This window comes from Toxotes jaculatrix, chromosome 14 (genome assembly GCF_017976425.1).
Source record: "Toxotes jaculatrix isolate fToxJac2 chromosome 14, fToxJac2.pri, whole genome shotgun sequence".
In the NCBI taxonomy this organism is placed as follows: domain Eukaryota; kingdom Metazoa; phylum Chordata; class Actinopteri; family Toxotidae; genus Toxotes; species Toxotes jaculatrix.
Genome location: NC_054407.1, coordinates 16,507,139 through 16,650,391, shown reverse-complemented (window position 1 = coordinate 16,650,391; position 143,253 = coordinate 16,507,139). Strand labels below are relative to the sequence as shown.

The 143,253-nt window shown below is 36.0% G+C and overlaps 5 protein-coding genes across 12 annotated transcripts in view; 2 read left to right on the top strand and 3 right to left on the bottom strand.

Moving 5' to 3' along the window:
* Positions 1-54,816: 54,816 nt before the first annotated feature.
* On the bottom strand, positions 54,817-107,999 carry obscnb (obscurin, cytoskeletal calmodulin and titin-interacting RhoGEF b). Of its 8 annotated transcripts, XM_041055046.1 has the most exons (84): positions 107,732-107,999; positions 105,604-106,699; positions 103,073-103,342; positions 102,617-102,877; positions 101,974-102,279; positions 101,604-101,870; positions 101,285-101,391; positions 100,753-100,921; positions 99,910-100,185; positions 99,543-99,824; positions 98,996-99,271; positions 98,614-98,889; positions 98,207-98,488; positions 97,825-98,100; positions 97,418-97,699; positions 96,621-96,902; positions 96,122-96,397; positions 95,770-96,042; positions 95,402-95,668; positions 95,019-95,288; positions 94,670-94,936; positions 94,234-94,500; positions 93,990-94,102; positions 93,733-93,886; positions 93,464-93,625; positions 93,232-93,336; positions 91,868-92,134; positions 90,718-90,987; positions 90,343-90,609; positions 89,947-90,213; positions 89,439-89,705; positions 89,061-89,330; positions 88,701-88,970; positions 88,201-88,467; positions 86,728-86,994; positions 86,274-86,540; positions 85,912-86,178; positions 85,410-85,676; positions 84,925-85,191; positions 84,491-84,757; positions 83,987-84,253; positions 83,593-83,859; positions 82,735-82,809; positions 82,169-82,243; positions 81,567-81,662; positions 80,846-80,920; positions 75,291-75,557; positions 74,537-74,815; positions 73,847-74,104; positions 73,316-73,582; positions 72,889-73,161; positions 70,312-70,578; positions 69,809-70,084; positions 69,377-69,649; positions 68,606-68,896; positions 68,317-68,346; positions 66,838-68,160; positions 66,297-66,578; positions 65,517-65,598; positions 65,279-65,400; positions 64,936-65,133; positions 64,776-64,808; positions 64,576-64,674; positions 64,226-64,444; positions 64,043-64,076; positions 63,893-63,945; positions 63,692-63,790; positions 62,487-62,543; positions 61,530-61,669; positions 61,124-61,324; positions 60,931-61,007; positions 60,677-60,847; positions 60,373-60,532; positions 59,978-60,094; positions 59,671-59,835; positions 59,424-59,582; positions 59,129-59,306; positions 58,913-59,026; positions 58,611-58,778; positions 58,312-58,414; positions 58,090-58,219; positions 57,746-57,839; positions 57,518-57,560; positions 54,817-56,625 (listed from the first exon to the last, which is right to left on the bottom strand). In XM_041055046.1, the coding sequence occupies exons 2-84, from the start codon at positions 106,688-106,690 to the stop codon at positions 55,524-55,526; spliced, it is 19,659 nt and encodes a 6,552-aa protein (XP_040910980.1). In that variant the 5' UTR covers positions 106,691-106,699; positions 107,732-107,999; the 3' UTR covers positions 54,817-55,523. The 8 variants fall into 8 exon arrangements, with proteins under 8 accessions (XP_040910980.1, XP_040910981.1, XP_040910982.1 ...); XM_041055047.1 differs by lacking the exon at positions 86,728-86,994; XM_041055048.1 differs by lacking the exon at positions 85,410-85,676 and having other exon boundaries at positions 107,732-107,998.
* A 3,936-nt stretch (positions 108,000-111,935) lies between these two features.
* On the bottom strand, positions 111,936-123,402 carry atg9b (autophagy related 9B). Its single transcript, XM_041055058.1, has 15 exons — positions 123,115-123,402; positions 122,722-122,888; positions 122,508-122,551; positions 122,084-122,148; positions 121,110-121,280; positions 119,409-119,550; positions 118,490-119,238; positions 117,928-118,081; positions 117,489-117,668; positions 117,086-117,331; positions 116,623-116,861; positions 116,388-116,481; positions 116,025-116,109; positions 115,353-115,522; positions 111,936-115,188 (listed from the first exon to the last, which is right to left on the bottom strand). The coding sequence occupies exons 2-14, from the start codon at positions 122,828-122,830 to the stop codon at positions 115,371-115,373; spliced, it is 2,430 nt and encodes an 809-aa protein (XP_040910992.1). The 5' UTR covers positions 122,831-122,888; positions 123,115-123,402; the 3' UTR covers positions 111,936-115,188; positions 115,353-115,370.
* Positions 123,403-124,072: 670 nt separating this feature from the next.
* Positions 124,073-130,189, top strand: abcb8 (ATP-binding cassette, sub-family B (MDR/TAP), member 8). Its single transcript, XM_041055059.1, has 16 exons — positions 124,073-124,262; positions 124,952-125,282; positions 125,386-125,541; positions 126,396-126,490; positions 126,635-126,740; positions 126,846-127,007; positions 127,630-127,715; positions 127,827-127,924; positions 128,018-128,123; positions 128,231-128,264; positions 128,414-128,550; positions 128,649-128,743; positions 128,832-128,965; positions 129,109-129,256; positions 129,339-129,589; positions 129,806-130,189. The coding sequence occupies exons 1-16, from the start codon at positions 124,159-124,161 to the stop codon at positions 129,887-129,889; spliced, it is 2,127 nt and encodes a 708-aa protein (XP_040910993.1). The 5' UTR covers positions 124,073-124,158; the 3' UTR covers positions 129,890-130,189.
* Positions 130,190-131,065: 876 nt separating this feature from the next.
* cdk5 (cyclin-dependent kinase 5) lies at positions 131,066-138,675 on the top strand. Its single transcript, XM_041055079.1, has 12 exons — positions 131,066-131,241; positions 131,565-131,653; positions 131,747-131,814; positions 131,955-132,015; positions 132,098-132,154; positions 132,345-132,440; positions 132,712-132,786; positions 134,639-134,735; positions 135,263-135,332; positions 135,535-135,595; positions 135,690-135,770; positions 135,984-138,675. Exons 1-12 carry the CDS (start codon positions 131,205-131,207, stop codon positions 136,068-136,070), a joined length of 879 nt encoding a protein of 292 aa, XP_040911013.1. The 5' UTR covers positions 131,066-131,204; the 3' UTR covers positions 136,071-138,675.
* Positions 138,676-142,707: 4,032 nt separating this feature from the next.
* Positions 142,708-143,253, bottom strand: part of asic1c (acid-sensing (proton-gated) ion channel 1c) — a 14,878-nt gene continuing 14,332 nt past the window's right edge. The window contains exon 11 of the mRNA XM_041055061.1: positions 142,708-142,813. Coding sequence (XP_040910995.1) covers positions 142,735-142,813 — 79 coding nt within the window. The 3' untranslated portion in view covers positions 142,708-142,734. The remainder of the gene's footprint in view (positions 142,814-143,253) is intronic.

Sequence of the window (143,253 nt, the reverse complement as noted above, 5' to 3'; positions counted from 1 at the left end):
AGTATAGTAAGGCGTTTTTTTCGGCCAAAAAAAGTCAATTTTTTTTTTGACCTCAAAATGTCATAAAAAACGTCATAGTATAGTAAGGCGTTTTTTTCGGCCAAAAAAAGTCAAATTTTTTTTTGACCTCAAAATGTCATAAAAAATGTCATAGTATAGTAAGGCGTTTTTTTCGGCCAAAAAAAGTCAAAAAAATTTTTGACCTCAAAATGTCATAAAAAACATCATAGTATAGTAAGGCGTTTTTTTCGGCCACAAAAAGTCAAAAAAAATTTTGACCTCAAAATGTCATAAAAAACGTCATAGTATAGTAAGGCGTTTTTTTCGGCCAAAAAAAGTAAAAAAAAATTTTGACCTCAAAATGTCATAAAAAACGTCATAGTATAGTAAGGCGTTTTTTTCGGCCAAAAAAAGTCAAAAAATTTTTTGACCTCAAAATGTCATAAAAAACGTCATAGTATAGTAAGGCGTTTTTTTCGGACAAAAAAAGTCAAAAAATTTTTTGACCTCAAAATGTCATAAAAAACGTCATAGTATAGTAAGGCGTCAAAATCGGACAAAAAAAGTCAAAATTTTTTTGACCTCAAAATGTCATAAAAAACGTCATAGTATAGTAAGGCGTCAAAATCGGACAAAAAAAGTCAAAATTTTTTTTGACCTCAAAATGTCATAAAAAACGTCATAGTATAGTAAGGCGTTTTTTTCGGCCAAAAAAAGTCAAATTTTTTTTTGACCTCAAAATGTCATAAAAAACGTCATAGTATAGTAAGGCGTTTTTTTCGGCCAAAAAAAGTCAAAAAATTTTTTGACCTCAAAATGTCATAAAAAACGTCATAGTATAGTAAGGTGTTTTTTTCGGACAAAAAAAGTCAAAAAAAATTTTGACCTCAAAATTTCATAAAAAACGTCATAGTATAGTAAGGCGTTTTTTTCGGCCAAAAAAAGTCAAAATTTTTTTTGAACTCAAAATGTCATAAAAAACGTCATAGTATAGTAAGGCGTCAAAATCGGACAAAAAAAGTCAAAATTTTTTTTGACCTCAAAATGTCATAAAAAACGTCATAGTATAGTAAGGCGTTTTTTTCGGCCAAAAAAAGTCAAAAATTTTTTTGACCTCAAAATGTCATAAAAAACGTCATAGTATAGTAAGGCGTTTTTTTCGGCCAAAAAAAGTCAATTTTTTTTTTGACCTCAAAATGTCATAAAAAACGTCATAGTATAGTAAGGCGTTTTTTTCGGCCAAAAAAAGTCAAAAAATTTTTTGACCTCAAAATGTCATAAAAAACGTCATAGTATAGTAAGGCGTTTTTTTCGGCCAAAAAAAGTCAAAAAATTTTTTGACCTCAAAATGTCATAAAAAACGTCATAGTATAGTAAGGCGTTTTTTTCGGCCACAAAAAGTCAAAAAAAATTTTGACCTCAAAATGTCATAAAAAACGTCATAGTATAGTAAGGCGTTTTTTTCGGCCAAAAAAAGGCAAAACATTTTTTGACCTCAAAATGTCATAAAAAACGTCATAGTATAGTAAGGCGTCAAAATCGGACAAAAAAAGTCAAAAAATTTTTTGACCTCAAAATGTCATAAAAAACGTCATAGTATAGTAAGGCGTTTTTTTTCGGCCAAAAAAAGTCAAAATTTTTTTTGACCTCAAAATGTCATAAAAAACGTCATAGTATAGTAAGGCGTCAAAATCGGACAAAAAAAGTCAAAAAATTTTTTGACCTCAAAATGTCATAAAAAACGTCATAGTATAGTAAGGCGTTTTTTTCGGCCACAAAAAGTCAAAAAAAATTTTGACCTCAAAATGTCATAAAAAACGTCATAGTATAGTAAGGCGTTTTTTTCGGCCAAAAAAAGTAAAAAAAAATTTTGACCTCAAAATGTCATAAAAAACGTCATAGTATAGTAAGGCGTTTTTTTCGGCCAAAAAAAGTCAAAAAATTTTTTGACCTCAAAATGTCATAAAAAACGTCATAGTATAGTAAGGCGTTTTTTTCGGACAAAAAAAGTCAAAAAATTTTTTGACCTCAAAATGTCATAAAAAACGTCATAGTATAGTAAGGCGTCAAAATCGGACAAAAAAAGTCAAAATTTTTTTGACCTCAAAATGTCATAAAAAACGTCATAGTATAGTAAGGCGTCAAAATCGGACAAAAAAAGTCAAAATTTTTTTTGACCTCAAAATGTCATAAAAAACGTCATAGTATAGTAAGGCGTTTTTTTCGGCCAAAAAAAGTCAAATTTTTTTTTGACCTCAAAATGTCATAAAAAACGTCATAGTATAGTAAGGCGTTTTTTTCGGCCAAAAAAAGTCAAAAAATTTTTTGACCTCAAAATGTCATAAAAAACGTCATAGTATAGTAAGGTGTTTTTTTCGGACAAAAAAAGTCAAAAAAAATTTTGACCTCAAAATTTCATAAAAAACGTCATAGTATAGTAAGGCGTTTTTTTCGGCCAAAAAAAGTCAAAATTTTTTTGACCTCAAAATGTCATAAAAAACGTCATAGTATAGTAAGGCGTCAAAATCGGACAAAAAAAGTCAAAAAATTTTTTGACCTCAAAATGTCATAAAAAACGTCATAGTATAGTAAGGCGTTTTTTTCGGCCACAAAAAGTCAAAAAAAATTTTGACCTCAAAATGTCATAAAAAACGTCATAGTATAGTAAGGCGTTTTTTTCGGCCAAAAAAAGTAAAAAAAAATTTTGACCTCAAAATGTCATAAAAAACGTCATAGTATAGTAAGGCGTTTTTTTCGGCCAAAAAAAGTCAAAAAATTTTTTGACCTCAAAATGTCATAAAAAACGTCATAGTATAGTAAGGCGTTTTTTTCGGACAAAAAAAGTCAAAAAATTTTTTGACCTCAAAATGTCATAAAAAACGTCATAGTATAGTAAGGCGTCAAAATCGGACAAAAAAAGTCAAAATTTTTTTGACCTCAAAATGTCATAAAAAACGTCATAGTATAGTAAGGCGTCAAAATCGGACAAAAAAAGTCAAAATTTTTTTTGACCTCAAAATGTCATAAAAAACGTCATAGTATAGTAAGGCGTTTTTTTCGGCCAAAAAAAGTCAAATTTTTTTTTGACCTCAAAATGTCATAAAAAACGTCATAGTATAGTAAGGCGTTTTTTTCGGCCACAAAAAGTCAAAAAATTTTTTGACCTCAAAATGTTATAAAAAACGTCATAGTACAGTAAGGCGTCAAAATCGGACAAAAAAAGTCAAAAAAGTTTTTGACCTCAAAATGTCATAAAAAACGTCATAGTATAGTAAGGCGTTTTTTTCGGCCAAAAAAAGTCAAAAAATTTTTTGACCTCAAAATGTCATAAAAAACGTCATAGTATAGTAAGGCGTTTTTTTCGGCCAAAAAAAGTCAAAATTTTTTTTGACCTCAAAATGTCATAAAAAACGTCATAGTATAGTAAGGCGTTTTTTTGGGCCAAAAAAAGTCAAAAAAATTTTTGACCTCAAAATGTCATAAAAAAACATCATAGTATAGTAAGGCGTTTTTTTCGGCCACAAAAAAGTCAAAATTTTTTTTGACCTCAAAATGTCATAAAAAACGTCATAGTATAGTAAGGCGTCAAAATCGGACAAAAAAAGTCAAAAAATTTTTTGACCTCAAAATGTCATAAAAAACGTCATAGTATAGTAAGGCGTTTTTTTCGGCCACAAAAAGTCAAAAAAAATTTTGACCTCAAAATGTCATAAAAAACGTCATAGTATAGTAAGGCGTTTTTTTCGGCCAAAAAAAGTAAAAAAAAATTTTGACCTCAAAATGTCATAAAAAACGTCATAGTATAGTAAGGCGTTTTTTTCGGCCAAAAAAAGTCAAAAAATTTTTTGACCTCAAAATGTCATAAAAAACGTCATAGTACAGTAAGGCGTCAAAATCGGACAAAAAAAGTCAAAAAAGTTTTTGACCTCAAAATGTCATAAAAAACGTCATAGTATAGTAAGGCGTTTTTTTCGGCCAAAAAAAGTCAAAAAATTTTTTGACCTCAAAATGTCATAAAAAACGTCATAGTATAGTAAGGCGTTTTTTTCGGCCAAAAAAAGTCAAAAATTTTTTTGACCTCAAAATGTCATAAAAAACGTCATAGTATAGTAAGGCGTCAAAATCGGACAAAAAAAGTCAAAATTTTTTTGACCTCAAAATGTCATAAAAAACGTCATAGTATAGTAAGGCGTCAAAATCGGACAAAAAAAGTCAAAATTTTTTTTGACCTCAAAATGTCATAAAAAACGTCATAGTATAGTAAGGCGTTTTTTTCGGCCAAAAAAAGTCAAATTTTTTTTTGACCTCAAAATGTCATAAAAAACGTCATAGTATAGTAAGGCGTTTTTTTCGGCCAAAAAAAGTCAAATTTTTTTTTTACCTCAAAATGTCATAAAAAACGTCATAGTATAGTAAGGCGTTTTTTTCGGCCAAAAAAAGTCAAAAAATTTTTTGACCTCAAAATGTCATAAAAAACGTCATAGTATAGTAAGGCGTTTTTTTCGGCCACAAAAAGTCAAAAAAATTTTTGACCTCAAAATGTTATAAAAAACGTCATAGTACAGTAAGGCGTCAAAATCGGACAAAAAAAGTCAAAAAAGTTTTTGACCTCAAAATGTCATAAAAAACGTCATAGTATAGTAAGGCGTTTTTTTCGGCCAAAAAAAGTCAAAAAATTTTTTGACCTCAAAATGTCATAAAAAACGTCATAGTATAGTAAGGCGTTTTTTTCGGCCAAAAAAAGTCAAAATTTTTTTTGACCTCAAAATGTCATAAAAAACGTCATAGTATAGTAAGGCGTTTTTTTCGGCCAAAAAAAGTCAAATTTTTTTTTACCTCAAAATGTCATAAAAAACGTCATAGTATAGTAAGGCGTTTTTTTCGGCCAAAAAAAGTCAAAAAATTTTTTGACCTCAAAATGTCATAAAAAACGTCATAGTATAGTAAGGCGTTTTTTTCGGACAAAAAAAGTCAAAAAAAATTTTGACCTCAAAATTTCATAAAAAACGTCATAGTATAGTAAGGCGTTTTTTTCGACCAAAAAAAGTCAAAAAAAATTTTGACCTCAAAATGTCATAAAAAACGTCATAGTATAGTAAGGCGTTTTTTTCGGCCAAAAAAAGTCAAATTTTTTTTTTACCTCAAAATGTCATAAAAAACTTCATAGTATAGTAAGGTGTTTTTTTCGGCCAAAAAAAGTCAAAAAAGTTTTTGACCTCAAAATGTCATAAAAAACGTCATAGTATAGTAAGGCGTTTTTTTCGGCCAAAAAAAGTCAAAAAATTTTTTGACCTCAAAATGTCATAAAAAACGTCATAGTATAGTAAGGCGTTTTTTTCGGCCACAAAAAGTCAAAAAATTTTTTGACCTCAAAATGTTATAAAAAACGTCATAGTACAGTAAGGCGTCAAAATCGGACAAAAAAAGTCAAAAAAGTTTTTGACCTCAAAATGTCATAAAAAACGTCATAGTATAGTAAGGCGTTTTTTTCGGCCAAAAAAAGTCAAAAAATTTTTTGACCTCAAAATGTCATAAAAAACGTCATAGTATAGTAAGGCGTTTTTTTCGGCCAAAAAAAGTCAAAATTTTTTTTGACCTCAAAATGTCATAAAAAACGTCATAGTATAGTAAAGCGTCAAAATCGGACAAAAAAAGTCAAAATTTTTTTTGACCTCAAAATGTCATAAAAAACGTCATAGTATAGTAAGGCGTTTTTTTGGGCCAAAAAAAGTCAAAAAAATTTTTGACCTCAAAATGTCATAAAAAAACATCATAGTATAGTAAGGCGTTTTTTTCGGCCACAAAAAAGTCAAAATTTTTTTTGACCTCAAAATGTCATAAAAAACGTCATAGTATAGTAAGGCGTTTTTTTCGGCCAAAAAAAGTCAAATTTTTTTTTTACCTCAAAATGTCATAAAAAACGTCATAGTATAGTAAGGCGTTTTTTTCGGCCAAAAAAAGTCAAAAAATTTTTTGACCTCAAAATGTCATAAAAAACGTCATAGTATAGTAAGGCGTTTTTTTCGGACAAAAAAAGTCAAAAAAAATTTTGACCTCAAAATTTCATAAAAAACGTCATAGTATAGTAAGGCGTTTTTTTCGACCAAAAAAAGTCAAAAAAAATTTTGACCTCAAAATGTCATAAAAAACGTCATAGTATAGTAAGGCGTTTTTTTCGGCCAAAAAAAGTCAAATTTTTTTTTTACCTCAAAATGTCATAAAAAACTTCATAGTATAGTAAGGTGTTTTTTTCGGCCAAAAAAAGTCAAAAAAGTTTTTGACCTCAAAATGTCATAAAAAACGTCATAGTATAGTAAGGCGTTTTTTTCGGCCAAAAAAAGTAAAAAAATTTTTTGACCTCAAAATGTCATAAAAAACGTCATAGTATAGTAAGGCGTCAAAATCGGACAAAAAAAGTCAAAATTTTTTTGACCTCAAAATGTCATAAAAAACGTCATAGTATAGTAAGGCGTTTTTTTTCGGCCAAAAAAAGTCAAAATTTTTTTTGACCTCAAAATGTCATAAAAAACGTCATAGTATAGTAAGGCGTCAAAATCGGACAAAAAAAGTCAAAAAATTTTTTGACCTCAAAATGTCATAAAAAACGTCATAGTATAGTAAGGCGTTTTTTTCGGCCACAAAAAGTCAAAAAAAATTTTGACCTCAAAATGTCATAAAAAACGTCATAGTATAGTAAGGCGTTTTTTTCGGCCAAAAAAAGTAAAAAAAAATTTTGACCTCAAAATGTCATAAAAAACGTCATAGTATAGTAAGGCGTTTTTTTCGGCCAAAAAAAGTCAAAAAATTTTTTGACCTCAAAATGTCATAAAAAACGTCATAGTATAGTAAGGCGTTTTTTTCGGACAAAAAAAGTCAAAAAATTTTTTGACCTCAAAATGTCATAAAAAACGTCATAGTATAGTAAGGCGTCAAAATCGGACAAAAAAAGTCAAAATTTTTTTGACCTCAAAATGTCATAAAAAACGTCATAGTATAGTAAGGCGTCAAAATCGGACAAAAAAAGTCAAAATTTTTTTTGACCTCAAAATGTCATAAAAAACGTCATAGTATAGTAAGGCGTTTTTTTCGGCCAAAAAAAGTCAAATTTTTTTTTGACCTCAAAATGTCATAAAAAACGTCATAGTATAGTAAGGCGTTTTTTTCGGCCAAAAAAAGTCAAAAAATTTTTTGACCTCAAAATGTCATAAAAAACGTCATAGTATAGTAAGGTGTTTTTTTCGGACAAAAAAAGTCAAAAAAAATTTTGACCTCAAAATTTCATAAAAAACGTCATAGTATAGTAAGGCGTTTTTTTCGGCCAAAAAAAGTCAAAATTTTTTTTGAACTCAAAATGTCATAAAAAACGTCATAGTATAGTAAGGCGTCAAAATCGGACAAAAAAAGTCAAAATTTTTTTTGACCTCAAAATGTCATAAAAAACGTCATAGTATAGTAAGGCGTTTTTTTCGGCCAAAAAAAGTCAAAAAAAATTTTGACCTCAAAATGTCATAAAAAACGTCATAGTATAGTAAGGCGTTTTTTTTCGGCCAAAAAAAGTCAAATTTTTTTTTGACCTCAAAATGTCATAAAAAACGTCATAGTATAGTAAGGCGTTTTTTTCGGCCAAAAAAAGTCAAAAAATTTTTTGACCTCAAAATGTCATAAAAAACGTCATAGTATAGTAAGGCGTTTTTTTCGGCCAAAAAAAGTCAAAAAATTTTTTGACCTCAAAATGTCATAAAAAACGTCATAGTATAGTAAGGCGTTTTTTTCGGCCACAAAAAGTCAAAAAAAATTTTGACCTCAAAATGTCATAAAAAACGTCATAGTATAGTAAGGCGTTTTTTTCGTCCAAAAAAAGGCAAAACATTTTTTGACCTCAAAATGTCATAAAAAACGTCATAGTATAGTAAGGCGTCAAAATCGGACAAAAAAAGTCAAAAAATTTTTTGACCTCAAAATGTCATAAAAAACGTCATAGTATAGTAAGGCGTTTTTTTCGGCCAAAAAAAGTCAAAATTTTTTTTGACCTCAAAATGTCATAAAAAACGTCATAGTATAGTAAGGCGTCAAAATCGGACAAAAAAAGTCAAAAAATTTTTTGACCTCAAAATGTCATAAAAAACGTCATAGTATAGTAAGGCGTTTTTTTCGGCCACAAAAAGTCAAAAAAAATTTTGACCTCAAAATGTCATAAAAAACGTCATAGTATAGTAAGGCGTTTTTTTCGGCCAAAAAAAGTAAAAAAAAATTTTGACCTCAAAATGTCATAAAAAACGTCATAGTATAGTAAGGCGTTTTTTTCGGCCAAAAAAAGTCAAAAAATTTTTTGACCTCAAAATGTTATAAAAAACGTCATAGTACAGTAAGGCGTCAAAATCGGACAAAAAAAGTCAAAAAAGTTTTTGACCTCAAAATGTCATAAAAAACGTCATAGTATAGTAAGGCGTTTTTTTCGGCCAAAAAAAGTCAAAAAATTTTTTGACCTCAAAATGTCATAAAAAACGTCATAGTATAGTAAGGCGTTTTTTTCGGCCAAAAAAAGTCAAAAATTTTTTTGACCTCAAAATGTCATAAAAAACGTCATAGTATAGTAAGGCGTCAAAATCGGACAAAAAAAGTCAAAATTTTTTTGACCTCAAAATGTCATAAAAAACGTCATAGTATAGTAAGGCGTCAAAATCGGACAAAAAAAGTCAAAATTTTTTTTGACCTCAAAATGTCATAAAAAACGTCATAGTATAGTAAGGCGTTTTTTTCGGCCAAAAAAAGTCAAATTTTTTTTTGACCTCAAAATGTCATAAAAAACGTCATAGTATAGTAAGGCGTTTTTTTCGGCCAAAAAAAGTCAAATTTTTTTTTTACCTCAAAATGTCATAAAAAACGTCATAGTATAGTAAGGCGTTTTTTTCGGCCAAAAAAAGTCAAAAAATTTTTTGACCTCAAAATGTCATAAAAAACGTCATAGTATAGTAAGGCGTTTTTTTCGGCCACAAAAAGTCAAAAAAATTTTTGACCTCAAAATGTTATAAAAAACGTCATAGTACAGTAAGGCGTCAAAATCGGACAAAAAAAGTCAAAAAAGTTTTTGACCTCAAAATGTCATAAAAAACGTCATAGTATAGTAAGGCGTTTTTTTCGGCCAAAAAAAGTCAAAAAATTTTTTGACCTCAAAATGTCATAAAAAACGTCATAGTATAGTAAGGCGTTTTTTTTCGGCCAAAAAAAGTCAAAATTTTTTTTGACCTCAAAATGTCATAAAAAACGTCATAGTATAGTAAGGCGTTTTTTTCGGCCAAAAAAAGTCAAATTTTTTTTTACCTCAAAATGTCATAAAAAACGTCATAGTATAGTAAGGCGTTTTTTTCGGCCAAAAAAAGTCAAAAAATTTTTTGACCTCAAAATGTCATAAAAAACGTCATAGTATAGTAAGGCGTTTTTTTCGGACAAAAAAAGTCAAAAAAAATTTTGACCTCAAAATTTCATAAAAAACGTCATAGTATAGTAAGGCGTTTTTTTCGACCAAAAAAAGTCAAAAAAAATTTTGACCTCAAAATGTCATAAAAAACGTCATAGTATAGTAAGGCGTTTTTTTCGGCCAAAAAAAGTCAAATTTTTTTTTTACCTCAAAATGTCATAAAAAACTTCATAGTATAGTAAGGTGTTTTTTTCGGCCAAAAAAAGTCAAAAAAGTTTTTGACCTCAAAATGTCATAAAAAACGTCATAGTATAGTAAGGCGTTTTGTTCGGCCAAAAAAAGTCAAAAAATTTTTTGACCTCAAAATGTCATAAAAAACGTCATAGTATAGTAAGGCGTTTTTTTCGGCCACAAAAAGTCAAAAAATTTTTTGACCTCAAAATGTTATAAAAAACGTCATAGTACAGTAAGGCGTCAAAATCGGACAAAAAAAGTCAAAAAAGTTTTTGACCTCAAAATGTCATAAAAAACGTCATAGTATAGTAAGGCGTTTTTTTCGGCCAAAAAAAGTCAAAAAATTTTTTGACCTCAAAATGTCATAAAAAACGTCATAGTATAGTAAGGCGTTTTTTTCGGCCAAAAAAAGTCAAAATTTTTTTTGACCTCAAAATGTCATAAAAAACGTCATAGTATAGTAAAGCGTCAAAATCGGACAAAAAAAGTCAAAATTTTTTTTGACCTCAAAATGTCATAAAAAACGTCATAGTATAGTAAGGCGTTTTTTTGGGCCAAAAAAAGTCAAAAAAATTTTTGACCTCAAAATGTCATAAAAAAACATCATAGTATAGTAAGGCGTTTTTTTCGGCCACAAAAAAGTCAAAATTTTTTTTGACCTCAAAATGTCATAAAAAACGTCATAGTATAGTAAGGCGTTTTTTTCGGCCAAAAAAAGTCAAATTTTTTTTTTACCTCAAAATGTCATAAAAAACGTCATAGTATAGTAAGGCGTTTTTTTCGGCCAAAAAAAGTCAAAAAATTTTTTGACCTCAAAATGTCATAAAAAACGTCATAGTATAGTAAGGCGTTTTTTTCGGACAAAAAAAGTCAAAAAAAATTTTGACCTCAAAATTTCATAAAAAACGTCATAGTATAGTAAGGCGTTTTTTTCGACCAAAAAAAGTCAAAAAAAATTTTGACCTCAAAATGTCATAAAAAACGTCATAGTATAGTAAGGCGTTTTTTTCGGCCAAAAAAAGTCAAATTTTTTTTTTACCTCAAAATGTCATAAAAAACTTCATAGTATAGTAAGGTGTTTTTTTCGGCCAAAAAAAGTCAAAAAAGTTTTTGACCTCAAAATGTCATAAAAAACGTCATAGTATAGTAAGGCGTTTTTTTCGGCCAAAAAAAGTAAAAAAATTTTTTGACCTCAAAATGTCATAAAAAACGTCATAGTATAGTAAGGCGTCAAAATCGGACAAAAAAAGTCAAAATTTTTTTGACCTCAAAATGTCATAAAAAACGTCATAGTATAGTAAGGCGTCAAAATCGGACAAAAAAAGTCAAAATTTTTTTTGACCTCAAAATGTCATAAAAAACGTCATAGTATAGTAAGGCGTCAAAATCGGACAAAAAAAGTCAAAATTTTTTTTGACCTCAAAATGTCATAAAAAACGTCATAGTATAGTAAGGCGTTTTTTTCGGACAAAAAAAGTCAAAAAATTTTTTGACCTCAAAATGTCATAAAAAACGTCATAGTATAGTAAGGCGTTTTTTTCGGACAAAAAAAGTCAAAAAAAATTTTGACCTCAAAATTTCATAAAAAACGTCATAGTATAGTAAGCCGTTTTTTTCGGCCAAAAAAAGTCAAAATTTTTTTTGAACTCAAAATGTCATAAAAAACGTCATAGTATAGTAAGGCGTTTTTTTCGACCAAAAAAAGTCAAAAAAAATTTTGACCTCAAAATGTCATAAAAAACGTCATAGTATAGTAAGGCGTCAAAATCGGACAAAAAAACTCAAAATTTTTTTTTACCTCAAAATGTCATAAAAAACATCATAGTATAGTAAGGCGTCAAAATCGGACAAAAAAAGTCAAAAAAATTTTTGACCTCAAAATGTCATAAAAAACGTCATAGTATAGTAAGGTGTTTTTTTCGGCCACAAAAAGTCAAAAAAAATTTTGACCTCAAAATGTCATAAAAAACGTCATAGTATAGTAAGGCGTTTTTTTCGGCCAAAAAAAGTCAAAAAAAATTTTGACCTCAAAATGTCATAAAAAACGTCATAGTATAGTGAGGCGTCAAAATCGGCCAAAAAAAGTCAAAAAATTTTTTGACCTCAAAATGTCATAAAAAACGTCATAGTATAGTAAGGCGTTTTTTTCGGCCACAAAAAGTCAAAAAAAATTTTGACCTCAAAATGTCATAAAAAACGTCATAGTATAGTAAGGCGTCAAAATCGGACAAAAAAAGTCAAAAAATTTTTTGACCTCAAAATGTCATAAAAAACGTCATAGTATAGTAAGGCGTTTTTTTCGGCCACAAAAAGTCAAAAAAAATTTTGACCTCAAAATGTCATAAAAAACGTCATAGTATAGTAAGGCGTTTTTTTCGTCCAAAAAAAGGCAAAACATTTTTTGACCTCAAAATGTCATAAAAAACGTCATAGTATAGTAAGGCGTTTTTTTCGGCCAAAAAAAGTCAAAAAATTTTTTGACCTCAAAATGTCATAAAAAACGTCATAGTATAGTAAGGCGTTTTTTTCGGCCACAAAAAGTCAAAAAATTTTTTGACCTCAAAATGTCATAAAAAACGTCATAGTATAGTAAGGCGTTTTTTTCGGCCAAAAAAAGTCAAAAAAATTTTTGACCTCAAAATGTCATAAAAAACGTCATAGTATAGTAAGGCGTCAAAATCGGACAAAAAAAGTCAAAATTTTTTTGACCTCAAAATGTCATAAAAAACGTCATAGTATAGTAAGGCGTCAAAATCGGACAAAAAAACTCAAAATTTTTTTTGACCTCAAAATGTCATAAAAAACGTCATAGTATAGTAAGGCGTCAAAATCGGACAAAAAAAGTCAAAATTTTTTTTGACCTCAAAATGTCATAAAAAACGTCATAGTATAGTAAGGCGTTTTTTTCGGCCACAAAAAGTCAAAAAAAATTTTGACCTCAAAATGTCATAAAAAACGTCATAGTATAGTAAGGCGTTTTTTTCGGCCAAAAAAAGTAAAAAAAAATTTTGACCTCAAAATGTCATAAAAAACGTCATAGTATAGTAAGGCGTTTTTTTCGGCCAAAAAAAGTCAAAAAATTTTTTGACCTCAAAATGTCATAAAAAACGTCATAGTATAGTAAGGCGTTTTTTTTCGGACAAAAAAAGTCAAAAAATTTTTTGACCTCAAAATGTCATAAAAAACGTCATAGTATAGTAAGGCGTCAAAATCGGACAAAAAAAGTCAAAATTTTTTTGACCTCAAAATGTCATAAAAAACGTCATAGTATAGTAAGGCGTCAAAATCGGACAAAAAAAGTCAAAATTTTTTTTGACCTCAAAATGTCATAAAAAACGTCATAGTATAGTAAGGCGTTTTTTTCGGCCAAAAAAAGTCAAATTTTTTTTTGACCTCAAAATGTCATAAAAAACGTCATAGTATAGTAAGGCGTTTTTTTCGGCCAAAAAAAGTCAAAAAATTTTTTGACCTCAAAATGTCATAAAAAACGTCATAGTATAGTAAGGTGTTTTTTTCGGACAAAAAAAGTCAAAAAAAATTTTGACCTCAAAATTTCATAAAAAACGTCATAGTATAGTAAGGCGTTTTTTTCGGCCAAAAAAAGTCAAAATTTTTTTTGAACTCAAAATGTCATAAAAAACGTCATAGTATAGTAAGGCGTCAAAATCGGACAAAAAAAGTCAAAATTTTTTTTGACCTCAAAATGTCATAAAAAACGTCATAGTATAGTAAGGCGTTTTTTTCGGCCAAAAAAAGTCAAAAATTTTTTTGACCTCAAAATGTCATAAAAAACGTCATAGTATAGTAAGGCGTTTTTTTCGGCCAAAAAAAGTCAATTTTTTTTTTGACCTCAAAATGTCATAAAAAACGTCATAGTATAGTAAGGCGTTTTTTTCGGCCAAAAAAAGTCAAAAAATTTTTTGACCTCAAAATGTCATAAAAAACGTCATAGTATAGTAAGGCGTTTTTTTCGGCCAAAAAAAGTCAAAAAATTTTTTGACCTCAAAATGTCATAAAAAACGTCATAGTATAGTAAGGCGTTTTTTTCGGCCACAAAAAGTCAAAAAAAATTTTGACCTCAAAATGTCATAAAAAACGTCATAGTATAGTAAGGCGTTTTTTTCGTCCAAAAAAAGGCAAAACATTTTTTGACCTCAAAATGTCATAAAAAACGTCATAGTATAGTAAGGCGTCAAAATCGGACAAAAAAAGTCAAAAAATTTTTTGACCTCAAAATGTCATAAAAAACGTCATAGTATAGTAAGGCGTTTTTTTCGGCCAAAAAAAGTCAAAAATTTTTTTGACCTCAAAATGTCATAAAAAACGTCATAGTATAGTAAGGCGTCAAAATCGGACAAAAAAAGTCAAAAAATTTTTTGACCTCAAAATGTCATAAAAAACGTCATAGTATAGTAAGGCGTTTTTTTCGGCCACAAAAAGTCAAAAAAAATTTTGACCTCAAAATGTCATAAAAAACGTCATAGTATAGTAAGGCGTTTTTTTCGGCCAAAAAAAGTAAAAAAAAATTTTGACCTCAAAATGTCATAAAAAACGTCATAGTATAGTAAGGCGTTTTTTTCGGCCAAAAAAAGTCAAAAAATTTTTTGACCTCAAAATGTTATAAAAAACGTCATAGTACAGTAAGGCGTCAAAATCGGACAAAAAAAGTCAAAAAAGTTTTTGACCTCAAAATGTCATAAAAAACGTCATAGTATAGTAAGGCGTTTTTTTCGGCCAAAAAAAGTCAAAAAATTTTTTGACCTCAAAATGTCATAAAAAACGTCATAGTATAGTAAGGCGTTTTTTTCGGCCAAAAAAAGTCAAAAATTTTTTTGACCTCAAAATGTCATAAAAAACGTCATAGTATAGTAAGGCGTCAAAATCGGACAAAAAAAGTCAAAATTTTTTTGACCTCAAAATGTCATAAAAAACGTCATAGTATAGTAAGGCGTCAAAATCGGACAAAAAAAGTCAAAATTTTTTTTGACCTCAAAATGTCATAAAAAACGTCATAGTATAGTAAGGCGTTTTTTTCGGCCAAAAAAAGTCAAAAAATTTTTTGACCTCAAAATGTCATAAAAAACGTCATAGTATAGTAAGGCGTTTTTTTCGGCCAAAAAAAGTCAAAAATTTTTTTGACCTCAAAATGTCATAAAAAACGTCATAGTATAGTAAGGCGTCAAAATCGGACAAAAAAAGTCAAAATTTTTTTGACCTCAAAATGTCATAAAAAACGTCATAGTATAGTAAGGCGTCAAAATCGGACAAAAAAAGTCAAAATTTTTTTTGACCTCAAAATGTCATAAAAAACGTCATAGTATAGTAAGGCGTTTTTTTCGGCCAAAAAAAGTCAAATTTTTTTTTGACCTCAAAATGTCATAAAAAACGTCATAGTATAGTAAGGCGTTTTTTTCGGCCAAAAAAAGTCAAATTTTTTTTTTACCTCAAAATGTCATAAAAAACGTCATAGTATAGTAAGGCGTCAAAATCGGACAAAAAAAGTCAAAATTTTTTTTGACCTCAAAATGTCATAAAAAACGTCATAGTATAGTAAGGCGTTTTTTTCGGCCAAAAAAAGTCAAATTTTTTTTTGACCTCAAAATGTCATAAAAAACGTCATAGTATAGTAAGGCGTTTTTTTCGGCCAAAAAAAGTCAAATTTTTTTTTTACCTCAAAATGTCATAAAAAACGTCATAGTATAGTAAGGCGTTTTTTTCGGCCAAAAAAAGTCAAAAAATTTTTTGACCTCAAAATGTCATAAAAAACGTCATAGTATAGTAAGGCGTTTTTTTCGGCCACAAAAAGTCAAAAAATTTTTTGACCTCAAAATGTTATAAAAAACGTCATAGTACAGTAAGGCGTCAAAATCGGACAAAAAAAGTCAAAAAAGTTTTTGACCTCAAAATGTCATAAAAAACGTCATAGTATAGTAAGGCGTTTTTTTCGGCCACAAAAAAAGTCAAAAAATTTTTTTTGACCTCAAAATGTCATAAAAAACGTCATAGTATAGTAAGGCGTTTTTTTCGGCCAAAAAAAGTCAAATTTTTTTTTACCTCAAAATGTCATAAAAAACGTCATAGTATAGTAAGGCGTTTTTTTCGGCCAAAAAAAGTCAAAAAATTTTTTGACCTCAAAATGTCATAAAAAACGTCATAGTATAGTAAGGCGTTTTTTTCGGACAAAAAAAGTCAAAAAAAATTTTGACCTCAAAATTTCATAAAAAACGTCATAGTATAGTAAGGCGTTTTTTTCGACCAAAAAAAGTCAAAAAAAATTTTGACCTCAAAATGTCATAAAAAACGTCATAGTATAGTAAGGCGTTTTTTTCGGCCAAAAAAAGTCAAATTTTTTTTTTACCTCAAAATGTCATAAAAAACTTCATAGTATAGTAAGGTGTTTTTTTCGGCCAAAAAAAGTCAAAAAAGTTTTTGACCTCAAAATGTCATAAAAAACGTCATAGTATAGTAAGGCGTTTTTTTCGGCCAAAAAAAGTCAAAAAATTTTTTGACCTCAAAATGTCATAAAAAACGTCATAGTATAGTAAGGCGTTTTTTTCGGCCACAAAAAGTCAAAAAAATTTTTGACCTCAAAATGTTATAAAAAACGTCATAGTACAGTAAGGCGTCAAAATCGGACAAAAAAAGTCAAAAAAGTTTTTGACCTCAAAATGTCATAAAAAACGTCATAGTATAGTAAGGCGTTTTTTTCGGCCAAAAAAAGTCAAAAAATTTTTTGACCTCAAAATGTCATAAAAAACGTCATAGTATAGTAAGGCGTTTTTTTCGGCCAAAAAAAGTCAAAATTTTTTTTGACCTCAAAATGTCATAAAAAACGTCATAGTATAGTAAAGCGTCAAAATCGGACAAAAAAAGTCAAAATTTTTTTTGACCTCAAAATGTCATAAAAAACGTCATAGTATAGTAAGGCGTTTTTTTGGGCCAAAAAAAGTCAAAAAAATTTTTGACCTCAAAATGTCATAAAAAAACATCATAGTATAGTAAGGCGTTTTTTTCGGCCACAAAAAAGTCAAAATTTTTTTTGACCTCAAAATGTCATAAAAAACGTCATAGTATAGTAAGGCGTTTTTTTCGGCCAAAAAAAGTCAAATTTTTTTTTTACCTCAAAATGTCATAAAAAACGTCATAGTATAGTAAGGCGTTTTTTTCGGCCACAAAAAGTCAAAAAATTTTTTGACCTCAAAATGTCATAAAAAACGTCATAGTATAGTAAGGCGTTTTTTTCGGACAAAAAAAGTCAAAAAAAATTTTGACCTCAAAATTTCATAAAAAACGTCATAGTATAGTAAGGCGTTTTTTTCGACCAAAAAAAGTCAAAAAAAATTTTGACCTCAAAATGTCATAAAAAACGTCATAGTATAGTAAGGCGTTTTTTTTCGGCCAAAAAAAGTCAAATTTTTTTTTTACCTCAAAATGTCATAAAAAACTTCATAGTATAGTAAGGTGTTTTTTTCGGCCAAAAAAAGTCAAAAAAGTTTTTGACCTCAAAATGTCATAAAAAACGTCATAGTATAGTAAGGCGTTTTTTTCGGCCAAAAAAAGTAAAAAAATTTTTTGACCTCAAAATGTCATAAAAAACGTCGTAAGGCGTAAGTCGTAAGGCGTTTTTAAGTCGTAAGGCGTTTTTTTTTCGGCCAAAAAAAGTCAAAATTTTTTTGACCTCAAAATGTCATAAAAAACGTCATAGTATAGTAAGGCGTCAAAATTGGACAAAAAAAGTCAAAAATTTTTTTGACCTCAAAATGTCATAAAAAACGTCATAGTATAGTAAGGCGTTTTTTTCGGCCAAAAAAAGTCAAATTTTTTTTTGACCTCAAAATGTCATAAAAAAACGTCATAGTATAGTAAGGCGTTTTTTTCGGACAAAAAAAGTCAAAAAATTTTTTGACCTCAAAATGTCATAAAAAACGTCATAGTATAGTAAGGCGTCAAAATCGGACAAAAAAAGTCAAAATTTTTTTGACCTCAAAATGTCATAAAAAACGTCATAGTATAGTAAGGCGTCAAAATCGGACAAAAAAAGTCAAAATTTTTTTTGACCTCAAAATGTCATAAAAAACGTCATAGTATAGTAAGGCGTCAAAATCGGACAAAAAAAGTCAAAATTTTTTTTGACCTCAAAATGTCATAAAAAACGTCATAGTATAGTAAGGCGTTTTTTTCGGACAAAAAAAGTCAAAAAATTTTTTGACCTCAAAATGTCATAAAAAACGTCATAGTATAGTAAGGCGTTTTTTTCGGACAAAAAAAGTCAAAAAAAATTTTGACCTCAAAATGTCATAAAAAACGTCATAGTATAGTAAGGCGTTTTTTTCGGCCAAAAAAAGTCAAAAAATTTTTTGAACTCAAAATGTCATAAAAAACGTCATAGTATAGTAAGGCGTTTTTTTCGGCCACAAAAAGTCAAAAAAATTTTTGACCTCAAAATGTCATAAAAAACGTCATAGTATAGTAAGGCGTCAAAATCGGACAAAAAAAGTCAAAAAATTTTTTGACCTCAAAATGTCATAAAAAACGTCATAGTATAGTAAGGCGTTTTTTTTCGGCCAAAAAAAGTCAAAATTTTTTTTGACCTCAAAATGTCATAAAAAACGTCATAGTATAGTAAGGCGTCAAAATCGGACAAAAAAAGTCAAAAAATTTTTTGACCTCAAAATGTCATAAAAAACGTCATAGTATAGTAAGGCGTTTTTTTCGGCCACAAAAAGTCAAAAAAAATTTTGACCTCAAAATGTCATAAAAAACGTCATAGTATAGTAAGGCGTTTTTTTCGGCCAAAAAAAGTAAAAAAAAATTTTGACCTCAAAATGTCATAAAAAACGTCATAGTATAGTAAGGCGTTTTTTTCGGCCAAAAAAAGTCAAAAAATTTTTTGACCTCAAAATGTCATAAAAAACGTCATAGTATAGTAAGGCGTTTTTTTCGGACAAAAAAAGTCAAAAAATTTTTTGACCTCAAAATGTCATAAAAAACGTCATAGTATAGTAAGGCGTCAAAATCGGACAAAAAAAGTCAAAATTTTTTTGACCTCAAAATGTCATAAAAAACGTCATAGTATAGTAAGGCGTCAAAATCGGACAAAAAAAGTCAAAATTTTTTTTGACCTCAAAATGTCATAAAAAACGTCATAGTATAGTAAGGCGTTTTTTTCGGCCAAAAAAAGTCAAATTTTTTTTTGACCTCAAAATGTCATAAAAAACGTCATAGTATAGTAAGGCGTTTTTTTCGGCCACAAAAAGTCAAAAAAAATTTTGACCTCAAAATGTCATAAAAAACGTCATAGTATAGTAAGGCGTTTTTTTCGGCCAAAAAAAGTAAAAAAAAATTTTGACCTCAAAATGTCATAAAAAACGTCATAGTATAGTAAGGCGTTTTTTTCGGCCAAAAAAAGTCAAAAAATTTTTTGACCTCAAAATGTCATAAAAAACGTCATAGTATAGTAAGGCGTTTTTTTCGGACAAAAAAAGTCAAAAAATTTTTTGACCTCAAAATGTCATAAAAAACGTCATAGTATAGTAAGGCGTCAAAATCGGACAAAAAAAGTCAAAATTTTTTTGACCTCAAAATGTCATAAAAAACGTCATAGTATAGTAAGGCGTCAAAATCGGACAAAAAAAGTCAAAATTTTTTTTGACCTCAAAATGTCATAAAAAACGTCATAGTATAGTAAGGCGTTTTTTTCGGCCAAAAAAAGTCAAATTTTTTTTTGACCTCAAAATGTCATAAAAAACGTCATAGTATAGTAAGGCGTTTTTTTCGGCCAAAAAAAGTCAAAAAATTTTTTGACCTCAAAATGTCATAAAAAACGTCATAGTATAGTAAGGTGTTTTTTTCGGACAAAAAAAGTCAAAAAAAATTTTGACCTCAAAATTTCATAAAAAACGTCATAGTATAGTAAGGCGTTTTTTTCGGCCAAAAAAAGTCAAAATTTTTTTTGAACTCAAAATGTCATAAAAAACGTCATAGTATAGTAAGGCGTCAAAATCGGACAAAAAAAGTCAAAATTTTTTTTGACCTCAAAATGTCATAAAAAACGTCATAGTATAGTAAGGCGTTTTTTTCGGCCAAAAAAAGTCAAAAAAAATTTTGACCTCAAAATGTCATAAAAAACGTCATAGTATAGTAAGGCGTTTTTTTCGGCCAAAAAAAGTCAAATTTTTTTTTGACCTCAAAATGTCATAAAAAACGTCATAGTATAGTAAGGCGTTTTTTTCGGCCAAAAAAAGTCAAAAAATTTTTTGACCTCAAAATGTCATAAAAAACGTCATAGTATAGTAAGGCGTTTTTTTCGGCCAAAAAAAGTCAAAAAATTTTTTGACCTCAAAATGTCATAAAAAACGTCATAGTATAGTAAGGCGTTTTTTTTCGGCCACAAAAAGTCAAAAAAAATTTTGACCTCAAAATGTCATAAAAAACGTCATAGTATAGTAAGGCGTTTTTTTCGTCCAAAAAAAGGCAAAACATTTTTTGACCTCAAAATGTCATAAAAAACGTCATAGTATAGTAAGGCGTTTTTTTCGGACAAAAAAAGTCAAAAAATTTTTTGACCTCAAAATGTCATAAAAAACGTCATAGTATAGTAAGGCGTCAAAATCGGACAAAAAAAGTCAAAATTTTTTTGACCTCAAAATGTCATAAAAAACGTCATAGTATAGTAAGGCGTCAAAATCGGACAAAAAAAGTCAAAATTTTTTTTGACCTCAAAATGTCATAAAAAACGTCATAGTATAGTAAGGCGTTTTTTTTCGGCCAAAAAAAGTCAAATTTTTTTTTGACCTCAAAATGTCATAAAAAACGTCATAGTATAGTAAGGCGTTTTTTTCGGCCAAAAAAAGTCAAAAAATTTTTTGACCTCAAAATGTCATAAAAAACGTCATAGTATAGTAAGGTGTTTTTTTCGGACAAAAAAAGTCAAAAAAAATTTTGACCTCAAAATTTCATAAAAAACGTCATAGTATAGTAAGGCGTTTTTTTCGGCCAAAAAAAGTCAAAATTTTTTTTGAACTCAAAATGTCATAAAAAACGTCATAGTATAGTAAGGCGTCAAAATCGGACAAAAAAAGTCAAAATTTTTTTTGACCTCAAAATGTCATAAAAAACGTCATAGTATAGTAAGGCGTTTTTTTCGGCCAAAAAAAGTCAAAAATTTTTTTGACCTCAAAATGTCATAAAAAACGTCATAGTATAGTAAGGCGTTTTTTTCGGCCAAAAAAAGTCAATTTTTTTTTTGACCTCAAAATGTCATAAAAAACGTCATAGTATAGTAAGGCGTTTTTTTCGGCCAAAAAAAGTCAAAAAATTTTTTGACCTCAAAATGTCATAAAAAACGTCATAGTATAGTAAGGCGTTTTTTTCGGCCAAAAAAAGTCAAAAAATTTTTTGACCTCAAAATGTCATAAAAAACGTCATAGTATAGTAAGGCGTTTTTTTCGGCCACAAAAAGTCAAAAAAAATTTTGACCTCAAAATGTCATAAAAAACGTCATAGTATAGTAAGGCGTTTTTTTCGTCCAAAAAAAGGCAAAACATTTTTTGACCTCAAAATGTCATAAAAAACGTCATAGTATAGTAAGGCGTCAAAATCGGACAAAAAAAGTCAAAAAATTTTTTGACCTCAAAATGTCATAAAAAACGTCATAGTATAGTAAGGCGTTTTTTTCGGCCAAAAAAAGTCAAAATTTTTTTTGACCTCAAAATGTCATAAAAAACGTCATAGTATAGTAAGGCGTCAAAATCGGACAAAAAAAGTCAAAAAATTTTTTGACCTCAAAATGTCATAAAAAACGTCATAGTATAGTAAGGCGTTTTTTTCGGCCACAAAAAGTCAAAAAAAATTTTGACCTCAAAATGTCATAAAAAACGTCATAGTATAGTAAGGTGTTTTTTTCGGACAAAAAAAGTCAAAAAAAATTTTGACCTCAAAATTTCATAAAAAACGTCATAGTATAGTAAGGCGTTTTTTTCGGCCAAAAAAAGTCAAAATTTTTTTTGAACTCAAAATGTCATAAAAAACGTCATAGTATAGTAAGGCGTCAAAATCGGACAAAAAAAGTCAAAATTTTTTTTGACCTCAAAATGTCATAAAAAACGTCATAGTATAGTAAGGCGTTTTTTTCGGCCAAAAAAAGTCAAAAATTTTTTTGACCTCAAAATGTCATAAAAAACGTCATAGTATAGTAAGGCGTTTTTTTCGGCCAAAAAAAGTCAATTTTTTTTTTGACCTCAAAATGTCATAAAAAACGTCATAGTATAGTAAGGCGTTTTTTTCGGCCAAAAAAAGTCAAAAAATTTTTTGACCTCAAAATGTCATAAAAAACGTCATAGTATAGTAAGGCGTTTTTTTCGGCCAAAAAAAGTCAAAAAATTTTTTGACCTCAAAATGTCATAAAAAACGTCATAGTATAGTAAGGCGTTTTTTTCGGCCACAAAAAGTCAAAAAAAATTTTGACCTCAAAATGTCATAAAAAACGTCATAGTATAGTAAGGCGTTTTTTTTCGTCCAAAAAAAGGCAAAACATTTTTTGACCTCAAAATGTCATAAAAAACGTCATAGTATAGTAAGGCGTCAAAATCGGACAAAAAAAGTCAAAAAATTTTTTGACCTCAAAATGTCATAAAAAACGTCATAGTATAGTAAGGCGTTTTTTTCGGCCAAAAAAAGTCAAAAATTTTTTTGACCTCAAAATGTCATAAAAAACGTCATAGTATAGTAAGGCGTCAAAATCGGACAAAAAAAGTCAAAAAATTTTTTGACCTCAAAATGTCATAAAAAACGTCATAGTATAGTAAGGCGTTTTTTTCGGCCACAAAAAGTCAAAAAAAATTTTGACCTCAAAATGTCATAAAAAACGTCATAGTATAGTAAGGCGTTTTTTTCGGCCAAAAAAAGTAAAAAAAAATTTTGACCTCAAAATGTCATAAAAAACGTCATAGTATAGTAAGGCGTTTTTTTCGGCCAAAAAAAGTCAAAAAATTTTTTGACCTCAAAATGTTATAAAAAACGTCATAGTACAGTAAGGCGTCAAAATCGGACAAAAAAAGTCAAAAAAGTTTTTGACCTCAAAATGTCATAAAAAACGTCATAGTATAGTAAGGCGTTTTTTTCGGCCAAAAAAAGTCAAAAAATTTTTTGACCTCAAAATGTCATAAAAAACGTCATAGTATAGTAAGGCGTCAAAATCGGACAAAAAAAGTCAAAATTTTTTTGACCTCAAAATGTCATAAAAAACGTCATAGTATAGTAAGGCGTTTTTTTCGGCCAAAAAAAGTCAAATTTTTTTTTTACCTCAAAATGTCATAAAAAACGTCATAGTATAGTAAGGCGTTTTTTTTCGGCCAAAAAAAGTCAAAAAATTTTTTGACCTCAAAATGTCATAAAAAACGTCATAGTATAGTAAGGCGTTTTTTTCGGCCACAAAAAGTCAAAAAATTTTTTGACCTCAAAATGTTATAAAAAACGTCATAGTACAGTAAGGCGTCAAAATCGGACAAAAAAAGTCAAAAAAGTTTTTGACCTCAAAATGTCATAAAAAACGTCATAGTATAGTAAGGCGTTTTTTTCGGCCAAAAAAAGTCAAAAAATTTTTTGACCTCAAAATGTCATAAAAAACGTCATAGTATAGTAAGGCGTTTTTTTCGGCCAAAAAAAGTCAAAATTTTTTTTGACCTCAAAATGTCATAAAAAACGTCATAGTATAGTAAGGCGTTTTTTTGGGCCAAAAAAAGTCAAAAAAATTTTTGACCTCAAAATGTCATAAAAAAACATCATAGTATAGTAAGGCGTTTTTTTCGGCCACAAAAAAGTCAAAATTTTTTTTGACCTCAAAATGTCATAAAAAACGTCATAGTATAGTAAGGCGTTTTTTTCGGCCAAAAAAAGTCAAATTTTTTTTTACCTCAAAATGTCATAAAAAACGTCATAGTATAGTAAGGCGTTTTTTTCGGCCAAAAAAAGTCAAAAAATTTTTTGACCTCAAAATGTCATAAAAAACGTCATAGTATAGTAAGGCGTTTTTTTCGGACAAAAAAAGTCAAAAAAAATTTTGACCTCAAAATTTCATAAAAAACGTCATAGTATAGTAAGGCGTTTTTTTCGACCAAAAAAAGTCAAAAAAAATTTTGACCTCAAAATGTCATAAAAAACGTCATAGTATAGTAAGGCGTTTTTTTCGGCCAAAAAAAGTCAAATTTTTTTTTTACCTCAAAATGTCATAAAAAACTTCATAGTATAGTAAGGCGTTTTTTTCGGCCAAAAAAAGTCAAAAAAGTTTTTGACCTCAAAATGTCATAAAAAACGTCATAGTATAGTAAGGCGTTTTTTTCGGCCAAAAAAAGTCAAAAAATTTTTTGACCTCAAAATGTCATAAAAAACGTCATAGTATAGTAAGGCGTTTTTTTCGGCCACAAAAAGTCAAAAAATTTTTTGACCTCAAAATGTTATAAAAAACGTCATAGTACAGTAAGGCGTCAAAATCGGACAAAAAAAGTCAAAAAAGTTTTTGACCTCAAAATGTCATAAAAAACGTCATAGTATAGTAAGGCGTTTTTTTCGGCCAAAAAAAGTCAAAAAATTTTTTGACCTCAAAATGTCATAAAAAACGTCATAGTATAGTAAGGCGTTTTTTTCGGCCAAAAAAAGTCAAAATTTTTTTTGACCTCAAAATGTCATAAAAAACGTCATAGTATAGTAAAGCGTCAAAATCGGACAAAAAAAGTCAAAATTTTTTTTGACCTCAAAATGTCATAAAAAACGTCATAGTATAGTAAGGCGTTTTTTTGGGCCAAAAAAAGTCAAAAAAATTTTTGACCTCAAAATGTCATAAAAAAACATCATAGTATAGTAAGGCGTTTTTTTCGGCCACAAAAAAGTCAAAATTTTTTTTGACCTCAAAATGTCATAAAAAACGTCATAGTATAGTAAGGCGTTTTTTTCGGCCAAAAAAAGTCAAATTTTTTTTTTACCTCAAAATGTCATAAAAAACGTCATAGTATAGTAAGGCGTTTTTTTTCGGCCACAAAAAGTCAAAAAATTTTTTGACCTCAAAATGTCATAAAAAACGTCATAGTATAGTAAGGCGTTTTTTTCGGACAAAAAAAGTCAAAAAAAATTTTGACCTCAAAATTTCATAAAAAACGTCATAGTATAGTAAGGCGTTTTTTTCGACCAAAAAAAGTCAAAAAAAATTTTGACCTCAAAATGTCATAAAAAACGTCATAGTATAGTAAGGCGTTTTTTTCGGCCAAAAAAAGTCAAATTTTTTTTTTACCTCAAAATGTCATAAAAAACTTCATAGTATAGTAAGGTGTTTTTTTCGGCCAAAAAAAGTCAAAAAAGTTTTTGACCTCAAAATGTCATAAAAAACGTCATAGTATAGTAAGGCGTTTTTTTCGGCCAAAAAAAGTAAAAAAATTTTTTGACCTCAAAATGTCATAAAAAACGTCGTAAGGCGTAAGTCGTAAGGCGTTTTTAAGTCGTAAGGCGTTTTTTTTTCGGCCAAAAAAAGTCAAAATTTTTTTGACCTCAAAATGTCATAAAAAACGTCATAGTATAGTAAGGCGTCAAAATTGGACAAAAAAAGTCAAAAATTTTTTTGACCTCAAAATGTCATAAAAAACGTCATAGTATAGTAAGGCGTTTTTTTCGGCCAAAAAAAGTCAAATTTTTTTTTGACCTCAAAATGTCATAAAAAAACGTCATAGTATAGTAAGGCGTTTTTTTCGGACAAAAAAAGTCAAAAAATTTTTTGACCTCAAAATGTCATAAAAAACGTCATAGTATAGTAAGGCGTCAAAATCGGACAAAAAAAGTCAAAATTTTTTTGACCTCAAAATGTCATAAAAAACGTCATAGTATAGTAAGGCGTCAAAATCGGACAAAAAAAGTCAAAATTTTTTTTGACCTCAAAATGTCATAAAAAACGTCATAGTATAGTAAGGCGTTTTTTTCGGCCAAAAAAAGTCAAAAATTTTTTTGACCTCAAAATGTCATAAAAAACGTCATAGTATAGTAAGGCGTTTTTTTCGGCCAAAAAAAGTCAAATTTTTTTTTGACCTCAAAATGTCATAAAAAACGTCATAGTATAGTAAGGCGTTTTTTTCGGCCAAAAAAAGTCAAAAAATTTTTTGACCTCAAAATGTCATAAAAAACGTCATAGTATAGTAAGGCGTTTTTTTCGGCCAAAAAAAGTCAAAAAATTTTTTGACCTCAAAATGTCATAAAAAACGTCATAGTATAGTAAGGCGTTTTTTTCGGCCACAAAAAGTCAAAAAAAATTTTGACCTCAAAATGTCATAAAAAACGTCATAGTATAGTAAGGCGTTTTTTTCGTCCAAAAAAAGGCAAAACATTTTTTGACCTCAAAATGTCATAAAAAACGTCATAGTATAGTAAGGCGTCAAAATCGGACAAAAAAAGTCAAAAAATTTTTTGACCTCAAAATGTCATAAAAAACGTCATAGTATAGTAAGGCGTTTTTTTTCGGCCAAAAAAAGTCAAAATTTTTTTTGACCTCAAAATGTCATAAAAAACGTCATAGTATAGTAAGGCGTCAAAATCGGACAAAAAAAGTCAAAAAATTTTTTGACCTCAAAATGTCATAAAAAACGTCATAGTATAGTAAGGCGTTTTTTTCGGCCACAAAAAGTCAAAAAAAATTTTGACCTCAAAATGTCATAAAAAACGTCATAGTATAGTAAGGCGTTTTTTTCGGCCAAAAAAAGTAAAAAAAAATTTTGACCTCAAAATGTCATAAAAAACGTCATAGTATAGTAAGGCGTTTTTTTCGGCCAAAAAAAGTCAAAAAATTTTTTGACCTCAAAATGTCATAAAAAACGTCATAGTATAGTAAGGCGTTTTTTTCGGACAAAAAAAGTCAAAAAATTTTTTGACCTCAAAATGTCATAAAAAACGTCATAGTATAGTAAGGCGTCAAAATCGGACAAAAAAAGTCAAAATTTTTTTGACCTCAAAATGTCATAAAAAACGTCATAGTATAGTAAGGCGTCAAAATCGGACAAAAAAAGTCAAAATTTTTTTTGACCTCAAAATGTCATAAAAAACGTCATAGTATAGTAAGGCGTTTTTTTCGGCCAAAAAAAGTCAAATTTTTTTTTGACCTCAAAATGTCATAAAAAACGTCATAGTATAGTAAGGCGTTTTTTTCGGCCAAAAAAAGTCAAAAAATTTTTTGACCTCAAAATGTCATAAAAAACGTCATAGTATAGTAAGGTGTTTTTTTCGGACAAAAAAAGTCAAAAAAAATTTTGACCTCAAAATTTCATAAAAAACGTCATAGTATAGTAAGGCGTTTTTTTCGGCCAAAAAAAGTCAAAATTTTTTTTGAACTCAAAATGTCATAAAAAACGTCATAGTATAGTAAGGCGTCAAAATCGGACAAAAAAAGTCAAAATTTTTTTTGACCTCAAAATGTCATAAAAAACGTCATAGTATAGTAAGGCGTTTTTTTCGGCCAAAAAAAGTCAAAAAAAATTTTGACCTCAAAATGTCATAAAAAACGTCATAGTATAGTAAGGCGTTTTTTTCGGCCAAAAAAAGTCAAATTTTTTTTTGACCTCAAAATGTCATAAAAAACGTCATAGTATAGTAAGGCGTTTTTTTCGGCCAAAAAAAGTCAAAAAATTTTTTGACCTCAAAATGTCATAAAAAACGTCATAGTATAGTAAGGCGTTTTTTTCGGCCAAAAAAAGTCAAAAAAATTTTTGACCTCAAAATGTCATAAAAAACGTCATAGTATAGTAAGGCGTTTTTTTCGGCCACAAAAAGTCAAAAAAAATTTTGACCTCAAAATGTCATAAAAAACGTCATAGTATAGTAAGGCGTTTTTTTCGTCCAAAAAAAGGCAAAACATTTTTTGACCTCAAAATGTCATAAAAAACGTCATAGTATAGTAAGGCGTCAAAATCGGACAAAAAAAGTCAAAAAATTTTTTGACCTCAAAATGTCATAAAAAACGTCATAGTATAGTAAGGCGTTTTTTTCGGCCAAAAAAAGTCAAAATTTTTTTTGACCTCAAAATGTCATAAAAAACGTCATAGTATAGTAAGGCGTCAAAATCGGACAAAAAAAGTCAAAAAATTTTTTGACCTCAAAATGTCATAAAAAACGTCATAGTATAGTAAGGCGTTTTTTTCGGCCACAAAAAGTCAAAAAAAATTTTGACCTCAAAATGTCATAAAAAACGTCATAGTATAGTAAGGCGTTTTTTTCGGCCAAAAAAAGTAAAAAAAAATTTTGACCTCAAAATGTCATAAAAAACGTCATAGTATAGTAAGGCGTTTTTTTCGGCCAAAAAAAGTCAAAAAATTTTTTGACCTCAAAATGTTATAAAAAACGTCATAGTACAGTAAGGCGTCAAAATCGGACAAAAAAAGTCAAAAAAGTTTTTGACCTCAAAATGTCATAAAAAACGTCATAGTATAGTAAGGCGTTTTTTTCGGCCAAAAAAAGTCAAAAAATTTTTTGACCTCAAAATGTCATAAAAAACGTCATAGTATAGTAAGGCGTTTTTTTCGGCCAAAAAAAGTCAAAAATTTTTTTGACCTCAAAATGTCATAAAAAACGTCATAGTATAGTAAGGCGTCAAAATCGGACAAAAAAAGTCAAAATTTTTTTGACCTCAAAATGTCATAAAAAACGTCATAGTATAGTAAGGCGTCAAAATCGGACAAAAAAAGTCAAAATTTTTTTTGACCTCAAAATGTCATAAAAAACGTCATAGTATAGTAAGGCGTTTTTTTCGGCCAAAAAAAGTCAAATTTTTTTTTGACCTCAAAATGTCATAAAAAACGTCATAGTATAGTAAGGCGTTTTTTTCGGCCAAAAAAAGTCAAATTTTTTTTTTACCTCAAAATGTCATAAAAAACGTCATAGTATAGTAAGGCGTTTTTTTCGGCCAAAAAAAGTCAAAAAAATTTTTGACCTCAAAATGTCATAAAAAACGTCATAGTATAGTAAGGCGTTTTTTTCGGCCACAAAAAGTCAAAAAAATTTTTGACCTCAAAATGTTATAAAAAACGTCATAGTACAGTAAGGCGTCAAAATCGGACAAAAAAAGTCAAAAAAGTTTTTGACCTCAAAATGTCATAAAAAACGTCATAGTATAGTAAGGCGTTTTTTTCGGCCAAAAAAAGTCAAAAAATTTTTTGACCTCAAAATGTCATAAAAAACGTCATAGTATAGTAAGGCGTTTTTTTCGGCCAAAAAAAGTCAAAATTTTTTTTGACCTCAAAATGTCATAAAAAACGTCATAGTATAGTAAGGCGTTTTTTTGGGCCAAAAAAAGTCAAAAAAATTTTTGACCTCAAAATGTCATAAAAAAACATCATAGTATAGTAAGGCGTTTTTTTCGGCCACAAAAAAGTCAAAATTTTTTTTGACCTCAAAATGTCATAAAAAACGTCATAGTATAGTAAGGCGTTTTTTTCGGCCAAAAAAAGTCAAATTTTTTTTTACCTCAAAATGTCATAAAAAACGTCATAGTATAGTAAGGCGTTTTTTTCGGCCAAAAAAAGTCAAAAAATTTTTTGACCTCAAAATGTCATAAAAAACGTCATAGTATAGTAAGGCGTTTTTTTCGGACAAAAAAAGTCAAAAAAAATTTTGACCTCAAAATTTCATAAAAAACGTCATAGTATAGTAAGGCGTTTTTTTCGACCAAAAAAAGTCAAAAAAAATTTTGACCTCAAAATGTCATAAAAAACGTCATAGTATAGTAAGGCGTTTTTTTCGGCCAAAAAAAGTCAAATTTTTTTTTTACCTCAAAATGTCATAAAAAACTTCATAGTATAGTAAGGCGTTTTTTTCGGCCAAAAAAAGTCAAAAAAGTTTTTGACCTCAAAATGTCATAAAAAACGTCATAGTATAGTAAGGCGTTTTTTTCGGCCAAAAAAAGTCAAAAAAAATTTTGACCTCAAAATGTCATAAAAAACGTCATAGTATAGTAAGGCGTCAAAATCGGACAAAAAAACTCAAAATTTTTTTTTACCTCAAAATGTCATAAAAAACATCATAGTATAGTAAGGCGTCAAAATCGGACAAAAAAAGTCAAAAAAATTTTTGACCTCAAAATGTCATAAAAAACGTCATAGTATAGTAAGGTGTTTTTTTCGGCCACAAAAAGTCAAAAAAAATTTTGACCTCAAAATGTCATAAAAAACGTCATAGTATAGTAAGGCGTTTTTTTCGGCCAAAAAAAGTCAAAAAAAATTTTGACCTCAAAATGTCATAAAAAACGTCATAGTATAGTGAGGCGTCAAAATCGGCCAAAAAAAGTCAAAAAATTTTTTGACCTCAAAATGTCATAAAAAACGTCATAGTATAGTAAGGCGTTTTTTTCGGCCACAAAAAGTCAAAAAAAATTTTGACCTCAAAATGTCATAAAAAACGTCATAGTATAGTAAGGCGTCAAAATCGGACAAAAAAAGTCAAAAAATTTTTTGACCTCAAAATGTCATAAAAAACGTCATAGTATAGTAAGGCGTTTTTTTCGGCCACAAAAAGTCAAAAAAAATTTTGACCTCAAAATGTCATAAAAAACGTCATAGTATAGTAAGGCGTTTTTTTCGTCCAAAAAAAGGCAAAACATTTTTTGACCTCAAAATGTCATAAAAAACGTCATAGTATAGTAAGGCGTTTTTTTCGGCCAAAAAAAGTCAAAAAATTTTTTGACCTCAAAATGTCATAAAAAACGTCATAGTATAGTAAGGCGTTTTTTTCGGCCACAAAAAGTCAAAAAATTTTTTGACCTCAAAATGTCATAAAAAACGTCATAGTATAGTAAGGCGTTTTTTTCGGACAAAAAAAGTCAAAAAAAATTTTGACCTCAAAATGTCATAAAAAACGTCATAGTATAGTAAGGCGTTTTTTTCGGCCAAAAAAAGTCAAATTTTTTTTTTACCTCAAAATGTCATAAAAAACGTCATAGTATAGTAAGGCGTTTTTTTCGGCCAAAAAAAGTCAAAAAATTTTTTGACCTCAAAATGTCATAAAAAACGTCATAGTATAGTAAGGCGTTTTTTTCGGCCACAAAAAGTCAAAAAATTTTTTGACCTCAAAATGTCATAAAAAACGTCATAGTATAGTAAGGCGTTTTTTTCGGCCAAAAAAAGTCAAAAAAATTTTTGACCTCAAAATGTCATAAAAAACGTCATAGTATAGTAAGGCGTCAAAATCGGACAAAAAAAGTCAAAATTTTTTTGACCTCAAAATGTCATAAAAAACGTCATAGTATAGTAAGGCGTCAAAATCGGACAAAAAAACTCAAAATTTTTTTTGACCTCAAAATGTCATAAAAAACGTCATAGTATAGTAAGGCGTCAAAATCGGACAAAAAAAGTCAAAATTTTTTTTGACCTCAAAATGTCATAAAAAACGTCATAGTATAGTAAGGCGTTTTTTTCGGACAAAAAAAGTCAAAAAATTTTTTGACCTCAAAATGTCATAAAAAACGTCATAGTATAGTAAGGCGTTTTTTTCGGACAAAAAAAGTCAAAAAAAATTTTGACCTCAAAATTTCATAAAAAACGTCATAGTATAGTAAGCCCTTTTTTTCGGCCAAAAAAAGTCAAAATTTTTTTTGAACTCAAAATGTCATAAAAAACGTCATAGTATAGTAAGGCGTCAAAATCGGACAAAAAAAGTCAAAATTTTTTTTGACCTCAAAATGTCATAAAAAACGTCATAGTATAGTAAGGCGTTTTTTTCGGCCAAAAAAAGTCCACATTTTTTTTTGACCTCAAAATGTCATAAAAAACGTCATAGTATAGTAAGGCGTTTTTTTCGGCCAAAAAAAGTCAAAAAATTTTTTGACCTCAAAATGTCATAAAAAACGTCATAGTATAGTAAGGCGTTTTTTTCGGCCAAAAAAAGTCAAAAAATTTTTTGACCTCAAAATGTCATAAAAAACGTCATAGTATAGTAAGGCGTTTTTTTCGGCCACAAAAAGTCAAAAAAAATTTTGACCTCAAAATGTCATAAAAAACGTCATAGTATAGTAAGGCGTTTTTTTCGGCCAAAAAAAGTCAAAATTTTTTTTGACCTCAAAATGTCATAAAAAACGTCATAGTATAGTAAAGCGTCAAAATCGGACAAAAAAAGTCAAAAAAAATTTTGACCTCAAAATGTCATAAAAAACGTCATAGTATAGTAAGGCGTTTTTTTCGGACAAAAAAAGTCAAAAAATTTTTTGACCTCAAAATGTCATAAAAAACGTCATAGTATAGTAAGGCGTTTTTTTCGGACAAAAAAAGTCAAAAAAAATTTTGACCTCAAAATTTCATAAAAAACGTCATAGTATAGTAAGGCGTTTTTTTCGACCAAAAAAAGTCAAAAAAAATTTTGACCTCAAAATGTCATAAAAAACGTCATAGTATAGTAAGGCGTCAAAATCGGACAAAAAAACTCAAAATTTTTTTTGACCTCAAAATGTCATAAAAAACATCATAGTATAGTAAGGCGTCAAAATCGGACAAAAAAAGTCAAAAAAATTTTTGACCTCAAAATGTCATAAAAAACGTCATAGTATAGTAAGGCGTTTTTTTCGGCCACAAAAAGTCAAAAAAAATTTTGACCTCAAAATGTCATAAAAAACGTCATAGTATAGTAAGGCGTTTTTTTCGGCCAAAAAAAGTCAAAAAAAATTTTGACCTCAAAATGTCATAAAAAACGTCATAGTATAGTGAGGCGTCAAAATCGGCCAAAAAAAGTCAAAAAATTTTTTGACCTCAAAATGTCATAAAAAACGTCATAGTATAGTAAGGCGTTTTTTTCGGCCACAAAAAGTCAAAAAAAATTTTGACCTCAAAATGTCATAAAAAACGTCATAGTATAGTAAGGCGTTTTTTTCGTCCAAAAAAAGGCAAAACATTTTTTGACCTCAAAATGTCATAAAAAACGTCATAGTATAGTAAGGCGTCAAAATCGGACAAAAAAAGTCAAAAAATTTTTTGACCTCAAAATGTCATAAAAAACGTCATAGTATATAGTAAGGCGTTTTTTTCGGCCACAAAAAGTCAAAAAAAATTTTGACCTCAAAATGTCATAAAAAACGTCATAGTATAGTGAGGGGTCAAAATCGGCCAAAAAAAGTCAAAAAATTTTTTGACCTCAAAATGTCATAAAAAACGTCATAGTATAGTAAGGCGTTTTTTTCGGCCACAAAAAGTCAAAAAAAATTTTGACCTCAAAATGTCATAAAAAACGTCATAGTATAGTAAGGCGTTTTTTTCGTCCAAAAAAAGGCAAAACATTTTTTGACCTCAAAATGTCATAAAAAACGTCATAGTATAGTAAGGCGTCAAAATCGGACAAAAAAAGTCAAAAAATTTTTTGACCTCAAAATGTCATAAAAAACGTCATAGTATAGTAAGGCGTTTTTTTCGGCCACAAAAAGTCAAAAAAAATTTTGACCTCAAAATGTCATAAAAAACGTCATAGTATAGTAAGGCGTCAAAATCGGACAAAAAAAGTCAAAAAATTTTTTGACCTCAAAATGTCATAAAAAACGTCATAGTATAGTAAGGCGTTTTTTTCGGCCACAAAAAGTCAAAAAAAATTTTGACCTCAAAATGTCATAAAAAACGTCATAGTATAGTAAGGCGTTTTTTTCGGACAAAAAAAGTCAAAAAAAATTTTGACCTCAAAATTTCATAAAAAACGTCATAGTATAGTAAGGCGTTTTTTTCGACCAAAAAAAGTCAAAAAAAATTTTGACCTCAAAATGTCATAAAAAACGTCATAGTATAGTGAGGGGTCAAAATCGGCCAAAAAAAGTCAAAAAATTTTTTGACCTCAAAATGTCATAAAAAACGTCATAGTATAGTAAGGCGTTTTTTTCGGCCACAAAAAGTCAAAAAAAATTTTGACCTCAAAATGTCATAAAAAACGTCATAGTATAGTAAGGCGTTTTTTTCGGCCACAAAAAGTCAAAAAAAATTTTGACCTCAAAATGTCATAAAAAACGTCATAGTATAGTAAGGCGTTTTTTTCGTCCAAAAAAAGGCAAAACATTTTTTGACCTCAAAATGTCATAAAAAACGTCATAGTATAGTAAGGCGTCAAAATCGGACAAAAAAAGTCAAAAAATTTTTTGACCTCAAAATGTCATAAAAAACGTCATAGTATAGTAAGGCGTTTTTTTCGGCCACAAAAAGTCAAAAAAAATTTTGACCTCAAAATGTCATAAAAAACGTCATAGTATAGTAAGGCGTTTTTTTCGTCCAAAAAAAGGCAAAACATTTTTTGACCTCAAAATGTCATAAAAAACGTCATAGTATAGTAAGGCGTTTTTTTCGGCCAAAAAAAGTCAAAAAATTTTTTGACCTCAAAATGTCATAAAAAACGTCATAGTATAGTAAGGCGTTTTTTTCGGCCACAAAAAGTCAAAAAATTTTTTGACCTCAAAATGTCATAAAAAACGTCATAGTATAGTAAGGCGTTTTTTTCGGACAAAAAAAGTCAAAAAAAATTTTGACCTCAAAATTTCATAAAAAACGTCATAGTATAGTAAGGCGTTTTTTTCGACCAAAAAAAGTCAAAAAAAATTTTGACCTCAAAATGTCATAAAAAACGTCATAGTATAGTAAGGCGTCAAAATCGGACAAAAAAACTCAAAATTTTTTTTGACCTCAAAATGTCATAAAAAACATCATAGTATAGTAAGGCGTTTTTTTCGGCCAAAACAAGTCAAATTTTTTTTTTACCTCAAAATGTCATAAAAAACTTCATAGTATAGTAAGGTGTTTTTTTCGGCCAAAAAAAGTCAAAAAAGTTTTTGACCTCAAAATGTCATAAAAAACGTCATAGTATAGTAAGGCGTTTTTTTCGGCCAAAAAAAGTCAAAAAATTTTTTGACCTCAAAATGTCATAAAAAACGTCATAGTATAGTAAGGCGTCAAAATCGGACAAAAAAAGTCTAAATTTTTTTGACCTCAAAATGTCATAAAAAACGTCATAGTATAGTAAGGCGTCAAAATCGGACAAAAAAAGTCAAAATTTTTTTTGACCTCAAAATGTCATAAAAAACGTCATAGTATAGTAAGGCGTCAAAATCGGACAAAAAAAGTCAAAATTTTTTTTGACCTCAAAATGTCATAAAAAACGTCATAGTATAGTAAGGCGTTTTTTTCGGACAAAAAAAGTCAAAAAATTTTTTGACCTCAAAATGTCATAAAAAACGTCATAGTATAGTAAGGCGTTTTTTTCGGACAAAAAAAGTCAAAAAAAATTTTGACCTCAAAATTTCATAAAAAACGTCATAGTATAGTAAGCCGTCAAAATCGGACAAAAAAAGTCAAAATTTTTTTTGAACTCAAAATGTCATAAAAAACGTCATAGTATAGTAAGGCGTCAAAATCGGACAAAAAAAGTCAAAAATTTTTTTGACCTCAAAATGTCATAAAAAACGTCATAGTATAGTAAGGCGTTTTTTTCGGCCAAAAAAAGTCAAATTTTTTTTTGACCTCAAAATGTCATAAAAAACGTCATAGTATAGTAAGGCGTTTTTTTCGGCCAAAAAAAGTCAAAAAATTTTTTGACCTCAAAATGTCATAAAAAACGTCATAGTATAGTAAGGCGTTTTTTTCGGCCAAAAAAAGTCAAAAAATTTTTTGACCTCAAAATGTCATAAAAAACGTCATAGTATAGTAAGGCGTTTTTTTCGGCCACAAAAAGTCAAAAAAAATTTTGACCTCAAAATGTCATAAAAAACGTCATAGTATAGTAAGGCGTTTTTTTCGGCCAAAAAAAGTCAAAATTTTTTTTGACCTCAAAATGTCATAAAAAACGTCATAGTATAGTAAAGCGTCAAAATCGGACAAAAAAAGTCAAAAAATTTTTTGACCTCAAAATGTCATAAAAAACGTCATAGTATAGTAAGGCGTTTTTTTCGGACAAAAAAAGTCAAAAAATTTTTTGACCTCAAAATGTCATAAAAAACGTCATAGTATAGTAAGGCGTTTTTTTCGGACAAAAAAAGTCAAAAAAAATTTTGACCTCAAAATGTCATAAAAAACGTCATAGTATAGTAAGGCGTTTTTTTCGACCAAAAAAAGTCAAAAAAAATTTTGACCTCAAAATGTCATAAAAAACGTCATAGTATAGTAAGGCGTCAAAATCGGACAAAAAAACTCAAAATTTTTTTTTACCTCAAAATGTCATAAAAAACATCATAGTATAGTAAGGCGTCAAAATCGGACAAAAAAAGTCAAAAAATTTTTTGACCTCAAAATGTCATAAAAAACGTCATAGTATAGTAAGGCGTTTTTTTCGGCCACAAAAAAGGCAAAACATTTTTTGACCTCAAAATGTCATAAAAAACGTCATAGTATAGTAAGGCGTCAAAATCGGACCAAAAAAGTCAAAAAATTTTTTGACCTCAAAATGTCATAAAAAACGTCATAGTATAGTAAGGCGTTTTTTTCGGCCAAAAAAAGTCAAAAAAAATTTTGACCTCAAAATGTCATAAAAAACGTCATAGTATAGTGAGGCGTCAAAATCGGCCAAAAAAAGTCAAAATTTTTTTTGACCTCAAAATGTCATAAAAAACGTCATAGTATAGTAAGGCGTTTTTTTCGGACAAAAAAAGTCAAAAAATTTTTTGACCTCAAAATGTCATAAAAAACGTCATAGTATAGTAAGGCGTTTTTTTCGTCCAAAAAAAGGCAAAACATTTTTTGACCTCAAAATGTCATAAAAAACGTCATAGTATAGTAAGGCGTCAAAATCGGACCAAAAAAGTCAAAAAATTTTTTGACCTCAAAATGTCATAAAAAACGTCATAGTATAGTAAGGCGTTTTTTTCGGCCAAAAAAAGTCAAAAAAAATTTTGACCTCAAAATGTCATAAAAAACGTCATAGTATAGTGAGGCGTCAAAATCGGCCAAAAAAAGTCAAAATTTTTTTTGACCTCAAAATGTCATAAAAAACGTCATAGTATAGTAAGGCGTTTTTTTCGGACAAAAAAAGTCAAAAAATTTTTTGACCTCAAAATGTCATAAAAAACGTCATAGTATAGTAAGGCGTTTTTTTCGGACAAAAAAAGTCAAAAAAAATTTTGACCTCAAAATTTCATAAAAAACGTCATAGTATAGTAAGCCGTTTTTTTCGGCCAAAAAAAGTCAAAATTTTTTTTGAACTCAAAATGTCATAAAAAACGTCATAGTATAGTAAGGCGTCAAAATCGGACAAAAAAAGTCAAAAATTTTTTTGACCTCAAAATGTCATAAAAAACGTCATAGTATAGTAAGGCGTTTTTTTCGGCCAAAAAAAGTCAAATTTTTTTTTGACCTCAAAATGTCATAAAAAACGTCATAGTATAGTAAGGCGTTTTTTTCGGCCAAAAAAAGTCAAAAAATTTTTTGACCTCAAAATGTCATAAAAAACGTCATAGTATAGTAAGGCGTTTTTTTCGGCCAAAAAAAGTCAAAAAATTTTTTGACCTCAAAATGTCATAAAAAACGTCATAGTATAGTAAGGCGTTTTTTTCGGCCACAAAAAGTCAAAAAAAATTTTGACCTCAAAATGTCATAAAAAACATCATAGTATAGTAAGGCGTTTTTTTCGGCCAAAAAAAGTCAAAATTTTTTTTGACCTCAAAATGTCATAAAAAACGTAATAGTATAGTAAAGCGTCAAAATCGGACAAAAAAAGTCAAAAAAAATTTTGACCTCAAAATGTCATAAAAAACGTCATAGTATAGTAAGGCGTTTTTTTCGGACAAAAAAAGTCAAAAAATTTTTTGACCTCAAAATGTCATAAAAAACGTCATAGTATAGTAAGGCGTTTTTTTCGGACAAAAAAAGTCAAAAAAAATTTTGACCTCAAAATTTCATAAAAAACGTCATAGTATAGTAAGGCGTTTTTTTCGACCAAAAAAAGTCAAAAAAAATTTTGACCTCAAAATGTCATAAAAAACGTCATAGTATAGTAAGGCGTCAAAATCGGACAAAAAAACTCAAAATTTTTTTTTACCTCAAAATGTCATAAAAAACATCATAGTATAGTAAGGCGTCAAAATCGGACAAAAAAAGTCAAAAAATTTTTTGACCTCAAAATGTCATAAAAAACGTCATAGTATAGTAAGGCGTTTTTTTCGGCCACAAAAAGTCAAAAAAAATTTTGACCTCAAAATGTCATAAAAAACGTCATAGTATAGTAAGGCGTTTTTTTCGGCCAAAAAAAGTCAAAAAAAATTTTGACCTCAAAATGTCATAAAAAACGTCATAGTATAGTGAGGCGTCAAAATCGGCCAAAAAAAGTCAAAAAATTTTTTGACCTCAAAATGTCATAAAAAACGTCATAGTATAGTAAGGCGTTTTTTTCGGCCACAAAAAGTCAAAAAAAATTTTGACCTCAAAATGTCATAAAAAACGTCATAGTATAGTAAGGCGTTTTTTTCGTCCAAAAAAAGGCAAAACATTTTTTGACCTCAAAATGTCATAAAAAACGTCATAGTATAGTAAGGCGTCAAAATCGGACCAAAAAAGTCAAAAAATTTTTTGACCTCAAAATGTCATAAAAAACGTCATAGTATAGTAAGGCGTTTTTTTCGGCCAAAAAAAGTCAAAATTTTTTTTTGACCTCAAAATGTCATAAAAAACGTCATAGTATAGTAAGGCGTTTTTTTCGGCCAAAAAAAGTCAAAAAATTTTTTGACCTCAAAATGTCATAAAAAACGTCATAGTATAGTAAGGCGTTTTTTTCGGCCAAAAAAAGTCAAAAAATTTTTTGACCTCAAAATGTCATAAAAAACGTCATAGTATAGTAAGGCGTTTTTTTCGGCCACAAAAAGTCAAAAAAAATTTTGACCTCAAAATGTCATAAAAAACGTCATAGTATAGTAAGGCGTTTTTTTCGTCCAAAAAAAGGCAAAACATTTTTTGACCTCAAAATGTCATAAAAAACGTCATAGTATAGTAAGGCGTCAAAATCGGACAAAAAAAGTCAAAATTTTTTTGACCTCAAAATGTCATAAAAAACGTCATAGTATAGTAAGGCGTCAAAATCGGACAAAAAAAGTCAAAATTTTTTTTGACCTCAAAATGTCATAAAAAACGTCATAGTATAGTAAGGCGTTTTTTTCGGCCAAAAAAAGTCAAATTTTTTTTTGACCTCAAAATGTCATAAAAAACGTCATAGTATAGTAAGGCGTTTTTTTCGGCCAAAAAAAGTCAAATTTTTTTTTTACCTCAAAATGTCATAAAAAACGTCATAGTATAGTAAGGCGTTTTTTTCGGCCAAAAAAAGTCAAAAAATTTTTTGACCTCAAAATGTCATAAAAAACGTCATAGTATAGTAAGGCGTTTTTTTCGGCCACAAAAAGTCAAAAAATTTTTTGACCTCAAAATGTTATAAAAAACGTCATAGTACAGTAAGGCGTCAAAATCGGACAAAAAAAGTCAAAAAAGTTTTTGACCTCAAAATGTCATAAAAAACGTCATAGTATAGTAAGGCGTTTTTTTCGGCCAAAAAAAGTCAAAAAATTTTTTGACCTCAAAATGTCATAAAAAACGTCATAGTATAGTAAGGCGTTTTTTTCGGCCAAAAAAAGTCAAAATTTTTTTTGACCTCAAAATGTCATAAAAAACGTCATAGTATAGTAAAGCGTCAAAATCGGACAAAAAAAGTCAAAATTTTTTTTGACCTCAAAATGTCATAAAAAACGTCATAGTATAGTAAGGCGTTTTTTTGGGCCAAAAAAAGTCAAAAAAATTTTTGACCTCAAAATGTCATAAAAAAACGTCATAGTATAGTAAGGCGTTTTTTTCGGCCAAAAAAAGTCAAAAAATTTTTTGACCTCAAAATGTCATAAAAAACGTCATAGTATAGTAAGGCGTTTTTTTCGGCCAAAAAAAGTCAAAAAATTTTTTGACCTCAAAATGTCATAAAAAACGTCATAGTATAGTAAGGCGTTTTTTTCGGCCACAAAAAGTCAAAAAAAATTTTGACCTCAAAATGTCATAAAAAACATCATAGTATAGTAAGGCGTTTTTTTCGGCCAAAAAAAGTCAAAATTTTTTTTGACCTCAAAATGTCATAAAAAACGTCATAGTATAGTAAAGCGTCAAAATCGGACAAAAAAAGTCAAAAAAAATTTTGACCTCAAAATGTCATAAAAAACGTCATAGTATAGTAAGGCGTTTTTTTCGGACAAAAAAAGTCAAAAAATTTTTTGACCTCAAAATGTCATAAAAAACGTCATAGTATAGTAAGGCGTTTTTTTCGGACAAAAAAAGTCAAAAAAAATTTTGACCTCAAAATTTCATAAAAAACGTCATAGTATAGTAAGGCGTTTTTTTCGACCAAAAAAAGTCAAAAAAAATTTTGACCTCAAAATGTCATAAAAAACGTCATAGTATAGTAAGGCGTCAAAATCGGACAAAAAAACTCAAAATTTTTTTTTACCTCAAAATGTCATAAAAAACATCATAGTATAGTAAGGCGTCAAAATCGGACAAAAAAAGTCAAAAAATTTTTTGACCTCAAAATGTCATAAAAAACGTCATAGTATAGTAAGGCGTTTTTTTCGGCCACAAAAAGTCAAAAAAAATTTTGACCTCAAAATGTCATAAAAAACGTCATAGTATAGTAAGGCGTTTTTTTCGGCCAAAAAAAGTCAAAAAAAATTTTGACCTCAAAATGTCATAAAAAACGTCATAGTATAGTGAGGCGTCAAAATCGGCCAAAAAAAGTCAAAAAATTTTTTGACCTCAAAATGTCATAAAAAACGTCATAGTATAGTAAGGCGTTTTTTTCGGCCACAAAAAGTCAAAAAAAATTTTGACCTCAAAATGTCATAAAAAACGTCATAGTATAGTAAGGCGTTTTTTTCGTCCAAAAAAAGGCAAAACATTTTTTGACCTCAAAATGTCATAAAAAACGTCATAGTATAGTAAGGCGTCAAAATCGGACAAAAAAAGTCAAAAAATTTTTTGACCTCAAAATGTCATAAAAAACGTCATAGTATAGTAAGGCGTTTTTTTCGGCCAAAAAAAGTCAAATTTTTTTTTGACCTCAAAATGTCATAAAAAACGTCATAGTATAGTAAGGCGTTTTTTTCGGCCAAAAAAAGTCAAAAAATTTTTTGACCTCAAAATGTCATAAAAAACGTCATAGTATAGTAAGGCGTTTTTTTCGGCCAAAAAAAGTCAAAAAATTTTTTGACCTCAAAATGTCATAAAAAACGTCATAGTATAGTAAGGCGTTTTTTTCGGCCACAAAAAGTCAAAAAAAATTTTGACCTCAAAATGTCATAAAAAACGTCATAGTATAGTAAGGCGTTTTTTTCGTCCAAAAAAAGGCAAAACATTTTTTGACCTCAAAATGTCATAAAAAACGTCATAGTATAGTAAGGCGTCAAAATCGGACAAAAAAAGTCAAAAAATTTTTTGACCTCAAAATGTCATAAAAAACGTCATAGTATAGTAAGGCGTTTTTTTCGGCCAAAAAAAGTCAAAAAATTTTTTGACCTCAAAATGTCATAAAAAACGTCATAGTATAGTAAGGCGTTTTTTTCGGCCAAAAAAAGTCAAAAAATTTTTTGACCTCAAAATGTCATAAAAAACGTCATAGTATAGTAAGGCGTTTTTTTCGGCCACAAAAAGTCAAAAAAAATTTTGACCTCAAAATGTCATAAAAAACGTCATAGTATAGTAAGGCGTTTTTTTCGTCCAAAAAAAGGCAAAACATTTTTTGACCTCAAAATGTCATAAAAAACGTCATAGTATAGTAAGGCGTCAAAATCGGACAAAAAAAGTCAAAATTTTTTTGACCTCAAAATGTCATAAAAAACGTCATAGTATAGTAAGGCGTCAAAATCGGACAAAAAAAGTCAAAATTTTTTTTGACCTCAAAATGTCATAAAAAACGTCATAGTATAGTAAGGCGTTTTTTTCGGCCAAAAAAAGTCAAATTTTTTTTTGACCTCAAAATGTCATAAAAAACGTCATAGTATAGTAAGGCGTTTTTTTCGGCCAAAAAAAGTCAAATTTTTTTTTTACCTCAAAATGTCATAAAAAACGTCATAGTATAGTAAGGCGTTTTTTTCGGCCAAAAAAAGTCAAAAAATTTTTTGACCTCAAAATGTCATAAAAAACGTCATAGTATAGTAAGGCGTTTTTTTCGGCCACAAAAAGTCAAAAAATTTTTTGACCTCAAAATGTTATAAAAAACGTCATAGTACAGTAAGGCGTCAAAATCGGACAAAAAAAGTCAAAAAAGTTTTTGACCTCAAAATGTCATAAAAAACGTCATAGTATAGTAAGGCGTTTTTTTCGGCCAAAAAAAGTCAAAAAATTTTTTGACCTCAAAATGTCATAAAAAACGTCATAGTATAGTAAGGCGTTTTTTTCGGCCAAAAAAAGTCAAAATTTTTTTTGACCTCAAAATGTCATAAAAAACGTCATAGTATAGTAAAGCGTCAAAATCGGACAAAAAAAGTCAAAATTTTTTTTGACCTCAAAATGTCATAAAAAACGTCATAGTATAGTAAGGCGTTTTTTTGGGCCAAAAAAAGTCAAAAAAATTTTTGACCTCAAAATGTCATAAAAAAACGTCATAGTATAGTAAGGCGTTTTTTTCGGCCAAAAAAAGTCAAAAAATTTTTTGACCTCAAAATGTCATAAAAAACGTCATAGTATAGTAAGGCGTTTTTTTCGGCCAAAAAAAGTCAAAAAATTTTTTGACCTCAAAATGTCATAAAAAACGTCATAGTATAGTAAGGCGTTTTTTTCGGCCACAAAAAGTCAAAAAAAATTTTGACCTCAAAATGTCATAAAAAACATCATAGTATAGTAAGGCGTTTTTTTCGGCCAAAAAAAGTCAAAATTTTTTTTGACCTCAAAATGTCATAAAAAACGTCATAGTATAGTAAAGCGTCAAAATCGGACAAAAAAAGTCAAAAAAAATTTTGACCTCAAAATGTCATAAAAAACGTCATAGTATAGTAAGGCGTTTTTTTCGGACAAAAAAAGTCAAAAAATTTTTTGACCTCAAAATGTCATAAAAAACGTCATAGTATAGTAAGGCGTTTTTTTCGGACAAAAAAAGTCAAAAAAAATTTTGACCTCAAAATTTCATAAAAAACGTCATAGTATAGTAAGGCGTTTTTTTCGACCAAAAAAAGTCAAAAAAAATTTTGACCTCAAAATGTCATAAAAAACGTCATAGTATAGTAAGGCGTCAAAATCGGACAAAAAAACTCAAAATTTTTTTTTACCTCAAAATGTCATAAAAAACATCATAGTATAGTAAGGCGTCAAAATCGGACAAAAAAAGTCAAAAAATTTTTTGACCTCAAAATGTCATAAAAAACGTCATAGTATAGTAAGGCGTTTTTTTCGGCCACAAAAAGTCAAAAAAAATTTTGACCTCAAAATGTCATAAAAAACGTCATAGTATAGTAAGGCGTTTTTTTCGGCCAAAAAAAGTCAAAAAAAATTTTGACCTCAAAATGTCATAAAAAACGTCATAGTATAGTGAGGCGTCAAAATCGGCCAAAAAAAGTCAAAAAATTTTTTGACCTCAAAATGTCATAAAAAACGTCATAGTATAGTAAGGCGTTTTTTTCGGCCACAAAAAGTCAAAAAAAATTTTGACCTCAAAATGTCATAAAAAACGTCATAGTATAGTAAGGCGTTTTTTTCGTCCAAAAAAAGGCAAAACATTTTTTGACCTCAAAATGTCATAAAAAACGTCATAGTATAGTAAGGCGTCAAAATCGGACAAAAAAAGTCAAAAAATTTTTTGACCTCAAAATGTCATAAAAAACGTCATAGTATAGTAAGGCGTTTTTTTCGGCCAAAAAAAGTCAAATTTTTTTTTGACCTCAAAATGTCATAAAAAACGTCATAGTATAGTAAGGAGTTTTTTTCGGCCAAAAAAAGTCCACATTTTTTTTTGACCTCAAAATGTCATAAAAAACGTCATAGTATAGTAAGGCGTTTTTTTCGGCCAAAAAAAGTCAAAAAATTTTTTGACCTCAAAATGTCATAAAAAACGTCATAGTATAGTAAGGCGTTTTTTTCGGCCAAAAAAAGTCAAAAAATTTTTTGACCTCAAAATGTCATAAAAAACGTCATAGTATAGTAAGGCGTTTTTTTCGGCCACAAAAAGTCAAAAAAAATTTTGACCTCAAAATGTCATAAAAAACGTCATAGTATAGTAAGGCGTTTTTTTCGGCCAAAAAAAGTCAAAATTTTTTTTTACCTCAAAATGTCATAAAAAACGTCATAGTATAGTAAAGCGTCAAAATCGGACAAAAAAAATTTTGACCTCAAAATGTCATAAAAAACGTCATAGTATAGTAAGGCGTTTTTTTCGGACAAAAAAAGTCAAAAAATTTTTTGACCTCAAAATGTCATAAAAAACGTCATAGTATAGTAAGGCGTTTTTTTCGGACAAAAAAAGTCAAAAAAAATTTTGACCTCAAAATTTCATAAAAAACGTCATAGTATAGTAAGGCGTTTTTTTCGACCAAAAAAAGTCAAAAAAAATTTTGACCTCAAAATGTCATAAAAAATGTCATAGTATAGTAAGGCGTCAAAATCGGACAAAAAAACTCAAAATTTTTTTTGACCTCAAAATGTCATAAAAAACATCATAGTATAGTAAGGCGTCAAAATCGGACAAAAAAAGTCAAAAAAATTTTTGACCTCAAAATGTCATAAAAAACGTCATAGTATAGTAAGGCGTTTTTTTCGGCCACAAAAAGTCAAAAAAAATTTTGACCTCAAAATGTCATAAAAAACGTCATAGTATAGTAAGGCGTTTTTTTCGTCCAAAAAAAGGCAAAACATTTTTTGACCTCAAAATGTCATAAAAAACGTCATAGTATAGTAAGGCGTCAAAATCGGACAAAAAAAGTCAAAAAATTTTTTGACCTCAAAATGTCATAAAAAACGTCATAGTATAGTAAGGCGTTTTTTTCGGCCACAAAAAGTCAAAAAAAATTTTGACCTCAAAATGTCATAAAAAACGTCATAGTATAGTAAGGCGTTTTTTTCGTCCAAAAAAAGGCAAAACATTTTTTGACCTCAAAATGTCATAAAAAACGTCATAGTATAGTAAGGCGTTTTTTTCGGCCAAAAAAAGTCAAAAAATTTTTTGACCTCAAAATGTCATAAAAAACGTCATAGTATAGTAAGGCGTTTTTTTCGGCCACAAAAAGTCAAAAAATTTTTTGACCTCAAAATGTCATAAAAAACGTCATAGTATAGTAAGGCGTTTTTTTTCGGACAAAAAAAGTCAAAAAAAATTTTGACCTCAAAATTTCATAAAAAACGTCATAGTATAGTAAGGCGTTTTTTTCGACCAAAAAAAGTCAAAAAAAATTTTGACCTCAAAATGTCATAAAAAACATCATAGTATAGTGAGGGGTCAAAATCGGCCAAAAAAAGTCAAAAAATTTTTTGACCTCAAAATGTCATAAAAAACGTCATAGTATAGTAAGGCGTTTTTTTCGGCCACAAAAAGTCAAAAAAAATTTTGACCTCAAAATGTCATAAAAAACGTCATAGTATAGTAAGGCGTTTTTTTCGTCCAAAAAAAGGCAAAACATTTTTTGACCTCAAAATGTCATAAAAAACGTCATAGTATAGTAAGGCGTCAAAATCGGACAAAAAAAGTCAAAAAATTTTTTGACCTCAAAATGTCATAAAAAACGTCATAGTATAGTAAGGCGTTTTTTTCGGCCACAAAAAGTCAAAAAAAATTTTGACCTCAAAATGTCATAAAAAACGTCATAGTATAGTAAGGCGTTTTTTTCGTCCAAAAAAAGGCAAAACATTTTTTGACCTCAAAATGTCATAAAAAACGTCATAGTATAGTAAGGCGTTTTTTTTCGGCCAAAAAAAGTCAAAAAATTTTTTGACCTCAAAATGTCATAAAAAACGTCATAGTATAGTAAGGCGTTTTTTTCGGCCACAAAAAGTCAAAAAATTTTTTGACCTCAAAATGTCATAAAAAACGTCATAGTATAGTAAGGCGTTTTTTTCGGACAAAAAAAGTCAAAAAAAATTTTGACCTCAAAATTTCATAAAAAACGTCATAGTATAGTAAGGCGTTTTTTTCGACCAAAAAAAGTCAAAAAAAATTTTGACCTCAAAATGTCATAAAAAACGTCATAGTATAGTAAGGCGTCAAAATCGGACAAAAAAACTCAAAATTTTTTTTGACCTCAAAATGTCATAAAAAACATCATAGTATAGTAAGGCGTTTTTTTCGGCCAAAACAAGTCAAATTTTTTTTTTACCTCAAAATGTCATAAAAAACTTCATAGTATAGTAAGGTGTTTTTTTCGGCCAAAAAAAGTCAAAAAAGTTTTTGACCTCAAAATGTCATAAAAAACGTCATAGTATAGTAAGGCGTTTTTTTCGGCCAAAAAAAGTCAAAAAATTTTTTGACCTCAAAATGTCATAAAAAACGTCATAGTATAGTAAGGCGTCAAAATCGGACAAAAAAAGTCAAAATTTTTTTGACCTCAAAATGTCATAAAAAACGTCATAGTATAGTAAGGCGTCAAAATCGGACAAAAAAAGTCAAAATTTTTTTTGACCTCAAAATGTCATAAAAAACGTCATAGTATAGTAAGGCGTCAAAATCGGACAAAAAAAGTCAAAATTTTTTTTGACCTCAAAATGTCATAAAAAACGTCATAGTATAGTAAGGCGTTTTTTTCGGACAAAAAAAGTCAAAAAATTTTTTGACCTCAAAATGTCATAAAAAACGTCATAGTATAGTAAGGCGTTTTTTTCGGACAAAAAAAGTCAAAAAAAATTTTGACCTCAAAATTTCATAAAAAACGTCATAGTATAGTAAGCCGTTTTTTTCGGCCAAAAAAAGTCAAAATTTTTTTTGAACTCAAAATGTCATAAAAAACGTCATAGTATAGTAAGGCGTCAAAATCGGACAAAAAAAGTCAAAAATTTTTTTGACCTCAAAATGTCATAAAAAACGTCATAGTATAGTAAGGCGTTTTTTTCGGCCAAAAAAAGTCAAATTTTTTTTTGACCTCAAAATGTCATAAAAAACGTCATAGTATAGTAAGGCGTTTTTTTCGGCCAAAAAAAGTCAAAAAATTTTTTGACCTCAAAATGTCATAAAAAACGTCATAGTATAGTAAGGCGTTTTTTTCGGCCAAAAAAAGTCAAAAAATTTTTTGACCTCAAAATGTCATAAAAAACGTCATAGTATAGTAAGGCGTTTTTTTCGGCCACAAAAAGTCAAAAAAAATTTTGACCTCAAAATGTCATAAAAAACGTCATAGTATAGTAAGGCGTTTTTTTCGGCCAAAAAAAGTCAAAAATTTTTTTGACCTCAAAATGTCATAAAAAACGTCATAGTATAGTAAAGCGTCAAAATCGGACAAAAAAAGTCAAAAAAAATTTTGACCTCAAAATGTCATAAAAAACGTCATAGTATAGTAAGGCGTTTTTTTCGGACAAAAAAAGTCAAAAAATTTTTTGACCTCAAAATGTCATAAAAAACGTCATAGTATAGTAAGGCGTTTTTTTCGGACAAAAAAAGTCAAAAAAAATTTTGACCTCAAAATTTCATAAAAAACGTCATAGTATAGTAAGGCGTTTTTTTCGGCCAAAAAAAGTCAAAAAAAATTTTGACCTCAAAATGTCATAAAAAACGTCATAGTATAGTAAGACGTCAAAATCGGACAAAAAAACTCAAAATTTTTTTTTACCTCAAAATGTCATAAAAAACATCATAGTATAGTAAGGCGTCAAAATCGGACAAAAAAAGTCAAAAAATTTTTTGACCTCAAAATGTCATAAAAAACGTCATAGTATAGTAAGGCGTTTTTTTCGGCCACAAAAAGTCAAAAAAAATTTTGACCTCAAAATGTCATAAAAAACGTCATAGTATAGTAAGGCGTTTTTTTCGTCCAAAAAAAGGCAAAACATTTTTTGACCTCAAAATGTCATAAAAAACGTCATAGTATAGTAAGGCGTCAAAATCGGACAAAAAAAGTCAAAAAATTTTTTGACCTCAAAATGTCATAAAAAACGTCATAGTATAGTAAGGCGTTTTTTTCGGCCACAAAAAGTCAAAAAAAATTTTGACCTCAAAATGTCATAAAAAACGTCATAGTATAGTAAGGCGTTTTTTTCGTCCAAAAAAAGGCAAAACATTTTTTGACCTCAAAATGTCATAAAAAACGTCATAGTATAGTAAGGCGTTTTTTTCGGCCAAAAAAAGTCAAAAAATTTTTTGACCTCAAAATGTCATAAAAAACGTCATAGTATAGTAAGGCGTTTTTTTCGGCCACAAAAAGTCAAAAAAAATTTTGACCTCAAAATGTCATAAAAAACGTCATAGTATAGTAAGGCGTTTTTTTCGGACAAAAAAAGTCAAAAAAAATTTTGACCTCAAAATGTCATAAAAAACGTCATAGTATAGTAAGGCGTCTTTTTCGGCCAAAAAAAGTCAAAAAATTTTTTGACCTCAAAATGTCATAAAAAACGTCATAGTATAGTAAGGCGTCAAAATCGGACAAAAAAAGTCAAAAAATTTTTTGACCTCAAAATGTCATAAAAAACGTCATAGTATAGTAAGGCGTCAAAATCGGACAAAAAAAGTCAAAAAAATTTTTGACCTCAAAATGTCATAAAAAACGTCATAGTATAGTAAGGCGTTTTTTTCGGCCAAAAAAAGTCAAATTTTTTTTTGACCTCAAAATGTCATAAAAAACGTCATAGTATAGTAAGGCGTTTTTTTCGGCCAAAAAAAGTCAAAAAATTTTTTGACCTCAAAATGTCATAAAAAACGTCATAGTATAGTAAGGCGTTTTTTTCGGCCAAAAAAAGTCAAAAAATTTTTTGACCTCAAAATGTCATAAAAAACGTCATAGTATAGTAAGGCGTTTTTTTCGGCCACAAAAAGTCAAAAAAAATTTTGACCTCAAAATGTCATAAAAAACGTCATAGTATAGTAAGGCGTTTTTTTCGGCCAAAAAAAGTCAAAAATTTTTTTGACCTCAAAATGTCATAAAAAACGTCATAGTATAGTAAAGCGTCAAAATCGGACAAAAAAAGTCAAAAAAAATTTTGACCTCAAAATGTCATAAAAAACGTCATAGTATAGTAAGGCGTTTTTTTCGGACAAAAAAAGTCAAAAAATTTTTTGACCTCAAAATGTCATAAAAAACGTCATAGTATAGTAAGGCGTTTTTTTCGGACAAAAAAAGTCAAAAAAAATTTTGACCTCAAAATTTCATAAAAAACGTCATAGTATAGTAAGGCGTTTTTTTCGACCAAAAAAAGTCAAAAAAAATTTTGACCTCAAAATGTCATAAAAAACGTCATAGTATAGTAAGGCGTCAAAATCGGACAAAAAAACTCAAAATTTTTTTTTACCTCAAAATGTCATAAAAAACATCATAGTATAGTAAGGCGTCAAAATCGGACAAAAAAAGTCAAAAAATTTTTTGACCTCAAAATGTCATAAAAAACGTCATAGTATAGTAAGGCGTTTTTTTCGGCCACAAAAAGTCAAAAAAAATTTTGACCTCAAAATGTCATAAAAAACGTCATAGTATAGTAAGGCGTTTTTTTCGGCCAAAAAAAGTCAAAAAAAATTTTGACCTCAAAATGTCATAAAAAACGTCATAGTATAGTGAGGCGTCAAAATCGGCCAAAAAAAGTCAAAAAATTTTTTGACCTCAAAATGTCATAAAAAACGTCATAGTATAGTAAGGCGTTTTTTTCGGCCACAAAAAGTCAAAAAAAATTTTGACCTCAAAATGTCATAAAAAACGTCATAGTATAGTAAGGCGTTTTTTTCGTCCAAAAAAAGGCAAAACATTTTTTGACCTCAAAATGTCATAAAAAACGTCATAGTATAGTAAGGCGTCAAAATCGGACAAAAAAAGTCAAAAAATTTTTTGACCTCAAAATGTCATAAAAAACGTCATAGTATAGTAAGGCGTTTTTTTCGGCCACAAAAAGTCAAAAAAAATTTTGACCTCAAAATGTCATAAAAAACGTCATAGTATAGTAAGGCGTTTTTTTCGTCCAAAAAAAGGCAAAACATTTTTTGACCTCAAAATGTCATAAAAAACGTCATAGTATAGTAAGGCGTTTTTTTCGGCCAAAAAAAGTCAAAAAATTTTTTGACCTCAAAATGTCATAAAAAACGTCATAGTATAGTAAGGCGTTTTTTTCGGCCACAAAAAGTCAAAAAAAATTTTGACCTCAAAATGTCATAAAAAACGTCATAGTATAGTAAGGCGTTTTTTTCGGACAAAAAAAGTCAAAAAAAATTTTGACCTCAAAATGTCATAAAAAACGTCATAGTATAGTAAGGCGTCTTTTTCGGCCAAAAAAAGTCAAAAAATTTTTTGACCTCAAAATGTCATAAAAAACGTCATAGTATAGTAAGGCGTCAAAATCGGACAAAAAAAGTCAAAAAATTTTTTGACCTCAAAATGTCATAAAAAACGTCATAGTATAGTAAGGCGTCAAAATCGGACAAAAAAAGTCAAAAAAATTTTTGACCTCAAAATTTCATAAAAAACGTCATAGTATAGTAAGGCGTTTTTTTCGACCAAAAAAAGTCAAAAAAAATTTTGACCTCAAAATGTCATAAAAAACGTCATAGTATAGTAAGGCGTCAAAATCGGACAAAAAAAGTCAAAAAATTTTTTGACCTCAAAATGTCATAAAAAACGTCATAGTATAGTAAGGCGTTTTTTTCGGACAAAAAAAGTCAAAAAATTTTTTGACCTCAAAATGTCATAAAAAACGTCATAGTATAGTAAGGCGTTTTTTTCGGCCAAAAAAAGTCAAATTTTTTTTTGACCTCAAAATGTCATAAAAAACGTCATAGTATATTAAGGCGTTTTTTTCGGCCAAAAAAAGTCAAAATTTTTTTTGACCTCAAAATGTCATAAAAAACGTCATAGTATAGTAAGGCGTTTTTTTCGGCCAAAAAAAGTTAAAAAATTTTTTGCCCTCAAAATGTCATAAAAAACATCATAGTATAGTAAGGTGTCAAAATCGGACAAAAAAAGTCAAAAAAATTTTTGACCTCAAAATGTCATAAAAAACGTCACAGTATAGTAAGGCGTCAAAATCGGACAAAAAAACTCAAAAAAATTTTTGACCTCAAAATGTCATAAAAAACGTCATAGTATAGTAAGGCGTTTTTTTCGGCCAAAAAAAGTCAAATTTTTTTTTGACCTCAAAATGTCATAAAAAACGTCATAGTATAGTAAGGCGTCAAAATCGGACAAAAAAAGTCAATTTTTTTTGACCTCAAAATGTCATAAAAAACGTCATAGTATAGTAAGGCGTTTTTTTCGGCCACAAAAAGTCAAAAAAAATTTTGACCTCAAAATGTCATAAAAAACGTCATAGTATAGTAAGGCGTTTTTTTCGTCCAAAAAAAGGCAAAACATTTTTTGACCTCAAAATGTCATAAAAAACGTCATAGTATAGTAAGGCGTCAAAATCGGACAAAAAAAGTCAAAAAATTTTTTGACCTCAAAATGTCATAAAAAACGTCATAGTATAGTAAGGCGTTTTTTTCGGCCAAAAAAAGTCAAAAAAAATTTTGACCTCAAAATGTCATAAAAAACGTCATAGTATAGTGAGGCGTCAAAATCGGCCAAAAAAACTCAACATTTTTTTTGAGCTCAAAATGTCATAAAAAACGTCATAGTATAGTAAGGCGTCAAAATCAGACAAAAAAACTCAAAAAAAATGTTTACCTCAAAATGTCATAAAAAACTTCATAGTATAGTAAGGCGTCAAAATCGGCCAAAAAAAATCATTTTTTCAGAAAACCTCAAAATGTCATAAAAAAAAGTCATAGTATAGTCAGGCATCAAAATTTGCCAAAAAAGTCATATTTTAGTGAGACCTCAAAATGTCATGAAAAGTGTCATTCTGCCGTAAGGCGTCAAAATCGGCCAAAAAAGTCAGATTTTAGTAAGACCTCAAATCATCATGAAAAGTGCCATACGGCCATAAGGCGTCAGAATATGCCAAAAAAAGTCATATTAAAATATCATTAGGTTGTTTTTATATTGCAAATAAAGTACTTGTGTTAAAATCACAGTTCCGCTTGGTCCGTTGTGCGATCAGTTAAAAGGCCTCTCCAAACCAAGCTCCCAGGCTGAATTTCAACCCCAGCCCGCTCCTGATCAATAGAGACCAAAAACAAAAAAATGTACCAGTCTGTAAATGGTTTTTTAGGCTGTATAATTGGCTATTTTAACATGGGGGTCAATGGAGAATTGCTCACTTCTGGAGCCAGCCCCCAGTGGCAGCCAAGAAATGTGAACACGGAAGTGATCCTCACTGCTGAAACCTACAACTCCCCCCTTGGTTACGTTCCACTCTGTGCCAGAGGCGTCAAAGGGCGTCAAAGGCGTCAAAATCGGACAAAAAAAGTCAAAAAATTTTTTGACCTCAAAATGTCATAAAAAACGTCATAGTATAGTAAGGCGTCAAAATCGGACAAAAAAAGTCAAAAAAATTTTTGACCTCAAAATTTCATAAAAAACGTCATAGTATAGTAAGGCGTTTTTTTCGACCAAAAAAAGTCAAAAAAAATTTTGACCTCAAAATGTCATAAAAAACGTCATAGTATAGTAAGGCGTCAAAATCGGACAAAAAAAGTCAAAAAATTTTTTGACCTCAAAATGTCATAAAAAACGTCATAGTATAGTAAGGCGTTTTTTTCGGACAAAAAAAGTCAAAAAATTTTTTGACCTCAAAATGTCATAAAAAACGTCATAGTATAGTAAGGCGTTTTTTTCGGCCAAAAAAAGTCAAATTTTTTTTTGACCTCAAAATGTCATAAAAAACGTCATAGTATATTAAGGCGTTTTTTTCGGCCAAAAAAAGTCAAAATTTTTTTTGACCTCAAAATGTCATAAAAAACGTCATAGTATAGTAAGGCGTTTTTTTCGGCCAAAAAAAGTTAAAAAATTTTTTGCCCTCAAAATGTCATAAAAAACATCATAGTATAGTAAGGTGTCAAAATCGGACAAAAAAAGTCAAAAAAATTTTTGACCTCAAAATGTCATAAAAAACGTCACAGTATAGTAAGGCGTCAAAATCGGACAAAAAAACTCAAAAAAATTTTTGACCTCAAAATGTCATAAAAAACGTCATAGTATAGTAAGGCGTTTTTTTCGGCCAAAAAAAGTCAAATTTTTTTTTGACCTCAAAATGTCATAAAAAACGTCATAGTATAGTAAGGCGTCAAAATCGGACAAAAAAAGTCAATTTTTTTTTACCTCAAAATGTCATAAAAAACGTCATAGTATAGTAAGGCGTTTTTTTCGGCCACAAAAAGTCAAAAAAAATTTTGACCTCAAAATGTCATAAAAAACGTCATAGTATAGTAAGGCGTTTTTTTCGTCCAAAAAAAGGCAAAACATTTTTTGACCTCAAAATGTCATAAAAAACGTCATAGTATAGTAAGGCGTCAAAATCGGACAAAAAAAGTCAAAAAAAATTTTGACCTCAAAATGTCATAAAAAACGTCATAGTATAGTGAGGCGTCAAAATCGGCCAAAAAAACTCAACATTTTTTTTGAGCTCAAAATGTCATAAAAAACGTCATAGTATAGTAAGGCGTCAAAATCAGACAAAAAAACTCAAAAAAAATGTTTACCTCAAAATGTCATAAAAAACTTCATAGTATAGTAAGGCGTCAAAATCGGCCAAAAAAAATCATTTTTTCAGAAAACCTCAAAATGTCATAAAAAAAAGTCATAGTATAGTCAGGCATCAAAATTTGCCAAAAAAGTCATATTTTAGTGAGACCTCAAAATGTCATGAAAAGTGTCATTCTGCCGTAAGGCGTCAAAATCGGCCAAAAAAGTCAGATTTTAGTAAGACCTCAAATCATCATGAAAAGTGCCATACGGCCATAAGGCGTCAGAATATGCCAAAAAAAGTCATATTAAAATATCATTAGGTTGTTTTTATATTGCAAATAAAGTACTTGTGTTAAAATCACAGTTCCGCTTGGTCCGTTGTGCGATCAGTTAAAAGGCCTCTCCAAACCAAGCTCCCAGGCTGAATTTCAACCCCAGCCCGCTCCTGATCAATAGAGACCAAAAACAAAAAAATGTACCAGTCTGTAAATGGTTTTTTAGGCTGTATAATTGGCTATTTTAACATGGGGGTCAATGGAGAATTGCTCACTTCTGGAGCCAGCCCCCAGTGGCAGCCAAGAAATGTGAACACGGAAGTGATCCTCACTGCTGAAACCTACAACTCCCCCCTTGGTTACGTTCCACTCTGTGCCACCTGCGCCTCGCCATATGGTGGAAGGAATTACAATATTGTGCTTGTTGAGGAAGAATGGGTCATTATGTGTCAAGTCCATTAAACATCCAGCAGTGAGACTATGTTACCTGTTGAAACTAAAACACACAATGCTGGAAGAAAAAGTATTTGTATGTGTGCTACACGTAAGAACTGTGAAAGAAACTAGTTATTTTTTTGCAATACATTTATTTAAATCAGATTTACAGTACACACAAATTATAATCTGTTAGTGCCTTTAATATTATTACATAACATGATCCTTGTAGCTGACTAAAACACCTTTAAACAACACTGCACGTCTTTAATGAGGCAGTTTTTCTTGTCACTTTTTAAATAGCATTGAAAAGGTAGTAAATTCCGTGAGCTCGAATACTTTGCACATTTGCTCGTAATCAATTATGACATGACAGGTTACTTTGGATTAATACATCTGCTTTGGAAAAAGCAAATACATGCAGTCACTCACTTAAATATCTATCGCATACATATGAATATCCCTGTGATACCCTGTGAGGTCACAGGTCTTTGCACTGCATTAACATCTAAAAAGCTGAGTAGAACATTCACAATTGATTCTTCTAAATTAAAAAATTCTTCTAAAATCCGCAAACAATTAGAGATCTGATGTGAAACAGGTTACCACTTCACCTACCAAATGATTTGCTTTTAGATATGTCACATTTGTATAAGCTGCTCACCAATAAATCATTCACAAACAACCAAAGTAGTAGAGAACTTTGGTCTGATTTTACTAAACTAATTTATCAATTGACTGCACATCTTTGATTACACTGAGACAACAGCTCGTGGACCACAACAGTCTCCAAAGTTCTGTTGCTACTTTTAGATAATCAGTGCTGCATATTTAAATTAACGTAGAGAAATACTGAAATAGAGACATGCACCTATGACCCCATTAACGCCAACAGTTGCTGATCCAGAAATCCAAGGCACTGGAAAAGTGCAAAAGGCAAACATTTCTTGAATAGTACAAAAGTAAAACCCCCAAAAAATAAATATCTACTGCATAAATATTTGTTTACTGATGACTCACTAAAGAGTCATCAGTAAAGATAATACCTGGGTCAATTAATATTAGAGGGTCAAGGTTCATGATTTGGTGAATGCAATGTGCTTTTTTAAAAAATATAAAATCCAGTTCAGCAACAGACAAACTGTTCATCAGTAAAATGTTAAACCTTACTTTCTTGGCTTCTGTCCATCATGTGCACAGTACAACGCGTATACATGACATATAGCAGTTGTAACGGAACGGCAAGGGGACTGAAACCTGCTTACAATGACATACCTTCATTTTCCAACTTGCCTGTTCTAAATAGACGAGGCGACTCTAACCATTTAGACGAAAACAAAAAGACTCAGCAGATGAGCCTATGTTCTGATGGGAGGCTTCAAAATGGAATGGTCTGTCAAATGCAGTAAATGTACTTGAGGTTTCGATATGTTCTTTTTCATCATGTAAGTAGAAATGCCCCCATTTAAGACTAAGAGGGTTTGTGGTACCAAATTAAAAATGTTTGCTTCTACTGGTTCTGGTAAAGGTTATCTCTAATTTGAAGAGTGACTGGGTTTCCCACTGATGTGTAGCCGTAGGTCTGAGTTGACACTTTGGTTTTAAAGCTTTGCTGCCTGCCCTCAACTCTCTGCACCTCTGAGCAGTAAGAAGGCTTCACTTCAAGCTTTGCGTGACTCACTTGGATGGGGATGTGTCTCTCCGTCCTGGGCCGCGCTCCGCTAGCATGAGGGACACTGGACGAGAAAAGGTTACTGGACAGATGCTCCTTGAAGCGACTTAAGAAGCTGCTCCTCTGCCTCGGCGCCACAACAGGCCGTCCCACATTCAGGAGCACTGGTTGTCCCACCATGGACCCGCCAATCTCCCTCTGCAGCACAGAAATCTCACAAGGCTTTTCAACAGTAACGCTGGAGGATCCATAGGTCTCTCCTTCTTCTGGAACGTAATCCTCCAAGTCCTCAAGGGTCAAAACATGGTCTCCTTGCTTCAGGATCTTAGGTTCCTGCTTTCTTAACAGACTGTGATCATTATCTTCATCATCAGGTTCAAAGATGACAGTCTGTTGATCGTCCAGGTCTTCACTGTCCTCTCTAGCTGGAGTGAGGACAGTTGAAAGCTCATGTGGCTCTTCAGAGGTAAAAGCAGAGGCAGCATTACCCTGTTCTTCCCAGGAGAGCGGCTGGCTGCTGACGTCTCCCGGCAGCTCTGCCTGAACCTGCTCCACCAGCTTGTTGTTGGAATTGTTAGCGTTGGGGTTTTCCGGTGGAGACCTTTTGGGTCTGGAGGGAGTCGCTGCACGATCAGACCCTGCAGGTGAGATGCCTCTCCTCCTGGGCAGCCTCGGAGATTTATTGACCTTGTACTCGATGACCTCCTCTACCTCAACCCACCTGGGCTTGCTCTCCATGGCCTTTGCCTCAGCACCCTCGGGCTCAGTCACGTAGAGGGTGGGGATTGTGGTCTTTCTTGGAGTGGGCATCCTTCTCGGCCTGGCTGTAGGGGGCTCTGGGGTGGAGGTTTCAGAGCGGTGGGCTCCAGCAAGAGTCAGGCCAGGGGATCTGTGCCTCCTCATGCGTGGGTTCTTCACCACAGTAGTTATAGTCTCCTCACTGGATTGAAAAAAACGACAACAGACAATATCAGTGCTGGAGATAAAGATCTGTGCAAAATACCAGGCTTCATGCAGCTTTCACACTGATGAGCAAAGCTGGTGGCCTCTCATTAGTCACCCATACAAGTGACACTGAGCTGTGTAACTAATTAGGAGCACCTGTCACATGCATCCATTGTTGTTAAGATATTTCGATCTATTCTGAACACACAACATTGTTTGTCGTTGCTCTCCTCTGTGGTGCTTCCTGAGGTTTTCTTCCATTCCCCATTAGTTTTTTGGGGGTGAATCCATCCCATTTGAATCAATGGTCTAAGCATAGAGGGTGTCGAATGGTGTGTGTGTATATATATATATATATATATATATATATATATATGTGTGTGTGTGTGTGTGTGTGTGTGTGTATATACAGATATTTTGTGATATTGGGCTATACAAATAAAATTGGCTTGACCTGAAGTGACATTTAAATGCTGCATGAGGAGCAGCAATAATAAAGCTGCCCGTTAAAGAAGACAGCACCTTGGTGAAAACAGCCCATCCTTTCATCATCCTTGTGATAGAATCCTTTGCACTCAGGCTTTAAATACAACATAGCAACACATACATGGGGCCAGAGAGAGGAGCACACACATGCAAAAATGCTCCAAATTTCCTCTCAGCCCATGCTCTGTTTTAGCAAGCAACATCTACACAATTAAAACAAAAAGATCTATATCACAAAAGCCAACAATTGCAATGGAAATCTATCACGAAACAAATATCCTGGCAATAAATATGAAGCTACATTTCGTTCTCCAGATTGTCTAGATGTAAACCCCTAACCCTACCCACAGGTAACAGACATGCTTCATACATGAGGCTGATTTTAGCCCAGTTGCACTTACATAATGATGGTTTTCTTTGGTATTTTAGTCTCCTGCTCAGTAACTGTGGAAGAAACATAAACAGATTTAATAGACAAAGCAAGTCAATTAGTCTAAGGTAGAGTAGAAGTAAACAAGATGCATCCATCTTTATACCCACATCAAAAGCAGTAATACTAATGATTATTTTTCTAGTTTTCAGAGCCTGGAACAGTCTTATTTTGTAAAGGATAAAGTCAGCGTTCCTACCTTCAATAGTGATGGCCTGCTCACCAGTGCGAGACACAGCAGAGGGCAGGACTAAATCAGCTGCACACTTGGCACTGCCCAGACGGTTGGACAGCTGGAAACAGCAGGGATACATTTTTAGAGTCTTGAAGATGACTTACTGTTGCTAATTGATATCAGCTGACTTAAGAGTCAATTCTTGGGTTTAAGACCAAATTAAAAATACATTAAAAATATATATTCTAGACAGAATTTCTGCCAACAGGTAATGTTTGTTTTTTTCTCTCTAAATATTATTTTAAAAAAAGCCCTAGTCACATGATTCAAATATAATGCAAGAACTTTACTGAATAGTGTAGACCAACCTCACACTCGTAGTGTCCCAAGTCTCTCTCTGTCAGGTTTTTTACTATCAAGACCAGAAGCCCACTACGGAGTTCACTGTAGGTCTGATATTTTTCTTGGTCAGTCAGCAGCCTGCCATCTTTGAACCACCTGGTTCACACAGCCGAGAGCAGAGCAGAGATTAACACACGGGGGACACGTTAAACTTTTTATAATAACAAATATAAGTAAGGCAACCATACCTGATCTTGGGGATGGGGGCACTCTGTATGACACAAGTGAATTGCGCGTCCTCACCAGCAACAAAGATAGCATTCCTCATTTTATTCACAAAACGAGGAGGAACTGCAAGAAACACATCAAAGTGGATCACATATTTAAGCACTAGAAAAAAGTGGACTGAAGTGATGTTTTTTGAAGCTGGTGAAGAGGCCACTCCACGCCAGCCTCCACTCCAAAATTATAGTTATGAATGAAAACATCTGGTATTTTAGGACACAATCACTTGCAGGACATTTACCCTTAATCGTATGCCACTTACCCTGAACTGTGATCTTTCCAAGAGTGCTGGCATTGCCGGCTGAGCTTGTGGCAAAGCACATGTACTGGCCAGAATCATCTGCTGTCATGTTGTCCAGGATCAGTGTGCAGGAACCATCAGGGTCCTCAATGATGATGTGATGAGGATCTGCCTCCACTGGACGTCCATCTGTATCCAACATGTAAACCAGTGCGTTAACAACGCACTTGGAAGTAAGGACAAGTACTACTAGTCTCCTTTAGTCTAGAAATTGTCCAGTGGGGAAAATAAACAGAAAAAAAAACAGGGTGACAATTTCGTACCCTTGTACCAAGTGACCACAGGTTTGGGTACTCCAGTGACTTTGCAGGCCAACTTAACAGTCTGTCCCAGCTCTGCTGTGCAGTTTGCCAGAATTTCATCAAAGTCAGGGGGACCTATGAAAACAGAGTAATCATAAAAGACAATGTTTGAAAGTGATAAAAGAGAAAGTAAGAAAGATAAAAATCTTAGATTGTGTGTGTGCGTGTCCCACTCACTCCATGCAGGCAGGCTGTATCGCTGCTGCAGTTCTCTGAAATCTCTCAGCCATGAGTTCTTGATGGTGACAGTTCGAGCTTGCAAGGTGTATTTCCTCACAGAGTCCTCACGTTCATGCCAGATTTCGAAGGCACGGTCATCACCCTCCACTGTCTCGTTCACATCAATGTTATTCAGCTGCGACAATATGAAGAATACAGAAAACATCATTTAGGCTGTTGGTCAGGAAAGATGACAGTAAAGAAGAAAGTCTTGAAAAGAAAAACGAAGGTGTGATTGTATTAAAAGTCTTACCTTCATCATGTTCTTAAAGACATACGCTTGTGTATCAGTGTTGCTGTCTCTCTTAGGTTTGCAGATTATACAGTAGTTCTTAAAGAGGAAGACATGGCGGTGGTGACCTCTAGTGGACGTCCTAATTCCAGGAGCTCCCTCCCACACTTGGAAGGGTCCCTGGCACAAAAAAAAACCAAAGATGTATAGACTGTCAAACACAAAAACATGCCCTTAGTCAGTAAATCCCTGTTTGTAGATATCCTACCTGTCTAATTGGCTCTCCGAGCACTTCCAGTGTGGCAGGATAGTTCTCGATCATGGAGACATGGTGGGTATTCTCTGAGCGTTGTGGGAGTGCAGACACCATAGCATAAGCTTCTTCCAGGAGGCAGCAGTTCTGACCGTTTCTTGCCTTGTTTCGAATAAGCTCCTGAATACGTTAAGAGTGGAAACTTTAACACAGTAATTGAGGTGATAGTGATGGAGGTCTACAAGCAAATGCCTTACTCATATATCCTATATATCCTATATCCTAAAAAGGCTACTACCTATTATGTGTCAAAAGTTGTCACCTTGAGGAAAGTCTTGTACTTCTGGATCCTCTCCAGTGGGTGTTGGAGGTAGGCGTTGATGCTGCGCACAGGGGGACCTGTAGGGTCTGCACTAGCCTGCTCCTTGTCAGTGTACTCCTACAATGTGATGAAAGGAAGATTTTTGAATTTAAATAATTTTACTGGTGCACAATTCTTTCATGGCCACACTTTTGACAGGGTATTTACAAAGTAGTATTCTTTACATATTATTTCAACTGAAGTAACATACTTCACAAAACAAATGATCTCCAAACATATTTTTGTAGAGTAGTGATGTTAGGTTTATGGTTAGAAAGTGTAATCGGCTTAATTTATGACAAAATGCATTATCCACAGTAGATCACTGTGGCCTAACATGAGAGGAGCGGTGTTACCTTGAAGAAGCGGTGCACAGTCTTGTCACTGACAGCAGATTCTGCCTGACCCTGACCAACAAGATACTGGAGGTACTTCTCAAAGCCCTCCTTGTTCTTTAGGAAGCACATGGCTACATCATCATCTGTGTCGCAGTCATTCAACTTTGGAAGGAATGCCCTAAAAACAGAATTGTGGACAAATGAATGCACTTACCATAAAGAAAAGAGAATATCACGTCCTTTTGGTAGAGATCATTTGTGTTCTTTACCTAGCTTTTAAAATAGTTGAATAAAATGACAAGTAATTAGGAGGTTAACTCACTTGCCGTGGAAGGACTTGATATCGTCAATGTTCCTGAATATAGTTTCCTTTTGGCTGCTGACATCAGGCGGTGCATCAGGGCTGTCTGCATGCTGCAGGTGATGGGAGGTAAAGAAGTCTATCTCCTTCACATACTCTGATTCACCATTTATCAGGTCCTGGAGTAGTTGGCTAGGGACACAATATAACAGTTGGTTATGATGCTTCCTTCGGTTCCAGTATTTGCTATGTGAATGTAGATGTGCTTTACTTACAATAATTTCCTCTTGTATTCACCCTCAGACACTTCCTCTACACTCGTCTCTGGAAGATCACCCGTATCAGCTGAGAGCTGAGATAACACACATTTTTACTATAACCTTTAAAATGTTCAAAGGCCTCAAGACAATGGAAACAAAATTTAGATATTATGTTGTTGGATCAGCGGCTATAGTCTTAAAAACATACTTTGAGTTTCTTGTCCAAGTAGGCAGGTGAGACCCAGCCTTGGCGGGATGGCGTAGTTTTGGTCGGTTTGGTCCGGACTAACCATTTGAGCGGATGGGCTGAGTCCAAAACCTCAACATACTGTCCCTCTTTCAGAGAGATAGATTCTTTGCTTGCCATGGTGGGATTGTAGTCAGCCGTTGCCACATAGATGTCAAACATCTGTAAGAATGTTAATGTATACAAATGTACATTTCAGACAGCACACATGAGGTTTCATAAAATGTTGTGATAATAGTACATAAATCCAATATGTTGTCATGAAGTCTATTCTTGCATAGTCTTGGTTCTGTGGCCATTCACTGTATCACGAGTGTAAACAAGTTACGGCCCACTTTACAGTATGTGGGTGATTTCCATATCTCACCTCCCCCCTGGCTTCCCCCTCATCAGACTCAGAGGAGGAGTCAGCAATGAGGGAGGGAGGATGAGAGCGACCGTGATGAGGTGATGGAGAAGGAGTCTTGGTCTCATCATCGCTGTCAACACCAGGTACGCGTAATGAAGCTGGGGCAGCAAGGATGGAGGGAGGCAATCAGAGGAACACAGGTCAGTTGCAAAGATCTTGATCTCTTTACATTTAGTTTATCACTGTAATGTACCATTCAAACATTATGTTCAGCAAAGGAAAGGGTTATCATACTATGCTTTGCACTAAAGCAAAGAAAGTTTCTTGGCTTGAATCTATGTAGCAATTATTAGTACCCACACCACTCAATCTGTCAAATTTTGACTGAGGCAGGAGCACCCAGCTAAAAATCACATTTCAAAGAATAACTGACTGTGGTGGTATCTGCAGGGGATTCATTTAATATGTTCCTCCAAACAGGTACATTATTGCTTCATTATATCACTTCAGATTTTGGTCCAAAATAAAATTCCACAACAATCAAGTCACTCAAAATTATTTGCTGTTGACTACTACTTACTATTGACTGTTAGTGTTGTGACAACATGCAAAACAAACAAAAACTACAGTACAGATAAAAATTATTGTCTGAGCTCTCCACATACATGTCTGTGAACATGTATTCAAGATATAAGTCGGTGGGAAACCAATTTGAAAAGACAAGAAAAGCATATTGATGATGCAAGAGGAGGTGTAAAGGTGCGCAGACAGCATGAAATGGAAAAGCAACTTTTGGAAAATTTTTGGAAAAAGTGTTTAATTGCAGCTTAATACATAACGCATATTTTCCTGTATGTATGATAACTGTTTCCACAAGTCATGTCCTTTGCGATCCAATTCTACTGAAGAATCTCACTAAGTTCCTTGTAGAAAAATGTATAGTTATTATGAAGCTGATGCACTTGGGATACATACTGGTAGTTTTGGGCCAAGATTTCATCCACTGGAGCACTTCATGATTCTGTAAGCTGTCTGAATAACAAATTAATGATTGAATGAACATTTAATTGGTTGGGTTGATAAACTGATGGATGTAAAAGTGGTGATGGAATGATGTCTGTATGAATCAATGAGAGGTTTTAAGTCATACACACATGGGTAAAGCAAAACATGCAGCAAACAGGCACTAGGAAAGCAGGAAAAGTCATCTGTCAGGTTTGATGTCAACCCCAAATCCACTAGAAAGTGAATCCTAATTCAAGAATTGTGTCAGAACATACAGTTTAAACAACACTTTCACAGTTCTTGAATAATCAGAATGAATTCACCAAATTCAACCAAACCTGAATCCAACGTAATACGTGGATTAGCAAAGCCAGTCATGACAGCTTGCTTGTTTCATACACAGTATCAGAAAATATTACTACTCAGTATAATTTAGCAAAGGGATAAGCAATCTGCAGATTTTTATTCCAACCACATATTAAACCATCTGATTTAATAGATAGGCTCTCTGGGTGACTGCATCCTCACATTGAAATCACCTGGTACGGTATTTGGCTGGAATGAAAACCTTTATACTTTTGTTAGTCAAGGGCCTTGGTTACCTATCGCTGACCCACAACAGGTTATTTGCTCTGTTAGCTTGCTGCATGTATGATGACAGAAGAATTAAGGATTTCACACTGAATAAAACAATGTGTGATTCTGTTTCATCCCCCTTTTATTATTATTAGCTGAACATGCATGTTGATTGTTTACCGTTTACAGACAGCCAAAGACCCTCAAACAGCTAGCTTCCTAGCTGACCTCTGGAGCAGAAACATCTTCTTGTGTCCATTTTCTACTTATGTACTAAACACTAAATTTGAACACCTAACTAAAATGATTTATTCAACAACACATCTCATTACTTTAAGCCACAGGTAGTAAAATGTTGCAATCATTGGTTTATCTGAGTTTAAACCAGGCTTGAAGTAGCCTGATTATGTTGGCTCTAAGACTCGTCTGTGTAATGCTTTAAACATAAATCAGCTTCACTCAGGTCAGGCTTTTCACAGTAAGTTCTGCTTTTTTTCAGCTTCCCTTGTGCTCAGTATTTCTCTAGTAGAAAGTGCTGTAAACTGTAAAATCTTATAGTCTAATGTTTTATTGCATAGTTAAAACGGTGAGTGACTTACCCTGGCTGATCTTTGCTGATACCATTTCAGTGATCTGGGAGGTGAGTTTCATAAGGAATTCTTCTGTACCTACTTCACCTAGGTATGGTATTTTACCCTCTTATGATGGAGAACAGAGGACAGATGGGTAACAAAGAGGACAATAAATATTGTAGTATTTATTACTATAAATAATTTATATTACTATAAACAAAGTCTTACCTTTTCCACTGCCAGCCCCCCCTTCTGGAGGACTAACTGTAATTCCAAGAACCCTGAGGAGAATTACAGGGTCAATTTTATTTTCAGATACATTAATTTTTAAATGTACTGTATATACTTCTGCATTCTGAATGTCAAAGAAAAACTTACTCTGAGGCTTTGGTCTCTTTCTTTGGTTGTGGTGCTAAGACAAAGGTGGGGAACACACATACACATATAATTACAGTCAAACCCAGGAGACAAATTCTAAGGCAGTAACAGGTTTGTACTCAATATAATATAATGTCAATATAAATTTGATATAAAGTGCTCAGATGTCTTTTTTTTCCTTACTGTCATCCACCTCGAGGTGGGCAGTGCAAATGGACTGTCCTGCTCTGTTTGTAGCTATGCAGGTGTAGGCGCCACTGTACTCTGTGCCCACATCCATCAAGATGAGGCTGTGCTGGCGTCCAGAGCTTGCTATTTTGTATCCCTTGGTATCAGGCTTGATCCACAGGACATCCTCCAATGATTCCTCCTTTAGCCAGGAGACCATAGGAGTGGGAGACCCTGAAAAAGTCAAGGTAGGTATGGAGAACTTGGAATACTGTGCATGCTGGATGGCAGATAACCTGGGAACATCTTGAGCCACATCACTAGGATTTGATCATTTTGAAGATGAAACAGTGAAGTGAACAAACCTTCAACTTTAACAGACAGAGTGATGCTTGCTCCTTGTTTCACCTTCCTGTTGCTGAACCTTTCAAGGAAGCGTGGTGGCACCAGGGGTTCCTTGGAGTCTGTGAAAATATAGTGTAAAACACAAGCACAGTCACATATAATATAATACTATATTTCCTAAAATACCTGTAACAAGTGTGCCAGATAAATATTAAATTACCTTTCTTATCTTGTGGCATAATCTCCCCTGGACCTGTTGCAAAATACAATTATTACTCTGTCTGTGAGCAATTAAACTACAACTTTAAGCTTAGATTAATTTAAAATATAATATCTCATGCTCTTTGCATAGTTCACTTTTCAGGCATTTGCATACATACTCAGAACTATCAGTCGGGCAGAGGAGTAAGCAGATCCAGCTGCATTGCTGATATAAGCAGAGTACTCCCCCATATCTTCTTTCTTAACCTCCAGAATCTCCACGCTGTGAACATCTCTCTCAGCTAGTAACAAAATCCTTTCTGAAGGCCGCAGCGGGTGGCCATCTTTGAACCAGTATATTCTGGGCTTGGGGAAGCCTGGACGACAATAGATATTTCAGAAACATTATTCTATAATCATAGACATTTTTGTGCAACTTGACATTATAAAATTATTACAGTCAGTTGTTTTTGTTTGTTTGCCTTAGATGAACTAATTATTAATATTAGTTAATAAACTTACCCTTTACTTTGAGTTGCATTTTAGCAATAGGTGAACCTGGACTAACATGAACATCATGAAGCTCTTCCACAACTTGAGGTAGCTGGTCATCTTCAGCCACAGACTCAAAGGTCTCAGTTTCCCTGCACGAGAACACCAGAATAGTTTGCCTCAAGAATTCAGCATTTATTAATATTATAAAATACCTTAATTAATACATCTTTTTAGACACCATAAAAACTGTTGATATTATAGTCACCTGGACATGTAGCCCTTGGCACTCACGTAGGAAGAAGTCTCAGTGGCGTCAGCAGCAGTGTCATAATCTGAGCTGCAAGACACTGATGGAAAGGATCGACATACAGCATTATACAATGATAATCTTGATAATAATAATACAATATGTGTGCCACTGTGTGCATGTGATTTTGTAATCTTCTAACCAGACTGAGCTTTAGACTGTTTGTGAGGATGTTTTTGCAAAGTAGCGTCATTTTGGCCCATCTGCTTTTTTTTAGATGCTAGTTTAAGATTAGGAAATTGGTTTCTGATTAAGACGTTCAGTTGGTAATTTTGTACATTTCCCAAAATGTTTTTGAACAACATAAAAAAACTGTGCAACTAAATTTGCTGCATCCAGCTGTTGTTTTCATGTGTAGCGGGAAAAGGTGATGGCTTTAGTAAAAGCAAAAGAGTGAGATGAATCAAAAGAGTAAGATTTGCCAGTCAATAAATGAAAAAAGGAGATTTGCTCCTTAATCAAAACACATAATTTATGTGTTGTATCATTGAGGTTGTTTCTGCAGTTGATGGAAAATTTCCTTGTATGACACAAAATACACAAAATGTTGAAGCTACATACAGCTCAGCTACATACATGTAAATATCAGGGCCGACAACACAGGCCTGATATTTACTGCATGTGATATTGCTGTGCAGGAAACATCACAAGATGTCAAACTCAGAAATTAAGTTGAGTAATTACTCAAACCAAGTTGCTCACTAGAATTAAACATACATGTAATGTGTGTTCACTTACTGTCAACCCTGAGTTCAGCCTTAGTGGCTGCAATGCCGCTGCTGTTTTCAGCTGTGCAGCGGTAGACACCCATGTCAGTGGGCAGCACAGAGGTAATGATCAGTTGGTGGCAGCCCTCCTGGTCCTCATTGATCATGTAATGGTCATTCTCCTCCAGCAATTTGCCATCCTTATACCAGCGAATTGTTGGAGGCGGCTTGCCAATCACAACACAGTCAAAGCTGACTGGGTAACCATCTGGAACATCCTGACTTTGTAGCTCTGTCAAGAAGACTGGAGCAGCTGGGTAACAAGAGCAAATAGAAAGTAAAAACAAAATGAAAATGGCAATGCAAAGTGTGAATCAGTGCTAAACTGTAGATATCATTAGGTATACTTGGCTTTAGTAAAAAAACACTAGAATGGAGACAAAATACATTTCACAAGACCAAAAGTTAAATGATATTGATTATTTAGACAGCTGTTTATCAAAGAATTACAGAGCTCATAAAAAACTGCATAATGCTCATAAGAGGAGAACAACCATTTTCGTGTATCTTACCCAGGGCTCCAGTCATGAATGCAGGAGGCTGTCTCTCTTGTGTGGGAGTCTGTGTGCCATCTTGCATGTAGCCCATCTTTCTAATTCGCAGCTCCACTTTGAGAGGCCCTGCCTCCATGATGGCGGTCTCTACAGGAACCCCATGGACTGTAAACATCTCCTGGAACCTCTTGGAGGCGACTTCAGCCTCTGCCCGTGAATCAAAGCGAATGTAGATGTAACTGTCATCCTCACGGTAAGAGTGAGGATCTGGCAGGTCTCCTTCATCTGCACTGACAAATGGTTCTTCCTCAACATCGGGTGGGAGACGTGTGCGCAACAGGCGCCGAAGACGTCTGCTTGCCTGCCTCAGTGACTCATCCATCTCACTACCTGAGGAGCTCTCAGGCTCACTGTCGGCACTGTAGCCCACTGTCAGTGGTCGTCTTCCGGATGATTCTCTTACCGTTCCTACTGTCACCTTACCACTGTGAGAGGTGACTCCAAACTTGTTGGTGACCTCACATGTGTAAACCCCAGTATCCTTTGTGGTGATGGCAGTGATGACCAGTGAACAAGTACCATCATTGTAGATATCAATATGGTGGTGCTTGCCATCTGTCAGTGGTTCTCCATCCTTAAGCCATCGCACCTTATCAGGTTTACCTTCTGCCACACATTCAAGATGTATGGTCCCATTAGGTTCTTTGGTCTGGTCTTTGAAGACCTCTTTGAAGACAGGACGCATGTCCTTGCGGGCCTTGTAGCCCTTGAAGGCAGCTTGAATCTTAATGGCAGCCTCTCTGAGCTCAGGCTCATCCTCTTTACTGATCTCCATTATGTTTGTCTCCTCGGTAGACACTTGGTTTTTCTCTGTCTGCTGAATTGTGGTTGTTTTCACTTCAGTCTGCTCTGACATCTGAAAATGTGCAAAGAACCTCTCAGTGGTCAGTGTCTCTGTACCACTGGATGCTGTGACAGCAGATTTGCTGCTCTTCTTGAGGTAGGACACAAGTGTTGAACCCCCAGAAACAGATTCATCCTCAGAGCTGGTGCACAAGTTGGACTCTGTCTGCTTCTTAGACACAATGGCCTGCTCCTTCTCTCCTGCTTTTATTTCTGCTTTCTCTGAGGACTTCAGGTCCTTCTGTCCTGATTTGTTTTGACCACCTTTACCGTCCTCTTCAGGTTGTTCAGAGATGGAGTCCAAAGTGGGCTCTCGGCTCATGCGGCGTTTCTTAGCCAAAGCCTCCCACAGCTCATGGACATCACCTTCCTCAGCAGCTTCTGGAGGCAGACTGGGCTGCCCCAGTGCTTCCATCTCTACCTGTTTTGCCTCCAAACCTATAATAAAAATGCTCTCAGTATCCATACAGCACAACATCCATTGTAAAGGCTTCTGATGGTGAGAGGGATACGTGTGTAGAGGTGTTTAACTTCAGAAGAACTTGTAGGATAAATAAAAAAAAAAACACCTATACAGCAAACACAGTGTCTTACCTGGGGAAATCAGTGGCTGTGTGGGTGCCTCTGTGTAACAAAGACAAAACACAATATAGGAGTTAAGAAGACTTCCAACATCTCTAACCTGTTCTAATCATATAATTTGAAGAATGCTATAAATTTACAAAGCTCACAAATATGATCTGAACTAAATAATTGCATGACTATGTACTACAATGCCAAACAGATATTAGTACTTTTTGTGCCAAAAGTGACAAGGTTTTCTATCTCCTTTCTCCATCTGTTATAAATACTAGATCATGAACTGAACCACACATCCACTCACCAAGCTGCACAGTCTGAGGCAGCTCAACAGGTTCTCCAGTCCCAGCTCTGTTGATGGCTGCCACTCTAAACCTGTAGCCACTCCCTGGGGTGAGATTTTCAACCACAAACTCTGTGTTGCTCACAGGTTCGGAGTGACACGGAAGCCAGAGGGCACTATCTACCAGCCGCATCTCCACTCTGTAGCCCAGAATGGGACTCCCTCCATCATGTAGTGGAGTGAACCAGGAGAGGGTAACGGACTGTTTAGTCTTACTGAGGACCTCTGGGTCCTCTGGAGGATCGGGTACAGCTGTTGAGAGGAAAAGCAGCATATGTGAACACTAAGAGATGACATGTATGCCTTTATTGGGCAGTTGATAATTTACTTAAGGACAGAAAAAAGTGCAGATAACATGCAGCAAAGCTCCTCAGCTGCAACTGAACCAAGGATGTTAAGGTTATATGGTGTTAGTCTTTACCACTTGGGTACGCTATGGCATCAAGACATAAAGGTGAAGATAAAACATATGCCATATAATGTGGTCTCAGTGGCCCTGGGTTGACTTCAACTGGGAAGCTTTGTTACATGTCTCTCTCATTCCCCATGCTTCTTTTCATTTCTCAACTTTCTTTTATCCAATGAAGGCAAAAATGCTCAAAAAGAGATAGCTTATTCACTAATAGAACAATGGTTATGCATATATCTTTATTTTTCTCTAAGCCAAATGTTACAAAAGTCTTAAAACAAATTATTCACCATAGCACTGACTGCCGTCTGTCAAGCACTTACTGATGATGGAGAGCTTGGCCAAAGAGAGAGCATCTCTAGCGGCAAATGTAATTTCCTGCTGGGGCAGAAGTGGTGCCTGTCTAAGGACAAGGCGATAAGAACGGCCATCAGCCCTCATAGCCCAGAGATCGCTGGGCTTGAGCTCAACTCCGTTAGCATACCAAGCTACTTCTGCTGCAGGGACAGGCTCGGTCAGCTCAACACAAAACTCAACCTTCTCTCCCACTGCAGCCACTCTGTCTTCCAGACCCTTCGCAACATCAAGCTGCCAACCTTATGAGAGAAATCCACAGAATTAAATGTAAGAGGCTGTCAGATACAGTTATGAGAATATATATGTAATACATAATCATAGAAGAATGCATGATTCAGGCAAGATGTTGCTTGCAAATACAACTTCAAAGTCTTGCAATGTTCATTTGGGTGACTCACCCTTGACAGAGAGTTGGGCAGATGTGGATGCTGTGCCAGCTTTGAAGGTCACTGTGCAACTGTCTTTAACACGCAACTCTTTCAGAAGGAGCAGATGACGACGACCACTCTCAAATGACACAATCTCAGCATTAGGAGATTCCTTCACTGGTTTGCCATCAAGAAGCCAGCAGCAATCTTTGTTCTCAGGACGGGATAGGGCACACTCAAACAGTGCTTCACCTCCATCAAAGGTTTCCATATTCTCCAGGCCCTGGACAATGTTAATGGGTTTGCCTGTAGAGGACAAAAGGATAATGAAGAAAGAAAGAGAACACACTCAAAAAAATATTTAAGAAGACTGCAGTGTTTAGAATGTCAGTTCGTATGGGATTTTGCCAACGGCACAAACTTGGTGATGATCGGCAAATTATCATTTTATTTGGCCAAACAATTGTTAGGTTTGAGGGAGCAGAGGAGATTCCCTAAAGGTTGGTGGTCTTTCCATGTGGAGGGAAGCTCACCTTCCACATGAAGTGAAGCGACCACACAGGTCCCCTCTGCTTCACAGGAGTAGGTGCCCCTGTCCTCAGCGGACACACAGCTAATGTACAAGCGAGCCACATTCCAGTCCTGCTCCACTACCACCCTTCGACCATCAGGCTGCAATGGCTGCCCGTCTTTCTTCCACTGAGCCTTGACTGGCCTTGAGTACTGGCAGATGAATTCAGCCGGTTGGTTTTCGACCACCGAGAGGTCCTTCATCTCGCTCACCACTTCAACTGTGGGATCTGAGGTTGGGGTCAGGGGTCATAGGGTCAGGTTTTGGCCATGAGATGTAACGATAAATGCAATACATGCCGATTGACATATGGGCTTTATAACCCCCCAAATCATACTGAAGCAATGTTCATATGTGAGTGACGTCATGCTGTTTTTCTGGATTGCCCAATACAAACTGTATGTGCCATGGTACAGTATCTTCATTTATATTTTAATGACCACTGTAATCACTGTATTGTGAGCATCCAAGGGGTCAAAAAGCCCAACCATCAAGGTTCAGGGTAATGGTCACAACCAAGGGCCAAGAAGAGCTGGCAGCTAATGAAAGGGGGGGTACGATAAGTGGATAGAAATGCCAAGTTCATTTGGTAGGTGTAGGGGGGGTAAGGGGTTTTAGTGCTTGAAGGTTAGGTGCAGGGCTTGGTGGGATGGGACGGTGGAGGTGGAACATGAGTATTCGACAGCAACCGGCCTGCATGGATGGGTGGAGCAGCACTTCACTAACACATTTCTTTTGTCACTATTCATTGGTTCACTAACTCTGTACAATTAAACTTAACATCACCAAAACCAGGCCTACTGTATGTACAGCGAAAGGGATATGTACAGTTAGGGCTGCACAGTTAACCATATAATAATCACGATCATGCTTTTGACATTTTAAGAGTGCCTGGTTTAGAACGACAAATCAAGGAATCACAAATTGCAGAAGCTTGTTTCCAGCATTCTTCTACTATCTGGACTCTGATTCCCAAAGACAGTTGTTAAGGCAGGCAATGGCTTTACAACATCTATATAACAGAGTTGTTTGGCTACAGCTAAAACCTAAGACGTCACTTATTTGAGTCAAAAGAAAAAATAGCAGTAAGATGTTGGGGCAGCAGCATTAAACAGAGGATGTCAGTGGACCAGCAGCAACACCCAACTTAGCCACTATGAATGCTTGCCTGTACGATAAAGACTGGCCAAGCTGTCAGGGACAATGCTGGTGAGAATGATAAAGATCAGCCAAATAAAGACACCAGTGCTCATCAGCCGAGCCATGTGCAGAGCTTGTAGTGCAGAGCTTACATTCTTGTCAGGTTCTTTTGTAACCAAAGCTCAGAGGGATTTCTACCTGAGTGCAATAACAAGTTTGAATGTGACCAACATAAAGAAACCACCAACATCTGACACAAGACAACAGAGTAGCAGTTTATGTAACAGTTTATGTAATACAAGGTATTACATTAATTTTTGTATTTGAAAGTGCAGGAATTGTTGAAAGGGTGGTGTATATTTTAAGGGTACATATACAAGCACTAAGTGGTAAAAGCACTAAGTAATCTATGACTGTGGATGGGCAATGTCATGGCACATGTTCTCCTGTGGGTTAGGTATTTTGTAACTGTATTCATTTTTTAAGAAGAAGACTTGATTTCACGTCACCCTATTTTGATCTAAATATTTGTACACGTGAAGGAAGTGTTCTGATGAAACAGTAAAGGCTGTTAAAGAACTATAAATCTACACTGCATCTCGTAATGGATTAATACTTGTCATAAATGATTGTGATCTCAAAAGTGAGAAACATAATCGTGATTATCATATTATCATTTCAGCAGCCCAAAATACAGCAGATTGCCAGGATTCCAAGAGAATCCAAAAGAAGAATAAATCTAAATAACTGACAATTTTTGAACACTGGCATATTCAGCCAAAACATTTAAGGTGTTTTAGTTTAGATATTACTCTGCTTTCCTCTAATAAACATTTGCTGTGGTGCTGCACCCAGTTGTATGTTTTGACTGTATCAAAGCATTCACCATGGAACTCTAAACTACTATTATTATCATCATTATCATTATCATTATCATTATTATTATTATTATTATTATTATTATTATTAATGAAGTGAGAAACAATGCCATTCATGCATGATGAAGCACTGAAATGTAAAATGTCAAATATCAACTATTAATCTACTCATGAACTCAAAAACTTTTTATGCAACCCTGCAGAAAACAATCATAATTCACTCATATATTCATCTTTTTTAATTACACTTTTGTTTAGTTAATGCTAATTCTTAAGCAGACAACTTTGGAAGATTTGGTACCTTTTAGTCTTCTGTGCTCACTGCTTGATTAAATATTATGATAAAAGTTACCAGTTGCTAAATTGTACATTGTAGTGAGAGCAACATCCTTGGATTTAAAATAAGCTATGAATATTGTGTTGTAAAATTTCAGATGTAGACTTAAAATGCTGCAGGGTCTACAAAAAGGCTGAGATACTGCTCATCACAGTCTCTAGATGTTATGTTTGTAAAATAATACCTTTGACTAAGAGCTTGGCTGTTGATGTTAAACTGCCAGCTTTGAAAGTGACAGTGCCAGAATCATCTGTGGCCAGGTTCTTTAAGGTGAGAGTGTGGATGTGGGCCTGGCTCAGCCCTATCTCACTAAAGGGGCTGTTCTCCAGCAAGGTGCCATCCAGCCACCACTGCACCTTAGCAGGTGCCCTACCAGACAGCTGGCAGGAGAAGGTTGCCCATTCCCCAACAAAGACGTCGGTCGTCTTAAGACCAGTAACAATGAAGACTTCTTTCACTGTTGAGTGAAAAATACAAATACACTGAGCCTAATACTTACTCATTATCTGCATTATACCCACTTAAATGACAAAACAACATGAAATCACACCAGAAGACAGAAGACAGAAAACTATCGAGCCACAAACACAACAGTGTTGCAGGGAGGCTACCTTGCACTGCCAAAGAAGCTGTAGTGAGCTGGTCTCCTGAGTCACAGGTGTAGTAGCCACTGTCTTCAGGCTCCAGGTTACGTATAAAGAGCTCTTGAAAACGCCCTTCCTGCCTCATCTCATACTTCTTACCGGGCTGGAGGACCATGCCTCCTTTCCTCCACTCAACACGAACACCTGGCTTTGACAGCTCACAGCGGAGGGCAATATCATCACCCTCTATGGCGTCCTGGTTCTTTAGCTCTTTCTGGAAGAACACGGGGGCACCTGGTGAGAATTCAAAATGGGAAAGTTTGGCGTCAGATGTTGAGGGGACACGTTTGGCATCAGATAGTTGATGTGACAAGACCAACATCTCAGAGGGACTTTAGACAGAACTTTTGCTGATGCACAGTAATACCAGACTGGGTGTTTGGTTGAGGGAAGTGGAGGTTCAAGAGTATTTCAGTTGTTCATTTCAATCCTATTTTGGTCCACTGTCTTCAATTTGATCAAAAGGGATTTTTTTTTATAGATGGCATCATTCTTTACCTTCCACGGTCACTGTGACGTCACACTGTTCATCTCCAGTGTCACAGGTGTACGTTCCTGAGTCCCCAGGCACCACGTTGTAGATGTGAAGCTGATGGAATGCTCCATTCTTCTTCAGGTCATATTTTAGACCTGCTTGGATGATCACGTTGTTTCTGATCCAGGTAACATTGGCCTTGGGGTCAGAGATGGTGCAGGCCAAAGTGACCGTTTCATCCTCTAATGCCACAGTGTTGTGCGGCTTCTCTAATATTAGCACTGTAAATATGGGAAACCCAAAACTAGATTTAATAACATTAGTATTTATATGCAGCGTTTTCCCTTTCTTTCAAAACTATTTACATAAATTCATGCACAGATTACTGTATGCTGTCACACGCTTTACAGCATAGCAAATAATCTAATGATGATAATGATTTGATAAGTTAACAAAACCTTCTATCTTCTGTCTGACAGAATTAAGCAGATTATCTGCTTTAGTTATGTTATCTGTGTTAGTATTTTGCTAGCTTTTGTTTTTACAGTAAATCCTACACAATAAATGCAAAGAAATCAAAAGTCGTCTAAAAGTTAAGATGTTGAAGATGATGGTGCCAGCAGATTTCCATTTGCCAAGACAAAGCTGTTTGGTGGTCGATGGAGATGGATGTAAGGATTAAAAATCTCAAGTGACCGTGTCATCCCCGTTACCTTTGGGCTTCTCCTCCACCAGCAGACAGGCCACACTTTTCTCTTCTCCCACTACAAAGGCAACATCTCCTGATTCATCTGTGGTTACCATCTTCAGGACCAAACGGTGCACTCTTCCCTGGCTGCTCATTTGATTCAGATCATTATTCTGGAGAAGGTTGTCTCCAAGCCACCATTCCCCATTTGCCACGCCTGAGTGTGACAGCTCAACCTCAAAGACAGCATCCTGCCCAGTGGTCACAGTTATGTCGCAGAGCTCTCGGATGATGCGCACATGCTCTGAGGGTGAATGGGATGATGGTCAGTGATCAGACCTCAGCAAAGCTTCCGGAAGGCATCACTATGAGGGTGTATCAATCATCAAGAACCTAATCTTAATACTTACTTAACACTTCATCCCTCAAATTTGATCTCAGGAACATGAATGTAGCACTTTGTGCCTGTGCCACTCTAATGACAACCAATTTAACTAGCAATAGGTTATCAGCTAAATTATAACACCACAAATGAAACTTAACTGAAATGTATATTTCCTGCATACATCACTTAAATGTGATGAAATTTCACCCAAAATAAGATAATAAGATATATAGCTTAAGCAACTCTATAGTTGGGAAATCCAAGAGAATAAAAAGCTGAGTAGAAGACATGATCCAGTACTTGGGAATGGGATGGATGAATGTAAAATGAAGTTCAGGAAGGATGAAGACAAGAGGAGAGATGAGACACAGATGAGATAAAGATGTGAGGTTACCTTTCACAGTTAGGGTAGCAGTGCTTTTCCTGTCCCCTGTATCGCTGGTATATTCTCCATTATCCTCCACATTCAGCCTGTGTATAACCAGGGTATGAGTAGTAGCTCTCTGCTCCATGGTGTACTTCTCCCCATGGGTGAGCACAGTTGAGCCCTTCCGCCAAGTCACCTTGCAATCAGGGCTGGATGTCTCGCAGGACAGGGTGGCTTTGCCTCCTTCGATGGCCTCTTGACTTTCCAGCTCCTTCTTGAATACCACAGGTGCGGCTGGTAGACAAAACCATTATTAATTAGGATGAATAATCTAAGATTTTTCAGATGTAAACACGGCCACCACAAAACGCACTGTACTCAGAAGCAGCATCATATATACTCACAATTTAAATATCATTCCATAGAATGGAGACGCTTAAAACAGAACATGAACAGCACTGTTAAAATCACTGGTTTGCCTACACTTGACCCACAGAATCATAAATAAATAAATAAATAAATACAATAATCAGTGTTTGTCAAAGGGTATCATCATTTCAAGAGTGGAATGCAAAAATATAAACATTCAATGAAAACGGAAAATTATGGAAATGCAATTTGGTCTTGTCAGTTTCATTATGGTGTAATAAAAGGAATGTAAGAATGAAACTATCAAAGGTTAATTAAGAAATGACATAACATGATCAAACGATAAAGACATTTTACTGTGCATCAAGTTATCTGAGTGTATAGTAAAAAAAAAAACGGTAATACAAGTGTACAGTGCAGAATACAAGAATTGAAAGGAAACATATTGATCAGCATGACCAATATGTAATGTAAATACAAGATTTAAAGGGAAAGAAGAAATGTGGTTAGTTAAAATTCAATGGAAGGAGGAGAGAGCATGCATATACTGTAGAAATGTAATGGGATACGCTGTAAAGTACATAAGTTGTACAAATAAGAAAGTGAGATGAAAGTTGAACAAGTCAATCAAAGGTGAACGATAAGACTTTAGGGAATCGTCACAAGCATCCAAGTTTTGAGATGCTTTGTAGGAAGTGTTTGAAAAGATAGAAGGCAGGTGTCCCACAAGAAAGATGGCAGAGAGGAAATGAACAGAAGAAGTCCAAATGTTACTGTAGAAGCAGCAGAGTCTTGTCTTGAGAGATAAATGTTTCTCTTACCTCTGACTGTTAGAGAAGCAGTGGAAGTGTGGTTTCCCACTGTGAAAGTGACTGTTCCTGAATCAGCTGTGGTGACACCTCTGAGTGTGAGGCTGTGTAATTGGCCCTCAGTCTTGATCAGGTTCATTTCATTATTCTGTAGTGGGACGTCCTGGAGTTTCCACTGGGCCAGAGGTGCCTCCTCATGAGAAACCAGACACTCAAAGCAGACATCTTCGCCCTCATATACAACGCAGCTCACCAAGAATTTCAGTATGTTAACCTCGACCTCTGTTTGGCAAACATATTTCAACAGAAGTTATATACTTCTTGTAGGAAATGAACATGTGCTTGACAAATATATCTGTGAAGTTGTGATCCAAGTGTGATTAAATTCATTAAAATTTCTGTCAAGCTGTTATTGTGAGTAGTACCAAGTGAAGAGAAACTGAGGAAAGTGTGTTAATTTTTGTGAAGAAAGAACAGACAGGCACAAACGATGAGAAAAGATCAGTGAACAAGCTCAACCGAAAAGTGTCTGTGTGAATAATTCAAAGTGCTTTGAAAACAGTAAACAGCAAAATGAGAAGAAATGAGATGAGAAACAATATGTGAACATTTAAATGCAGTTCAGAGAACCCCAAACAGGATCTCCGGATGAAAGGCTGATGCACTTCATACTCAAGTGTTACTTTGTGAGACAGTCAACAAGATGGAGTGATGAAGGACACGCAGAAAGACGTGACTCCAGAGAGCACAAGGACACTCTTAAATAGACAGAGCCTACCCTGCACAGTGAGGACAGCGGAAGTCCTCTGGCTGCCTGTATCACAGGAGTATTCTCCCGAGTCAGCTCCCTTCAGTTTATAGATGACAAGCTCGACTACAGTGCCTTCCTGTTTCAGGTGATACTTGCTGCTGGATTCTAGCACAGTGTCACCACACCTCCAGACCACAGTCGCTCCTGGTTTTGTGGTCTCACAGCGAAGACAAGCAGTCTCCCCTGCCTGCCTTTCAAGGTTCTGCAGCTGGGTTTTGAAAAGCACAGGCTGAGCTGCAGGGGAGGAAACGGAGGAAACGAGGAGAAATAAAATTAAGACATCAGAGAGAAAGCTAACAAATTTATAACCAACCACAGACATACAAGTACTGAGTTAAGTCAAAAAAGTAAATAGCAGAGGTGGAACTGAGTCATACATGTCCAAGTCTCTTAGTCTCACGTCTTAATCCTGAAATCAAATAAAATCCCAGTTTTAACTGTTCCTCACCACAGTCAACAACAGTCTTTTGGTTTTAATCACACATTGATGTTGCCTATTAATGTATAATCAACAACCACATTAGATAAGGTAAAAGCTTATCTTTTCATACTTTTAATATATAAGAACCTTATATTTGCAGTAATAAAAAGGTCAAATTCCCTCTAGTTACCAATCTCTAGTTTAGGAGGGGTCCCAAATGATTAAGTAGTCTTTGGTCTAAGTCGTTTAACAACTCAAGCATCTCCACTGCAAACAACAGTTTCTAGCTGGCATACCCTTCACAGTTAGCTGTGCAGTGCTTTGACGGTCACCAGTGTCACATGTGTAACTCCCAGAGTCCTCTGGGTCTACATCATGGATTACTAGTGTGGCAAGTTGTCCTGTTTCTCTAATTTCGTACTTGGCACAAGGACAAAGACCAAGTTCTCCTTTCCTCCACTCCAAAGGAACACCAGGTTTAGAAAGCTCACAGTGCAGGGTGACACTGTCCCCCTCGTCAGCCGTTAGGCTTTCCAGCTCTTTTGTAAATACGACTGGGGAAGCTGATGGATGAAAAGAAATGACCAGATTTTTATCTACAGGTCAAGGTCAAGAATGGCGATAAAGAAATACAGTGAAATAAAGAAGAATGAATCAACAATTGAAATGAAAGAAGAAGGAAGTATGAGATGATGACGTGGTCTCCATCCTACCATTTACTGTAAGAGAGGTTGAGCTTATTGCTTCCTCTGAACAGCATGAGTAGCTTCCTGTGTCTCCAGGTCTCAAATCGTGGACCTGTAGCTCATAAATGAATCCTGCTTGTCTCATTTGGTACTTTTCTCCAAAACTCAGGACTTGAGTTCCCTTCTTCCATTCAACAGTGAGTCCAGGTTTAGAGAGCTCACAATGCAGAGTAACACTACCTCCCTCCTCAGCCTCCTGGCTCTCTAGGTCTTGAATGACCATGACTGGAAGAACTGGAGATTGAATGAATTAGATAAGGTGTTGATATGTACCTGTTATAACCCACAGGCTTTCAGATAGGATGCTAAATGCAGACTACAGTATGTGCTGTAAAATGTATGTGCATTTTTAACTTACCTGACTGATCATATGCTTTTAAGTAAAAATAGAAAATAAAACAAGCAAAGTGAATGCCTGCTTCAATATGTATATACATGCAACAATACTGATGTACAACCAATGATCCCTGCTCCGCTCCCATTCAAAACAGGGGGCAAGATAAGCGTTTATCAGGTCTGTCAAACCCAGCTATAAATTATTTCTCTCTGGAAACAACAACAATCCAGAATACAAAAACATCAGGCCTTCACAAGTGAATATGAAGTGAGCAACGAGAGGCCAGACTGAATATACAGCATACAAAAATCCCCACAGAAAACACAACAAAGCTAAGAAGAAACAATATGTGGATGTCTGCTTAACAATGACTTCAGAAACATCAGTAGTTTTGTATCTCTGCCGGCGTGATTAATGTAATTAGGCATTAAATATCTGCTGTGATAAACAAGACAAAGGCAAGAATATTAGTGGAACTGCACAGTGGAAGTGAATAAGTAACAAAGAATGTTGGTAAGCTGCTAAATTACACAAAAACACAGACAATGATGAAATCAACAGCGAGCAATTGATTGACTCCAACTATATGCAACTGCCAACACGCAAGTTCCAACTTATCAGCCAACAAGAACAAACGAGTCAGGTTGTTGACAAAACCCTCCAGACACAAAGATGTTATGCCACAATGCAACGGTCTGAATGTACCACAGCATGTGCTTTGGCAAAACCCAGCTTACAAAAAACTGAACAGAAACAAAACCCCATTTACACTCATTATAAATGTGCTCTGTGAGATACTTTATAAAGCTACCACATACCTTCAACTCTCTTTTTAGATTCCTGCTTCTCAGCTTTGGAGGTCACTGAAGCTTGTGGCTTCTCAGCTGTAACTGAAGTTATTTATAGACAGAATGACGTGGATTTTAATGCAACTCACATAAACTGGAAATCTTTACCAACAAACTGAACGATGCAACCAATCAAAATCAATGTGCCACAGAAAGAGCCGCAACGTGGAAGAGACGAAAGTGTCAGAAATCCCTGGTTCATGTGAAGATGATACAAATATTCATGCGGTACGCAAAGAATAAAGCAAACACATGGAAAAAACAACAGTGCAATGACCAAAGTATTCTTCGCCAACAAGACACCAGGAGCACAATGACGCATGGAAACCAATGTGGATGACTAGATTTCTGAGAAATTATAATTTTTTTGTACAGTGAGGTAACAAGAAGTAAGTAGAATTGGGCTCATACCTTCCACAGCTTTGCTAGCTTCTTCATTCTGTAATGTCACAGCTGCCGGAGCATCTGATGGCCTCACTGCTGTGATAAAATATTTCAGCCTGATTATATCTGATACATGGCACCTGCAGAGCCAACAGCCACGTCTCGTTTTCAGAGTCCAGTAAGAATTTGCTGAGTATACGTTACATGTCTTACATAATTAAATTCACCATAATCCTTTGCATTGCTGAAAACTGTATCATCCCTATCTGCAATTACTAACCTATGAATGGAGCTCTGAATGAAGTAAACATTTATGAACCACACAGCAAACCAATATACAGACTCAAGCCCAAGAATAGCATCACAAGCCAAGATACACTGTACGAATCACAGAGCTGCATTTCTTGGACTGCTGCTCACAATTATCTACTGTATATATGATAAAGGCTGCTGTCTCTTATTTGCTACAGACTTTCAATCATGTCACTTCCACCAAAAACCACAAAAAAGAGCAAACAATTCACAAAAGGAAACACAAGGAACTGCAGTGCAAGGACAACTATTACATGACAGCTGTAGCCAGAAATTAATACAATATCCAATGTAATTCATTATTATACAGTCTTTCCCTGCATTCTTATGACATTCTGCAAACCAAATCAATTATTTCTGTCCATTGCCAACCCCTCACAGCAACACAAATTAGCTACAGACATATAACAAGCTTAACACACCACAGAAAGTAGAGATCATCAGCAGAACAAAAACACCTGGATTTGGTAACACAAAGCAGGAGGGATGTCGCAGGAAACAATGAAAAACCAGGACGCCAAGAGAGAGATCAAATCCTTGCATACCTTCTACTGGCCCTTTGGTCTTCTGCCTCTGGGTATCTTGTTTGACAGATATTCCAGCAGCAGCAGTCTTCTCAGCTGGGATAAAACATGACATTAACCTCATAATCTTACAGAGTTGAGTTCTATAACCCGAAAACAACTGCCAACCAGAGCCAGTGAAGCACACACAGTCACAAATGACCCAGTAAACCTAGTTCATTGTCGCCTGTTTACAACTTAGCACACACATTAAATATGTTGATTTCTACTCAGTATATGTCAAAACGAGGGTAAAAGAAATCAAAATCAATAAAGCTATAAGCAAACAGATCTGCATCAGCAATCCAACACAGAGCAACGATCCAAACCAGTACAGCCAAAGCACCGTGAACATAGAGCACCAAAATGTTCCACATTCGACACAGATCTGCAGTAAATGAGGCTTTAAAACAACTGGAAAAAACAAGTGGAAGTGACAGAAAAGCAACATATATGCTTATAAGCTAATAAAAAACAAAACAAAAGCCACCTTCGCTATACATTTCAAACATTCAGCGGCCAACACAACAAGCAACACAGACAGTAAATCCAAACTAGACTGCCTATGGCCTCTGTATTTTCCAGTTCTATGATTTCAAGCTTGAAACTACATCTGAAATAAAACAGATGGCAACCATGCCCCCAGTGTTGACGGATGTCACAGTATTTGGCAAAAAAGCCATGCAAACATGTATCTCATTACCTTCACCTTCCAATTTCAGCTCTCGTGAATCTCTCTGAATCTCCTGTTTGAGAAGCTGCTGTTTAGGAGCCTGTCCAGTAGTTGGCAGAGTCACAGCTACGAAATCGAACATAACATCGCTGCATGTAATACTCAAGTCTTACAGGTTAAAACCAACAGCTGATGGGAACAAAGACATGTCTCCAGATCAATATATCAGCCTCCATGCAACACAGCAACACAGATGATTTGATTGAAATATTTTTTTTCTACAGTAGTGCCACAAGCACCAAAAATTACAGAGATCATGACATCTAACAGGTGAATAAAAAAGCAACCAGCAGGTAGATAAAATAGTGCATTTTGGGTGAAAAAAAAATATATAGAGAGGTAGGGTAAAAACATATTTAGCCACAAAACAATCCCTGAAGCAACAAAACACAGTAAAAGCCAATCCATGACCCAACAAGTTTGGGTCTAATAACACAAGTCAGCCTCCAGGACTCAGACAATTCCTAACTTTTGGCTTCCATTTAACAAAGCAATGCACTGAACACATTGACTAATTACAAATGCACATGGACGAAATAAACCAGCGAAGCTGAGAATCTTCAGAAAATTACCTTCTACTGTTTCATTTATCTCCTGCCTCTTGTGCTTGTCTTTAGTAGCTATGGATGAAACTTCAGGGATCTTGGCTGAAAACATGGCATGGACATAGAAACACAACATAAAGTGTAATGGCAGCAACCAGTGACACTGGCAGACCAATAGTATTTCATCTGGGCACCTGTGCATAGCCTGTATAACTGCCACAAATTCAAAGACCGTAAATCTTCTCAAACCACGCAAACGTAACATAAAGAGTAATGAACCATGCCACACACAAGTAAAATATGCACATGTATACTCCAGCAAACAACATTCACAAACGATCAACATGCTACCAACATGAATGGAACAAATACAAGACTTCTCATTTCTCCTGTCTATTTTTTACATTTGTTATATATACTGCAAATAAAACACTCTGGAAAAAAGACCGACGTAAATTCAAAGTCAAGTTGCTGTGTGTAAGCAACAATGTATGTGCCCAATTTAAGGGCAGACTGCACATGGCAACACAAAGGCCATTATCAAGAATGACAGAGCACATGCAGCTGTAGGTCTAGCCATCTTCCTTCCATACCTTCCATTGCTTCCTTGGTCTCCTGCCTTTTAGATTCCAGTACAGCAGCTGAAGGAGGAGCTGACAGTTTCACAGCTGAGAACATAATTTGAATTCAGAATGCTGTAACATACTTGATCATTTATAGTACTTCACCATAATAACTAAAAACTAAATATCACCTTTCAAAATGGCTCAAAATTTGTATATTACAACACCTTCAAGAATGTGCAAGCACCGTAACACACAGCTGATAACTACAATACAACTCCAACAAAGATCACCTGGCTTGTCTGATTAAATAGACAAAAGCAGTTTATGGACCAGAATACATCCATTGTCAGTGGTCAACACTACAATGAAAACAAAAACACGACATGAGACACACAAAATGACAGCAACAAACAAGGTCAACTAAAATGAAAAACTGCTTAATGTGAAAAGACTGCTTTGATATTATAGCCATTTGAAAAGAAGAGATGAAAAATAATCCAAAGAAAAGGTCAAAATTCAAACTCTGTATCATAGCACAGAGAATACTGCAGCAAAGCAACCCGGGCAACGGCATCCAACTGACATCCAGCATCCTACGGACTGACCACAATGCGAAGGAAACATCTGTTGATTCTAACGTTAGACCTCCACAAAGAAAGCCGATGTTTTATGAGCCAGCAAACAGAAACAAGACAGCAAAAGCAAAATGTAATACAAATATTTTGAAGTAATTTGTGATTAAATATGAACAATAAATTGCCTGCAGTGACAAAGATAAAAAAAAAATGTTACAACACAAAATGGAAAAAAAAATTGGTTAGCTATCCAACATTATAAAGACACGTCTTAATATACTGTAGAGGTTCATATCACTAATCCTCCTACCATTGATCTTGAGGCTGGCTGTTGTCTTCTGGTCTCCACACACACAGCTGTAGTCTCCACTGTCCTCTGGCACCACTTTGTTGATCAGGAGTTCATTCACAGAGGCCTTCTGCTTCATCTGGTACTTTTCTCCAGACTTCAGGACCTGTGTTCCCTTTTTCCACTCCACTGGGACTCCAGGTTTAGAGAGCTCACACTGCAGAGTAACGCTGGCTCCCTCCTCAGCCTCCTGGCTCACCAACTTCTGTTTGAAGGTCACTGGTTGGGCTGAGTATTTTTAGTTGGTTAGCGTGAGTGGCAAGCCATGGCGTAGAATACACAAAATGCATATGTACAGAAGTGGTCACAACACAACAGGACGCTCCACGGACTAACATTTTAAAAACTGTCCTACCCTTTACATTGAGGCTGGCTGTTGTCTTCTGGTCTCCACACACACAGCTGTAGTCTCCACTGTCTTCTGGCACCACTTTGTTGATCAGGAGTTCAATCACAGAGGCCTTCTGCTTCATCTGGTACTTTTCTCCAGACTTCAGGACCTGTGTTCCCTTCTTCCACTCGACAGGGACTCCAGGTTTAGAGAGCTCACAGTGCAGAATGATGTTAGCTCCCTCCTCAGCCTCCTGAGTCTTCAGCTTCAGTTTGAAGGTTACTGGTTGGGCTGAGCATTTATTAGTTGGTTAGCAGTCAGTGCCAAGCCACAACATGAAATATAAAAATTATACATATGTAAAGCTGATATAACACAGAACACAATTTACAGACACTGACAATTTGCAATCCATGATGACATGATGACTCCAAACAAACAAGTCTAAATATGTACATACAAAACGTAGTTCTATACAATTTTCTAAAAATCTTCCATGGACCAGCTCTTTGTAAATCCTCTTCCTACCATTGATCTTGAGGCTGGCTGTGGTCTTCTGGTCTCCACACACACAGCTGTAGTCTCCACTATCTTCTGGAACCACTTTATTGATCAGGAGTTCAATCACAGAGGCCTTCTGCTTCATCTGGTACTTCTCTCCAGACTTTAGGACCTGTGTTCCTTTTTTCCACTCAACAGGGACTCCAGGTTTAGAGAGCTCACACTGCAGAGTAACGCTGGCTCCCTCCTCAGCTTCCTGACTCTCTAACTTCTGGCTGAAGGTCACTGGTCGGGCTGTGTTTATTAGTATGTTATCAGTCAGTGGCATGCCATGACATAAAATATTTTGAAAAATGTATAACACAAAAAAAGATACACAGAACCCAAAAGCAAACATTGTCAGGTCGCAGTACACAATGTCATGCATACTTGAATTGACTATCCGAAAATCCTCCTCCTACCATTGATCTTGAGGCTAGCTGTTGTCTTCTGGTCTCCACACACACAGATGTAGTCTCCACTGTCTTCTGGCATCACTTTGTTGATCAGGAGTTCATTTACAGAGGCCTTCTGCTTCATCTGGTACTTCTCTCCAGACTTCAGGACCTGTGTTCCCTTCTTCCACTCGACAGGGACTCCAGGTTTAGAGAGCTCACACTGCAGAATAACGTCGACTCCCTCCTCAGCTTCCTGACTCTCCAACTTCTTGTTGAAGATCACTGGTCGGGCTGTGCATTTATTAGTTTGTTAGCAACCAGTGGCATGCCATTATGTAAAATATTTTTTAAAATATGTAACACAAAAACCAGACAGAACCAAAAAGCAGTCCACAATGTCATGCAGACTCCACACTAGATGTATCTAAATATGTACATATAAACACCTGCCATATACAGTTTTTCAAAAGCATTCCATGGACCAACTCTTAAAAAAATCTTCTTCCTACCCTTGATCTTGAGGCTGGCTGTGGTGTTCTGGTCTCCACATACACAGCTGTAGTCTCCACTGTCTTCTGGCACCACTTTGTTGATCAAGAGTTCATTCACAGAGGCCTTCTGCTTCATCTGGTACTTCTCTCCAGACTTCAAGACCTGTATTCCCTTCTTCCACTCGACAGGGACTCCAGGTTTAGAGAGCTCACACTGCAGAGTAACGCTGGATCCCTCCTCAGCTTCCTGACTCTCTAACTTCTGGCTGAAGGTCACTGGTCGGGCTGTTTTTATTAGTATGTTATCAGTCAGTGGCATGCCATGACATAAAATATTTTGAAAAATGTATAACACAAAAAAAGATACACAGAACCCAAAAGCAAACATTGTCAGGTCGCAGTACACAATGTCATGCAGACTCCACATAGATGTATCTAAGTATGTACATATAAACACCTGCTGCATATAGTTTCTCAAAAACACTCCATGGACCAACTCTTAAAGAAATCTTCTTCCTACCATTGATCTTGAGGCTAGCTGTGGTCTTCTGGTCTCCACACACACAGCTGTAGTCTCCACTGTCTTCTGGCACCACTTTGTTGATCAGGAATTCAATCACAGAGGCCTTCTGCTTCATCTGGTACTTCTCTCCAGACTTCAGGACCTGTGTTCCCTTCTTCCACTCGACAGGGACTCCAGGTTTAGAGAGCTCACACTGCAGAGTAACGCTGGATCCCTCCTCAGCCTCCTGGCTCAACAACTTCTGTTTGAAGGTCACTGGCTGGGCTGTGGATTTGTTAGTAGGTTAGCAGTAAGTGGCATGCCATAGCATAAAATATTGCATGTTACTTGAATTGACTATCCGAAAATCCTCCTCCTACCATTGATGTTAAGGCTAGCTGTGGTCTTCTGGTCTCCACACACACAGCTGTAGTCTCCACTGTCTTCTGGCACCACTTTGTTGATCAGGAGTTCATTCACAAAGGCCTTCTGCTTCATCTGGTACTTCTCTCCAGACTTCAGGACCTGTGTTCCCTTCTTCCACTCTACTGGGACTCCAGGTTTAGAGAGCTCACACTGCAGAGTAACGCTGTCTCCCTCCTCAGCCTCCTGGTTCTTCAGCTTCTGTGTGAAGGTCGGCGGCAATGCTGTACAACCAAGTTTTCATTACTTGTCAAAATTGGGCGAAATAACTAGTTTAACAAACGTTTTAACAAAACACAACACAGAAAAAACAAGTGGAACTCTTTTGGGAAATCCAACATAATCACTTGTTTTCTGTAAGTATAAAACCTTTCCATAATGTTGCTGAAAAGAGACTTCATGAATCCATACCATTGACTTTCACAATTGCAGATGTCTTCTGGTCCCGACACACACAAAAGTATTCCCCACTATCTTCAACCTTCAAACCCTTAATATGAAGTTCCAAAGAGGTGTCCTTCTGCTTCATCTCATACTTCTCTCCAGCTTTGAGAATTTCAGAGCCTTTCTTCCACTGAACGTCGGTTGCAGGTTTTGATAACTCGCAACGAAGTGTCACAGTCTCTCCTTCTTTTTTATCCTGGTTCTTGAGCTTTTCTTCAAAAGTGGCAGGCAGGGCTAAAATAAAATGAAGAATGACTTGATTATATAAAACGGGGTGTTGCATTTTGTTGGGTTGTGATGGAAGATGGAAAATTATTAGAGGCGAAGATGATGGATGATGACATGCCCCTGTTGTCCAGCATTAGCACAGGTTGGGCTGATGTTCCTTTTGATGCACAAACTCTGTTATTACAATACTACAGGAATGAATAAAGGATTATCAACACAGGAAACATTCACTTATGCAGTGAGTAGTACATTCATTTGGGAACAGTTCACTTGGAAACATTTGCACATGCTGGTGGATGTCATTTACAATTGTGGATTTGCAAGAATCCCAAGACAAAGAGGACATAAGTGGTGCTAACACAAGAGCAAAGCAGATCCTGTAGTAATGCATACACAAAGCAAGACACTGAGAACCTTCTTATACAGGAAAACACAGAAGATGAGCTAATAATTCTACTAATCAATGGCATTTTTGACAAATGTATCCTCTAAGTAGATTTGTAAGTGCCTGGAGATGGCATCAGTTACCTCTGACAACAAGGGAAACATATACTCTCTGATCCCCAGCAACCATAGAGATGGTGCCTGAGTCTCTAATAGTCAGCTCTCTTACAGTAAGAGAATGGATACCTCCCTCTAGAACCTGAATATCACCGAAGGGGCTTGGCTGCAGGTGTGACCTAAGCACCACTGTACATTAGGCAGATCAGCAGGACTGACACGGCAAACAAAAGCAGCCGATACACCTTCAAACCAATGAACATCCTGTGGTTTTTCCACAATAACCAAAGAGTGACGTTTAAAGTGAAACCAGACCAAAGTGTTAAGGCAGTCAACATGGCATTCACTTCCTGCGGCATGACCAAACTTTGACAGGCGCAAAATAATACTCAATACAGGCGATCATGATCAATACAGACAATCAATGTTGCAAAAAACATGCAAAATGAGTTGACCATGGAATTGTCTCAGATTCATTCGGGTCCATCGGGTCCATTCTCTATACTAATGTATGAAGGTTAACAAATTTTATTCTACCAAATAGGATGAAAGACTAGCACCTAGTAAGTAATAAAGACGTTCTTCCACACCATACCCTTATCATATCTTCCAAGGTAAGACATTCTAGACACATTTATTAAATTAACTCATAAAGCTAATCAGTTGTGCTAATTAACCAAAACTTGTATACATAGACACTTAACTCCTTACCTTTGACTGTCACCTTTGCCATGCTCTTTGCAGTGCCCACGTCACAAGTGTAGATATCAGTGTCCTTCTCCTCCAAGTGTTTGATGGTGAGAATTAAGACCCTCTCTTTCTGGGACATCTCATATCGACCTCCAGCCTTGAGCTCTGTGTGACCTTTCAGCCATATCACTGTGGATGGGGTCTGAGCAGTCTCACACTTCAAGGTCACAGAGCTGCTCTCATCTGCTTGGCTATCCTTTAGTGCTTCGACAAATTTATGGATTGGCTCTGTAAAAAGAGATGGGAAAAAATTGCAGGCATATTTTGAAACTGCAAGATTACTCTTTGGTTTCAGAAAATAAAATTACAGATGAACTGATTCTAATTTTAAGATACTGATTAGTTGTTTTTTTTTTTTTTTTAATACAATCTCATTGAAGTGTGTTAATAGGTAAGTCTCTTAAATACTCAAACAGTCAAAGATGAAAACTGCAGTAAGATATAAGTAATTTCAGTCTTACCCTTGATTTCCAGTTGGGCTTTGGTGGTTGCACCTCCAACAACTTCACAACTGTACTCTCCGGAGTCTTGAGCAGAAACATTATGGATGGTGAGCTTCATGACCTTATCCTCTTGGCTGATGTCATACTTCTGGCTCTTCTTGATGGCTTTGCCTTCCTTGGTCCACTTTACAGTGGAACTAGCCTTTGTCACCTCACAGACAAACACAGCATCTTCCCCTTGAACAGCAGTAACATTCTGTAGTCCTCTGGATACAGATGAAGCTCTGCCTGCACCAAGGGATGATGACATGTCTACTTTAGTGAGTTAATTTTTTTGTAACTTTGTCTAAGCCTCTTAAAGAAAGATATGTAGCTTACCTTCAACTGTTAATGTTGTTTTAGAACTCAGGTCTTTAATGCTGAAGACCACTTCACCAGCATCAGCTGGGGTGACGTCTTTAATGCTTAGCATGTACTTGCGCCCTTTACTGGTGATTTTGAAACGGCCTCCATTTGAAATGGTTTGGCCATTAAGAGTCCATGTGCACTCATCTGTGCTCTCACGAGACAGGATGCACTCAAAACTGCAGGTCTCTCCCTCATTCACCTCAGATGACTTCAGCCATTTGGTAATTCCAATGCCAATTTCTAAGTTTGGGACAGAGAACATAAAGTGGTGAAGGTGATGAAACAAAACCAGATGTATCCAGGTTCACTGTGTATATAAAACTGTAGATCTCAAACAACAGCACCAACCTCTTACAGTGACCTTTGCTTTAGAAACCTCAGTTCCGAGATCACAACTGTACTCCCCAGCATCATCTTTGGTGACGTCCTTGATGATCAGTCCCAAAGACTTGCCTGTGTGAAGGAGCTCATACTTCGATCCAGCCTTCAAAACTTTACCTTCTTTTCTCCATATGGGAGAAACCCTGGGCTTAGACGCCTCGCACGCCAAAGTTATCATGCCTTTCTCCTCTCCAGTGACGTCATCTAGAGACTTGAGGAACACAGCACGCTTCTCTGCAGGGAGATTCAGAAAGTAAAGAAAAGTAAAGAATGGCTTATGAGAATGTCATGTTTTCACTTTTTGGGTTGACTGGTTATCCCCATTGACAACGTTTTTATCATAACATTATAATCTGATTACTCCTGCCTTTTGGGAGTAAACTGATTTTCTGAAATGTCATGTAACTGAGAAACTTGGTTCCCTTCATCAAGGGGGTTTTTTTTGTGTGCTTGTAAACATAGTGACAGTTCTTACCTTTAACCTTAAGTGTAACAGACTCTTTCACCTTGCGTACTTGAAAGGTGACAGTCCCCCCATCCTGAGGTGCCAAGTTCTTCAATGTGATCTTGTGAACCTTGCCCTCGTGAGAGATGGTGTTGACTTCATTAGTGAAGAGCACTTTGTCATTCAGAAGCCACTGTGCCTCTTCATCTGCATAGTTGACCTCACATGTGAACACTGCATCGCTGTCTTCATCAACCTCTGTGTCAGCCAAGTGCTTGGTGATTTTAATTTCACGCACTAGACAGAAGAAACCAGACAGTGGTTTTAGTTCAAAGGCCACTCGAAAACAGATGCTTCTTATGATGTTTTAATGAGAAAATGCATAACTATTATATTTTTTGTGATATTTAAAGGTGCCCACTGTACCTTCAACAGTAAGTGTCCCTTTGGTCTCAGCAGGTCCGGACTGGCAGCGGTACTCTCCGCTATCTTCTTCAGTTAACCTTTGAATGGTAAGTTGAGCCCTTGTAGCATCTTGCTTCATGTTATACTTGTCTGACGCAGTCAGAGGCACCTGACCTTTAAACCAATTCACCTCTTTGGGTGATGCAGAGAACTTGCAGCTGAGCATGGCAGAGCTTTTCTCCTTCGCCTTTACATCTTTCATGGGTTCTGCAATCTCAAGCGGACGCTCTAAAAGTGAGGAATAACGTGATTAGATTCAACATTTGTCTACAGTAGTTAAGCAGTGTACAAATGATTATAACCAGCTACTGTAATAACGTGGTTGAATACATTTACCTTTCACTGTGAGCTGGGCAATAGATTTGCTCTTCCCAGCTGTAAACTGCACTGGACCCGTCATCGAAGCTTTGGTCTTTTTGAAAGTGAGACGGTGCATAGTTCCCTCTTTCTCCATTTCAGCATCAGCACTCTCCTGCACAGGAGCTCCATTCAGAGTCCAGATAGGAGGTTTCACCAGTTCCATACTGATTTCAACCTCAAAAACAGCTGCAAAGGGTTCTGTCACTTCTACTGAACTAAGCTCCCGCACAATGCTGATGGATTGCTCTGAGGGGGCCACAAAAAGAGAATGGTTTAGTTAGAGGTCAATGAAATGATTTCATAAAATGAAAGTAATGTAAGTAAGATTAACAGTAGAGGACCATACTTTTCATTTATCCTTTTTTTAAGATCCAAAACAAATTGCAAATCCCATTTACTTTGCACTACTAGTGGTGACAAATCAAGGTATTACAGCTAAGTGAAGGACTTTATCCTTTCTTTTTTTGATAATCCACCATTAGAAATATGTCTGAAATTATGCAGCTGACTGGAAATAATAAAAAAAACAATGTATCATAAAATATAATACTTTTACTGTACATGCAGTGTAGCGCAATAGTCAGCATGCACAATAACAGCAAACCAAACAGCTAAGTGGAATTCAGCCATCATTAAATTTATTTTTTACACCTGTACTTGTGTGTGAGATCTTATATACTATCTTATACTAATTATCAGTAATGTCTCATTTCCTACCAAACTTCAATCTGAGAAGATGCCTAGAGTTAGAGTAACTGAAAACACTTGCATGGGTTACTTCACCTGCAATGGTAATACAGTTTTGTTAATTTTTCTCTTGTTCAAATAAGTTGAAATACCAGTGTCTAGGTTAATTTATTTAGTAGGTCAGGCTTTATGCATAATAGCCAAGAAATAAATCAATATATTGTTTTCATACTTCCCATTAGTACAATACTTAATCATTTCAGATAGACAGATAGGTAAACAGACAAACAGGTACCTCATTGACTGGGAGTCTGATGACTTGTTTTGTGTAAATACCTTGAGTTTGTATATGTATTTACACAGTCATACACATAAATACCCTACAGTTGCTAACCTGACCTGACACTAAGTTTATAATTAACCTTTGTCATCTTGTTACCTTCTACAAGCAGTTTACAAGATGTCTTGTCATCAGTGGCGTCACAGGTATATGTATCTTCGTCCCCGGAGTCCACATCATTGATGGTGAGTTTTCGGTACACGTCTTCACTTTTGATCTCGTACTTCTTGCTGGGTTTGATCTCCATCTTGTTCTTGTACCACTTCACCTTTGCACTGGCACGCGACACTTGGCATTCAAGATGACCACGATGCTTATACATCGCTATCTTATCCCTGAGTCTCTTCACAAACTTGACAGGCAGCTCTACAGCAACAATAACACTGAATCAATGAAAACTATCATGTATGCCATAAAGGAACATTAAAGGCAATAAATGCCAAGCCCTTGCCCAAGCACTGTATAGGACAGGCAATGTTCATAACTGAATTATGTCAAAGCCAAAGCAAATGGAGCTGAAATGTAATGGCACATTAATTCTTATGATGCATCATCAGCTCCAACATTTTTTGCAAAAGCAGAGATTCCTATATAATGACACACTGCATTCTACAGGAATCACTGTGTGCCCACTCATTTTTGTTTATATATCATTTGCTGTTTGATTGCATCCAGCAAGACACTAACTGATGCAACTTATAGCAATTTATGATCAACTGATAGCAAAGTATGTCACTAATGTGTTACAGAATTTGTACCATTTAAATAATTTTTTGGGTAGATTCTTTTTCTCTCCTATGTTTGGACAATTCCAATTATTAGATGACTCAAAATTATCCAAAATCACTGGACCAATGATGTCAACTATATAAACCATCACACAGATGCTTCCCTGTATCCAGTCAAGAAAAAAAGTTATAACAAGTCCCTGGGAAATAATCCTAAACCTCAGCTAGTGAAACACCAATGGGGTTGTGCTCCCTTTGCCATCAGGCCTCAATGAGGCATAACAATGTAAATGAAAGTTGCAACTGGATTTTCTATTTCATCAGACAAAATATTATCAGAATGATGTACTGCATCAATTCTTTTTAGTACGACAACATTTCATTTTACTGTGACCTTTTACATGTGACCCACTAAACCAGTTGAAATGTTGAGATCAGTTTACAAGATCACCCTGGAATTTTCAGGTTGCCTGCAAACTCTAATCTGAATTCTGTATGCCATGATGGTCAATTTATAGCAGCTTAACTGTTTAACATTTAGAAGAAAGTAAGGTTTGAAATGTGCAGGGGGATTTAATTATTTGCGACTTTCTGACAGCTTTTGTCAAAAGGAATAAAGAATCCATTTGCAACTACATCTGAACATTGTAACATAATGGTTAATTAATCCGTGCAACAATACATACAGTATTTGCTGTTATGTGATTTCAGTACATAACACATTGATTAGTTTACCTTTCACTTTAAGTTTTGCAGTTGAAGAGGCCTTCTCAACCGTAAATTTAATCTCACCCATATCCTCTGGCGAAACAGATTTAAACAGCAGGACATAGGTTCGGCCTGGAATGACACATGGCAGCATATAGAAACAAGATATTATCAGTCATAATCATTATTCAGGCAAATTCTATAACACTGCTTGAATAGGTAGATTAATTCATTTTTTTCTAATTGCTTGAGACCTTACCCTCTTGTCTCATTTTGATGTTGTCACCGGCTTTGAGTTTAGTACTTCCTTTGTACCACTGACAGTCCACTTCATCATGTGAGATTTCACAGACGAATGCAGCACTCTCCTTCTCCATCACCTCCACATCCTCCAGTTTCTTAATTATCTTGATTTCTCTGGCTGCAGAGAAAGATTTTTTCAGATGTTTCAATATACTAAGAATTGTTACACTGTACCTTAAACAATAACACCTGATTTGTGTGCTTCATGACAGGAGTAATGTTTACCATGAACAGTGAGCTTGGCAGAGGTGTTGTCGTCAGTAGTGCGACAGACGTAAGTGCCTGTATCTTCGGGGGTACATTTGTTGATGACCAAAGTGCGCTTTCGGCCCAAAGAATGGATGCCAAAGTTTTTCCCTGGTTTCAGTTCCACATCATCCTGAAGATTAGTCAGTTTTTCAAAAAGGTTACACATGTTCTGAGCACTTTTTCAGTCTTATTATTTTACTCTGCAGACAGCAATTCAAACAGAAATTTCTCACCTTGAACCATTTAACGTCTGCATTTGTTCTGGAGACTTCACATTCAAACGTAACCTTCTCCTTCTCAGGAGCACTGATATCCATAATGGGCTTGGAGATCATAGCAGGTGGTTCTGTAAAAGCAACAGCCATTGGGCAAAAAGTGTAGACTCCTGGGGTGGAACTGGTACTGGTTTAACAAATGAGGACTGGTTGGCCAAGACAATGCAGAGGGGCAAACAGACTAACAGAAAGTAGCCCTTACCTGTGACAATCAGTTTGCCAGAAGTATGAATACCCTCTGCTTGAAAGGCAATAGTTCCCGCATCCTCCCTCTTGAGATTGGACAACGTAAGGGCATGCTTCTTTCCCAGAACTGTGACACAGCAGTTCGCCCCTGACTTTAACTTGGCCCCATCTCTTGTCCAGGAGCCTTCAACATCAGCCTGGCTGAGTTCCACCTCAAGTGTTACTGTCTCTGTCTCGTGTGCCTTGGTCTCTGTGAGGCCCTTTATTACCTGGATCTTCTTCACTGAAGGGAGGAGGAGGAAATGTAAACATGCAGGCAGGGTTTCTTTGCTTGCAACTCAAAGTTTATATCCAAACACATATAGAATATTAATTACTTTTTAAGGTTAAGGTATGTCATGAAATACTATATATTATATCTTAAAACAAATGTGAATGTGGATAAGTCTTACTCTCCACACTGAGTTTGGCCTGGGTCTTGTCATCCAGAGTTTCACAGGAGTAGATACCACGATCAGCATAAGTCACACTCTTGAAGACTAGAGCCTGTTTGGCTCCATCTACCCGAATCTCCAGGTTTCCTGCAGGCTGCAGCACTACGCTGTTCTTCATCCACCTGACTTCACTTGATGCCTTACTGAGCTCCACCTCCAGTTTCACTTCACTCTGCTCTTCCACTGTCAGGTTTTCTAGCTTTTTCTTAAATGTCACAGGCTCATCTAATTGGGGAGCACAGAAACACTGACGTTAATGAGGAAATTAAATAGCATAGATATTTTAACAATAAATGCATGTTCTTACGTTGCACTTGTAAGGTGGCTTTGCAGCTTTTGCCTTCTGCATCAACGCTAATCTCTCCAGCATCTTTTTGAGTGACAGAGGTGATGGTGAGTGAGTAAGTGTTGCCACCATGCTCAATCTTATATTTAGGCCCAGCAGTGATGGGTATGTTATTGTGGAACCACTTAACACTAGCATCTGCTGGGGTGACAGAGCACTTGAAAATGGCTTCTTTTCCCTCCATTGCAGCCACATTGTTGAGTTTGGTGGTCAACCTCACTAGTCTGGGTGCTGAAAGGAATGAGTGACATCGAATGAAGCCAAATGGTATGAAATAAAAAGTCTCAACTGCGAAACTGTGAATATCTGAGTTGGATTCTGATTTTAAGTAAGCGGTGAATTACCTTTTGAGGAGACTTTAGCAGAGGTCTTGTCATTTCGACATTCACAGCTGTAATCTCCTTCATCTTCCTTAGTCATTCCAGTCACAGTGAGGACTCGCTTTGCACCATCTGTCCTGACGCAGTGCTTGCCTCCAGGTTTAATTTCACGGCCATCATGGTGCCAAACAACATCCCCCGAGGCTTGATTTAGTTCACACATCAGGCTAAGTGTACCCCCCAACTCCACATCAACAGATTTCAGGGGGACAACAAACTTCAAAGCTGAATCTGAAATGAAAACAGGGGAGTTAGATATCAAAACAAAACCTGGCATCTGCAGAAGTCTGTGCAGCAATTATCAGAAAGTTATAAACTTTTCTGTGACCTACCTTTAACCTGAACTTTGAACTCCAGTTTGTCATCAGCCGTTTGACAGGAGTATGTTCCACTGTCTTTGCCTTCAGTGGATTTCACAATCAGGGTACGAGAACGGCCATCTTTTTTCATTTCATACTTGCTGCTCTCCTTGATCTCCACATTGTCCCTAAACCACTTCACACTCCCACTCTCTGTGGTCAGCTCAGTGGTCAAAACAATGTTTTCACTTGCTTGAACAATACATGTGTCCTTAACATGCTTCTTCTGGAACTTAACAGCTGCATCTACAGAGAAAAAAGAACTTTTCAGTAGCTTTCTTGGCAATCTTGTGGCAAAATTAACTGTATTTAAAATATATTTTACCTGTTATCTGCAGTTTGAATACAAGCTTCTCTGTTCCAGCCTCACATGTGTATTCTCCAGCATCTTTTTTGTCCATTTTTTCAATCACCAGCTCACGACTCTTGCCCTTTGACTCCATGTGAACTGCTTTGGTGGAAGTCAGCAGCTTGCCATCCTTGTACCACTTCACCTCTGTCCTGGCATCAGAAACCTCACAGCTCAAAGTGGCTTTCTGGGTGAGAGTGGCTTTCACCTCCTTCTGAACTGACTCCTTGTTAGAGAAACCAGCTGGGGCTTCTGCAGAGTAAATAGAAAATGTAATCAAATGATAAAAATATTAGTCGACTCAAAATACAGCCAAAAAGTTTCAGACGCAATGAACAAACTGAGTCATTAAATTCAAACAGGGGAGCACAATAGAAAAAAATCAACACAGTGCTACATAACAAATAACACAAATTCAATTCAAATTTGCGTAATCTAGGAAACACAGTACACAGCAAAATCTTATTCCTCCTACCTGCCACCTGTATCTTAAAAGCCAACTTCTCAGCGCCAGCCTCACAGATGTACTCTCCAGCATCCTTCTTCTCCACGCTGTCGATCACCAGCTGGCGATTCTTGCCTTTTGACTCTGCGTGGATTGTCTTGCTGGAGGTCAGCAGTTTGCCATCCTTGAACCATTTCACCTCTGTCTTGGTGTCAGCTACCTCACAGCTTAAAATGGTTTTCTGAGAGACGGTGGCTTTCACTTCCCTCTGGACTGACTCCTTGTTGGAGAAGGCTGACTTGGTTTGAATCTCTGGAAAGGTAATGATGGAAAATGTTACGGCATTGTAACACCAATCATTTTAGCACATTCTAACAACCAAAGTAACCAGAAAAACACAGAGACTAAATGTGCAGTATAGCTGAGGCCAGCAAACAAAACAGCCAAGAAAACAAGACCAAAAATATCAAACACAAATCCACCAGTTTCACACTGCAAATGCTTTTTATCTCTATAAAAAAACAAGATTGCATCAGACTTGATCACCGCTAAATATTTTTTCCATGACTGAAAAGCTCTGTTGAGCCGTATGTGTATTGTGGAATCAGTATGAGTGACAACCTTTAACATTTCTATATTTCTAAATATTGTCATACCAGTGAGAACTGTCACTATTTTCACTTTGTGTATTTAATACAGTCTAGCTGTAACTGAATTAGGCAATCAACAAAACTAAAATGTGTATTTCAGTTGAGCGTCTACAACTGAGATGTTCTAATGAAATAATCTCGATTTGGTAGTTATTAAATTTAATGCATTCTCCTTACCTTCCACATGTATTTTAAAGGCCAACTTCTCAGCCCCAGCCTCACAGATGTACTGTCCAGCATCCTTCTTCTCCACACTATCGATCACCAGCTGGCGACTCTTGCCTTTTGACTCTGCATGGATCGTCTTGGTGGAGGTCAGCAGCTTTCCATCCTTGTACCATTTCACCTCTGTCTTGGTGTCAGCTACCTCACAGCTCAGAGTGGCCTTCTGGGAGAGAGAAGCTTTCACATCCTTCTGGACTGACTCCTTGTTGAAGAATGCAGACTGGACCTGCGTGTCTGTGGAGGAGACCATGAATATGGATGACAAAAACTTTTTCCCTGCCCACCGATATGTTAACATCTGGAATAACTGTTGAGTACATCAATCAAGAGAAAATCTCTTGTCTGGTCCTTGAACCTACCTGCCACTTTGAGTGTGAAGAGCAACTTCTCAGTCCCAGCCTCACAGGTGTACTCTCCAGCATCCTTCTTCTCCACGCTATCGATCACCAGCTGGCGACTCTTGCCCTTCAACTCTGCATGGATTGTCTTGCTAGAAGTGAGGAGCTTGCCATCCTTGTACCATTTCACCTCTGTCTTGGAATCAGAAACCTCACAGCTCAGAGTGGCTTTCTGGGAGAGAGTGGCTTTCACCTCCTTCTGGACTGACTCCTTGTTGAAGAATGCTGACTGGGGCTCTGATGGAAGAGTCACACAGTGAAAGCATCAGATGCTATTCATTCAGATCTTAAAAATAAGCACTAAATAAGAACTATTATTATTTTGAAAATCCCCTTCCCTTACCTGCCACCTGCATTTTAAAAGCCAGTTTCTCAGTCCCAGCCTCACAGATGTACTCTCCAGCATCCTTCTTCTCCACACTATCGATCACCAGCTGGCGACTCTTGCCTTTTGATTCTGCATGGATTGTCCTACTGGAGGTCAGCAGCTTTCCATCCTTGTACCATTTCACCTCTGTCTTGGTGTCAGCTACCTCACAGCTCAGAGTGGCCTTCTGGGAGAGAGAAGCTTTCACATCCTTCTGGACTGACTCCTTGTTGAAGAATGCAGACTGGACCTGCGTGTCTGTGGAGGAGACCATGAATATGGATGACAAAAACTTTTTCCCTGCCCACCGATATGTTAACATCTGGAATAACTGTTGAGTACATCAATCAAGAGAAAATCTCTTGTCTGGTCCTTGAACCTACCTGCCACTTTGAGTGTGAAGAGCAACTTCTCAGTCCCAGCCTCACAGGTGTACTCTCCAGCATCCTTCTTCTCCACGCTATCGATCACCAGCTGGCGACTCTTGCCCTTCAACTCTGCATGGATTGTCTTGCTAGAAGTGAGGAGCTTGCCATCCTTGTACCATTTCACCTCTGTCTTGGAATCAGAAACCTCACAGCTCAGAGTGGCTTTCTGGGAGAGAGTGGCTTTCACCTCCTTCTGGACTGACTCCTTGTTGAAGAATGCTGACTGGGGCTCTGATGGAAGAGTCACACAGTGAAAGCATCAGATGCTATTCATTCAGATCTTAAAAATAAGCACTAAATAAGAACTATTATTATTTTGAAAATCCCCTTCCCTTACCTGCCACCTGCATTTTAAAAGCCAGTTTCTCAGTCCCAGCCTCACAGATGTACTCTCCAGCATCCTTCTTCTCCACACTATCGATCACCAGCTGGCGACTCTTGCCTTTTGATTCTGCATGGATTGTCCTACTGGAGGTCAGTAGCTTGCCATCCTTGTACCATTTCACCTCTGTCTTGGTATCAGCTACCTCACAGCTTAAAATGGCTTTCTGGGAAAGAGTGGCTTTCACCTCCTTCTGGACTGACTCCTTGTTGGAGAAGGCTGACTGGGCCTCTGAGCATAACATCAATGAGAAATAGTGTTGCTATGAGCACTGTTTAAGACTGCCAATGACTGAAACATATTAGAGACATATAACTGACACATTCTTCAGGCCATCTTAAGTATGTGAACATGATGATGATTCTAAATCTTTAAAAATTATAGTGTTTATTATCAAAGGAAAATCTCATCAACTTAAAATCACAAAATCACAAAATTGATACTACAAACTGAAAATATTTGTTAAATTCTATTTATCAATTATTCAATCAAGTAGTCCTACCTGACACGGATATCTTGAAGACCAGCTTATCTCCTCCAGCTTCACAGGTATATTCTCCAGCATCACTCTTCTCCACCTTTTCAATCACCAGCTGACGAGTATTGCCTTTTGCTTCTGAGTATATGGTCCTACTGGATACCAACAGCTTGCCGTCTTTATACCATTTCACCTCTGTCTTGCTATCAGACACACTGCAACTGAGAGTTGCTTTCTGGGACAGAGTGGCTTTCACCTCCTTCTGGACTGACTCCTTGTTGGAAAAGGCAGCTAGGGCTTGAGTTTCTGAGATGAAAATAAGGTAAAGAAATTTATATCTGTGATGTGCAGTCAAATGTTGAATAGTACTACAAAAGCATCAAAGGCTTACCTTTTATCTTGACCTGGAATGTGACTTTGTCTGCTGCCGTCTCACAGGAATAATGTCCTTCGTCACTTTTCTTGGCATTCTTGATGACGAGTTTCCTTTGAGTCCCTTTGGAGATGATGGTCGTTCTTTGGTCCTCAGTGATCTCCACCTGGTCTTTTCTCCACACGACGACTGCACTAGCGAGAGATACCTCACAGCTTAGCTCAAGATCTCCTTTAAGGGAGGATGACAGTCCCATGGGGCCTCTGGCCTTGTTCAGAAACTTGGCAGGTTCATCTTAGAGGAAAAGAGGTGGGAATTAAGTCCTGCACTTAAATAATGATGAAAATTTTCAAATTAATAAATATCTGTTGCAGAATTAAGAAAGTAGTACACATAAAATCATTATAGCATTAACTGAAATCTCTTTGAAAATGTATATTTTGGGGTTTGTTATCAGAGGAGCTCATGTTAGGAAGAGCTTGAAGTTGGTGTAACAGGACCGCAGTGGAGTTGACTACATGATGACAGATAACTTTCCTCTGTTTGATGGCTGATAACCATATGCTATTAGCCATCAGAGCAGGTCACATTCCAGTGTATCACATGGTCTGACACAAACTGTCTGCATGTGGGCTCGAGGCAGGACTTGTTGCACACACTGAGCCCAGCTCCTTTTATGAAATCCTCTCAGCACCACGCAGAACATGTTTAGTACTTGACATTTGGCAAAACACTTGTTTCACAGATCAATGACTTCAACACATTTTCAAAAACAATCAATAGCTAACAGATTGTAGATTCTGATCTGTGACAGAGTAAAACTGGAAACTGTACTTGTGTCAATGATTTTCATAAGTGTACCTTTAAGAGCGAGCTGCAGGGACATCCTGTCATCAGCTAAAACACACTCGTAGATGCCCACATCTTCCTCTGTAACATTATGCACTATCAGGATCCTCTTGCGGTCAGTGATCACATATTCATACTTCTTTCCCATTTTCACCTCCCGTCCGTTCTTCATCCAAACCACCTGAAGAACAAATATAGTACAGTACAGTACATGATAAAGTAAATGCTAGGGTTAAAAAAGTACTTTACCATACTACTCAAGTAGAACTACTGTTACTTTAGCCGTAACCAGTAGGAGTTTTTGTGTTGACAAGTACTCAATACAAAACTGTCTCTTTTCCAGACTATTCTGGGCAACATATAATATAGTTAGCATATAATCAATGTTAGTAAGTAAATGTGGCATGAAATGAACAACTTCAAACAAAATGCACAGATTCTTGGGCCAGGAGGTCACAGCTTTCTGGTGTCCTTTGCCATTTATCAATGCTATTAAAAGGGCAGTTAAGTGTAAGTGGAAATGATGCATGTTTCCATTGCAAACCTGTGTATCGTAATCCGACACCTCAGCAGTCAGCTGAGCAGTGGCTTGGGCACTGCAGGTCACTACCTCCATCACACCTGACTTGTTAGTGAACCTAACAGAAGGAGCTAAAAATACAGATGTCAGATTAGATTAGATTGCTTCTTAGGAAAAATACAGTAAATATCAATGGCCTCTAATTAAAAACAAAGAAAGCAAAGAAAGAGTCTGTCTACAAATCTAAATTTTAATACAGTAAAGTAGATATACTACAGTATATTAATATGATTTAAAGCATTTTCCCTACTGATAGTTTAACTGGCTATGATCAAGTGCATACCCTTCACAGACAGGATGCAACTGCTTTGTGAGCCTCCGCCCACAAACTTGACTTCAGCTCCATCCATTTCCATAGTCACAACACGGATGAGCAGAGTGTGCGTGTTCTTGGACCTGGTGATGAGGTAGTCAGCTCCACTGCGCAGGAGGCGGCCATTTAGAGACCAGAAGCCAGAACAAACGGCAGATAACTCAAGGGAGACAGAGAACTCCTCGCCAGAGGTTGCAGTGCTGTTCATCAGGCCTTTCCTGATTTCTGCGGTGGGTTCTGGAGGAAACAGGCAAACAAGACGTGAGAAAAGGACACCTGAATGTATACGAAAACAGCAGTTAGCCACGAATGACAAATGTCACAGAGACAACAGCCTTACCAAGGTAGAAGCTTCCAGGCACCTCCAGGTAGGGACTTTGGCCGAAGTCATTCATAGCAGAGATACGGAACTGGTAGCTGGCTTCTTCAGTGAAGTTGCAGATGGTGATCTCTGTTGAAAGAATTGTTTCTCCAGCATTGCACCTCTGCCATGTCTGAGCGCCAACCTTCCTCTTCTCCACAATGTAACCCTTGATGGGCACGGGGCGATCGCTGTCAGGAGGAGACCACTGAATGGTGATGGATGAGTCAGTCTTGTTCTGCACCACAGCATTGACTGGGGGATCGGGAGGATGTTTCCTTGCAGCTAGAACAGAGAGAGTGATGGTCAGATTAACAGGATGACCATGATGAGTATTGAGTGATTGCAGTATATCAAAAGAACAATTATAGATTATATATGTTTTTACAACCAGGGTTTTACTGTCACAGTTGGCAATTCTTGTCCATTATGATAAAATGAATTTGTTAATAAGACAACAATCAAATGAATGCAAGACAATTAAACAGAAAATATAATCACATATGTTTAGTGTTGTTAAATATACTTTGAAACTTAGGTGCCGACCCTAAACCGCAAGCATAAAATTTTAGAAGGACGTCCAACTGTTTAAAACAGCATTTGACCCAGGTGTCATGCTCACCAGTGACAGAGAATCGAGTGGAAGTTTTGCAGTCTCCAGCCACGAAGGCCACTTCCCCTGAGTCGTCTGCCTGGCAATCTCTAATGGTGAGTGTATATTGTCTTAGCACACAGGCAATGGAAATACGGGAATCTTCCTTCAGCTTCTCTCCATTGCGGGTCCAGTAGGCATCTGGGCAGGGATGCTCCAGCTCCACACAGAAGATGACGGTATCACTGACAGGAACTACTGTCCTCCGGGGCAGCTTCTTGGTAATATTGCCTGGAATTTGAGAATAAGTACATGTTACATTAAGAAAACTTGCTTATTAGCATAGTAGACTCACAAATTATAAAATTTCCAAGGAACAGAAATAATGTCACATTAATTACACTTGATAATGGCTTTACGGTATCCACTCAAAATATTTAATAATAATAATAATAAAGAACTAAAGAGAGAAAAAAAAATCAATACCCAGGACAGTGAGCTCAGCCACAGTGCGACTGCCCTCTTTCATCTCACAGATATAAACACCGTCATCGTTGGTGGTGACGTTGTGTATGGTGAGACGACGCAGGGTGCCCTGCTCCTCCATGCAATATTTGCAACTTTGCTGCAGCCTTGTTTCCTCCATGAACCAGTTGGCCTGCGTGGCACTGAGAGGCACCTCACACATCAGTGTGGCTGACGCTTTCTCCTGTACCTCCACATCCTGCAGCTTCCTCCTGAACGGCACCTTAGGCTCTGGCACAATGAAAGTTATAGAATATTCAGCTCACACAACCGTATTAATGGTTTTGCACATGTCTATGAACTACAAATATATATATATATATATGCAAAATATACCATATGAAACTAATTTTACCAGACTTTCTACTTTTGTTTCCCTGTGACCTCAACTGTAGTTCAGGATGGTAAAATTTTAAAGTCAAGTCAGAAAAGTCAGAAACTTGTTTACAAGCAAATCCATCATATTGGCCATTTAAACTGTGTAATTCTTTATGCAAGCAAGTGAAATAAAAGCTTGTTCATAGTCAACTGTGAACCCTTTCATGTTGAAGCTAAGACTTGGTTGTCTGGAAGGTAGGAAATCCAGCAAGTAGAAGTAAATTTCCAAAGTTAATGAGCTAAAATATGCAAAATACTGTGAGCCAACTAACAATGTAAAAAAAAGCTACTGAAAGTTGTTTATAATTAATGTGGACTAAAGGTTTCAATGCTCTCACTACACCCACTATTTCAATTAGGATGACAGAGTGCATCAATACGCTTCCCCTATTTCTGCGTTCTCAGATTTCTTACTGCGCTCTGCGGCCTCAGGCATCAAGTGTTGAAACATGTGGACCTCCAATTTTGAGTTATGGGTGCTGTCTACAGGGTTCCGTAAATCACTCAAAGTAACCACATAAAATAAAGGTAATATTTACATTTAGATATTTACAGTATTTCCTACAGTGTACGCTCCAAAGGACAAGTGGGCTGTTTTTGGCTTAACGGTTAAATATCAGTTTGAACAGAAATAATGGTCATAACGTTAGAAACAGTATGGCTGCTAAAATGAACCAGAGCCAAACAATAAGGACCAAATATTTACAGTCCTTATTTATTTTGTTCATTAGTATGTCCCAAAAAGGTGCTTTGTTAGTTTATCCTGTCAGTTGTTAAATGGTACATGATGAGTACAAAGTTTAGTGTGTATTTTGTTAAAAATGATTAACCATATTTTAACACATCCACTGTTGTCATACACTTCAATGAACTTCAATTCAGTGGCAGTAACTGTGTACTGTGCTTGTTGTTACCATTTCTTTTCTATTTATTATATTTTCCTTTTTATTCAGTGCGTGTTTATTTGTGTATTCATTGTAAAACTGATAAATGGTTGTGCAGCTACCAAAAGTTCAAAATTGTTTATATCTTTCAATTACAAACTCTATTTTTAAATCCAGCAAACTAACAAATTGCAAGCACCTACCAATGCAACACAGACACATTAATGGAACAGCCCACTGAATGGAGATTAACTACAAACATATATCTACAACGCTACAGTTTTCCTTGGGCCAATTTCTTTCCGAGGGAAGTCACACTAGCAGTGGTGCCAGTGTGCTCCAGTAAGTGAGTGACTATCTTAGCAACTGTGAACTACTCATCACCAGCAGAAAATAGATGCAACACAACACCTTCCTTCAGCGGATGAGCCAGGATTCAACCTTGTTGTGAAAAGCCACACACATTTTGAGAGGTTTAAATGAGGCTTCAGTGAAGTGATCTGAACCACATTTATGGTTCTGAAGTTTCCAACAAAGAGTTATACACAGCTTTTTATTGCTATTAAAGACACATGAATGAGCCACACCCTCTATACAGGGTGACATGTTCCTTCATTATGATGAATATGAGCACTGTTTATTTTGAGTAAATTACATATACACCATCCTGGCGTTTTAAATACTCAGTAGACCACCTAATGTGTATTAATCTGCAGCTCAAAATAGGCCCTAACAGATTTACGTCAAAACTAATTTACTTCTGTTTGAGTAATGTTAAACACCACAGTATCCAACCATTTAAGGACTATATTTACCCTTTTTTTTTTTTTTTAAATAAAACTATACATTTGTGACCTGTATTTAAAAAGTTATGTTTTCAGTAGGAACAAATGGGCTCATTGCCTTGGGCCTTTAGTGACACAGAAAGACAGTGTGTTCATTTTTTATTTTCATGGGGATTGCTGACACTAACAAAAATAAAAAATAAAACCAGCCTTATCATTTAACCCCTGTACATGTTAAGAATATGCTGTAAATACTGGAGATGACAGTCTAGAGTGTCAGACTTTAAAATGTTACATGTGCTGACAGATGATGAATTTAAATAATAAATTAGAGCTCAGTTCAAGAGGATTCTCTCAAATGTGATCTATAAAAAAAGTTAGTAATAGTGTTTTGCTGTCACTGAATACAGCATTTGCTTAAGATTTCGCCATTTTAAAGGCTTACCTTTGACTGTTACCAACACAGCACTGTAGGTCTGCCCGGCCATATTGGTTGCATTGCAGGTGTAGAGACCATTATCACTCTGCTTGCAGTACAGGATCTTGAGGATGAAGTTCTCAGCTTGGTCCTCATAAATGACATGCCTACGGCCCTCACTGATGTTCGTTCCATCCTTCCTCCAGATGATGTGGGGCTTAGGGTGACCCGTCACAAAGCAACTGAGTTTGGCGTGTTTGCCCTCAGTCACTGTGCAGGTACGGGTGAACACACCTTTGGGTAGCTTTGCAAGAGCAGACGCCCTCAGCTCATGTTCCAGACTCAGAGAACTCAAACCATCTGAGATGGCGGCTGTGGAGGAAGAAGAAACTGAGGAGCTGCTTTCTTCAGTGCGATAGACGGAGATGTCCTTCTTCATTTCCGCTTTTCGCTTTTGTAGGTGAGAGAGGAGGGATGTGTTCTTATCCGCAACCAGGTGGAGGGAATCCTGAGTGTCTACGACAAGAGCTGCAGCAGCGTGTGCACGGCCAACAGTGTTCTGAGCCCTGCAGGTGTAGGTGCCGCTGTCCAGGTTACGTACACTCTGGATCTTTAAGGTGCTGCTGTCGCTGTCAGAAACAATCCTGATGCGGTTCGTCTCCCCCAGGTAGCGGCCATCTTTTTCCCAGTCGAAGTTAGCCTCAGGGTAAGCTGCGACCCGGCAGTGGAAAACAACATCGCCTCCCAAACCCACACGTGCAGAGGTAGGCTTCACCATGAAAACAGGGGCCCTCTGTGCCATCTCTGTTGGCAGGGCCACTTTAACGGTTACAGCAGCATAAGCTTCCCCAACACTGTTTTTGGCCCGGCACATGTACTGCCCACTATCATCCAGCGTTAAGTCGTAGATGGTCAAGCGGTACACATCCCCATCCTCCACGGTCTTGAAGCGGCCCCCAGACATCAGCTTAAGCTTGTCCTTCTCCCAGGTGATCAGTGGGGTTGGGCTGCCCACGATAGTGCAGCTGAGTGTGGCATCTTTGCCTGCACACACCGAGAACGCCTTTGGGCGAGTGAGAAACCTGGGGGCTCCTCCAAATAAGTTTGGATCCATTGTTTGTTGCTATAATCAAAGGGGAAAATTAAAATACAATCAACATAATTAACAGGGAAGGAATTAGAAGAAATGCTAAATGCTAAAATAAAATGGATTTTTCATTTCTCAAAGCACTTACAATTGTTATCATAGCTGGTAATACGTAATAGTTGTAGTCAAATTTAAACACAAAAATTTGATGGTGTCTCTGATTCCAATTTGTGTAGGATTATGAGTTGTTGGGTCAGTAATTTTACATTACATCCTGACTTCTTATTAAATTACCCAAAAAAAACAACAACAACAAAAAAAAACACTCAAACCATTGTGAGATGTGAGAGTTTGCTATGTGTACTCCCCAATAAATACATTATGCTATGAAAATAGACATAAATCCGCAGTTCAGATGGACATATTCATAGCTGGCAGTTACAGTGTAAGTCATACCCCTGTCCTGGCCCAGAAGACATTCATTAGTACAAATACATAACTTCATGCCATGCAGCCTATTCGATGGGCAAGTAGTTTAATAACACAACAGCAGATAAATTCCCCTGTAACAAGGTCAAACAGAGCAGATATGTGCCTTTCAAAGACTGACATTTGCCAGCTTTGTCACCTCTGTCGCTTGAACTGCCTGTCCCAAAAATAACCTCAGCTGTCAGACCCCGTCTCTGTCCATTGCCATTTGTAGAAGCGACTGGGACATCAGCTGTTTGATAAAGCTCCCACTTCTGAAACATTTCTCGCAGTGTCTCATCATTTTTAAGAAAACGTCTTAAAAATGATGTTGGAATTCAGTTATGGTTCGTAAAACAGCGAAAACACCAGCTTTAATAACATAAAACCGAAAACTGGAAGTTGTAACCAACTCGCGTAAACTCAAAGCAGCAGTTGTAAACGGCAAAGCGTTACAGGTAGTATGTAGTTATAGTCCCAGTTTCAGTGGATATTATTTAAAACGCTTCTCTATCTTCGGAAAGGTTATCGATATAAGCATCAGTGTAAAATTAAGCATTAATTCTATTATATATTTTTAGCCTAACATTACTTTTTCACCTCGAGTCTTCAGCCACTCAGGTAAACCTGGCGTTGAATCATGTGGGCTTAAACTTCAGTTATGGCCGTCAAGGTTTCCGGATGATGCCCTATTCCAGTATTTGCGATAGAAATCCCAACCCCAAAAAAAAATGTCTTCTTTGTGCTCAAATATCCTTGAAATGGTTGTAAATCCAGGATGGTGGAACATCCCCCCCAGTCTCCTGTGGTGGGCGGTTGACTAGACTTATTTTTTCTTTCTTCTCCGGTACCTCATGATGCCATTGCCAAATAGCTGACGTGCCTATTTTGGCGCAGCCTCCTTTCCAAAATAGACTTGTCATTTACTGTGGAGATAGGAGATAGCCTGCCGGTGAGGTCGGGAGGGAGAGCAGACCGGCCTGCATGGCCTCTGCTGGGCTGCACACTGTTGCCGGCTTCACACAACAACTCGGACATTTAAGTCGTAAACAACTCACAGTTCTGATTACAGCCAAAGTGTTATCCACCTGCGGAGTGGAGGCTTTCAGCGGCAACAGGTCTACATAATGACAAATGCAATGAGCATACTAGATGGTGTAATTATACACCAAGTAACCACATTTTCTACATCCCGGACTTGTTACTTTTTGTTTGTTTTTATTTGTTTGTTTTCTGCTCTGAGGTCATAAGTTCAAATTTCCCAGATAGCCTACAACCCCCTTTCCCCTGCAGAAAAAAAAGCAGATACCGAAGAGAAAAACTGTGAATTTTCTTTTTAAATGTTATTCATTTATTCACTTACCACTTTTCTGTTCATTTGATCTCCCTAGATGACACAACAGAGGTCTGGTGTGGAAATGATTTTTGTTTTTATGGTATGGTAGGTTATGGATGGTATAAAGGTATTCAAATTTTAATATATTGAGTCTTAAAATACTGGAATCAGTCTATAAAAAATGCACTATGTGTATTATCAGTTGTAAAAATAACTCCCAGGTCTGCTTATAAAAACGCTTTTGAAAATTGTAATATCATTCTCCAAGGAGCTGTAGAGAATGTATTATTTATGTTGTTCTGAGTCAAAATACACAGCTATTTCAGACAATAACTTATGTACACTGTAGATAAGGCTGCTTGACAATTGATGACTTCAGACTTAACACAAGCCCACAAAAAGGACTTTTGAGCCTTTTCTGTCTGTGCAGTTCTGTGACCTGTAAATCAATCTCTTGTCCCCTCTACCTGTATCTTATGAACTTCTGGCTCAAGTTACCACAGGGTGTAGAGGAAGGTGAGCTTCAGGATGAGGCAAATTAAAAATAAAGTGGTTCAATGAGAGAATTTTCAAAAAATAATTACACTGCAGTCTTTTGAAATCTGTGATCATAGCCTGTTTACTCTTTTGTCTTTTTGTTCACTGTTGTTTAAGCAGAATGTTTAAGCTCCCCTCTCTCATTGAAAATATCTCCTGAGTTAGACTGGGAAATCCCTGCCATCCATGTGTATGTCTACAGCATGTGTTGAGCTTTTATTTTGATTGAATGTAATAAACGTGATTGGGCTAAGCGGAGTGGTTAGCTGAACTTGCCACAGAGCTTGTGGCACGTTGTGTTCCACAACCGCCACTGTGACAGCTGCTTTACAGCTGTCCATAATTAAGTTATGACTCCATACAGCAAAAAAATAATACAGTGATGTGTTAAATGTATCTCCCATGACATCTTCACAATGATGAAAATGCTTAGCAGTTATTCAGCATGACATAAGTATTCTTAGCAGGGCATCTGTGTGCCCCTTTCTGTTATGCTCTAGTTTATCACAGATTTAAAGACATAATTATATTTCTGGAATATAATGTTTATAGCATCTAGAACAAGGGGTAGCCAGTCTTACCCCTTCCTAACCTATTCTTTGGCTCCTGTGGCATCCAATCATCCAGTGTGGGCTTTCCCCCAGTGCCAGTGAGTGACAGCAGCAGGTCGCCTGGACCCTGATTTAAACTTCCCGAAACTCTAGCAGATGGTAATCCAGCGTTGCTGCTTGCCCCTGCTTCATCCTCTCCTGGCTACTGTGCTTGGTTTCCATGCTCCTGAAAGAATACTGAAATATGAAAAGAAACTATCTAAATTTAGATTTTGACTTACCTCCAATTGTTTTTCTCCTCCTCTGGTCTTTCTGTAGTCTACTGTTCTTGATGTCCACTCAGTTAATAGCATGAAAACACATCATGGATGGTACTTCCACAGCCTTTCGCCAGAACTCACTCTGACGGCACCTGGGGCACAAAACAAGAAGGAAGCAGAGAGGCACACAACACCTATCTATGCTTTCAGCAACTATAGAGTTGGATAAAGTCCCAAGTAAAACTTTTCTTAGCGATGAGACAATATTCACAAAATGAATGCAATGTATACTCTGCAATATCTGACCTCATGGCTTTCCAGCTGACCTCTCAGCCATTTCAAGAATAAGGTCATGGCTGTATCATGTTCACAGTCGAAAGACATGGGTGTTACCTCAAAAGAACATTTACATAGCAGATGACAAGTGAGACAAACGTCAGTTGTACCCAGGACAGATAGCCAAGAGTGAACAGCAGATGGCACACATGTGCCTTAAAAGGTTTAGGGAGAGTTCAACAATAATATTAACCAACTGGGGGAAAAAATAGATGAGGCTAAATAGTGCGTCACAAAATAGAAACATGTGGTGTTTATTTACAATGCAGATACCATTTACAGTTGTGCCAGAATAAGGACAACAGGGTTAACACAGGACAATGAGGGGTTGACACATAAAATTAAACCCAAGGTTACAAAATGACTTTTTCAAAATGTTAAAGCGAGGGAACCAATCATTAAAACTAATACATATAACAAAGTATACCTTGGGTACCTTAAGATTTACAGTGCCCTTGCACCACCAATCAGCTTTTATTAAAAAGTGCAAATCAAATCGAGTGCCCTAATGTTTGCTGTTCACACCAAGGATTGGACAACAGGACAAGAATGTGTTAAATCTGGTATACACAGGGGAAAAGATGCAGCACAAAAAAATACAGATGTTTTTTGAATTGGATGTAAGAGTGTGAACAAGTCTTGCATAGGTCTGTTTCAAGCCACCATGTAATGCTTGATTACTTCCTCCTCTGTGAAGATTTGTGCCAGTAAGTAAACACAATGTAATCAACATATGACAGTACATCTGGACAGTGTATTAGTGACACATTTGATATTAAAGATATTAATAATCTATTTCATCTATCTATCTACTTTCTAGTAGCACAGAAGATCTATTCAATCACCACAGTTTCAAGGTGGGGACCTACAATAAATAAGTGTTTTTTTTTTTAAGTTGACCTTTTGGATATAAACTGCCATCACTTCATCCTTTTATCTTATGGCCAAAAAACATGTTTTGTCAGGTTACAGTGGCCTTGACATTTGACCACAAAATTCTTTTCACTTCATCCTTGAGTCCAAGTGAACGTTTCTGCCCGATGTAATGAAATTCCCTCAAAGCATTCCTGAGATATCAAAGTCACAAGAATGGAACAGATGGACAGACAAGCATAATGCCTTTAGCCACATATGTCACCAGCATGGAGACATAAAAACATATTTTTTTATACCAGTGATTGGGTTTCAGGTAGACACTGGTCACTAGTCAGAAAAGTTTGGAACAAATGGTCCAGGTTATGCTTTTTCATGCAACTTGCATTGCTCTTTACCTCAGTGGCCAGAAAGGAGCATCTCAGACATAACTTACAGGGCCCTTCTTCTGTTGAATACACAAAAACATTAGTTATTAACATGCACCTACAATCACTGTTTTAAAAACGGCATCATGTCATGCTGTTGGTGGTGCTAGATGCACTGTCAAAAGTTCATCAAACCCATCATAATTCATCCGCTAAGGACCATGAATGTCTGTATCCAATTTCATGGCAATCCATTCAATACTTACAACAATAAATTGTTGAGCAGCCTCAAGTTTTCTTGAGTTATGACATGAAACCATGCTAAAAAAAAAAACAAAAAAAAAAAAAAAAAAACAACTTGTATAAATTAATGTTGTAATATAAAAGGTTACCTTTTAAATTAAGAAAGGCCAACATCATTGTCAATATAACAGGCTGTGTCATAAATATACAATTAATCTGGCACAGAAAATGTTGCTGTACATTGTGTTCTTCCACAAGCTGACACTGCAAACTAGCAACAGCAATATTCAAGAGAGAAAATTAAAATATATATTTTTTTATTCAAATAAATGTCACATAATCAACCACACATGAAATGATTAAATACACTCAAAATAGGATTTATTTGCCTCTCTACTCACTCACAGAAAACAACACATCTTGTAAAGCTGTGCCGAAAACTAGTTCTTTTGGCATGTTTCGTTTTTCAGCTAGTGTTTCTTAATTTACGGAACAAAACAAACAGACAAACCAATGTACCAATAAAAACAAAACATGTCTGAAAACATATTCAACATTTCAGGATGAAAACTTAGCACCTTGTTCCAGTCACTGTGATTTTTTGGACTGGTGTAAAGTGGATAAGAAACCATAGTATGATGAGAGGGTTGGCCATGATGACACTGCCAATCACAAGGCATACTCCTGCTTCTTCAGGACTTTCAAGACAGTGCGAATTTAGACACCATGATAAGAAGAAGTGCACTGCCAGATGCAACAGACTGACACAAGGTCTCAAGATCAGTTTGAAGCTCACCTTACAAGCCACATCCACAATTGCACAACATACTTGATGCTATACATCAATGACCTGTCAAACAAAAATACTGAACATAGTATGTGCTGCTAAATCTGTGAAAGCAAATCTGATGGTTTGCATGAAATGGCTTCTAAAAAGAATGAATACTACTCCTTATTACTAAGGCACTGCTGAAAATAAAACGACAAACACAACAGTGAGATGTAAATGTGGAGACTGCAAGAAGAAATCAACTCTGTGCACAAAGCTGAGCTCCAGTGTCTCTGCAACATGAACTCACTGCATTTGTAAGTATGTACCACAAATAAACAGTGACCGCAATACCCATGTAAGCATATTTAAGAGTGTGACACATACACACATCATCCCCTACAGGGCACACTTACTGACCAGAGGTAAGAATGACCTTATGTGATTGGCCACAGTGTGTCCAGATGGTCTGCTGTGGACAATGACATTACAATTCATGCTGATGCTATGCTTATATACAAACAATGAGAAGAGGCTGTTTAGGATGGAGACTGATTTAGTGTCCCTTATGAGACCTGCCCTTTCTGAAGTGTAAATGAAGCAAATAATATGCGTGTGTGTTCATACATATATATACATGTATACATATGTACACACGCATTCAAAATGTTTTTTTTTTTTTCAGTGCAAAATTCTGAGTTTGTGTTAGCATAATTACGTGGGTGTCATTCCTTCTACAGATACACACACACACACACACACACACACACACACAAAGAAAGTGGAATAGTTTCTAAATACGTGACACGGCAAAGACATATCTGTATCCTCTAAAGTCTTGCAGTAGTGGAAGATGAGATCTACATCACTGTGATGTTTGTTGAAAGCAATGAAATGGGTAGAGTGATATTTTTGACGCACTACAGCAACAAGCAGATTAAGTCCCAGTTTATTTTAAGTTTAAATCACATTCAACATCATGCAGCTGGGCATGTTATCTTTGCATTAATAAAACCTTTATATCAGAACTTCAAAAGCAAAATTAGGTTTTGATGCTACTTTTAGTGGGGGGGGGGGGGGGCATTGCCACTTGTTTCATTAATAAGATTAGACGCTTTTGTCAACGTAAATTATTTGACAATCTAAATATTTTTTCCAATAAATAATACATATATATCAATTAAATATCTGGGGGAAAACAGGTAATAAATATTCTTAAAGCTAACAAATGATACTGACTGTGGAAAGGCTTTCTTCTCCTCATGCTCTTACTTTGAAAGAGTAAAGCTTGAGAAAATATAAAGCCTGAGAGGAACTGCCCTGTCCTAAAATCTTCAAACCTAAAGCTGCAAAAGCAACAGCACGAGCTCTGATATTAGCCCTTATGATGAAGTTCCATTTTTATGTGAGCTTTTTGGGAAAAGGACACAAACAGAATGTGCAGAACAAAGATTTGTAAAAACAAAAAAAATTGTAAAGCAAAAAAAAAAAAAAAAAAAAAAGTAAGAAAGAAAGAAAGAAACAAAAGATTCCTTTCCACCATTTCTGGGACATCTGATTCAAAATATCTGCTGGCTAAGGAAAACAAACTGCTGGGTAAGGAAAACAAAATGAAATGGGTTCTATCTACACCTGTCATTAAAATCAAAATGCAGCTGAAAGATGCATCTGTACATCTATACACCGATCAGCCACAACATTAAAACCGGTAACTGCTTTTGATGTTGCGGCTGATGGATGCATATATTTACACAAGAGTAAATACACTGCAGAGGTACTGATTTCAGTATTAGTTTGTTCTTCACCACCACTGAGGTAATCCGGAAAACTAGGATTTAAATACATATGTTTATACATGTGCGTGTTAAGGCATAAAGCTGACTTTGTGTCCAGCCTTAAGAGAATTAAAAAAAAACATCTTCTATCTGCATTAAGATTTTGATGCCAAGTATATTTGATGCCCAAATTTCAGTCCTGTTTCAGCTGTAGAAATATTAATACTGAACAAAATCTGTATTTAGGACCACTAAACACAGGCAGCAGCATCAAAGCATGTGTAAGCCTATTAGGTTTGATAAAGACACTTTATCGAACCTAATAGGCTTATGCCAGGTACACATGGTGTGTTAGTAGTACGGCTACTGTACAGTCAGCTCTTTATCATATCAATACTTGGTATCTTCTTCAAGGATTAAATCTGGTAGTAAAAATGTGGACTTTTAAAGGATAAGTAAGACGCAAAAGTATGTATTTACAAAACACCGGGGTCAAACAGCACAACTTGAAACACTGAATTAATCTTTTTTACCCAGATGATCACAATTGTTCAGGCAGCTAAGATACAGCTTGCAGTCTTTGTAGCACAGACCAAGACGGCATTCTGTGAAATCTTCAGTAAGACTCACACAGTAAAGCCTTGTGATGCACCAATACTTGGACTGTGCACACAGAGCTCAGCAGAAGTTGTGATGAGCTTTTTGCATTCCACAATAAAATCGCCCACACCCATCATCACACATTGATCCTATGAATACACAATATTGTGTCTCTGTCACATGCACTTTGCAGTTGTCTATACAAGTTTATGACAAGATCAAGATGAAAGGGACGGAAGACGTATGGTTTCCCTGATTCCATAGTCTGCCTGATGTGACAGGATGAGGCGTGAAGGTGCAGAGACAGTGGTTATTCAATGAATGAATGATGTTTTAAAGGTCCATGCTAAATTCTCCATGAAGATCATCTAAGGCCACAATGTTCACCGGAGAATGTAAAATGTAAACACTACAAAAACAAAAGAGAGGAGAAATTATCATGGCAAAGTATCCTTTGTAGGATAAAAGGCCATTGCTATCATCTTCAATTAATAAGTATGTCACAGAATACAGAATCACAAAGCATAGATCGTGGACAAGTATCATCGTAGAGGTTAAAAATCGAGCATATACCTTATGACATAAGGCACTTCAACAACTACTCCTGGTGTCCTGCTTCGGAGTAGGTCCACTGTTAATCTCCTGATCATCTTCATCCTCCTCCTCCTCTTCTTGCCAGCCGCCAAGGTGGGCAGCGGTGGGCATGGACATGCTGGAACCATGGCCACTATGTACCTGGAAACCTGATGACAGTGTTCAAGTGTGAGAGCGTTGGAACCGTTTAAAGTTTAATTTCCACTCTTTTCCATGCCTTTAGCTTTTAACACTGCAGGTTTAATGCTCAGTGTTTGTTTTGTGTTTCTTAGCTTACACACCACTCTCTGATTTCCATGCATCTGTATCAACCCTTAAAATGTGCGCAATTTTGTGGCAACAAATCATACAATAAATACATTTCACAACATGAGATGATGTTTTTACATTTTGCAGAAACTTAATGAGTCTTGTCATGTTACTGTTGTGTGCTAAGTTGTCAGTGGAGATTTGGGACCATTACCATGTCATGACTGGTTCTAAAATCTATTCTAATCCAATCTGAAGTCATTGTCCTTTAAAACTGTGAAATTTGCAGTTGCAGATCACAATGTTAATATCATAAAAATTAATTACAGCAGTTTTAAATGTTCAACTCCTCTAAAGAGAACTTTTGATATACCAAAGTTCAAAATTAATGTTTTCAGTTACCAGCGTTTGTGTGCAGATCTCTCATTGGCACTGCAGTCTGCCACTGCCCTGAAGTTCTCTGTGGGTGGGAGCTCTGCTGGTGGAGCTGGAGAGACAAGCAACTGTCAATGTACAGCAGAAGAGAGACGTAGAATAGTGGTCTACAAGAAATGTTCAAAGTGGTACTCCTACCAAACTATCTTTTAAGGATCAAGTATTTACCCCTGTAGACTTCAAAGAGTTTTGATATATTTTCCCACCATAAAAATTGAAACTGACACATTTTGTGAAGTACAACTTTAAATCTCTAGGCACAGAAAACAATGGAAAAGGAGATTTGGTAGTATAATAGTAATGACTAAAGGCTACAGTTCAGGAAGTCACCTCATGCATGTAGATGGCATGGAGGCTCATCTCTGCGGAGGCGAACTCTGAGTGAAGTGCATTGCTCCGGATACGGGACTCACTGTTAGACATACTGGGGAAAAAAAAAAAAAAGACGTGTTAATAAACACAGATTATGCTGAAGTCTTTGCATTTATTTGGAGGTTTTAACATACAGTAATCCAGCTGAAGTATGGTAATAAAGCAGTAGAAAATAAAAGTGACCGATGAGTACCTGTCAATGATGGTGCGATCACTGCGGTACATGGTGCTCTCAGGGTGGAGAGAGGAGGGCATGAGGCCCTGAGAACGGCCACGGCTGGTATGTGCGAGCTGGGAAGTGGACAAAGAGGCCAGGACACTGGCAGCAGCAGAGGCAGCGGTACTTGGTGGGATGAAATGATGGTCTCGCCCTTGCAGTCCAGATGCAGTTAGAATGGGGTGGGCCAGAACACTGGCCAACAGATTATCGGGCTGGAAACAACAACATACTTTAATACAGGACCAATATTTTCCAATTCCTGACCAATGCTGCAGTACTGTATATTTATTATTACCATTTTACCCCACTATGTATCACTGTTTATAACGCAAGCTGACTGTCTCCATACATTTTTCAATATTTAACAACAGTACAATTCAATTAACATGACATATCTTTAGCGTGTGTGTGGAACATGGTGTTCCGGGCTCCCTACCCCAGTGGCTGACTCATTGGATTGCAGTGAGGTGCAGAGAGGAGCCTCAGAAAGCAGCAGCTGGGTGGATGGGCCAGTCTGTGCATCATGATGCACCTTCTCCTTTAGATGGCTGATAAACACTGAGCTCTCCTGAGGCGGTTGCCAGCGTGGGTTCTTAATGGTGAAATGCATGAGGGACAACTCTGTCTTGCCATTCTCAGCCTGTTGGTATACAGAGGCCTCAGTCTGGCCCTCTGACATCCACTGCAGAAACATCCAATGATACACAGAAATTCAAGCAACAACATTATCACAGCATTCACTGAGACATCAGCTTATTATGGGTCAGCCTTTCTTCAGTTTCAGAAATGTAATGAATAGGCTGGCTTGAATCCTGTGTAACAGAAGGAAAGAGTCTCACTGTTGGGTTTCCATGGCGTCTGATGTCCATCTGCGCAAAGGAACAGATGTCTCCGACACCAACCACCTCCACAGTGAAGTTCCTGAAGAAGTCAATGATCTCTAGAGACTTACTCCTCAGAAGGAAGATGAGAATGAAGGGTGTGACAATGGGACTGAGCAGCTCCTCCAAGATAAACACCTATTTGGACAGAGATAACATTACATGTTAATTGTTAAAATATTCATATTTTAGACAAAATCATTTGCTGAGCAACGTTCCCAAAAACAGATCAATGAATCCAGTGATTTTACTATTTGACTGTACCCAATCTGAGAAAGTCTTAATACTGACCAGGTGCTACTTGATAAACTTTGTCAGTCACAAACAAAACACATCCGTAATTTCAGGGTGAGTGTGACAAATGTGTTCATATCGATGGAGTTTCTCCCTTCCTCACCGCTTTGTACTGGAACAGCTGCGCCACCTCGTCACGGGTCTCGCTCTTGTTAGCAGTGCCCCTCCAGTGGTCTGGCATGTAGTGAATGTGTGCCAACATGCACTGCAGCAGCTGTTCTGGACACCACACCATATGCTCATCTGGGATGAAGGACCTGGCATAGGAATCGTACAAAATGTCAACATTTTTCAACATTACCACGACACAGATCCTGTAGATGTGAAATAACTGAAAGCTTAAAGCTTTAGTAAAGTCTGCGACTGATTAGGGGACAAAGGTATACTTTCCCCATAATAATAAGTGATATGCAGGTTGACTAGTAATAAATAAACATTGCAAACCCATAAAATATAAATAAAATATAAATATTAAAATAAAAATAAATAAATAAATGAATCACTCAATCTCTCACAATATACAGATGTATATCTATGTATATGTTGATATATCATATGAAGCAAAACTGAAAAATAAAAGTAACAATAAAAAAGTACTGAACTTCCTAAAGTTTTACACCTACAGGGAGTGATCCAGAAGTTTACATTGGTCTCTGTAAACTCACCTGGCGACAGTAATAACCACCCCCAGCACAGTGATAGCGGTCAGGATGTGCTGCACTGTCAGAACGTCCTCATCGTAGACTGTCAGTGCAATGAGAACAGCCAACACTGAGCCTGAGAAGAAGGCTATGTTCTTTGCAAGCACAGTCAGCAGTGGTGATGTAAAGGAGTTCATGTATTTGGAAGTGGGTTTGTAGCCACGACCTAGACGTCCATGCAGCTCATGGTCCAGCTCATTGAAGTGACGCAGGTATAGGCGACCGTATAGGGACCAGCGACGTGCACCCAGGCTTCCAGGTTCTCTGCGGATCACTTCTGTATAGCTGAAGAAAGCGTACAGCACCTGCCACACCAGGATGAAGGGGCATAGCAGCAAATTGGCCAAACCCATCAGCAGGATGACTCTACTAAGCTGCTGGGCGAGTTCTAGGCGGTTCCCATTTCGCTTGTACTTGGGGTGCAGGTTCCACTTATTCTGAAACAGAGAACCAGGACCCCAGAAGAGGATGAGCTCAAAGTTGTACTTGAGGCCCTGGGTGAGGAACACCACGTTGCCCAGCAGGGGGAGCTGCAGCTGCACTGGCAGCAGTGATTTGTTTATCATGGCCACCATGTAGTTCTTGAATCGCAGGATGCGGTGATAGATGTCAAGTTCTGTCAGTTCTTTCTTGTGTATGCACATTTGCTGTTCTCGTTGCAGGCTGATGAGCCGGTCCTGTACTTCCTGCCATGTGAAGTTGCATAGTTCATCCTGGGACAAACAGGCAAGGAGCACAAAGTTAACTGACAATGCATGATGCTACAGCCCCAATGAGTCACACTCCTCATTATCTCTCCATAACAAAAACTGAAAGACATCCATATTCTGGATGCCCTTTTTCTGTTAAAGTTTTGAAACAGGCCTCCACATGTTGCACTCACCATCCTGATCTTCAGTGCTTTGATGTAGAACTGCCTGATCTCCCAGTAGCTCAAAACATTGCAAAAGACTTTAACAAGTCGATAGACCCAGAAGATGGTAGCCATGATGAGAAGAAATATAATCCAGCTGTCCTCTTGAATCCTAAATGGAAACATAAGAGGTATATGCATAGCTAATGAAGAATCACTTTTAAAAAAAGACACATTCAACAGCAAAGATATGACACCCCCGTTCCTGTTATGACAGCGAAAACAGACACTTTATTTTGTATGTACCTGAAAATATGATGAACAGATGAGAAACTGTTGCTCTCAGTCTATGTTGTAATCTATTTAACTGACACTGAGCTCCTGTTTACGGGTTTTGGATGAGGTGGCCTGCTTACTTCACCCTGTAATTAAGGTGGCTTCTAAGTATTCCATGTCAAAACACAAAACAGGCACAGCGTCTGTAATCTATATTTACTAACACATATTAGCTAATACCTGAGCAACTTCTGATACTCTTTCAAGAAATTTCTATATTGTTTTATATATGGGTGATTTTCAGACATGATAAACAAAATATTGTTTCTCAGGAGAGGCATCTGGTTTGAAAAGGGAAATTAGAGATGGGGTATGAGGAGGACAGAGAGGATCCAAACTGTGGGACAAGCTGTTCCCAAATTAGAATTCCAAGCGGTCGTATATCATTGCCTTTGATATTCGATTTTTCAGCCACAGTCAGAATGAGGAACAAATTGATGAGAGGCCTATTAGACTGAAGTTGGAGAAAACAAGCAGCGGCAACATGGGGGGGTTGTCCCTTGTAGCCAGCTAGTGAGGTGTCATGTGCTTGTCAGCTTACTGGCCCAGCCAAGTTGTCAGTATCTCGGCAGGACAGTTTAACATCACTGACGCTATCAGTTACATTGGCTTGTTCCCTAAACCCAGTCTGAACACAGTACACAAATAACTTCCTGCAAGTATCCATCAATTGCGGGAATGTTGCAACTTGAAGCTACCCATCTCAGGTTAACATAAAAAACAAAACTAAGAAAGAGAGAAATTTTATAGAAACAGACACCACCTGACTTGAAATTAAACTTTGGTCACATTGTCACACATTTGATGTGATGAAAGTTGTTTCTTTTTTGATACTTGGGCCAGCAAACAACTGGTTGTGTGTTCATGATCTCATACAGGGTAAAGAAAAGACTATTTCTTCTTTAGTCACTGCTAACAGTGCTGACAGTTCATAAAAGCTTGAAGAGTACTTGCATAGCTTTATAAATAAGGAAGAGTTCTCATAATTTTCAATGGTAAATCAAGAAACCCACAGGGTCCAGCTAAATGGGCCACTGTTCCACATTCCTACCCTGTGACTGTATCTTGCTGTCTGAAGCCACATCAGACACAGTCCAATAAGAAATTAAGTCTGAAAGTCTGATTACAAGTGTATTAAGCCAGACAAATTAAATCCCTCTAAAGGCCTATCTCTAAAAGGCTTCTAATAATATCCAAGACGGTGTTTGCTTGAGAACAAAATATCAAGTCAAACTAGCTGAGATGAGAGGACAAGCACTTCAGACATCACTTTATGTGACTGTATAGCTTTTTGATTAATTCACCTCGACTCTTCCGCTAATTTTCCACAACGGGGAAAAAATATACCCTTTCACACACTACAGGTCTCCATTATACTCTATTAAACACTGTTACCTCTGAGTGCACTGCTGGCTAGGTAGGATGGCATCTGGGAGAGTGACTTTGTTCCTGTCCAGAGGGTTCTGGCCTGGCCCAGTGTGGTTGACCGCTCGATTGGCAAACAGGACATCGTACTCCACACAGTTGACAAGGAACGTTGTGAATGTGACAACAAACAAAAACTGACTGTTAGGATGAGATGAGAGAAGAAAACAAGAGATTAGGCTTAATGAAAACACTAGATACCCCAAAAGAATAACAATGACAAAAGACATTAAAATTTGTATATATTATTGTAAGCGATTATACTTAATTTCTAACCATCAAGAAACCAACAGTGCACTCTGCATATAATGTACTCTGCATATAAGTAATTAATTCATGATAGTGTAGTTAAAAGAGATCGATTGCAGCTCTTTAATTAAATATGTTGACATGCTGAGGTTTGTTGCTGTCATTATGTGGATTTTCTTTTCACACTTAATGGTTTAAGGGGCCCCACTCTAATAAGCCTGTGGTGACCAGATTCAGACATAAACCAGATCAAGACCCAATTACGGAGATGACCTACTGGCATGGTAGCAGAAAAAATTATCACAAGCAGCATGGCCTGTAAAATAAACAATATGTTGCAGTGACACTCTGAACCAAGATGAAGTGATAAAGGTTAACAGAATTTATACCAAGAGAAGTGCTAAGATACTACAGGAAAACAAATATTTCACATGGGAAAGCCATCATGTACAGGTGCTGTTGAAATCATCAGGTCGAGCTTGTTCATGCTGAAGCCTGAGGCACACTTGACTGTCATAACAACATGAAAAATTACCAGAGACCTCAATAGGGCCAAAGTCTTACTGAAAACAAGCAATCAACTCAACCAAATGTTTGACCTCAATCAACCTCAAACTAATGCTTGTAATTAAAAGCACAATCTTATATCTCATGTGTTTCTTAGGTATCGAAAATCTGTATTTATTAATACTTACACAAGCTCAAAGAACTCTGACAACATCATACAAGCAAAGCCATTCTTTTGATGAAAATGGTAGATGTGGACACAATGGTTAAGGAAAATCTGAAATAACAAACTGAAAACATTACACATGATCTTGTACTTAAACATTTACTGAAAGTACACAGATATAGCAAAGGTAATCTTCAGGACAACACAAGATGTAACAAATATATCAGTCATCAAACTCAATGTTCTGTAGAAAATTCACTTTCAGACTTATCCCTAAAGTAGAACTGAAAATGCAAGTGGCAGTCAAAAAGTAAACATTGCAAAATATTATGGCTACTGACAAGTATCTTAATATGTTTATGAGTCAGCATGACATGATGCAACTGTACAATGACAGTACACTTTGATTGACCTGCTACTTATCTATACTGTAATTTAAAGGATATCCTTGTGAAGAAATTATCCAGGTTCTTGATATGGTGCCATGAATCTGCAACAGAAATTGAGGCATTTAATAGCTTGAAACGGTAATCAACCTTGACCCAGTCGCATCATCTTTTTCAGACTACCAGAGTATTTATCAGGTACGAGACGTTCACAATGCAGTCAGTCTGTTTTTTTAAAAGACCATTTGTACTTCTCTCGTATTAACATGATTACCTTTAAGGCCTTCGGGCACATGCACCAATAAATCCTCCTCCCCTGGTGGCGAGTCCTCCTCAAAGTCCTCAATTCTCTGATACTCCTGGTAAGCCTCAAAGTTGGCCATTGTGCTTCACATTCTTAAGGTCACTCCCAACTGACGAGCTGCTTGTAGTAAACAACGTCTGAAACGAATGCAGTCTCGCAACCTCAGCTACATTCTGTAGCTAGCTACTCGGCTGTTCAAGTAAAAGTAACGTTAGCTAAAGCTAACATTAGCTTGCTAACTTGCTAGTCCGACGGACGGCGCTTGCGTAACCCTACACTAACATGATAACATGTAAAATACTGGGAAGCAATTTAAAATTAAGTACACAAGCATTCAGTGGGTAGCTAATGTATGCAAAATACCTGCATGTAAGCGAACTACCTAAGCAAACTCTATGATGGCTGGCTAGCCTGTGAATGATTCAGCCACTCGTGTAGTCAGGGTGACGACGGTTTGTTTTGTTCCCGACTTGGTCCGTCCATCTGCTGCTCTTGATCTTCTTTCGTCTTTGCTTTGAGTCCGGTCCTGGCCAGAGGTCGTTCAATACAAACAGCTAGGTCTTACTCACGACACGGTGCTCTTCAGTCTGCCCTGAAGTCCGTTAGTCGGTTTCCAAAAATACACCATCCTCCGTGTGTGTCCACTGTTTTTGTCTTTCACAAACAAATGTCAACAAAACGTTATTGACGTCACTTCGGGTTTAATGCTGCGTTCACTGCAACTCGGCAGAATGGGAAGAACAAGAAAAACAACCAACTTGCTATTCCCTGCTTGGAAGTGTTCACGCTGTATTTCAAGGTGGCACCGATAAATAGCCTAAATCTGCTACGTATGATGTGGTAAATACTTGTGTGTCATTTTTAGAGTTAGCTGAATTGACTGTGTTAGTGGTAACGATGAATTTAATTTTGCATTTAGCAGTTTTGCCAAATTTGTTGACATGTCTTAAGTGTGACATATCAGTAGTTTTAGAAATCCCCGATTTATCTGACTCATAATTACATTGTAATAAGGTGACAATGGAAGTGAACGGTTTTCCCACTCTGCTGCTCGTTTGTCCGATTTAAACGATACGTCATAAATGCGGCATAACCTGTCGTCATTTCCGGTTAACTGTTGTAGTTTTTTTCGATTTCTATTGAATTAAGTCCTGCTTTTGTCATGTTTCTGTTCACATTGTTGCACAAGTCTCTTAAAATTATTCACCATATTGCCTGCTATAAAATTATGTAGATCCCTGTTGTCACAAACCAATACTCACAGAAAACATGAAGTCCTGAATGGGCACAGAAATGCACTCTGGGTCAGTGTAAACATGGCAGCCCGCTGGTTGCCTGTGGATTACTGCAGAGCTTAGCGATTATTTTGACCTAATGAGCTTGTTATCACTGAAATAAGCATAAAACATGTTCCAGATACTTTGCAGTAAAGCAAGCATCGCTGCTCCCGTGCGGTCATTGTCGTTATACCCGAGATGTAATAAAACAGCAGACATATGGAAACTTTCACGGTAGGGTAATGTGACCGGTTGCTACTTTAGCTAATGACAGCTGACGGGTATCCGACATATAAGTTAATTAATCAGTACTGACAAGCTTGGCCTACTTTGATTTTCTAGACAGAACATCGTGACACAGTTGGTTTTGTGTTCAGATATAGACAGGCACAGTGGGATGTTCTTGTGTGTGTGACCCGCAGACCAGAGCTAAAACAGGCAGATGATTAATCAGTTAGTCGATCGAAACTTAACAACTACTTTAATGCTTAAGTTCTTCTTAACAGTAGAGAAATACATTTAAAGGTAATTAATGTTTCCTCAGGTCATATAGTTAATTTGATGAATCGCTCAAGTTGTAGCAGTTTCTCACATAAGCTGCTTTTCTCTGTTTTACATCACTGTAAATTTAATAATTTTAGGTTTTGGGAGCAGTTAGAGGTTTCTACTCACAATACTCAATACCCATGTTTGATCAAAGAGTAATTGGTCACTGTTATCATTGCTTCTGTTCATGCTGGCCATAAAGTGATCCATTCCCAGTAGAGCTAGATCAATAAATCGACCAGGGCGATGTATTGGCGTATTGTAGATATATTTGCCAATATGTAACAAGAATTGCTTTTGTTACATTAACTTTGCAAATCTTTCAGGATTTTGGTTAATGGATGTCTAATTGTACTGATATTCTTTGTCATATCCAGGTGGTATATATCTCCAGGAACTAATGGATACAGCTCCTCACAACAGCCTGGAAAGGCTGTCAGTCGTATTTGGAGTCTCACTCAGAGAGCTGTGCGGCAGTCTGCCACCCGAACATCCAAACCCCCGGGAGTGTCTCTGAAGTTCATCCTGGGGCCGGCAGTACTCACTGTCTCTGCTCGACTGTTTTGCCATGTAGCTTACTGCGAGGCAGATTTTAATAACAACACCCCAGTGGAAGCAGCAGCCAAAAGCCCTGCGCCTGAGTTCAAATGGCATATCCTGTGGGAATTTGTCAAACCTCAGCTTTTTGCTCTCATTGGGGCTGTTGTGGTAAGCCTGCATCAGTTCACTTGAATGTGAAATCAGTGTTTATAAAATAAAATATGATGTGCCACTAATGCTGATCAACTAAGTGAAGTGCTTTTCTTTTCAGCTTGCTTTTGGTGCAGCTATCTTGAATATTCAAATCCCCTTGATGCTTGGGGATCTGGTGAATGTTGTGGCACGTTACCTGAGAGAACATACCGGGAATTATGTCCATGAGATAAGGGGTCCTGCCCTGAAACTGCTTGGACTGTATGGTATCCAAGTAAGTACACAAGAAAGCTGTCAGTGCACATCTTACTATGCCAATGCTTCAACAAGAGTCAAGTACAGTCAGTCTATGATGGGCTGAGTTGGCTTGGCAGTGTCTTATAATAATGATAAAGCAGCTGTGAGCATGTGTAGTATTATATTAGTATTACATACAGTTCTAAAATTATTTTTGCTGTCACATGGAGCTATAGGTCTGATATAACTGATTGCTTGGTGAGGTTTTGTATTTGCACAAGGAGTCTTAGGCTAAATGTACCATTTAAAATATGTAATTACAGTGAACTGTTGGGGATGATAATTGGACATTTATTTCTCTGTAAATTAACTGAGAGGAAATGCGAGGGGTGTAATTGCTATATACTGTAGGGGATGATAACTGGACATTTATTTCTCTGTAAATTAACTGAGAGGAAATGCAGGGGGTGGATGCAATAAAAGCAGCACCTGGACGATATAACACATTCCAATACAACAGCTCTGAAAGAACTACCACCTTTATGAAGCTTGTTTTATTACATTTTTATCGAAACTTTGACAAGGTTATGATACCATCACATTTAAGGTTATAGTGTGTATGTTGTTGTATTGGGCTCCATTATAATAAAAAATGTCCCTTACGCATTTTCTTTCAGTGAGTCAACCCATTCATATCCAGCTTGCAGATGTGATTGTTTGAGAAAGTTCAGTTTTTCTTTGTGAGTTAGGATGTTTTTTCTTTAGACATTTGCATGCTCTGTTCCACTCATGTTCATTCTAAAAAAAATGCAAATGAAAACTTATAAATGTCACGACTGTTTTCTGGAAAATGGGCTGTTGCTCTGGTCATTAATCACTTCCTTCACGCAGGGCCTGCTGACGACTGGCTACATTATCCTTCTTTCACGGGTGGGAGAGAGAGTGGCAGCAGACATGAGAAAGACCCTTTTTGCATCCTTACTGAGGTACACATTACAAAAGCAGTGGGGATCAGACACATACAGTCAAGGTTACACTAATTATCTGCTGTTAAGCTTATAGATGGACTATATCTGCAGAACAAAAATGATAACAATTGTTAACGCTTTGTTTTTTTTTACTTGTCTCAGGCAAGATGTGGCTTTCTTTGATGCCAATAAAACTGGGCAGCTGGTGAATCGTTTGACTGCTGACATTCAGGAGTTCAAGTCATCCTTTAAATTGGTTATCTCTCAGGTATAAAGTGTAAATTTGTGTCGTAAAATAATCAGTGATATGCAAACAGAACGCTAGTTTTAAAGCTTCTAATTCCTGTTTTCTGCTCTTTTTGCATATTTGCAGGGTCTGCGGAGCATTACACAGACAGTTGGATGTTTCGTCTCTCTCTATGTCATCTCCCCTAAACTCACAGGTTTGACAGTAGTTGTCCTTCCCTGTCTGGTGGGAGCTGGGGCTCTCATTGGCTCTTTCCTCCGCAAACTATCCCGTTTGGCTCAAGAACAGGTAAGATAAAATTTAGTATTATGTTACGACTGCACAAAGTCTTGCATACAGTTTGAGTTTCATTACCACGTTGTGACAAAGGGCTGCAGTATCAGAATGGCCATAATTGAAAAAGCCATAGATTTGAGCAGGCAGAACAGACCTTGTTAAGAACGTCGCAGACACATGGTGCCGTCTCCTCTCTTAACACAGTATAGACACTGTATGTTCTCGCTACTGCCCACAAATGTTTGGATGCCAAGTCTCTTTACGTCTTCTTGACTCCTCTGATTTTGTGGGCTGGCATACAAACAGGAAGATATGTCGGTGGCAACACCTGCACTGCGAGATATGTCACTGACATTCAAATTGAGCAAGCGCAAATAATTGAAAGTGTCATAAGGTTATTTTCTAAGGTTGTTCACGTTGTTGAGGTTTTTCTTCTTAAGAAGAAGATAGAGCTTATAGTTATTACACAGAAAACTCTATCTGTTCTATTTCAGTATCTGTATTTACAGCATGCACCTTAAAGACTTTCAAACTGTACACTTAAACCTTGCCAACCTCATATTGTGAAGCCTTAATCTTTATTATGCTGCTAAAATAAGTAAATTTGATGTCTGATTGTTTCTCTAAATTTAAGGTGGCAAAAGCCACAGGAGTTGCAGATGAGGCACTTGGCAATGTGCGCACAGTGAAAGCTTTTGCCATGGAGGAGCGAGAACTCCAGTAAGTGACAGTATATTTTGATGCACTTAAAGCCATAGTACTTTTAGCCACAGTATAATTTGTCACATTTGTTAGGTAACATGCTTTAATTTCCATAATCTTTCTCCCCAGGTTATATGCACATGAAGTTGACAAGTCATGTGAAATTAATGAAAATCTTGGTGCTGGAATAGCAGTGTTCCAAGGACTGTCAAACATTGCACTGAACTGTGAGTGTGTGTTACTAATGTTAACTGATGAACACAATGTTAACCAGAACTTCTGTCATGGTGATGTTTTTTCATTGTGTGCTCTTGATACAGGCATTGTTCTGGGAACTATTTTTGCTGGAGGGACTTTAATTTCTAGCAATGAAATGTCTCCTGGAGACCTCATGTCTTTCCTGGTTGCCTCCCAGACTGTTCAGAGGTAAAAGACTTGCTCCACAGTGATTGGTCTGCATTAGTTTAATTAGCTTATTAGTTTAAATGCAGCTGATGTTAGTGTATAACCAGTATGTTGTCTTTATACTTCAGGTCACTAGCCAGCATCTCTATCCTCTTTGGACAGGTGAGTAAAAATTCTATACATGTTTAGAGCATGTGCTATCTGAGTGACACACATTTAAAATGTAGAATTATAATATGTGCGTTAATATATGTGTTGAAATATGAAATATTTAGTGAGAAATCAAGCTGTCAATCTCTAACGTGCTACAGATGGTGAGAGGTATAAGCTCTGGAGCCCGGGTTTTTGAATACCTTGCTTTGGAGCCAACCATTCCACTCTCCGGGGGCGGACGCATCCCGTACCATTCTCTGATGGGAAGAGTGGATTTCATGAACATTTCATTCAGGTTGGAACCTCATCTTAATTTCAAGACATTTGTAGACATTAACTGAACATAAACATCCAATGATACAATCTGTTGATTTTTTTTTTGTATACTTATAGTTACCCAACAAGACCTGGCCATCAGATCTTGAAGAAGTTCAACTTAACTCTTCCACCGTGTAAAACTGTTGCCATTGTTGGAGAATCTGGAGGAGGTAGTTTCTTGGATACTGAGTCTAATTTTAACTGTATGAAATGTACAACAATGTGATGGTGATAAATTATTAATCCACTGCATTTTAGGAAAGTCCACAGTGGCGTCCTTGTTGGAACGTTTCTATGACCCGACCAGTGGTGTAATCATGCTGGACGGACTCGACATTCGAACACTGGACCTGTCCTGGCTCAGGGGACAAGTTATTGGATTTATCAATCAGGTAAAAACTACTCACCATTAGTGCAACCCGCTTTTTTTAAAATAGGGATATTAAATAATAAGTGGGTCTAATAGAGTTATTAATGAATCACATTTGTAGCTGTCCAGTTTTCACTGCATCTTTCAATACTGGCTCCTGCGCAGGAGCCGGTTTTGTTTGGCTCATCTGTCATGGAGAACATCCGCTTTGGGAAGCCTGAGGCCACAGATGCTGAGGTCATTAATGCAGCCAAGCAAGCCAATGCTCACCGCTTCATTACAGGTTTCCCAGACGGCTATAACACTGTGGTTGGTAAGTGCGTTCATCTAAACTTTTACTACTGTTAAAAAATTGTGGGACATGCAAATACTAAGCTCCAGATTTCTAAACCCAGGTGAGCGTGGGGTGACATTATCAGGTGGCCAGAAACAGCGCATTGCCATCGCCCGCGCCCTCATCAAGAACCCCAGCATCTTGGTGCTGGATGAAGCCACCAGTGCCCTGGACGCAGAATCAGAGCGAGTGGTGCAGGAGGCTCTGGACAGGGCCACAAGGGGTCGCACTGTGCTCATCATCGCCCACCGGCTGAGCACCATTCAAGGGGCTGACCTCATCTGTGTCATGAGCAATGGCCGCATTGTGGAGGTGAGGTAGCAGAGTACTCAGGGAAATGGAGGTGCTGCTATCTCCTGTTAAATGTCTTGGCTAATTTATTAGACAGCTTTGTAAGTTCAAAGAAGCACCAAAGAGAATTGACTTTGCTCAGTTGTCAGTAATTCATATAGATATACTGAATGCTCCTCAATGTGCTGTGTAGTATAGGTTTTAATTATATCTAACAGCTTCTTTTTTTATTTTAAGGCCGGGACTCACTTGGAGCTGCTGAGCAAAGGAGGACTTTATTCTGATCTGATCCGCAGGCAAAGAGCTGAAGGGCAGAAATGAATACTTTAAAACATGTTTACTCTAGAGCCACAATAATGGAGTTTATTTTTAAATATATAATAATAGGGGAAGCTTGCATGAACATGATGAACTATAAAAAAAATGTAAATTTATCAGCACCCTGACTACAAGCTCAAATTTGTAAATGTACTGTATATGTGGACCAACTGGATCTACCTGTGATGATCAACAAACTACACTACTGTACAGTCTTTACCTTAAATGGGAATTTCATAACACTGTTTTTCTCTTATTCTGTATAGAATGATAAATAACAATGTGATAGAGAAAAGAATTAAAAATTTGTTTTGATGAGTGTGTATTGTATTTTCTTTTCTTTTTTATGTATCAAAATACACAGAATTTCAGTGTTTGTTAGTTTTTTCACAAATACAGAGTTGAAGAGACTAAACACAACCAATACAATGACAAGTATGTGCTTAGTGGATAGCGTAACTTCTTGGGGTGATCGTCCAGTTACAATCCTACAGTTAACTGAGAGATGAGGAGCGCAGAAAGCAGCAATCTATTCTGTTTAGATCTGATACTTGTTGAGGAACTGCTGTTTTGGCACCAATATAATTTCCCTTAACTGTTAAACTGTCTTTTAAAGCTGGCATGTACCAGTGTATATATGATTTTACCAACTGTGAGTTAAATCTCATGAGTAACTCAAATCTGTTTTGACACAGCTAAGTAAACAGTTAAAACTTGAATCCCTTTAAAACAGTGTTTACTTGACTGAACAGGCAAATTCGATCATGTGAGGAATATACTTTAAAAACATCAACTTATAGCCTGATGGCTGCAGAATTTTCAGTCTGAGATTAGATTTCAAATGATCAACTTAAGTAAGGAAAATACATTTAAGAGGGTGCCCTTTTTTCCCAGATATCACATAACATAGCCTAGACTATGTATCCCTTACATCTTTAACTACAGTCTGTGGGTCAAGCTGCAGATCCTGAGAATATGGTACTAGTTTACCTTATGTAAACAGTCATTTTGTTCTCCTTTTACAACCACAGTTTCTCATAAAATGTCTTCAAAGAACGGGGAATTGCCTGTGCTACTAAGATGTTACTGCATCCAGCAGTGTTTAGGGGTCTGTGGTTTGGGGTTTCAAGAGGATTGCAGTTCAGCTTTCGGCCTCTGGATGACCAACAACACAAGCTTGGCAGCAGACCGATCTGGAGAAGCAAGTGCAGATAGCTTGAAGCTAACGCTAGCTATCACAACATCAACAACCCCAGTCTGGGGCTTTAATCGGTCATTAGCTTGGTAGCTAGTCCAAGGCTGGCTTCAGTGGTTAAACATGCAGAAATATGAAAAGCTTGAAAAAATCGGAGAGGGTAAGTTTCACATGCTTCTTTGTAAAGTTAACATTAGCAAGCCAGGTTTGCTAACATAGCATTCTTGTAGTTGCAGGGTTGGCTAACGTTAGCTGGATTGACAGCTTTGTACCTGCGCTAATTCCCTACTTAACCATCTATAGAGTGACAGTTTTCCTTGCTCTAGCATGTGATAGTGACAAGAAGATCCGAAGATTTCTGCCAGCCAGCCTTTACGATATTCATGCTAGCTAGTTAGTTTAGCTAGCTAATGTCAGGACTTCTTGCTTTTCCATTCATCAATTCGCTGACTGTGATTTAATGCAACGTTTTCTACTTCGTAGGCACGTACGGGACAGTTTTCAAGGCTAAAAACAGAGAAACCCACGAAATTGTGGCTTTGAAAAGGGTGAGGCTGGACGACGACGATGAGGTATGTTTTCAGAATAAAACATTTGCATCTCAGCATATGCTAGCAAGTTGTTAGTAGGCTAGTGCTAATCACAGAGGCTGTCATTTGTTTCAGGGGGTGCCCAGCTCTGCTCTGAGAGAAATCTGTCTTCTGAAGGAACTAAAGCATAAAAACATAGTCAGGTAAGTCGTCTGTACAAACTGAATTAACTTTATGTTGTGTTGTGTGCTTTCGTGGAGGCTTTTTGTTTCAAGTGCCAAACAGTTTGCATTCAACCTAGATGTCAACAAACCAACTTAACGCTCTTCTTGTCTCCCATCAGACTACATGATGTTTTGCACAGTGACAAGAAGTTAACCTTGGTTTTTGAATATTGTGATCAGGTGAGACGGAGTCAGGTTAAACTTACAGTATGTCTTTCATGGGTCTCTTCTTAGGCTAATTTCTTCTCTTTATCATCTTCAGGATTTGAAGAAGTATTTTGACAGCTGCAATGGGGACCTAGATCCTGAAACTGTGAAGGTGAGAGATAAATATACTGGGTAATCCATGAAGAGAGGTTAACAAAGGACAGCATGGCTGCTTAGATGTATACTGTACAGAAGGCTTGATTCTTATAATTTTTACCATCTGTGACCTCTGATTGTCGTAAATATGTCAGTTACATCTTTTGAAACTTGGAATTGACTCTATACTTGGTTTTCCTCTGCAGTCATTCATGTACCAGCTGTTGAAAGGCCTTGCTTTCTGCCACAGTCGAAATGTTCTTCATAGAGATCTGAAGCCGCAGAATCTCCTCATCAACAGAGTGAGTGTTTAGCTGCAATTGGACTTTGACTTGAAGGTTGGTAAAAAATTTGTTAGCATGTGAGCAAATCATTCTGCTCTGTCAGAATACTACTTCCATAAAGTTGAAGGACAGCAAAGTGACTAGTGTCCGGATTCTTGCTCTGTGTCTCGTAGTGCAAGCCAGTGGGAAGCCTGGCTCCTAAGTAACATTTTGTGTGAAACATATTGCTGAGTCTGGTTTGATGCACTGCAGAGGTTGTAGTTTATATGACTTGTGTCTCTGTCTATAGAACGGGGAGCTGAAGCTGGCTGATTTCGGGTTGGCTCGAGCCTTTGGCATTCCTGTGAGGTGTTACTCAGCAGAGGTAGGTTGTACATCATTAACGAAGCAGGTGCTAATAACTGACTGCTTACAACTGAAGTCTATATAACCTGTGTGAAATTTTTTTTTGCCTCTTTTGATAGCTAAAGATAAAACTAGTCAGAGACTGATTTCTGAACATTTCGATGGAGGGATTTTGAATCTGGAGCTAACTCAGAGTATGAAAATCAAGGAATTAAAGAAGTTGTTTTAGTTGTGTGTAGGCCAGATAAAGTCCCAGATCTAATGCTGAAAAAGATTCAAAACCAAACAGTACTACATCAATAAAATCTAACTCTCAAGCTTTGTTTTAGGGCTGAATAACATGACCTAAAAATCCATATCTCAGTATAAAAAGTGATATCAAAATATGGCACATTAATAGCATATAACTAGTAAACTGCAGCAAAATTGACACAAGTCTTCCACAATCCCAAATGTTTTTTTAGGCTATTAAAATGCACTTGCCTTATTTGTGGTCTTCTTATTTGTGTGCACAGTCGGTGGCCTCATTTTAATTCTCTGAGGTCCTGAAGTTGAACTATTAAATTAATGATGGAGCAGAATGGAACACACAGCAGTGTGTGGTTAAAGTGGTGGCTGATTTTGTGTTGTTGCTGATGCTATCAGAGAAATGACAGGCGAGTCTCAGATAGGTTTAGTGGTTTTGGTTGGCTGACCTAAGGGCCCGGCGAGCCGGTCTCACGAGGGGGCAGTTGACCTGGGGTGACACTACTGATCTGAAAATGTAATAAACAGAAAACCTAGAGGGGAACAGAATTTGAAGCATTGAGAATCTGAAGGAAGGTCATTTTAGAAGGTTATTTCAGAGAATGTTTTACTCCAAGGCTCTTAGCACTGTTTCAGCAAGAAGAAATGAACAATTCTACACTATATGGATATATGTATACTGTAATGTAATACAGCATAAATTTACAGGGATTGAAGTTTTAATGATGCAACTGTGGATTTTTTTGTTTTTTTTACTTTATCAGCATTATTATTCATCAAATTCATGCCAAATCCAGCCAAATCAAATTCTTAAACATCTAACAGAGTGCTTCAGAGTGGAGCTCATCAGAGTTTTGAGGGTTAGCAATCCCAAAGTACTAACAATAGTATTATTCACGTGCATTTTTATGTATCTTAAAGTATAAAAAGTGCATATACAGGAATTACTAACAAAAACAGTCATTTAAAAAAGGCATTACATAAAGGCAATGTACGACACAGTCAGTTTGGATGATACCAGTATTCTAAGTGCACTATCTTGCTCTTCTTTTGTATTATTTATTTCTTGGTTATTTTATTTTATTTCTTATTTTATTGTATTATTTTAACCTTAAGCTTGACTCTGGGGAGGGATGCACAAGAATTCCAATGCACATGTACTGCAGTGTATCTGTGCAAATGGCAAATAAAATTCTATTCTATTCTATTCTACCATCGTTCAAAGCGATATTAAGTGCATTCATTAATTTTTCTACTTTCTTTGAGCATCTCACAGTGTGAATTTTGGAAGTTACCTAGAAGCACATACATTCACTTTTCTCTGTAAAAATGACTCAGGAAAAGTTAGTGGCTCTGAAGCAGGTGGTCACATAATTAACATCTGTAGTGGAATGAACTTAGGCACCTCCAACTGCCCACGCACTCTCTCTCTCTCTCTCTCTCTCTCTATATATATATATATATATATAAAAAGAGAGTGCGTATATATATATATAAAATAACACCCACCTCAGGCAGCGGTCATTGCACTGAATGCCTGAATGGTTTTTGTTAATACTAGTTTGGTTGAGATAATTGGTGTAATTGGTCTAATTATCACACTGTGCTTTGTGATTTGCATGTAGGTGGTGACCTTGTGGTACCGGCCTCCAGATGTGCTGTTCGGTGCTAAACTTTATTCTACCTCAATTGACATGTGGTCCGCTGGATGCATATTTGCAGGTTTGTTTGATATAAGTCTATTTTTGTCTTTCAAGCGTTGTTCTGTTACTTGGTGGAACAAGGATCGAGTTGTAAGTAATAAGAAAAGTTCATAATTCATCCACTTAAGTTAAATCACGACAGTGGTTAAACATCGCAAAGAGTTTACAGTATCTTTCAAATGTTTGAGCATAGCAGAGATAATACTAGACTTCATAAAAATTCATAGATACGGCACTTCTGCAGCTAATTCTTTTTTTATATGTATGGGGGCTGAAATTTAGAACAGCTTACCAGATGATGTGAAATCTTTGGAATTTATTACAGTTTTCAAAACAGCATTTCAGTGAACATGCACGATTAGTATAATGGGGCAGGCCAAGGCCATTATGGAAATGAATTATTTTACCTTTGACGGTTTTGCCCTTTTGTATTTCTGCATCTCTTTGATTGAATCTGTATGTTTGGTTTTCTTTTCCTGATGAATGTGTGTTATGGGTTTTGTTTTTTTTAATCATTTTAACCATGTTGTATTTTGTCCTTTTCAGAGCTGGCTAATGCTGGAAGGCCTTTATTCCCCGGGAACGATGTGGACGACCAGTTGAAAAGAATCTTCAGATATCTTTTGCATTATTTATAGATATTGATAAGATGAGACTCTTGCTTGTACCGTTTTGCTGTGTGGGACTCTGAGACCACAGAGGTTTGTTCAGGGCAAAACTATTGATCTCCTATGTGATCAATGATTTACAAACACTCGGTCTGAACCGGCTGGACACACCTCTCTGTTAGAAAAAGTGTTTCTTTAACCACTTGTTACATTGTTGGGCACCCCAACTGAAGAACAGTGGCAGACAATGACCAAACTCCCAGATTACAAGGTAAATTATTTAACATCATTCATTTTGTAACACCCGCAGTGTTAGCTTAGCTTTTACTGAATTCTTTAACTGAAATATTTTTAACTGCCTGCAGCCATATCCCATGTATCCAGCCACCACCTCACTGGTGAATGTGGTCCCCAAACTAAGTAGCACAGGACGGGATCTACTCCAGGTACTTTCATTTTAAACTTTCCTGTCTTTTAATTCTAAAAAAGTGTTTTTGAGCTAATGCACACTTTGTGATCAATAAAAATGTTTTCTTCTGTAATGTTTGTGCAAGCAGCAGCTAGAAACTCATGCCAGTTCCTGTCAATATGCAGTTTTGCTTGCAAGAAATTTGATGCTGCTGCTCACGTATTAAAATATTTCCTTTGATCTCATCCAGAACCTGTTGAAATGTAATCCTGTCCAGAGGATCTCTGCAGAGGAGGCCTTGCAGCACCCTTACTTTGCTGATTTCTGCCCACCCTAAATGCTAAATTGCCTCTCAGTGAACCTCAGCTGCCAGACTCAATCATCCTTCACTCTGCTGGTTTCATTAGGACCAGTCCCAACAAGGCAAATCCCTCACCGGTCTTCAAACACTCCCCTGCAATTCATTCTGTTGTGCCTCTTTGTGGAACAAAGTCCTAGTGGCTCTGCAAGGTTTTAGGCTATTTTAGTTGCAAGCCAGTTTAATTTGGTAGATAAACACCTCCCAGTTAATTAGCACTAATGTGAGAGTTTGCACTATGTGTTGCATTTCATAAATTTTATACCTGCAGAAATGGTTCTTAACAAGAAGCCTTTCTTATCCAAGAGAATTAATTTAACATGTACTGGTTATTTCTGACTTTTAAATGGTTGACGATGAATGAACAAAGGCTCTTTGAATCTGTGGCGATAGGAATCTAAAGTTCAAAGAGTTAGCATCAGTTACCCAGACGGCCTTTCTGACCTGATGGTTTCTGTTACTATTATAATAGGTTTTGCAAAGCAGTTCTGCCAGTATGCTTCCATTAATTGGGGTCTTGGTGGAGACTGAAGCCTGATGGGTAATGGATTTTCGAGGCTAATACCAATATCAATATTTTAAGAGTTAAAAAAAATAAAATCTGATAACATGTCAGCCAATATTCTTTTTTAAAAAAATAACACAAATAATAAACATTTAAACATTTTCAATGAGGATTGCTTAAATTTGGTTATTAAAGAATTTTCACCAAGATACATGTGTACTGAGTGGGATATTTTACAGCTGAAAAATAATCTTTTAAGTGCACACAGTTCGGCAGAATATGTAATTGAGACACTTTCTAAATGATCTAAAAAAACAAAAACAAACAAACATCTGGCATTTTGGGGACTGAAGCTTGTAGGTACTTATTGGTTGCGATATACGCTGATACTGACAAATCTGAATTCAGCTAATATCCATTGATATATTGGTTCTAGTGGAGACCACAGATTCCTGGGGCAGCTAATGCCAAAAATCCATGGTTTAAAAATAAGTGATTTTAAATTGATCTGCCAGTTTTAGAATCACAAGAGACTTTTTCTTTTTTCTTGGAGAACTGTAAAGGCTTAAAGTCAACATTGCCCCCTTTTTTAGGTTTGTGTGTTATCTGTATAACACTATTTAATAAGTTTTTGTTTATTTTCCATATTATTTCCTCAGAGGTTTCCTGGTTAGAACTATGTGATTTGGTACTAATGACAGGGAAAATACTGCAGTGATGTCTCTTAAATAAGTTCTTCAATGAAACCAGAGTAAATATTCATCCATTATTCAAATATATTGTAGGAAACTTTTTCTCTTAATTTTCTAAATTGTGTTTTTGTTTGCAGAGTTCACATTTTTTGCTCTTTGTTAATCAGAATTGATTGATTGTACTAACTGAAACCTGTCTCCATTGTGTTTTCCCTGTAATTAGATAATATAATTAGGACCAAAGTACATACCTCTATCCTGGAAACATCCTAGGAAATGACATATGTATTACTGTTATTTTTTTTATTTGTTTTCTTAACAGAACAGACTTCACATTTCTATTTCTGATGTTTCACATGCCAACAGTTCATTATCCCACCAACTATTACAGAATTGTATAAAAGCATGGGAAGCTAATTTATAATTTTCTTTTTTGTTCTCAGGCTTTTTATTTCCCATTTTGTATTTGAATTTTGTGCACTTTGTACCTGACAGTTTGATTTTCAGTCATTTAGTTATCGATATTATTAAATATGTTGAACACTGACAGCCAGGATTATAGCCGGTTATCAATAAATGGGCCAATATATATATATACACACATCTTATGTATGTTAACGACCAGTGGACCATGTGACACATTGCTATTGTTTGACAACATGCTTATCACATCTCAGCTTTTCTGAAATTCTTTTGTAATAGTTAAGATAGAGATGAAAAAAAAAATGCAGATAATCTACCAATAATCTGTATTTTCATATGATGATTGTTTTGCACCATTAGCTGCTTCCATTTTGGTTACGTCTTATGTTAACATGGTTAACAGCTTGCAGTGTTATTTTACTTCAGATTATTACAGTGCTACTTATCCCATAAAAGCCTACATAATGAGTTGTGTTTAAAGTAGCTGTCTTAATAGGGAAAGGATTTATTTTCATTTTGCTGATGTAAGACAAGATAATGGATGCATGTATTTATTAATGATGGAATGTCTGCTCTTTTTTTGGCATTTTTCTTTTTTTAAATGTAGCAAAACTTCATTTGGTACAGAAACTCCTTTTGAATGATTTAAATAAGACTCATCTGTAGTATTTAGCAGACTCTTTTTAGGATTTAAAAATGTTGAAGGTTGTTTGTGGATTAAGTTTCTAATGAAAAAAACACAAAAGCAGTATTTCATTTTCTGGTGATGACAGGACATTTCAAACTGCTGTAGAGTTACTTACATACATTTTAATTTTTAATGAAGAGTGGATTTTGCACTTTGCTAGTATCTTTGCTTTTTGTTGGTAGAACTTGGGATGAATATTGTCACTTCTTTTTGTGTATATTTCAGCCAATAAGACTCAATATTCAGTAAAGTCCACATAAATATGTTTGCTGTTGAGACTGGAAATTCATTCTTTACCTTTACCTTGGAAACAGCGGCTGGCAAAGTAACCTCACCACAGGGTCCAGTTAGTAGCCGTTCTGGAGTTTAGCATCAAATCCATGACAAGTGGGCAAACTCCATCTGTTGAGGAAGATCATGAGAAGTGATCAAAAGCTCCAGAACAGCTACCAAATGATCATTGTTGTGAGACTGTTTAATCAATGCTTGCGTTTCTTTGGAAATACTTTACACAGCTTGCGTATCAGTAGTCGTCTAAACAACGTCAGCATTTTCGACAACAGGTCTTTGTTACATCTGCTGTTGTGCTGCGATTATATTTTAAATAGTGATAAAAGTTTGACTTTAATTTCTGTCAACTTCAGTGTACAACAGCTGTCATCTTTGTTTTAAAGCCCCTGAAAACCTGAAAGGTTTCTCAACAACATCATCATTATTAGGTAAAAGCCTGACTCTCAAAAACTCAGCTAGTCTGCTTCGTCAGGTCTGTGTGGTTGTGCTTTGATCAGAGTTGACTGACAAAGACAACTGTCATCACATTTTGATTTAAAAGGTTTCATTCTGAGTGGAACATGGAAGTGCACCTATGAGAAGAGCTCAGAGAAAAGCACAAGCACAGAAATCTCCTGTGTAAAATAATCAAACTGCTCTAACCTTAGCAGAATATTTTATGTTCATCTAGGATCCCATCACTCACACTGAGCACGAGACAAAATGTTTTCAGTGCCTTTCAGTCAGCGAACAGTTTAATCTGTCAGTAAGGTGGTTTGAAACTCTCATGACAGTTTAAGACTGAGTACTTTACGCATAGTTAAGTGTATATTAACTATTTAATGTACAGTTCAGAGTTAAAATCACATATCTACAATAAAATGCACATAGAGCATGTAGAGCCAGATGAAGCAAGTCCAGTTCCCCAGATATGTGTGCGCATAAAAATCTTGATGTTGCCTGTAAGAAGCAGTCTTAAAGGCACATTTTTTTAGTTTCAAGCCACATTATGTTTTTTGAATTCCATAAAAATGTGTGATAGATGCTGCAGTTTTCCACATCTGCATATCATCTTTCTTTTGAGTTTTGCGTGATCCCAATCCTGGCTTGAGGAGGATTTGTACCATAAAGATCCAAGACCTTGTACCACAGGATGTGGAGAACACGATTTTGTCTCATCTGGCTCTGAAAATACACTTTGGACAATACAAAGTGAATAGCATGGCTAATATTACATTAAGAGACCAGAGATAATAGGGGATACACAATGGTCATGCAGGGAAGAAAATCAGGGATGTGCCATAAATTATTAAAAGTAAGAATAAAATAATTCAGATCTCTGTTTGTTGTACAGTATAGTAACAGTATAGAATATTGTTTTTTTTTCTACTTGGCCATAACTATGCAGTAAATGTCAATTCAGGACTACTTAATGAGCACAAACATTTCAGTAATAGTTTCTGCCAGTTCAGATACACTCTGCTGTTCTGTGACTGGTAGTAAGGCAGGGGGTGGGGAGAGAGGTAAACCCCCGAGGCATTACATATCCCCACAGTTTGCGGTAGGTGCTGGGTCATTTTTATGCTTTTGAACCCGACAACATGACACACACACTTAAAATCATCATGACAATGCAGCATCGTCAGAATAGCATCATTGTGTAACATGAATTGGCATTTGTGTCCCTTTATTTGGCTGATGATGGTTATTGTACAATTATCATATCATACATCTGTGTCACAACTGGCAGCTGTTCAAGTCTACGTCCGTTCCAGCTGTTGAATACGTCATGAATTGAAAATGGGAATCCCAGATCAAATAATTTCTATTAATGTCAATTTGATAACAGTGGTATCTTCTGATTCAGTGCATTTATTGCTCATAACACAACGCCACTGATTCACCCTTTTCTTTCTTTTTCTTTTTTTTTTTTTTCTTGTTTCCTGAAAGGTAAAATTTCCATTCGGATAAAGTCTCTTCACGAGGTGGTCTCTGGCTCCTCTTGGAGTGCACTCTTATTCCTGATAATGTTGGAGCAGTGAACACACCATGTGTAACAGTGTGAGAGTTTAGAAACTTGAGCCGTAAAAGGTAGTCACAACCATAGACGTCCAGTCATTGGCTTTCGAGTGATGGCTGATCTCCAAGGGGTTTGTGCTTCACATCAACAGTCATCTAATACACAGACAACAGAGTAATAAAGCTACAGTGTTATGAACACCACTCACTTGATCGGCATTATACTTGAAAGTTTCACATTTAAAAAATATTTTCAATAAAGTATTTATAGCGAAGGATGTGTAACTGTACCTACAAGTCCGTAATTGTGGTGTCAAGGATTTTAAATAACACGGAGAGGAAGTAGACATTAACGAGAGAGGAAGTAGAGTGACACGCAGGTAAGAAGAAAAGTTGTGTACATGAGTAAGATGGGTAAATATAGAGTTTATTATACTTGATCATTTATACATCACAAACTGTTATTTGTGACTTGTTACATGTTCTGTAGTAATAATAATAATAATAATAATAATAATAATAGGATACAATGGTGAAATTGTACAATGCATTTCTGTTATAAATCAACTGAACTGAATGGGGGCTGAGGTGCATGGTGGTTTTGATGTTTTGAGGCAATTCTCTTGGATCTAATAAAGTCTATCCATCTGTCAGTCATGTTGTAATCACCAGTAACTTTCTATCTATATATATCTGTATTTATTAATATATATATATTTGACAAATGTCTCACATGAGCAGTATAGAATTTCTTCATGGCATTTGATTGTGTTTATTTACAAATTTCTGTCAAGTTTAGGAATGTCACCAACAAGCCTTTTAACTCTAGTCATGTTCAATAGAGAATAGATTACTATCACAGGGGATTGTGCTGATGAACACCTTTAAGACGCGATAATGAAAAAATAGAATTATTTAAAAGAAAAAAACAAGGCAGAAGAGAGCCTGATTGTTTTTGTTCTGATGAATTCCACGGAAATAAGGGCCAACCTTTACAGCAAGCCGAATGCTAGCATTATTCTGTGAGTCACCATAGCAACACTATCCCCCCCCCCCAAAAAAGGGAAACATTAATGAAAATTAAAATGTCGGCTATATAAAGATATAAAGATACAATCAACAGCCTTTTTTTTGCCTCCTGACTCGCTTTTATATCCTTAATGTGTGTAAAAAGTCAATAAAGTTAACAAAAACATTCAATTCAGTAGCTTCTGTCATCCCTGGGGCCATGTGGAACACAACTAAACACTTGCATATACACAAATAATCAAGTTCCTCTTCTGTTTCTAAATTGAATAAGCACAGTTGTCTAATTCACGAGGCAAATTAAAGCCTCGTAGTAGCAAAAGGCAACATGAAACACTAGTCTAGTGTTTTGATTCAGGTATGAGCAGCTCTTTAAACCAACAATCAGCTCGTCAAAGTGGAGCAGATTTCTAAAAAGGCTCTCCTGTTCTAACTGGTGACAGGTATAAGGTCACTCAATATGGCATCGGTTAGATGCCGGAGACGTAACACTGATAAGAAACTGCTACACACACCAATCCACATGTATTCTCTTTTTTTTTTTGTTTTGTTTTGTTTGGTTTTTTTTGTTTGTTTTTGATTGATGTACAGCAAAACTAGCACAACAGTACTACGTAACTCTCGTAAATCTCAACACAGGTCAGAATCCTTTTTTTTTTTTTTTTTTTGGACACATTAATCTTTGATGAATGTATACTCTAAAGTGACTGGATAAGAAAAACAAAATCAACAAAATGAAACGTGAATAAATTAACACTGATGCCTCGACATGGCAGTTAAACCTGAGTTCTGTTTTGGAAGTGGTCTCTTGTTTTTTTTTTTGTTTTTTTTTCTGATGATAGTATTCTATTTCTATTCAGGCATTGATAAACTCTACTATACATCTTCGAGTTATGCACTCAACCCTTTTTCTGTTAAATACATAAATTATTTCACAGTTTGCTGTCAAGTCCCCCAGATGTGCCACCCTACACCCAACCCCTACTTTATGTCGTCAACAAGCAAACTCCTCAAAGTTGCCTAGAGTCGGGTGACGAGGTAACATGTTCGGCGTGAATCCGAGACTGTCCGAGTGACTCCGGAGGGTGTCACAGGTGCTCTGCAAAACAGAGGGGAGGGAAGGAGGGAAGACGAGTTCAACCGGGTTAAGGGAGGGGTGATGAAGGGAGTGATGAGGATGAGGATGGGGATGAGGATGATAGAAGAAAGAAATGAGCCACAGGTAAAATGAGAGAGACGGGGGCGATCACGAAGAATTAAAAAAAAAGAAGAAGAAAAAAAACAGGTGGCGAGAAGAAATTGAGCAAAAACAAAAATAAAAATGAGGTTGATCGTTATTAATGCAACAGACACCAGGAGAGATTATATAAGGAAGGACAATGAATGACAGAAACATATGTGGACAATGATGAGGTAATGAATACAACAGATTTGGAGGTTCCAAGATCAGCCACATCGCATATGTTTCACAGGTAGTGAGGAGAGAGTATAAAGAAAATTGGGGGAAGGTGGGGAAAGATGAATGAAAGGAGGGAGAGG

Coding starts and splice junctions, on each gene's coding strand:
- obscnb (XM_041055046.1), bottom strand. CDS start 106,690: ATGGATCCAAACTTATTTGGAGGAGCCCCCAGGTTTCTCACTCGCCCA. Junction 61,008..61,123: donor ACTTGGACAAGAAACTCAAA/GTATGTTTTTAA, acceptor GTGTTATCTCAG/CTCTCAGCTGATACGGGTGA. Junction 58,415..58,610: donor TGGAAAGATCACAGTTCAGG/GTAAGTGGCATA, acceptor TGTTTCTTGCAG/TTCCTCCTCGTTTTGTGAAT.
- atg9b (XM_041055058.1), bottom strand. CDS start 122,830: ATGGCCAACTTTGAGGCTTACCAGGAGTATCAGAGAATTGAGGACTTT. Junction 118,082..118,489: donor GTGGTTATTACTGTCGCCAG/GTGAGTTTACAG, acceptor TTCCTATGCCAG/GTCCTTCATCCCAGATGAGC. Junction 116,862..117,085: donor CCAATGAGTCAGCCACTGGG/GTAGGGAGCCCG, acceptor TGTTGTTTCCAG/CCCGATAATCTGTTGGCCAG.
- abcb8 (XM_041055059.1), top strand. CDS start 124,159: ATGTTCCAGATACTTTGCAGTAAAGCAAGCATCGCTGCTCCCGTGCGG. Junction 128,551..128,648: donor TTCATGAACATTTCATTCAG/GTTGGAACCTCA, acceptor GTATACTTATAG/TTACCCAACAAGACCTGGCC. Junction 128,744..128,831: donor TGTTGGAGAATCTGGAGGAG/GTAGTTTCTTGG, acceptor ACTGCATTTTAG/GAAAGTCCACAGTGGCGTCC.
- cdk5 (XM_041055079.1), top strand. CDS start 131,205: ATGCAGAAATATGAAAAGCTTGAAAAAATCGGAGAGG. Junction 132,155..132,344: donor TAGATCCTGAAACTGTGAAG/GTGAGAGATAAA, acceptor TTTCCTCTGCAG/TCATTCATGTACCAGCTGTT. Junction 132,441..132,711: donor AGAATCTCCTCATCAACAGA/GTGAGTGTTTAG, acceptor CTCTGTCTATAG/AACGGGGAGCTGAAGCTGGC.